This window comes from Aedes albopictus, chromosome 1 (assembly GCF_035046485.1).
Source record: "Aedes albopictus strain Foshan chromosome 1, AalbF5, whole genome shotgun sequence".
Lineage (NCBI taxonomy): Eukaryota > Metazoa > Arthropoda > Insecta > Diptera > Culicidae > Aedes > Aedes albopictus.
This window is the reverse complement of record NC_085136.1, coordinates 315,218,242-315,362,420: the sequence shown is the minus strand read 5'-3', so window position 1 is coordinate 315,362,420 and position 144,179 is coordinate 315,218,242. Positions and strand designations below refer to the sequence as shown.

Here is a 144,179-nt window from a genome sequence, read left to right as displayed (position 1 = left end):
TCTTAAAATTTTGAAAAGTGTAATTATATTATGACTATGCTTTATAATTTCCAAACTCAGCCGTATGAACATAGTTCATGATATAAATCGGAATATGTTTAAAGTGTTGCGTTTGTTTGTCTATGCATAATCTTGTAAAAAAATAATAAATAAGTAAAAATAAATATTCATAAGATTTTTTAAATTATTAACGTTTTATGACAGGTCTCAAGATTTGTGCTCTTGTCAATAGTTTACGCAAGAAACCTACCTAAAATTTGTGACAGATACTTGTAATTATTTTCACCAAACAATGTGTAAGAAATATTCTGAGCATTATTGTAAAATATCCTGAATGACTTCTTCCAGAATTTTTCTGTCACAAACTCTTCCTTCTTTATTTTCAAAAATTACATCTGAAAAAAATCCGGAAAAAACCTCCACAACTTCTCCAAGACATTTCAGAAAGTTGTCTAGGAACTCTTGGAACTCCTGCAACCTCTGGCACTTCAGATTTTGCATATCAATTGAGCCAGCAATTTATTCTGGCAAAAAGTTTAGCTATTCGCGAGTTCTATTTAACGGGTTGATTTGTTGACAAATGCGGGTAAGAGCAGGATAAAGGAACTTCTAGCAAGTTCAACTTCATTGAACAGGACTGAAATTAAGTACGTTAGTGTATACATCGTTTAGAATGGTGCTCTCGAAAAAGTGAGTAGGGGGTAGCCAAAGCAAATTGAACGACAGCCAGATACGGGCATAACATTTTGATTCACGATTAAACTTCACCCAAGAAACTCTCCCAGCAAAAATGAAATCAGAAACCATTTTGCAAGATTAATTGCTCGGATTTCAAAGTGCACCCAGTCCTGTCTCGCTGGCGACCCCCAACAAGCCAATGCCTGTTGCCGCTCGTAAAAACAACGATAACGCTTTGCATCGCGGAAAACACCGAAGAAAAATGCCCAGCAACCCCCGTTTTACCCATCCAACACAGTTAATATTAAACCCATCATCAAATCAAGTTGATCTTCCGCATAAAGCACAGAAACTCCGCCCGCCCCCACGCCAGGGAACGTCTTTAATTAAATTTAATTGACCATAATTTTTCTGGCTGCTCCTCATTGTACGAGCGCAAAAGCACCACCGATGTTTTCGTGCGCTTTTACTTTTTTTTTTAAGTTTATCACGCTTCACGTGGCTGATACCGAGGCTGATGCAAGGAAGAACTGTATCTTTTGTGAAAAAATAAGGCGGTTTTTTGCTCGCTATACTTTTTTGTACTTCGTCAACAAGCGAGAAAAAGTACGTTAAGTGCATTCATCTGTGGCGTGATGCTACCAGTTTTGTGTATCCTTGAAATAAACTTGGTACAAGATTATCAATAGAAATAACACAAACAGACGTCGCACTCTACTCACTTGTCATCGTTACCCCTTTTAACGGTTAGTTCAAATATTTTGTAGTTCGTAAAGCACTCGGTCACGGCGCTCGCATCGTTTTTGTACCTATTTGACGGTTGCTCACTACCGCCATCTGCAGAGTGGTTTGCGTAACATGGCCTAGTTAGCATTGGGCGACTATGTTTTCGTGACGATGATTTTTATCGCAATTTGTTCCAAGTGATACGTCTGTTTATCTGTGAAAATAAGGTCTCTCTCGGTCAACGAAAAAGCTATGGATGTATACACACGAATTGGTGAGCTCGTTTCATGTTACTATATGGTTTTTGAAATTAAATGTAAAAATGTCTACTGCGTATTTGCTTGCGGGTGTATCAGCAATTGCGGGTCAATACTCACTCATGCTCAATAATTGCAAAAAAATGTTCGTCTGAATTCTCTGCAGAGTCTTATCAACATGTTTCTTCTTTCAAAATGATACCAATGCCATTCAGTGCACCAGTACCATGTTCACGGCACACCTAAGGCGAAAACCAGGATGAACCGACGACGTTCCGTTTTCTTCGATCCTAGATTAAGTGCCACCATTAGAGAGCGTAATGATTACAATCAATCAACGCAAAGACCTAAATCGTACAGCAGATAGGGAAGACTGCGGCTGTTCGCGAGAAATGGCGAAAGTAACCGGTCGCGAGCATTACATCAAAGAAAGAAAACCTTCCTTGACCTGATGTGAAGTTTGTAGATTGACAGGCTATCGTATAAATAAACTCACAAATTACAAATTAAAAAAGAAATTCGACGTAGACGTATTTTTCTGAAGTTCTTTTTGTTAATCTTTTGCAATATTTTTTATGATTTCTTATGGCAATATGTATGTACTTTGAAGATCTTCACTTATTCTTTTGTAAATACTAAGCGAGTCTCTTTTGTAAACCATAACGAATTATCAACGAAATTCTTGGCGGTATTCTAATGATGTTCACAAACACATCATCCTACATATTCTTGGTATAACTCTTTGGAAGATTTTTATGCCAATTTAAGAATGAAGTTTTTGGAGGCACATGTTCCATAAAATCTTCTTCAGAATTTTCTATTGAAGACCCTCCAGAAATTTCACCAAGAATTCTTCTAGAAAACCATCCATGCCTAAGAAATTTCTCCATGGATTGTTTCAGAAATATCTCCGGGGATTCTTTCAGAAAACCATCCACGGGTTCCAGACATTCTAACTGCGTTTTTTTTTTAGAAAATGAAAATTCCAGAATTCCTTCAGAAATTTCTCCAAGGATTTCTTCAAAAACTTTTCCAAATGTTCCTTCAGAAATATTTTTTGGGGATGCCATAAGTTCCTTCATGAATTTTCCAAAGAATTTCTATAGAGAACCTCCTGAAAAGGCTCCATTGATTTCTCAAAAATTCCATAAATTAGGTCATGCAAAAAAATGTCCATTTCCCCATCCCCTCTATGGCACACTTTTTGTATGTATGGGACATCCTCTGAAATTTGAGTTTGGGTTATCACAGGGTTCAGAACACCTCCCTTTCTCAAAACGTGGCGTAATCTATGGACTTTCCCCCTTCAGAAAGAACTCCAGGAATTCCATTTACAAAGTAATCCCAGGGTTGTTTCAGGAATTTCGCCATCGGTTGTTTCGAAAATTCTTTCAGAGTTTCTTTCATAAATTTCTACATGGAGGAAATTCTCCTAAAGTTCTTTCATGGTTTTGTTAAGTGATTCCAGTAATTTCTGCAGAAATTGGTATAGAGATTCCTTCATGTATTCCTCGTGGATTTCAAAAAGTATAACTTTAGGACTTTTTACTTGGATTTATTATGGAATTCAGAAAATTCTTCAGAAAAAATTCCTTTGGAAATTTTTCATGAGTTTTTTCTAGGAACCTTTACAGAAGTTAAAGTATTTCTTCAGAAATTCTTTCAGGGATTGAAAATATGTTCATGAATTCCTCCGGGAATTCATTTAAAAAATTCTCCAAGAATTTTGTAAAGAGGTTTCTCTAGGATTTTTACAAATATTTAATAATAAATTTAAATCCTTATAGAAATTCCACCAAGGGTTTCTGAGAAAGAGTTTCCAGGAAATTGTTTAGTAACTCTTTCTTGAATTCCTACAGAAAATTCCTAAGGATTCTTTTACATATTCCTCCAGGGATTCGTTTATCCAGGGATGTCTGCAAGAATTAAATAGACAATCTATATATATAAAAATGCAGTGGCATACGTGGGACCGCGCATAATTTGCAAACGGAAGATCCGATTTTGGTCGTCTTAGTTTTGTTCTGTTAGTTTTCACCCAAGGAAGGTTTATGAGGCCAAAAACATGGAAAAATTACGAGTTTCCGTAAATCGATTTTCTATACCTTTTTCATCGGGGATTTAGGTTGACTAGAAACTTGAAACGTCAAAAAACGCAGTAGGCAAGACAAAGTTTGCCGGGTACAGCTAGTTTATTTTAAAAAACCTCCAAGTATTCTTTCAAAAATTTCTCCATGGATTCCATCTAAAACATACTCAGGAAATCCTTCAGAAATATTAACACACTCCTTCAGTAGTTTAAGGATTTTTCATGACTATCAGTAAGAGATTACCTGAAAATATTTTTCCCCCGGTTTTTTATTTTTTTTTTTATTTTCAGTATTTTCAGAGAATTTTCAGCGATTCCTTCGGAAATTCTTCCAAGGGACCCCCAGGAAACCCTTGGAAAATTTCTTCAGGGGTTACCGAAGTAATGTCTAGAAGATTTCTTTTTCGAACTCCTTCTGCGGTTCTTTCAGAAATTTCTTCTGGGATTCGTTCAAATTTTCTTCCAGTAATTCTTCGAGATAATCCTCCACAGACATTTACATTAGTATTTTATGAAACTACATGAAAAATATTGAAGTTCATCGTTTACCCTAAGCAATACCATAGGAATATTTAAAGATTTCCTGATGAGATTCAATTTCACTGAAACAATTTCAGAAACAGTCGTTGCAGGAGCTCCTTGAGGAAACTTCTGTTATGACTTCGGAGGAATTGCTAGAAGATTGTATGAGTAATTTTTGGAGAAACTTAAGGCCGGACGGGACGGTGGTTGAATTGTCCGCCATTGCTATCTTGTTAGTAAGATGCAACTCTCAACTTCTACTTCATATTATTGGCTAGAAATCTGATCGTTCACTTGCGGTGCACAATCGACTAAAGTTTCAGCTACGTCAGTGCAGTGGAAATTGATATTTGCATCCTCAAAATCGTGAGGCAAATTGTTGGAAAGAGAAGGAAGATATGAAAAATTACACGTCGTTCCGTGCGGCCTTAAGGGAAAAAGTCATGCAGCAATTTCTGAATAAATCCCTCAAAGGATTTCTGAAGGACATGCTTGAGAAATTTCTAAATCAAATCACGAAGAAGTTTCTTGAGGAATTCTTGAAAAATGTTTTTCGGGAATACGATTAGAAATGGCAGACAAAGGTACTTGAGGAATTCTTGAATTAAACTCCTTATAAATTTTTGAAGGGATTCCTGGAGAATGATTTGAAACAATCCCTGGAAGAAATCTTGGAGATACTTCTAGATGGGTTTCTTGCAAAATGTCTGAAAAGTATAGTCTATAAAATCCCCTGAAACAATTTCCCTAGAGGCCATAATGTTAAGAAATAAATCCTTAAGTGATTTCTAAAGGAGTTCATGAAGGAATTTCTAAAAGGTCACCAAAAAAATTCTGAAAGAATCCCTGAAGAAAGGTTTCTATAAATCCTTAGAGAAGTTTACGAATAATCTGAAATATCTGAGGATCTTCTAGGAAGCCCCCTGGAGGAACTTCCAGAAGAAACTTTTGACAATTTTCTGGAATAATTCCTGAAGAAACGCCAGGGAGAATCCCTAGTATAAAAACATCAAAGCGTAAAAAAAACATAGGAAATTACACAGCGTAACAAAAAATAACTTTTGGTCTGTCTCAAGAGCAAACTTATGTGTCTCTAACAGATTTTGGGCCGCTGAATCCAAATCTGGGCTCAGATTTGCTCCAGCACGTCACAATTTTGAGCTATACCCCAATTTATAGGGCAAAATAGGCGATTTTGGGGTTTTTGACTGCAAGTTATTAAGCATGGAAATATTTTTTTTTTAAGCAATCAAAAGGTTAATTGGCCAATTAACATCTAAATTAACGACTCATGCAAAATATTTCGTTTTACCAAATCGAATTTGATAGTTTTAAGCGATTTATGTTAGGTACGATATTTCCCATACAAGTCACCCTCCAAAAGTTGCATGCAAGTTTTCACACTAACATTAAATGCCTAAATCTATCAAATTTGATTAGGTAAAATGAAATATTTTGCATGAGTCGTTAATTTAGATGTTAATTGACCAATTAACCTTTTGATTGCTTAAAAAAAATATTTCCATGCTTAATAACTTGCAGTCAAAAAAGCCCAAAATCGCATATTTTGCCCTATAAATTGAGGTATAGCTCAAAATTGTGACGTGTTGGAGCAAATCTGAGCCCGGATTCGGATTCAGCGGCCCAAAATCCTTCGGAGACACATAAGTTTGCTCTTGAGACAAAAAAATGTTGCGCTGTGTTATGTGGTTTCAGGTGCTTACCAGGAGATCCCAGTGGCGTTTCCAGGGGTTCCCAGGATGTTCGAGGGGGGGCCTGTTGGAAAAACCTTTCGAAACCTCCTTAAGGCCCCCTGAGACGCCCATGAGACTTCATGGCATCTCCAGAAACCCCCTGGGGACACAAACGCTACTGAGATCTCCTTGTAGCTCCTGAAACTTCCTAAAACGCCCCTGAGATCCCCTAAAACGCACTCGAGTTCCTTTGGAACATCCCTAAAACACCCCCGAGACCCTCTAAAGCGTACCTGAGATCGCCTGAGACCCCATGTAACGATTCTTCGTCACTGGGTCAGGAAGTCATAACAGCTGATTCCACTTATGCGCCAAGTAAGTAGGCAAAGTCCACTTACATGTGGATCAGCAAGGTTTACCCCAGCGAGACTCCTCAAGGCGAGTCGTTAGCAGATCGTAGACAAACCCCGAACCAATCGCAAAGCACATGCCGTTCAAAAAATCACCCAACAACGAGGATCAACTTAGAGGGCAAAACGGTTTCTACTCACGAATCAATGAACGATCAAACTTTCCCATTCCTCTCATTATATTTAAGCCTATTCTGTAGTTAAAATTTATTTATCTTCTAAGCTCTAGAATGATGTTCACCAATAATCTCTTTTTGATGTTCTAGGGTAAGGTGATTGCGAATGTGTTGTGTATTGTTGCGCTTATCTTTTATTAGAGTCCTGCGGCGGTCGTACGCCCGCGAGGCCCACAGCCGCAGTGACAGTCGCAAGGAAAACAAAAGAAAACATGTTCCCGCCCCAAAACAAAAGCACGTGGCTTTCGCGAAGTGACTGATATCGGATGTATTTGTGGTGACCGACAAGAGTGGCTCAGTAAAATAAGTGTGCTTGTTGTCAAACCCCATTCAATGGAATAATACTTTTAGAATCTGGTGACGCTTTTATCACAAACAGACGTATCACACATTATCGCCCAATGCTAATTACGCTGTGGTACGCAAACCTACTGAGTAGATGGCGGTAGTGAGCAAACGTCAAACAGGAGCAAAAATGATGCGAGCGCCATGAACGAGCGTTTTGCGAACTACGAAAAATTTGAATTATCTGTTAAAAAGTGAAACGATGGGAAGTAAAAAGAGTGAGACGTCTGTTTGTCTGTGCTTTTATGATAAGTAACTGTCGCGCTTATATCAAAAGCGAGAGGCAGGTAATCGCAATATTCTGATTTTTCCTGAGAGGCATAATACATCTTAATCTATTAGATTAGATCTGACCTGGTTTTAGCAGCATGCTGGCGCGCCATGGCGGTTCCTCAGTGGTTACTTTACAGTGGCACGGTGGGCTGCGCGCCTGTCCAGGTTCACACGGTGACGGTAGTGGAGCTTAGTCACCCACCAACAGTGGATCTCGGCGACGGTGAGCGGTGATACACGATCAAGTACTTTGGTGGCAGCTCAACCACGTAGCTGATCGTTACAGCGGCACAGCAAGGAGAGTTCAGTAGGAACAATACTTATTATTGCGTCACTATGGCGGCAAATTGTTGATTCAGTATTATCATGAATTTGATGTTAACTAAATAAATGAAATGCGTCACTGTCCGGCGGCTGTCCGTTCGAAGCCGATTATACGCCCCGCCCACATGGAGTGGTGTCCTGGTAATTCCTTTCGAGGCCGAGGATCTGATATCGACTCGCCTTGAGGAGTCTCACCGGGTAAACCTTGCTGATCCAAATGTAAGTGGACTTTGCTACTTACCTGGCGCATAAGTGGAATCAGCTGTTATGACTTTCTGACCCAGTGACGAAGAACCGTTACACCCATTAAAGCACCCCTAACACTCCCTGGTACTCCTTGAAATCCCTGTGTGCCCCTTGACACACCCGGAGATTTCTTAGAACCTTTTTAACCTTCACATACCCGCACCTTGACATCTCATTTTCAAAATGCTGGCATTTCGTCAATTTTAAGCCGATTTTTTTGAAGTCGCCCTCAATCGATCATAATTTGGTGCTAGTTTATTATACTCAAGTGGCCATGCAACATCCGGAACCATTCCGGAGATATTCCGGATTGTACTGGGGTCAGGGGGGGTGCCAAAATGGCAAAAAGTGATTATTTCGTGGGTTATTGTATTTGAATCATCAATTTTCAGCGTAATTTTTGTTGCGAGCAATGAAACACAACTGCAATAATCAGATTTTTATAAGTTGACCGATCCGGACCACCGTGACAGGTTCCGCGGGGGCCTCATTGGGGACACTTTTGGTTTTCAACCAAAACATGTCATGCGACGTATCAAACTCCATGATTTCGAGAGAATGAGACAGAAAAGGTACACTGAAGTATGTATCAACTGATATGGCCGCTCCGGAACACCTGAAACAGGTTCCGCGGGGGCCTCATTGGGGACACTTCTGTTTTTCAACCAAAACAAGTCGTGTGACGTATCAAACTTCCATATTTCGAGAGAATGAGACAGAAAAAGAAGACTGAAGTATGTATCAACTCATATGGCCGCCCCGGAACACCTGGAACAGGTTCCGCGGGGGCCTCATTGGGGACACTTCTGTTTTTCAGCCAAAACAAGTCGTGCGACGTATCAAACTTCCAGATTTCGAAAGAATGAGACAGAAAAAGTAGACTGAAGTATGTATCAACTCATATGGCCGCTCCGGAACACCTGGAACAGGTTCCGCGGGGGCCTCATTGGGGACACTTCTGTTTTTCAACCAAAACAAGTCGTGTGACGTATCAAACTTCCAGATTTCGAGAGAATGAGACAGAAAAAGAAGACTGAAGTATGTATCAACTCATATGGCCGCTCCGGAACACCTGGAACAGGTTCCGCGGGGGCCTCATTGGGGACACTTCTGTTTTTCAACCAAAACAAGTCGTGTGACGTATCAAACTTCCAGATTTCGAGAGAATGAGACAGAAAAAGAAGACTGAAGTATGTATCAACTCATATGGCCGCTCCGGAACACCTGGAACAGGTTCCGCGGGGGCCTCATTGGGGCACTTCTGTTTTTCAACCAAAACAAGTCGTGTGCCGTATCAAACTTCCAGATTTCGAGAGAATGAGACAGAAAAAGAAGACTGAAGTATGTATCAACTCATATGGCCGCTCCGGAACACCTGGAACAGGTTTCGCGGGGGCCTCATTGGGGACACTTCTGTTATTCAACCAAAACAAGTCGTGCGACGTATCAAACTTCATGATTTCGGGAGAATGAGACAGAAAAGGTAGACTGAAGTATGTATCAACTCATACGGCCGCTCCGGAACACCTGGAACAGGTTTCGCGGGGGCCTCATTGGGGACACTTCTGTTTTTCAGCCAAAACAAGTCATGCGACGTATCAAACTTCATGATTTCGGGAGAATGAGACAGAAAAGGTAGACTGAAGTATGTATCAACTGATATGGCTGCTCCGGAACACCTGGAACTGGTTCCGCGGGGACCTCATTGGAGACACTACTGTTTTCCAACCAAAACAAGTCGTGCGACGTATCAAACTTCATGATTTCGGGAGAATGAGACAGAAAAGGTAGACCGAAGTATGTATTAACTGATATGGCCGCTCCGGAACACATGGAACAGGTTCCGCGGGGGCCTCATTAGGGACACTTCTGTTTTTCAACCAAAACAAGTCGTGCGACGTATCAAACTTCCAGATTTCGAGAGAATGAGACAGAAAAAGTAGACTGAAGTATGTATCAACTCATATGGCCGCTCCGGAATACCTGGAACAGGTTCCGCGGGGGCCTCATTGGGGACACTTCTGTTTTTCAGCCAAAACAAGTCATGCGACGTATCAAACATCCAGATTTCGAAAGAATGAGACAGAAAAAGTAGACTGAAGTATGTATCAACTGATATGGCCGCTCCGGAACACCTGGAACTGTTTCCGCGGGGGCCTCATTGGGGACTCTTCTGTTTTTCAACCAAAACAAGTCGTGTGACGTATCAAACTTCCAGATTTCGAGAGAATGAGACAGAAAAAGAAGACTGAAGTATGTATCAACTCATATAGCCGCTCCGGAACACCTGGAACAGGTTCCGCGGGGGCCTCATTGGGGACACTTCTGTTATTTAACCAAAACAAGTCGTACGACGTATCAAACTTCATGATTTCGAGAGAATGAGACAGAAAAGGTAGACTGAAGTATGTATCAACTCATATTATAAGTATAAAAAGTATTTTTGGAAACAAACATCTAACCTTTTATTTATTTTCAAACATATGCCGATTTTTCAGAAAATATACAGCTTGTGTACGTTTTGTGGATTGCTCAATCTAAATTTAAAAGAAACCTATGGGAAGTTTTCTAGAGCGCCCTTTCAAGTCGATACCGAGTCGAGTCTACTTAGTTTTATCTTTTCTGGCTTTTTCATTCGAAATCATGAAGTTTGATATGTTGCACAGCAGGTTTTGATTGTAAACCAGAAGTGTCATCAATGACGCCACCGCGGAACCTGTGCTAGATATGCCGAGGTGGCCTTATTAGTTGACACAGACTTAAGTCTATCAGTTTTGGCTCATTCATTCTAAATCATGAAGTTTGATACGGCGCACGACATGTTTTGATTGAAAACAAGAAGTGTCTCCAATGAGGCCCCGGAAAACCTGTGCAAGATGTTCCGGGTGGTCATATTAGGTGATACAGGCTTAAGTCTATCATTTCTGGCTTATTCATTTGAAATCATGAGGTTTGATACGTCGCACGACATGGTTTGGTTGAAAACCAGAAATGTCCCTAGTGAGGCCCCGCGGAACCTGCTCCAGTTGTTCCGGAGCAGCCATATCAGTTGATACATACTTCAGTCTACCTTTTCTATCTCATTCTTTCGAAATCTGGAAGTTTGATACGTCGCATGACTTGTTTTGGCTGAAAAACAGAAGTGTCCCCAATGAGGCCCCCGCGGAACCTGTTCCAGGTATTCCGGAGCGGCCATATGAGTTGATACATACTTCAGTCTACTTTTTCTGTCTCATTCTCTCGAAATCTGGAAGTTTGATACGTCGCACGACTTGTTTTGGTTGAAAAACAGAAGTGTCCCTAATGAGGCCCCCGCGGAACCTGTTCCAGGTGTTCCGGAGCGGCCGTATGAGTTGATACATACTTCAGTCTACCTTTTCTGTCTCATTCTCCCGAAATCATGAAGTTTGATACGTCGCACGACTTGTTTTGGTTGAATAACAGAAGTGTCCCCAATGAGGCCCCCGCGGAACCTGTTCCAGGTGTTCCGGAGCGGCCATATGAGTTGATACATACTTCAGTCTTCTTTTTCTGTCTCATTCTCTCGAAATCTGGAAGTTTGATACGGCACACGACTTGTTTTGGTTGAAAAACAGAAGTGCCCCAATGAGGCCCCCGCGGAACCTGTTCCAGGTGTTCCGGAGCGGCCATATGAGTTGATACATACTTCAGTCTTCTTTTTCTGTCTCATTCTCTCGAAATCTGGAAGTTTGATACGTCACACGACTTGTTTTGGTTGAAAAACAGAAGTGTCCCCAATGAGGCCCCCGCGGAACCTGTTCCAGGTGTTCCGGAGCGGCCATATGAGTTGATACATACTTCAGTCTTCTTTTTCTGTCTCATTCTCTCGAAATCTGGAAGTTTGATACGTCACACGACTTGTTTTGGTTGAAAAACAGAAGTGTCCCCAATGAGGCCCCCGCGGAACCTGTTCCAGGTGTTCCGGAGCGGCCATATGAGTTGATACATACTTCAGTCTACTTTTTCTGTCTCATTCTTTCGAAATCTGGAAGTTTGATACGTCGCACGACTTGTTTTGGTTGAAAAACAGAAGTGTCCCCAATGAGGCCCCCGCGGAACGTGTTCCAGGTGTTCCGGAGCGGCCGTATGAGTTGATACATACTTCAGTCTACTTTTTCTGACTCATTCTCTCGAAATCATGAAGTTTGATACGTCGCACGACTTGTTTTGGTTGAAAAACAGAAGTGTCCCCAATGAGGCCCCCGCGGAACCTGTTTCAGGTGTTCCGGAGCGGCCATATCAGTTGATACATACTTCAGTGTAACTTTTCTGTCTCATTCTCTCGAAATCATGAAGTTTGATACGTCGCATGACATGTTTTGGTTGAAAACCAAAAGTGTCCCCAATGAGGCCCCCGCGGAACCTGTCACGGTGGTCCGGATCGGTCAACTTATAAAAATCTGGTTATTGCAGTTGTGTTTCATTGCTCGCAACAAAAATTACGCTGAAAATTTATGATTCAAATACAATAACCCACGAAATAATCACTGTTTGCCATTTTGGCACTCCCCCTGACCCCAGTACAATCCGGAATATCTCCGGAATGGTTCCGGATGTTGCATGGCCACTTGAGTATAATAAACTAGCACCAAATTATGATCGATTGAGGGCGACTTCAAAAAAATCGGCTGAAAATTGACGAAATGCCAGCATTTTGAAAATGAGATGTCAAGGTGCGGGTATGTGAAGGTTAAGCATCAAAAGCTCCCTTAGAACCCCCCAGAATCTCTCTGAAACATCCCACAGGCCCCCTGCAACCCCAATGAGACTCCCTGAGATCCCTGGAGCCTCCTGAAACCCCCTTGAAGCCCCCTGAAATTCCCCTGAGATCCCCTGATGCCCACTGATACCCCCTAAAACGCCCCTGAGCCCCCTGGAGCTCCATGGAATTCCCTGAAACCATATGAGACGATAATGAGAACACATGGTACCCCTTGAATGCCCCTGACAGCTCTTGGTATCCCTCTGAAATGCCCCTTACGCCCTCTGGAACATCATTGGGACCCCCTGAGAAGCATCTTTGAGGCCAACTGGAAGCCTCCTCAAACGCCATGGGAACCTCTGAAATGCCCTTGAGATTTCCTGATACCCCCTGAAACCACCGTAAATCCTCTTGATATCCTCTGAAACTCCCCTGAGACCCTTTGCAGCGTTCCTGAGGCTTCCTTGAACTCCCTGAGACCGCTTAAAGCGCCTCTGAGCCCCCCCCCCCCGTCTGACGTTCTTGAAGGCCTCTGGAAACCTCCTGAGACAACCCTTAAATCCCCTTAAAAGCCTCTGCAACCCTCAGTGACCACTTTGAAATGCTCATGAGATCTTCTGGTACACCCCGCCCTAAACCCCCTGAAACGCCTCTGATATCCTCTTGAATTTTCCTGGAACCCCTCTGAGAACCCAAGTAAAATTTTCAGTCAAATAGACTAGAAGAGGTTCTTTAAACCATGATAAAACCAAAATAGAAGGTACAAAGTTTGATGAACGCCCTTGAGACCCTGGAGCCTGAATTGAAACACCCCTGAGACCCTCTGCAACTTTCCCTGAGCGTCCCTGACCCCTAAAACGCCATCGGACTCCCTTGAAGGCCGCTGAAAACCTCCTGAAACGCCCCTGAGACCTCCAGGTACTCCTCTGTAACCCTCTTGACACGTCCCTGAGAGCTTCTAGTACCTCCAGAAACCTCTTGGGATTCCCTGAAACGCCCCGGCAACCTCCCTCTCCCCTATAAACCGACGATGCCATAGTTACCGTAGTTACGCAACCCTATTGAAGTGCCAACGAAACCTATCGAAACACCCTTAAAAGACTGCTGAAATCTCATGAAACGCCCCTGAAGCCCTTTGGAACCCCTTTTTTGGGCTTTCTGGGAACTTCCTGGAAAGGGACACCCTTGACCACATCTCAAATACCCGGGAGCAAGACCTGTTCTCGCGAACTAAGTTTCCCCATTAAAACCCTAACTTAATAATTATTTATGCTGTTTACGAAATGTGAGTATTGACGATCTTGAGCCAAATACGACGCACAGGCAAATAAAATTGTCCCACAACAAAATATTCACGTCGGTTTCAGCATTGACCAATCCAAATTCCAGTGTGGTAGTGGTTTGTGTTCAGATTTCCCGTGTTAATCTATCTGTAAGAACTTTGTAAACATCTTTTGTTCTCACGTATATGGATAGGCTTGCTTTCTATCCCAACAGTTGTGAAGGATTCAGGCAGTCAGGTGAAAAGATACCTTAAACAACAACTACAAGACTTCAACAATTCTCGTCGACGAACAATGATTCTTATATTCACTAACCTTATTGCATTATACCATATTTTATTCTATTTCATTGTGTATATTTTGTTACCTTCAATTGCATTGTACTATATTTCACTACATATTTTTTACATTCCTGATTATATTTCATTATTACAATAACATCCCACGCTACCATCTAGGCCGTATAAGGACTTGGCAGCGGAAAGTACTCATTCAAATTACTTATTTGATACCTTATTTAATTTCGCTAAATTTAATTTTATTACATTATATTTCATTATTATTTTTATTGATTGTACCATATTCTGATATTATATTTCATAATAATATATTATACTATTGACTTTATAATTAAATGAGGTTGGGAGGGTGCATCAGGGCATCATTGAAGTTGTAACTGTACGATGGAGTGGATTGCCAGCCAGAGTGAGGTGAGAAGTAACTATAACATCCTTGTAGATGGGTTCTTCTATCCCAACAGTTGCAATGGATTTGACGCGCCCTTCTCGGGACAAACCATCCCGTAGAAAGCTTGGCAAGTAATGTGAATGTCATTATTCACTCTGTTGGATCATACTGTTGGAAGGAGATTCTCTTAAACCCGCGGATTTCGCGTAAGTGTCTCTACTTACGGGTCCGCCACACCCCCTTTTGGCCCTTCATACAGCGGTATGTTGAAATCAGAGTGGTAATGAGATTTAATCTTTACTGTTAAGTGGAACTGCATGCAGAGCAAGACTCAAGCTAGGATGGTGACTACCTACATACATACATACATACATACGTATATGGATAGGCTTGCAGTAGGTTTCGTGAGACTTTTTTAGGACAACTCAATAAATTGGTTGAAGTCGCCGCTACAGTTTTTCACTAGTGGATGCGTATTTCCATTTCGGGATGGTGTTTCGACTAATCGGTTTGTTTACGCACTGTTTCCTTTGTTGTTGGATGTGTAAACATTGTGCATTCACAGATTGAACATTTGTACGATTGTCGCGAAATCCTTGCAATGCTCAATATCAAATAAATAATAAAAAGGTATCATTCGTCAAATACCCCTCCCAGAGTAAATGTCTGACCACGCCACTGCCTCGGCATGATAGTCATGTGTTCTAGCATGTTCTCACCATCTCACCAGGCTCATTCTGCAACTGCAGTTAATGATATCAATGGATTGGGGGAGTTCAAAAGGGTAATTATGCTACGGAAACGGCTAAGTAGTCTCGTGAAAATCGATGGTCTTGATAAAAAGTTTGAAAAACTAATAAATTAGTGTCAGTTATGTATTTGATTTTGCTCAACGTTTCGACCACTTTTTGGTCTTCTTCAGGGGGCTTATCGATACATTGTATTATCGTTCTTTGTTATCAAAATTAATTCCACACTTCGACAGGTCCTGGAATGACGTTGATCAAACGGTTCGAACTCCTTTTGGAAAACTTCGTATCTTTGCTTATCCCTAGTGGCTAAAGTCTAACTACTCCAATCAAGACATCAATGTTCTACTATGTACTAGAAAAACGACATGATTTTTCATGTATTAACCGCCATTATTCGTTCCCATAAAATGAAGAGGTATCTACAAGTTTCGTTGTATTGCGCATTTCCCACCCCACTGGACCCCTTTCGCAGTTAGTATAAGTGCGGGATCGTGAATAAAACTGCGACTTTGCATCGAATCGTGTCGGTGTCTTCTGCGCACTTATGCATTACAATGTGCTGAATAAGTGCGCAGAAGACACCGAAACGATTCGATGCAAAATCGCAGTTTTATTCACGATCCCGCACTTATACTAACTGCGAAAGGGGTCCAGTGGGGTGGGAACTGCGCAATATTACGTGGAAAAGATTCCACGAAACCAAAAACGGAAACATAACCTTGCTTTTTCTTGTGTAGCGCAAAACGCAATGCATGCTTTCGATGGAGAATTTGGCCCTCCCTTTAGCAACCGCAGGAAGGAAACAGCATGGTACTAATTTATCGCATTTCTTTCTGTATCCTTTCCTTTACAGTGACATCCCCCAACGGATCCCACCGAATCGCACCAGCAGCGCTGTTCCCCTGGCTGAGCACGTTCCTGACGTTGGTGGGCACAGTGGCGGCTACGATGGTTGTTACCGGAAGCTGCTGCCGAATGGTGGTGGTACATCTGCACCACCAACCTCGCCGATTGCGAACCACCTCGAGATAGTTCACTGCCATCAGCTATTACAACAGCAACAGCAGCACCATGGATATATAACTCCGACGACGGAGGAAGAACGTGTTGTTCTGGGTGTTTTGAGGTTATGTTCGAGCAGAGAGGTGTCGGCGGGAACGGGCAAGAACCAACCGTCTACAAATGTTCAAATTAAAATCTACACGAGATGTTTCCTAAATGGCTTAGTTGAAAACTTTGATAAACCGATAATTTACCGATCGTTTGATAAATCTTTCAGTAGAAATGTGTACTCTAGCAGGCAGCCATTTTGCTATCATATTAGACGTTTTCGAATGATTTTTTTTTAGATTAGGGGAAAATGTGTCAAAATGTTTCCGCAGTCCCGAACATGCAAGGTTGTAGAGCGCTGTAATTGTATTGAGTAGGCGGTAAGGTTAGTAAAATTTGAAAGAATCACGTGGAGAGAAAGTCCTATACATGATCCGTAAATGTGCAAGAGACTTCCGTAAATGTGATTTTTAGATGTTTCGTACCCGAGATTAAATTTTACCTACTTGTGGCGAATGTTGTGCACGAGCTTTTGAGTGAATTATTGAGTGTTTGGTAGTTGTTGAATGATGTATCTTTACCGAAATGGTCTCCATGGAGAGCACAAAAGGCACAGAAAAACCAGCGACAATTTCAAGAAACGCGTGCATTTTTTTATAGGTGAAAGTTCTCTTCAATCATCCATCTCCATCATTGAGTATTGTTTCATGATAGAACAGAAAAGGATTGTTAAACTATGTCTAAAACTTCAAGCACTATATACCAAACAAACAATTCTCTAAACAAAATAGAGCTGTGCGATATTTTTTTACTCCCTCGTGAAGGTTTCTGGCGTTCGATTTGAATAGGTCGTATGAACATAGGAATCACAGCAAACATTCGACCTATTCAAATCGAATGCCAGGTTTTCTCTCGGGTTTTCTCCAACGTCGCGACACCTAAACACCAATGAGTGCAAATGAGCATTTCAAAATAATAAAAAAAAAAGCTCTAGCTCTATCGATATCGAAACACACAACTGACAACTGTTAAGGTTGAAGGATTCGTCATTGATAAAATCGTCGTCATCAGAAATTCGAAAGCAGTTTTCTCACTCAAAACTTGAATGATTGCATTGAAAATGTATTCACTGTACTCCATTCTGCACCCGCAATACAGTGAATACATTTTCATTGCGGAAATTTCACCTTTGAACGAGAAAACTGCTTTCGAATTTTCAATGATGACGATTTTGTCAATGACGAATCCTTCAACCTTAATATGACAAGAAGCTGAAGCGTCCATTTGAGCTATTGTAAGCATTCATATGCAAAAGAGATACACGAAACAATAGGGCGAAAAAGAGCTACCATAATTGCACATTCCTACGGGAAACGCGCGCGTAAATGAAGTGCATAATATGTGCTCCCATGTGGGTTGTTTCGACATGTAAAAATGTTTGCGAGTAAGTATTATGGGAGTTTTCCTGCGCCAGAAGTGTTGTCGAAATGGCATGCTAGTAACATGGAATGAATGGGATGTGGATGTTCGTGTAGGTGTGATTGTGTCACCATGTACGATTGAACTGAATAACTATTTCAACGAGTTGTGGAGTATTGAACACAGTAAAGCTCATGTAGGTACAACAATGTGCGACAATGATAGGATTATTTTGGTTAATGTGACAAGCATGCTAGCGAGCCGCAAAGCAAAGTCAGATGATTGAAAGTCATGTGTATGAAATAATAGTGGAAGTGAAAGTCGTTCCTGTCTTGTCAACAAAGGATCGTTGAAACGACATAAATGGAGGGCAAAAATAACATAAGAACGTTGCACAGGCAATTTGATTTCCCAAAAGAAGAAAAAAATTAGTGTAAAATTTTGCTGAAACTAGGAATTAAAATGAAATCGTCACAAAACCATAACTAATGAGATTATATAAGTGTGAGATTTATTGTAGCAAATCAAAACAAGAACAAACCAGAAACCCGAAATCAAACGTAAGAATAGTGAACCGGATAGATACGAACAAAACACAGAAACACACTAACTGTCCAGCTAAGAAGTTGTAAATATATATTCAAACAATAATCGATTTTTTTGCTGCGAACTAAGAAAACCAGACAACATTTACCAAAGACATGGCCGAGAGAGAAAGAGCCCGAAGATGAATAAATCGCTAAACTGCTAAATGACAATCGAGTTGTTATTTTACCCGAAAAAGTCCTTTTGACCGGGGCAAGTTGAAACGGGTGGGGCAAGATGAAATATGATGTTTTTCAATGATGATAAACAGTTTGATCGCCATAACACATAATTTTTGATTCAAACAATCTCTTAGCGAAGGAAAAATTTCCAAATTGTATTTAAATCTATTTCAAAACTTCGTGTTTTATCTTGCCCCACCCGTTTCAACTTGCCCCAATGTACCTTAATCTGTTAATGTTCATATTTCTTCTTTACCTGATATTAAAGTATTTTTCTATGGATTCCCGAAGGATTACTCTATGTTAAGATTTTATCACATGGATCTTTACTCTGGAGCCGGCAGCCAATTATTTCAAAGATTTAGCACAGAGAACAGACGAGCATGCTCGAACAAAATTGCTTGAAAATCTTGTGTAAAGAAAAAACAAGCTCAGTAGCGACATCGACGGTGACTTTCCCACTCAAAAACTTGTTTCGACACCATGATGGCGCTTTCTGAAGAAATATTTCACTAGCGCACCTTTAAATTTTCCTACTCAGATTCTATGCTGTATTTGCTTTAATAACAAGATGTTTATGATTATTTCACTAATCCAGCAATAAAGTTTGAGCAACCCATTGATAATTAGTTTCTTTATTTTCAATAAGAAACAAGTTGAACAAGAATTCAATTAATGTTTTCCAAGTAAAACCAACACATTCTCTTGGTGGAACTATACTAGGGTGCACACTTGGTGACACTAGCGCCAAAAAGTAAAACAACGGCAAATTTGTACCCCGATTCGAAATTTGACAGCGCCGCGTAATGGCCACATTCCCACTTATTTCAAAACAACCGTTGCAGTGCTTTACACAACTGCACTACATGAGCTTGGACGTCTGTCTCTGTGGTATCAGGGACACTCTCGAGTCCCTTCGAATCTTGCAGAGGGTTACGGCAAGATGATGGTCTTTCGTGCTTGCTGTTTTACATTGTTTTAAAAGGTGTAATAAGGAGAGCGGAGATAAACACGAGTGGAACGATTTTGACGTAATCTGTTCAGATGGTAAGTTTCGCTGATGATATTGATATTACAGAGCTGTAATACGAGCTCTCGTAAATTTGAGACGATGGCGGAAACGTTGTAACGTTTTGACGTTTTTGTCTTTTTAAGTAAAATAAATTTCGTTTAGATTTGCTTTGAATTGGCTTCTTTAACGGTGTTGAGATAATTCCATATTCTGAATCTGCATGCCAAACTTAGCCGAAATCCAATTTTTTGTTATTTTTTTTGCCCAGAAACCTATTTAAAAATCGATTTAAAGTTTGTATGGGAATGGGAGCAATTTGTCGAATCACCCCCCGTCGCTTTTTGTACTGGGCGGAGCTGTCCAGCAGTTGCCCAGCTGTCAAAAGGTGATTTAAAAAAATCTCTTTGTAATTGCATATAGGCAGTTTACGCAGAATATGCCACCGCAAGCGAAAAATAGGCAACAAAGAAGGCACGGCAACAACGCTTTGTTTTTTCGTTAGCAGATAATGACAAAATCGCTCCCAAGTTTGTTCACAACAAAAACGGTAGGAATATTTGTCTCGTTCTATTCACATCGTGATTTTCGCATTGTTTTAAAACTGAAACTCAACTCTAAGGTTTGCAAGAGTGTTATTTTGTCCAATTGCTAATGAATTCGATAATGTGGGTCGAAAATTTCAGCAGAAAAGCCGGAATATCAGCACACGCACGGCACGCGATGTTTGTTTGGTTCAGTCAAGTGTGACAACCCATACAAAAATTTTGGAGGTCTCATACAAAAAGTGTGACATAGGGGAGAGGGGGGGGGGGGTTGGAAATGGATAATTTTTGCGTGACGTAATTTATGGTCGCTCCCATAGTTGAATTATTTTTATTACAAAATTGAAGTTTAAATTCACAGGTGAAAAGCATTTGGATTATATTAAAACATAACCTGACTTTGCTTGTGACTGTCCACGTTAGAAGTAAATTTGTTTATGTCGACTGGTTTGTGTCTCGGCTATAGCCATACCATAATAAGACGTAGTGAGTGCAGCAATGGCTCCTGAATATATGTGTCTCATTATCACCATCTTTACGAACCTAGACAAGCGCCAATTTCTTATGTTGCCATTTGAATTTGTCATTGGCGCAATAGGCTCCTAAAGTCCTATCGAGATTCTTGTTTTAAACCACAATATATGGTTCAAGAGTACATATTTACTCATTTTTTGACGTTTTTATTAACCGTAGTTGAAAATATAAAATTTTTATTTTTTTAGCCTTTTGTCTCGTCCCTAGCATATAACACATACTTTGAGTGATTTTTTTTCGCCGTGTATGTCAGATAGGAACATTTTTGAAATCCCAGTGCGAAAAATGTCGAGCTCAGTCACACAAGGTTGACCTCAAATGTCAAAGTAGAACTATTTACAATTTTACTTTTTTCGAATTTTCTCATTATTCCTTTGTTTTTCAAGTTCGAGTAAAGTACAATTCCGATTAGAATACCATGCTTGATCGTATTATTCAATATAAGCGAGATTTCGTCTTTAATTTTAGGACCCTATTGCAGAAGATAATAGGGGGATTGTTAGAGTTAGGTTTCGTGATAGGAAGACGACTTAAGCTCGATCACTTCGCTCTCATATTGGCTGGAGGATAGCAGTTATCGCGTTCAGGATAAATTTATTAGTTGAGTTATATTGAATTGTGCTTTAGTTTAAATTTTATAAAGGTAATTTAGGAAAAAGTGAAAAATTGTGCAGTGTTCTTAAACGGTGATTTTCTTTGATTTTTTTTGTGTTTTTATAGCTTGAGACGTAGTCTCTGCTTTTCTTACGCGAACGCTATCAGTGATTTCGCAGTTTATCGTACAAAAAAGGTAAATTTTTAGTAGTTTTAAATTTAAATTGTCAGATAGTTGAAATTGCCATTCGTGTTGGACATTTCAGCGCATGGGCGCTTTTTTGGTACGGGCTGGAGTTTAAAGATTTCGACAAGCGGAATCGTTTTCGGGGCTATCGTGTAGCTGTCCAAGCCACCGTCTTCAAGTGAAAGAGCTCGTGCATCCGCTAAGGCCCGCCTCACGAAGGCAGTTAAACGGGGGGAAGTGTAGATCGCCTGCAAGTCAAGCGATAATCTCCAACGGTCGCCAATCAACCGTTGTGTAAGATCCACCCACCGTTACAACCCCTGTGGATCGGGAGTCAAGGAGAGCCCGGATTGGGTTCACGTCGCCAAGAGCGTGTCCCTTTCCGTACAGTCCGAAGGTCGGCGCTATTCCTCGCTCGGTCATAACGGAAAGGTACGGGTCATTGGGTCTAGTGTCGGTCCGGAAGACAGTCCCGGGAACCCCGCGACCAATTGTCAACGGAAAGCTCTCCTCTGAAGAAAACCGGAAGGCCTCCGCAGCTTTAGATCGGCCATATTAGCACGAGCTCAGGTTCGCTTCTCGCCACCATCGTGCGAGGATCGCTGCTGGCAGATCGCAAGCAAGGTTTCGTCTTCAACCAACATTTTGCCGGCACCCCGCCGGAAAGCCAACGTAGCCATCACCGTAGCATCCGTCACTTCGAGTCAACGACACCAAAAATCCTGCGCAGGTATGTGGTAGTTCTTGTTCATGGCCATGAATAGTTGTTTCCTTTCCCGCTACCAGAAAAAGTTCCGTCCAACCCGAATGTATTAATTCAATAAAACTGATTATTAAGTTGAAGTTCCGAGCCTTAGGTTTGTCCCGTTTAGCACTGAAGGTCTTTCATTTTTCTTGAGTTCTGTTTCCATCTACGTTAGGGCTAAATTGAGCCGCCGGACTTCCATCTTTTATTCGGTATTGCGATTTAGGGTTGAGCGAGTTTAAGTCGATAAAGGTGTGGGTAATTTGAGCAATAAGGTTGGCGTTTTTCTAGAAGGTGTCAAGTTTGGCCATTTTTCTTTTGGTGAGTCAAAACAGCCGTTCGAATAACCCCTGAGGACTTGTCTCAGCAAAGTCGGGCAAATTAACAGACTGGTGGTCTCTCGCGTGCGAGAGTGGCGCTGAAGCCACCGAAAGTTTACAAAAAATCTCGGTTGAGTTCTTCAACGGTGTCAACGTACATCCGGCTAAAGAGTGAAGCCATGCGAATTGGATCGGCAAAAGGCTCTAGGGAGGAATCACCGAAATCTTAAGAACACTTCAAAATAAACCCCACGAGAACCTTCAAGAAATACCCCAGCTGAAACTGCTGTAGAAAACCAGGAAGAAACTCTAGAAGAAAGCTCACAGACATTTCTTGAAAAAAATACAAGAAAAACATTGGAAAGAATCTCAAGAGGAAATCCTACATAAAATTCGGGAAAATCTTCTTACACACTTAAAACAAAATACCGAGATCGGCTGTGCAAATCTCGGTTAAAGTTCATTTGCTGAATTTCGGCTAAACATTTGACGTTTGAGTTTGATGCCAGCGGCACCCATAGATACTGCTATGAATAAAATTGATTTTTTGCCGATATTTCAGTTAAATTTAGGTTGCCGTGGACTCGGTTGTGCGAATCTCGGCAAAAGAATGAAAATTAACCGAGCTCAACTAAGTGTGTAAGAAATCTTTGGAGGAACTCTAGTAGAATTCCCAGGAATAACTTCTGTAGCAATTCTAAATGAGATTCTGGGATGATCTCCTGAGAAGTCCTAAGAGGAACACCGCATGGAATCGCGTAAAATCCAAGAGAAATCGAGAAATTCTGCGACAACTTCTACTATTTATCTCGATAGAAATTCTTATTGAGAATTCAAGATATATTCTGGTACAAATCCTACACGCTCGTCTCAGGGTACCAACTAGACCATCGCTAGACAGGTAGTCGGTGTTCTGATCCATGAGCAGTCGCTCCATAAATGCCGGCTTATCGAAACGCGAGGTTAGCCATCCTTGGCGATATTGGTCCGAATGTAGTGCGATGTCTGTACTCGACTCCGAGGCGGATTGCCACAACAACTGCTGCGGGGGTCTCTGTTCGCCGTGTAAATCAGACACTTTGGTGCCGATTTGCATTCCCTGATGGCGAAGTGGCCTTCTACTCCGCACCTTCTGCAGAGTTTACTCCTGTCGGGGTATTTGCATGCCTACGACTTGTGGACTCGCTCGCATCTGAAGCACACTTCCGGCGGCTCACAGATGCTGAGCGGACACTCCGACCAGCCGACTTGTATCATGCCCTTTGTAGCCGCTTTTTTTCGCCTCCCCAATTGGAAGCTTGATCGTCGCGATCTGCGTGCCTGTTGGGCCCGCCTGATGTGGATTGATGCGCTTGGCGCGTCCACCATACACTGCTGCCTAAGAACGGCAGAGAGCTCCTCCGCGGTGGCGATCTCATCCAGGTTCTTACACTGGAGAGTTACCTCCGGCGTCAGAGCCCTCACCTGTATTTTCTCTCCTAGCACTTCTTGCGCTAGTGCCATGTAAGAGGATTCCTTGTTGATGGCATCCTTTTTGAGCACCAGCATCATCTCCCCTTTCCTAGTGCGCCGGATGCTTTTGACATCCGCGCCTAGCTCCGAGAGACGATTCTCGCCACGCATAGCCCGCGGCACATCTGCGTAGCTATTTCCCTCTGTTTTGAGGACCATTGCGTCGCCCTTCGTGCGTTTACGAGCAGGCTTCGCCTTGGTTTTATTCAAAACCTTCTCTTTACTCATCTTCTTTCCAACCGTAATCCAAAGGTTCTCCTTCTCTTGGACCGGTTGGCCACCGCTACTTTTAACGACCTCGTCTCGGGGTTTCGGCTCTTTACCCTTAGCTCGTTTCGCGACCAGTTTGGGTTTGCTCGCACTGCGCGGGCGTTTACCCCTCACCGGCTGCTCCTCGTCAACGGATCTCGGCCTTTTGGCTTGGGCCGAGATTTTCGCTTTATATGCAGCCCCAAGTGACTGCACTCTAGTCGCGCTCTCTGTAGAAGGGCGGTCCGTTTGTGTGGACCTCTCTACTCTACCCTCGTCAATCGACCAAGATCTAATACGATCTCTTGCCGATGATGATGTACTGGCAAGTGCCGTGTGACGACTTGACTCTAGGGGGGAATCGGTTATACTGGAATAGACCACAGTGGATGTTGACCGTGAGTAGTTTCTGCGATTTCTCCTCGACCTCGTTCTGCAGGTAAGCGTCAGACATTAGTAAAGTAGCGTGCGGAACTAAGCAAAGAGGTCGTCAGAATAATCATCACACACATGGACCGATACGTTGTTCGCTTTGCGCACGATGACTATTGGAGCTGCTCAGTCCGAGAATCGACCCAGAAAAATGAAACCGTTGTTCTGGAACCTTTCGATTTCTTCATCTACCTTGGGGAGCGCAGCGTACGCTACGGGTCGCTTCGGGCAATAGGGAAGACGTGCGCTCCAGTGCACCTACCCAGCGTGCTTTAAAAAATCTCCGGGAAGTGTTGCTTGTGTTTACTCGTCACGTATTCATCGGGTTGTTGGTTTACGACGTTGACAAAGCTGATCGGCATAGACCTCAAATTGAATAGATCCACAGTCTTGCTTTAAGGACAAACGTCTTGAAATCCCGCTTCAATAGTGCATCAGAACTTCAGACGCACAAATCTCAAGAAGCAAGCTTCAAACAACAGTAAATTTCATTATTCTGTTCTTGCTCATTTGTAATAAGCTTAAAATAAGAAGATCAGGTGCGCTGGTTTTTGATCAGCAGGAGTAAATCAATTTAATTTTGTATGGCGAAATGCATCTAAACTTGAATTACTTGAAATACAAAGCTTTTCCCGAAAAAATATTTGGTAGGCTTAATAGTTTGTCGATGCGGAGAGTAGGAAAACAGCCGATATAGTTAATTCATTACCGAAAACACTGATCATATAAGCACCAAAACGAGAGAAAAACACTGATGTTTGTGCTACTTACTGTTGATGTTTATAAAACCATTAAACAAAAGATGTTTACAAATTAGAACCAACAAGATGTCGCGCAGGTGGGCATGTTTGGGTGGGCGTAGAGGGTAGAACCTTACACCCCTGGTGTGTCCTGCTTGAGGTTGGCAACGCGATGACATTCTTCCACGAGATTCTCCAGAGAATGACCTTCTGGCCGCTCTCGTTGACTGTCGGCTTTCAGCTTTGAGATAAATATAGCTCGGATGTGCGCATCCACAAATAACCAACATTAACATTAATGATCGAGGGATACCTAAGCTCTTTAGTTCAATAGTTTTTGTGGTACCTTGTGGTATGCACATAATAAATTATTGTATTACTCTATTACGTTTAGCGTGTATGTTTACATTGAGTATCTGTCATATGTGGAGATGTTGTTATTGTTGTCTGGAGTGTGAATCATTGTATGTAACTATGTAATATTGAAGTATCGGTAATAAAGTGTATACAAATAATGAATACAGTTGTTGAATAATCATTACAGAGAAAGATTCTCACATTGGCGACGAGAACGGTGAACAGTGCATGTGAAATTAGTTTAATTTCGGTTCGGGAAGTGTTGTCTTTGGAAAAAGAAAGAGATGAGTGGTGTGTGTGGTGCATGCAGAGTGGTGATGACCTCCAGGTGATGACTTGTGATTGAATTTCAACATTGGAATCAAAAAGGTAAATATTGTGTACTAACTGTTCAATATGAATCAAACAATCTATTTGTACCTTCGACTAATGACAATGATCAACCTGTGAGAGATTTTGATGGTGATCGGTATTGTTTAGTTCAAATCGATGACAATCACTATTGTCAGATAAAGAAATAAAGAACTGTGAAGAAAATCTAAGTTTTGTTGATTGTGATATTGATACTCGTTGAATGGGGTTGTTGTCCTAAATCTAGACTTAAATGCTGAATGATGAATGAAGTATTGATTTGTTAACCGGATGGTCGAGGAAGGCGTAGAGGTGAAACAATATTTTGAAATCAAATTTTGCCGTTGCTGTTAAAAGCCAGTGAAGGCGATGAAAGCCAATGAAGGCGATTAAAGCTAATGAAGGCGACTTTCTTGAAATAGCCGTAAAAGGCGGAAAGGATTACAGATAGAAAAGCCGTTGAAGGCGGAAAGCAGGAAAAATGTTATAGGCAGAAGAACCGAATAAGGCGAAAAACTGTCGATGGCGGAAAGATCCGTCGGAGAGTGAAAAGCTGTTGAAGGCGGAAAAAAGCCGTTGAAGGTGGAAATGCCGTTGAAGGCGGTAAGACCTGCAAGGCAGATATAGTCGGTTCTTTGTAGAGCCGTATAAGGCGAATTGTGTTATTAAAAATTAAAGTACTAAAAACGCAACAGTGTCGTAAATTTCGTAAGAAACAGATTACCAGCCAACGCAGATTTAAGGGCTGTTTGCAGATCAGAAGGAATTTCTCGGCCTATCTTGATGCATGGGAAATTCCTTGGCTGAATCGCTCAAGAAACCGTTTTTCCTTCGATCGCAGCACGCAGTTGCGAAGAAATGACAGTTCAAATGGCAGTCACCGTAGAGAGTTTCTGCCAGGAATCGTTCTAGAAGTTTCTTGAGCGATTTCTCTTGAACTCCAATCTGGGCTTTATAGTTAAATTGAACCATTAAAATGAAATTTCACACCAATTAAGTGGCAGCTGAGAAGGCGAAAGTCAAAACTAAACTTTAGGCTAAGCGTGACTAGAAAAACAGGAACGAATAGTATTTGGATATGTTCCAAATGCGAATATAACTGAGCAGATACTGAGGTTGTTGTGGACCCACCTCAGGTGATATATATTGAAGTTATCATTGCTGAGTAAAGTATAATAAGTCTACGAGACGTAAAAAGGGTTGGCTCTTGAAACCAAATTAACATGAAGACATGATTTAACTAATGCTTTGTCCTCTCTTACAAGACTAAAAATGTAACTTCAAGAAAATTAACATCAATGTGTGAGAATAATTAAACTGTCTTGGTAGTTTGCAAGATAGGAAGTCAAAATGACAGTTAAAGCATTCGTTGAAGCAGACGACATATTCAGAGCAGTTGCTAACCACTAACCTTTTAAATATCATGCTAGTCAAATGGCTAGTTAAATTGGATATTAAAAAAAATCGAACAATAAAAAAATGAAACTTTTCGGCTTAACTAGAAGTCTCAGGAGTTCGAGTAAAAAGCGCTTTATAACCTATTGAAAGCCACTAAATGTTTATGCAATTCAAGTACAGTGAGTTCTTGAGTAATCACTTCTGAAGTCTTTGAATATAAAATGTATCGGGTGTGGCCAGGAGGGGCATTTTGACTTATGATGCCTAACACTGGATATACACTCCCGTTCAAAAGTTTGGGGTCACCCCCTCAAAAACATGTCATTTCTATAGGCCCATATCTCCGCCAATTTGCGTCCGATTTCAAAACCCTAGGTTTCATTCAAAAGATAATAAGTCAAAGAAACTTTGAACATGATTTAAAAGAAACTTTTTCAAAAAAATTTGTATGTAAACTTAACTTATAAAAAATGAATATAAACTTACGGCAGTATCGCTGGAAGTTGGGTCGACCAAATTTTAAGATGAGAGCGGTAATATGACCCATTTTCTATTAGCTTTCAACTGCTTTTTACAGAACTTAGCTAAAAAATCTAGAAAAAAAGTTATTAAGTAAATTAATCCTTGATGTCATCGACCAAAAGTTTGGGGTCACCCCTCAAAATGCTGTATCGGCCAAAAGTTTGGGGTCACTATCGTAAAACATGGAAAAGTGATTTGTTGATATCTTTGTCATCTTTCATTCAATTTTAATTCTTCTTGGCTTATTTGAAACAAAATGAATACTTACTGCATAGGCATTGAACCACACATATTTGTTGAAATTTACATACTAAAACTTAACGTAAAGTTGCCTCATTTTTTGAAGCGTGGTAAAATGTGCTAACTTTACATAACATTTTTATATACAAAAATCGTTAAATACGTTAAGTTTAAGACATCAAACGTATATTTAGTTAATTATCTTTGAAATGAGCCAAAAATAATCAAAATTGAACTATAGATGACGAAGATATCACCAAATCACTTTTCCATGTTTTACGAAAGTGACCCCAAACTTTTGGCCGATACATCATATTGAGGGGTGACCCCAAACTTTTGGTCGATGACATTAAGGATTAATTTACTTAATAACTTTTTTTCTAGATTTTTTAGCTAAGTTCTGTAAAAAGCAGTTGAAAGCTTATAGAAAATGGGTCATATTACCGCTCTCATCTTAAAATTTGGTCGACCCAACTTCCAGCGACACTGCCGTAAGTTTATATTCATTTTTTTTTTAAATTTGGCAACTTTAAGTTAAGTTTTCATGTAAAATTTTTTGAAAAAGTTTCTTTTAAATCATGTTCAAAGTTTCTTTGACTTATTAACGTTTGAATGAAACCTAGGGTTTTGAAATCGGACGCAAATTGGCGGAGATATGAGCCTAAAAAAATGACATGTTTTTGAGGGGGTGACCCCAAACTTTTGAACGGGAGTGTATGTAGTGCCATTTTTGCTAATGAGTGGGCCATCTTGCCAAGAACTGTGGAACAAGTTAGAGAACAAGGTACAGCTGTACGCTCAACAACAAATTCTGCACAATAATTTCCTTACAGGAAGAGACAAATTTTGATCAGTTAAAGAAGTATTGAAACTATTATTGAGGAGAATAACGTACAGTATATCAAAAGCACAAGATATTGGAATAATAAAAGATAATCATTTCTGTAACTACAGGAATAGATATATCTAATGAAAGCTGGATTATGAGGTTTGTTTTTCAGTCGAGCTTATTAATGCAAACAGGTACCATTTACTAACATGTTACCTTGTTTGAATATTTAGATTTCATACACTGAAAAAACTTCAAATATTGTATGCATGTGTCGCACACATAGATTTTTGCAATTTGTCATAGACAACCCTTTTCATGTGTAGATACACATAGTTTATATAAGGTCCATCGATTTTATGTGTGATTCAGCGTGGAAAACGAGTATGTGTGTACAAATAAAATATATATATATATATCAAATCCATGGATTTTTACCAATAAAAATGTGTGTACATGTATAAGTGATATGCACAGAGAACAGACGTCTATCTCCTCTTTCTGCCTTGTGTAAAACTTTGTAACGGTCATATCAGAGTATGTGGTTATGCTCCCGTTGCGCGGCGCTAGCGTCCCATCACTTACATTGTTATGTTGTCATATTTGTTTCCAGTGCTCGCCATTTTTGGCCGTTTGGCGCTCGTGTCACTTTGTGGGCTAGTGTATTTTAACGATGAACACTGCCATCGTGGGGTCAAATCGACTTTATATGTGGGGCAGTCTCCGTTGGTGGCGTTGAGGTACACTTAAATCCTTTACACACGATTTCGACGCATTTTTGTTCGAGCTTAAACGTCTGTTCTCTGTGTGATATGTGTGTTAATAAGTTCATTGAAAATTTGAATAAAAACTCGATTTAATCCACTTATGGTGAACAGAACCCTTCTTACACTTGTTAAAACTATTGTTGAATTATTTGTATTTAACATATTTATTTTGTGTGATGGACCAAAAGTTCTAGAAAATATTGTGGATTTGGCATCTAGTGGATTGGTTTCCAAAATAGAATCATGGACCATGGACTAAACTACCAGAAATGCCAGACACCTTCTAGAATCTTGTGTGAAATTTTTAAAAAATAGCTTACATATTCTAGAATATTGTATCTTTTGTTAACTGCCAAAAGATCTTGAATCGATTAATAAATGGATAAGAAAATCAGCGAGATACACTTTGTCTAATATCTGTTAATCAGTCGAATAAATTAGCTCCGAAGTACTTGGTATTCATGGTTATGGTGTAAAAAGGACAAACATAATATATCTACTATGCTAATCAGTTTTGGAATTAGCTAGTTATTTTGGCTGTCCAGTTCTTGCATTTTTCCCACAATACATAAATTCAATGCTTTCATTTAACATATTGTTAGTTTTTATAGAATTCCTGTTTATTTGTAATTTGTTATTAATAATTTTATTGAAAACAATTACCTGCTAGTATACACTTTATATGAGGTCAGCATTATTGATTGAACAATATTTTTCCATAGACTGGTCAAAAGCTCATGCAAGATAACAAACGATAATAAAAAAGGAATTTATTGAAATACTCTTCAAAAGATATCTCAGTAACCAAATGTCCAATCAAATTTCCGGTCTTTCCAAATTTCAGGGCCTTTTACAAGGATACTGTAGCTTTTATTTGGTGCTAAGAGTACCCAAATCGGCTGACAGACGGCTGAGATATTTATTATGATACACTTGGTCAAAAATCTCTCAAAAGATTAACCTGTATTACTCCCAAGTACTCTTTGAAAGATATCTCGATAACCAAATGTCCAATCATAATAAAATTGTATAGGGTTCTACTAGGATATTATAGCTTTCATTTGGTGCCAGGAGAACCGAAATCGGTTGACAGACGGCTGAGATATTTATTATGATACACTTGGTCAAAAATCTCAAAAAGTTTAGTTATATAAAATCATAAAAAACATTAAATGAAATAGTGTTTGTATGACACTTGGACACTTTGGATCGAAAACGAGTTAATGGATATTGATAATGGAGTGTGATTTTGGTGGCGAAGTGAAGAGGCCGCTTTTTTTTTCATTTGGACCGGCCGCGTCGTCATCGTCGTCAATTTGAATGTGCACATCGTCGTACCCGTGTATAGTTGTAGCGGTTCAGTGTGATTTCGAAGAAGAGGCCAGTTAGTGGAAGATGCTGCAGCACATACGCACTGGACACTTCGAAGGATGTTTATTGGTGAGCTCTTTCCATTTTATCATAATAATTATTGCCAAAGGATGTATAAAATTCTGCTCTGGTTTTTGTGTATTTATCTAACTAATATTGAAAAGTTCGTCATGTGTCGACGCTAGTTTTCAATGCACATTCAGTTGATAATAAATACTTTTCTTTTATTTTTCGCATTTACTCACAAATTTGAATGGTTCGTCTGTCGGCGGAGCACACAACGACGCAGTGGAATACCGGCGAGGACGTTTCGGATTAGTTGAGTAATTGGCTTCTTTAGTGGTGTTGAGATAATTCCATATTCTGAATCTGCATGCCAAACTGAGCCGAAATCCAAATTTTCATCAATTTTGGTGCCCGGGAACCTATTTAAAAATCAATTTGAAATTTGTATGGGAGCGATTTGTCGAATCACCCCTCGTCGCATTTTGTACTGAGCGGAGCTGTCTAGCAGTTGCCCAGCTGTCAAAAGATGATTTCAAAAAATCTCTTTGAAATTGATATTAGATACCAAAAAAAAGTTCTAAAAATCTGAAAAAAATCATAGCGGCTCAGAAAAAGGTGCTCTTTCGTTTAAAAATAAAAAATCATTGAATTTTTGTTAATTAAAAAACCCAATTCACACGCGAGCAAACTACTAATTTAAGCGAGATATATTCGAGGAATAGGAAAATGACGCGATACACGGTAGCGAGGAAACTTATAGTTGTGTTGTTACAATAATGTGTCTTGGGTCTCACACCACAAACAAGGTGTGTGCACGGAAGGTGCTGTATGTAGGGTTGTGCAAAGGTAACAAGGTAATGTATTTATAAGAGGTGAACATTGTACATACCTTCCCAACATCGTCATCTTCGGTGTCGACATTTGTAATATTTTAGTCAAAATGAATAAATGTTTTGACTCAAGTAAAGGTTGCATGAATCAAATCACTTACCAAAGTGAATCCAAATCATGTGACTCTCCCCTCCCCACTAACAAAAACTCCTTCCCGTGACAGTCGTGGAGAAGATGAGGTGATCTCGGTCTCTAGTAGCAACGTACGTCACACTAACATTCCTTTCCTTCCTCGATGACCGTAAGGACGTGGCCGGCGCCGTTATTGACTAATAAAGTCTGGAATTCTCGAACTGTGCACATTGAGAGCGGTAGCTACTCCCAAGCTCCGTTTGTTGGTTCCTTGTGCAATTTCGATTGTTCTGGTCAATCACGGAGTAGCAACTACGAATTGTACGGTTATCTATGCTCATGCTCATGCTCAAAACGAGTTAATGGATATTGATAATTTTTCCACTGTAACATTCGTGCAGTGTTCCGACATATTAGTAAAAACAATGTCTGAATAATAATCTGAATATACATACCTTTTGTATGAGATTCTTCTATGAAAGGACATGTCAAAAAAAAAATCAGTGGGCAGTATACAATGTTTGCATGCTAGCTGCCATTGAAAACATTTGAGAAGAGGAAAGCAATTCAATTAATTCATCAGCAAAGGTAATATTTAGCTTGACACTTAGTATTAAAAATATTTTGGGATTTGGGAAAATACTTGGGTCAAAATAATATTTCTTTTTAGGTACAACCACAAGTAACGGCCAAGTAATTTACCAAAATGCCGAGCAGAGATGGATGACTGTACTACTAATTCTGATGTGAGACTGAAGCGAGACGTTCATAAACTGAGGAGACTATAAGCGAAAACAACGTGGAGTGACCTTGCTGCGGATCTGGAGAAAAAACGAGATGTGATCACCGACGAACCGACGTGACAGTGGTGATTCAAAAGTGTCCCCCCCAAATTTAACGGTCGACCACCAAAGCGAGCGATCGCTTCTGTCAAATCAGCGCAGACGCGAACCGTTTCCTATATGAACACACGGGGGTTCGGTGTCGAGCTATCAAATCATCGCGAGCCGTTATAGAGGTGGCGATAGTGTTCGGCTATTTTTCATCATGGCGTCGCGGACAACAAATTTGAATTTATTTGTTCTAGCTGTCACGTCGGTTCGTCGGTGATGTGATACCTTGTGGTATGCACATAATAAATTATTGTATTACTCTATAGAGATAAGTGACATTTCAACACACGAACACTAGCGCAAATTTTTCCTCACACAAAAGTGCACGCCGATTGAAAGGCTATTCAGATTGCATATGCGAATATTACCCAATCGAATTGGGTAAAACGGGTAAATAATGATAAAACTAGGGTAAATAATGATAAAACCGGGGCAAGAGTGCAAATATTTTCCTCGCAGTTTCACAACTACATCTACTAAAACGGCACGCATACATTTGAACGTGATTACCTCTATTACGTTTAGCGTGTATGTTTACATTGAGTATCTGTCATATGTGGAGATGTTGTTATTGTTGTCTGGAGTGTGAATCATTGTATGTAATATTGAAGTATCGGTAATAAAGTGTATACAAATAATGAATACAGTTGTTGAATAATCATTACAGAGAAAGATTCTCACAGTTTTTCTTTTTAATTTGACCACCAGTTGCTCGTGTTTTTCACACAATGCAACAAGCAGTTGTGCCTCTAGTGGTGACTAGCGCCACTAGCTTTGGCAGCTTTTTGGAACCGTGCGCATTTTCGACAATGTTTTGTTTTGTTTAATGGTTGCACTCCGAAAAATGTGTTGAATAAAATTAGGCGATAAAAAGCACAAGAATTGACAAAATATGTATAATGTAATGTCAAATCAGGCCGAACATTTCAATAGGTCCTATCTGCAATTGAGAGGCTCTCTTTGTTCACTTTCTCTTTCAATTATTGCAATGTAATGGCACACTTTTCAACTACTTTTGCAGTACAAATCAAAAGACGATTATTTTGACCATCGTTCAATGCAAGGAGACAATCATAATACAAATAAACAGCTGAGATATTAACGAAAGAGAGGGAAACCAAAGAGAGCCTCTCTTCTGCGGATTGGACCTTTAGACATGTTTGGCCTGAAATGGTTTAAAATTTATTTGGCCCAAAAACTTTTATGTCCTTATATTAACTCGATTTTTCGAGATTTGGAGCATTGTTGGAATTTTTCTCGCCGTGCAGCTCAAACAAAAATCCGAAGTGCCAAAACAAGTAAACAAAGAATGAATGACATCGTCGTCACAACAAAAATCGAAGGAAAATTTGGTTGCTTGCGATGTGATTTTATTTTTCCTAAATATTACAAAAAATTCTTGTTTTTATTCCAAACATTATGTCGTAAAATCTATTGAACGTGTAGTGTTATCGATGTGATATCAAAAGTTCGTGTAATAAGTGTTAATTCCGTAAAATTTGTAAGTAAAAATGTTTTGCTCTAAAGAACCCAGGTGACATTTTTTTTTCTCGTTGCTATGTATGCCATGACCGCCATAACGAACTGACACAGCCTACTATTACGCAGTTATCTTTTTTCACTCAAGTGAGTTGTCATGGCATACTGTGCCGATGGAATAAAATCGATTAATCATTCGCTGTTCATCGTTCGAAGGGACAACATCGGAAGTAAAACGAGCTTGTGAATTTTTTGATCGCGTCGAAAAATATAGTTGTATATAGATTAAATTTGATTCCCCAAAAGTGTAAATAGTGGTGTAAATAAATTAGTGTTAAGGTTTATCATTTTTTTTAGTAAATAAGTGTCTCCATTTAAGTATTTTTTTAGGGTTAAGACGGTTGCAGGTAAGAGGAAAGTTTAGAGGGGGGACTAGTTTGGTTTGAAGGCAAGGTCGTGCAGAAGGTGTTCGAATGGACACGGGAGACGGGGACGGCCGCGGCGGCGATGATCCTTTGAAAAAAGGATTCACAGTCGTCCACGAAAAACGGAAATTGAGATCAGACTACCAGACAAAATACGATTTCGAACATGGCGTCGACACCAAGAGAAACAAGACGATCAACACGACTGAAGAACAAAATGGCGGCTTGAATTCCGGAAACAAAGCACATGACAAATCCCACACAAACACACAGAAACAACACACAGCACAAACAGACAAACAGACTCGACAGAATAAGGACAGAACTGATGCGGTATACAATGATGGTTGGATTAAAAATACAGATTACACAACATTTGTTATTGAACGGGAGAAAATTGAAGGTATTGGTCGTGATGTTTACCCGCATCCGATGGAGGTAGCTAAGATGTTGAAAAACATTAAGGCAGATAACTACAAGGAGATGAAATCAGTAGGTAGGGGTCGGTTTCAACTGACGTTCAATAAACCAAGAGACGCGGAACAGTTGATTAATTCGAAGTTGTTGAAGGAAGAGTTCAAGTTCAAAGTCTACGTACCGGCAATGTTTAAGCAGACAGTAGGGATGGTAAGGGATGTTGCTAAATCGTTATCGGAGCAAGAGATATTGGAGAATATGCATAGTGGTAATATCAAGATAGAGAAAGTAGAAAGAATGATGAAAAAGGTTGAGGATAAGCTGGTACCAACGTACTCGATCAAAATTTACGCGAAGGGTCAATATTTACCAAGATCAGTGGAAATCTATGGACAGGATCGTCTGTGCGAACCATATGTGTTTCCATTGAAAATTTGTTACAAATGTTGGAGGTACGGACATGGACAGAAGTTTTGTAAGGCAAGTTCGGTAAAATGTTGTAAATGTGGAATGGAACATGAAGAAAAGGATTGTAATGCAGCAGAATTGAAATGTATTAACTGTGGGGGAACTCATAAGGCATCTGACAGGGAGTGTCCAGAATGGGAGAGACAGGATAAGATTAGAGTGGAAATGGCGAAGAATAAAATATCGTATTTTGAAGCACAACAGAAACATCCGAAGAAACAAAAGTCAGTACAGAACAGGTTAAACTCGAACAAGGAATTTCCTAGACTGCCGGAAAAAGAATCAGGGAACATCTATGGTGATGAAACGGAAAACGACCATGAAGATGGGGCTTGGGGCTACACAGCAGGGACATCCTGGAGCAGTGTCACCGAAAACGGATTGTTGACTCGAAAGCCAAAGAAAAAGATGACAATTCAGCCAAAAGTTTTTCCTAAAGCCGACCTCTATGAAGAAGCACCGCATGTCTTCAAACCGAATCCACATACAACTTCAGAAACAGAAAGAATGGTACACCGAATCAAACAGGAACTGATCGCACAATTCAATCTGAAAGGAATAGTTGATAAAATCAAAGCTATTCAGGATACTATTCTGAAAAGCACCAATAAAACGGAAAATATAGAACAGGACTTAGTACTAATCAACATAAGTAATCAGTTAAATTCAATTTTAAATCCGGAAATCTGCTATGAAAATGAAATAGAAACAAACAATAATGGACCAGAACAAACACAGAAATCTAAGAATCATTCAGAATAACGTAACAAGCATCAGACCTACAGACACTCGAGAATTGATAAAGAACTATCTAAGTAAAGAGAACGTAGATCTAGTAATATTAAGTGAAATATGGCTTAAACCAGAAGAAACATATAAATTTCCAGGGTATAACTTTTTGAAGGAAGCCAGGCCCTCCGGTTATGGGGGTGTGGGCTTCCTTATTAAAAACGACATATCAATAAAACAGTTTAAATTACCTTCACTTAACCCAGTCGAAGCTATTGCAATAGAAACTTTAAATACAATCCCTAAAATGCTAATAATTTCAATATATATACCGCCTCAACCGGTTAATAATAACGACATAAAAACCCCTTTAAAAAAACTACTAGATATTATAGAACAGCAAAACAAACCCACTATAATAGCAGGAGATTTTAATGCTCATAACAGATTATGGAACCCCTTACACCCCAACTGTCCTAGAGGTGAATTGATAGAGCATTTACTTGAGGGCAGAGATTTAGTTTTATTAAATGATGGAGCGAGTACGTTAATCAAACCACCAGACACAATTCCGTCAGCAATCGATCTTACCTTCGTATCACCTGTCATAGCTTGCAAATCAGACTGGACAGTACTGGACCTAGACTTTTTCAGCAACCATAAAATCATCAAACTAGAAATCGAAAGCGCAGCAAATGTCAGTCAATCCCAATCAGAATACCTAAACAAAAATCAAGCAATAGAAAAAATAAATAAAATTCAACCCCACATGATTCATACAATAGAAGATATTTCACCGATTTTTGCAGAACAAATAAATTCTTCAAAATATAATCTGAATAAAGGAAAAATCAAAAAAGTACCTAAACCTTGGTGGACTAAAGAAATCGAACAACTACTCAACTCAAAAAATAAAAAACTCAAAGAATTTTATAAAAATCAAACTTTTGAAAACTTTACGAACTTTAAAAAAGAAAGAGCAATATTGAAAAGAAAGATAAGAAGTGAAAAGAGGAAATGCTGGAAAGAACTCATTAACTCCATAAATCCGGACATGACACAGAAAGAACTATGGAATACTGTCAAGATGATCGGGGGTGGTCGCCCTTCTAAGAATAACATAATCCTATTGAATGACCAACACTTAGCGACACAATTCATGAATCAGAACTTTCCAACAATAGTAAATGAAATTAACTACACTCCATTACCAACCCAAAACTACATAAAAATTAATTTCAAGGACATTAGACAGACAATTTACTCAAAAAAAGATCACTCTACCCCAGGACCAGACCTTCTATCATTTTACATACTAAAGCGGATTAATCTTAACTTACAAATAAGAATTACAGAGTTACTTGAGGAAGTCCTTAACTCGGGTAATATACCCGAGGAATGGAGATCTATCAAAATAATACCATTACTTAAAACAAGTAAAGACCCCAACCAGTGGAACTCATACAGACCGTTAGCGATGATGAATGTCTTATTAAAACTCATAAATTGTACCGTCAAACAAGAACTTTCAACTTTCATTAGTAAAAATAATATCCTCCCAGTTAATTCATTTGGATTCAAGAAACACACAAGTGCAATAAATTGTGTTAATTACCTAGTTTCTATGGTCACACACTCTAAAAGAGAAGGTTTGGTCATGGTAGCTACATTTCTTGATTTGTCAAAGGCTTTTGACAACGTCAATGTTGATAAACTTTTAGAAACCCTTCGAAATGAGAATATTCCCAATCATTTAGTGAATTGGGTTTATCATTATTTAAAAAACAGAAAAACGATATTACTTTTAAATGATGGTACTGAAATAACACAAATTACCAACAGCGGACTTCCACAAGGATGTCCGCTGTCCCCTATTCTATTTAACCTTTACACTAAAGTTGTACACAAAATAATTCAAGAGGACGGAACTTTAATTCAATTTGCAGACGATTTCACTGCCGTTATACAAGGTTTTAGTATAGCTGTTGCAGCTAACAAAATGAACACCTTTCTCTCGAAGTTAAACTTGGAATTCAAAAATTTAGGCTTTGAATTAAATCCGCAAAAATCAGCTTCAATAGTTTTTACCAATAAATATAACCCTAACATAGACATTCATTTAAATAATACCTCAATACCAATAGAAGAGAGCCACAAATTTTTAGGAATCATAGTAGACCATAAACTAAATTTTAAATATCAGATCGAGCAAATGTGCATCAAAGCAAAACAAAAGGTAAATATACTCAAAATGATATCGAGGAAACGTAGTGGCGCACATCCCGAACAGATGCTAAAAATTACTAAAGCTATAGTCAGATCTCTTTTGGATTATGGAATAACAATAGTAGCAGCAGCAGCAAAAACAAACTTTGAAAAGTTAGATACAGTATATTTGTCAGCATTAAGAACATCCATGAGATACTTGAAATCCACTCCCAATCATGTCGTTTTATTCGAGACTGGTGAAATGCCTTTAAAATTAAGAGCAGAAATTCTTGCTTCGAAAGAGGTAGCTAAAACAATATATTTCAATAATAGTCCTATAATTAGTCATCTCACAGAACTGATGCAAATAGATTTTTTACCTAGACACATTTCATATATAGAAAAGATAGCTTCTGTAAACAATTTCCATTACTCACAGCTTGCTCAAAACATAGTTTTAAAATCACCTTCCACCTTCCAAACCAAACTTAAAGTGAAAGACTCGATAAAAAATCTGAAAAAGGCAAATGTTAGCATAGAAATTCAAAAACAGATGGTAGCAGAACTGATAGAAACTAGTTATGCAAACACATATCATATTTATACGGACGGTTCTCTCATGGATACAATCCCTGGTTTTGGTTTTTATGACCCAGTAGAAAGAATATCCTTCAGTTATAGGCTTAAAACTGGCTTCACAATAATGAACACTGAAATAGCAGCAATAATCAAAGCAATAGAATACGCTAATAATAAAAATGCTAAAGAGTTGACAATATTCACAGATTCAAAAAGCGCTTGTTCATTATTGAACAACTCACAACAAACAGATAACTATTTAATTAAAAAACTTATTAACTTAGTTGAGGATTCATGTATAGATAAAGTTTTTATTCAGTGGATCCCAGGGCATATAAATTTGTTAGGAAATGACAGGGCAGACAGAGCAGCTAAGTTAGGAACTACACGAACGACAATAGAACAAATAAACTTCACCTTACAAGACTTGATCAATATACTTAAAATGGAAACGGTAACCATCTGGCAGGATCAATATACGCAAATTTCATCCGATAAAGGTAAATTTCACTTTGAATATGCAAAAAATATAACTTTAAAACCGTGGTTCAAACACTTCAACTTCGAAACGCTAGACACCATCATGCTATCACGAATCAGATCTGGACATATGGCCACGAAAGACAGATTAGCAAAATGGAATTTAATTCCGAATGACCGATGTGACGATTGCTCAATCACAGAAGATTTAGAACATCTTTTGTACGACTGCCCAAATTATCATTCGATTAGAACCCAATATCAAGATTTAATAAATAGAGTTCCGATTCAGCAAATTCTAGCAAAAAATAGTAAATCCAATTACACTGCAATAGTCGAATACCTTAAAACAATTAATAAAAATGTTTGAGATTTTGTATTAAATTCGCATTGTTTGTAAAATTAAATAAAGTGATAAGTCTGAACATAAATTTAAAATCAGCTACTTAAAAGCACAACAGGGGAATCAAATTTCGCGTTCGGTAAATACGATTAACTTGGCAACACAATTCACAAGACTTGGCTTTATGGATCGATTAGAGTCAGTCTAGTTAGAGTCTGGCGGACTGTCACTTTCTATCGGAGCCAATCGAGCATGACGTCACGGTGTAGCATTTATCGGCGAGGACACTATGACGTCATGCTCGATTGGCTCCGGTCGAAAGTGACAGTCCGCCAGACTCTAATTATAGGGACTCTAGGATCGATAGGTCTGAGCCAGATGACAGCTAGAAGAAAAAAAAAAAAAAAAAAATCGATTAATCTTCCTTCGTTTTCCATTAGATCGCGATGGATGGGTGTAGTTTTTGCACCAACCGGTGTGTTGGACCGTTCCGACACATTTTGACCATCTGTGAGGAATACCGGGCGGATTTGGAGCCGGTCTTGCAGAAACTGAATGCCACTGCGACACTCCTTCCCATTGCGGAAGGTTATCAGACGTGCGACCAATGTCGGCGAAGGATAATTTCTTCGCATGGCATTCCGGAAAGCTACTTCCAGATTATGCCCAGCTCGGAAGTGGTCAGTGTCAAGGTAGAACCGGACGTGGATTTCGACCGATTGCGACAAGGGGGCGAGGAGGAGGACGAGGAGTTTCTTCCGCTTGAACCGGAAACGGAACTGCGGATTGATGAAGAGGATCAGGGAGATTTTTTGTTTAGCGGTTTGGACGATCGGTTAACCGTGGAAAATCGTAAGGAGAGTTTGCCACAGGAACCGGCGGTAAAAACCAGACGAAAAAAATTGAAGCTGGATCAGTCAGCGTCGTTTGGAGTTGTGATTAAGAGGAATCGAGTCTTTCCCATCCGGCACCGGTGTCCATTCTGCAACAAAGGCTTTGCGGATAAGTATCTGATGACGACACATATCCGATGGCACACTGGTAATTTGGATAAAATTTGATGATTGAGTTTGAAGATTTAACCGTTTTATATTTTAGGTGAGAAACCGTTCAAATGCGAGCACTGCGATAAAAGCTTCTGTGAGAATTCAAAACTAAAACTACACATGAGAACTCATACAGGTATGGGCCCATAATCAAAGATTATGATGCATTGATTTGAAGGGGACGGGGGTAAGACTTTCGTAAAGAGTTGGCTGGTCAGTGTGTCTTGTCAGCATTTATGAGCCGACAGAGGCGTGCTTCAAGTGCTTTGCACAACTGGTCAACTTCCAGTCCAAAAGATAATGTCTCCATGTCGAACCAGAGTTTCAGAATACCTAAGAACAACGAGGTGTGCTACTGTAGTTGGATACAACTTGCTTCTTCTATTGTTTCAGGCGAACGCCCGTACGTATGTCCTCACTGCGGCAAAGGTTTCACCCAGTCTGTGACGCTCAAGATCCACATTCGGATTCACACCCGCGAGACTCCCTACGTATGCGAAATCTGCAACCGTGGATTCACCCAATCCTACAACCTAACCGTGCACTTGCGCAACCAGCACAACGAGGTCACGATCTACCGCGGCCGGGAAGTGGGAATCCTACCGGAGTACCGATGCGAACAGTGCGGCAAAATCTACCGATCGCCGAAGAGTTTCCAGCTGCACGTTAAAATGCACGGGTCAGGGAAGCTGTTCGATTGCAAGAAATGTGGGAAACAGTACACCTACGTGCACAAGTGCAAGCTGGATGGCGGTGCGGACAAGTCTAAGGTCTATCCGTGCCAGGTCTGTGGGCTGGAGTTCAAACACCACCAGAGTGTCATCTATCACATGAGCAGTAAGCATAACCGATTCGGATACGAGGAAGGCTGGGTTGGGAAGGGCCAGGAAGAAAAGGAAGATTCGAAGGAGGGCATCGTGGACTTGAGGCAATTTGTGGAGTCATCGCTGGTTTCGTGATCTGGGGGACGTTGGTAATCTCGTATGATCAGATAAGAAGTAAAGAATAATGTGTAGTGCGATGACTATGTATAGAATTTTTGCAAAGAACATTTCCCTGGCTCATGCCGGTTAATTTATCTTATTATGATAGAGTTTTGGCAGTTTTGTCTTTCATCCAACCGGGAAAATCTGCATGGCAAATGGGATAAGGCTCTGTGGATCTCATTAGCCAATCATGACTGTTATCCTAATGAGTCTGCTTCGGATGTACTGTCAGTTGTGATGATTCAGGAACCGCATAACTTTACTGCAGGTTTCAAGTACCACCGCCTTCTGGATGCTGTCTAGGTCCTTCTTCAATTCCATCTCATCTAGAGATCTCTGGAAAGATCTAGAGACATTCCCGGTCACCGAAAGGACGACCGGAACTATACGGACGTACTCCAGATGCCACATCTGCTTCAACTCTTCCGCTACTAGCGAACAGCCCGGTCGTTGTGCTTCGTAAACTTGCCGGAGAACGTTGATTAGACATTTTGGTCTAACGGTGCAGCGATGTCGATGAGAGTTATCCTTTCATCCTTTTGCTGGAAACTACAATGTCTTACTACAACTTTATGAAACTATTTTCCAGCACCGGGTCCGACTTGGTTCTTTTAATCGGGTTACTATCCGACATCCTGTAGACGTGACCTGCTCACCGTAGCCTCCCATTTTTCGCGGTGTGGACGATCGTTGGTTTTTCAGCAGCTTATGTAGCTTGCGGTTCATTCGCCTTCTCCAAGTCCCGAGCATCAGAAAGTGTTACCCTTAGCGATGCCCGCTCATCACTGCAGCTTGTCTATATTGCAGTATCTTCTTTGTATTCCTTCGTGAACCATGCGATTCGACAATAGAACATAGATACGCTTTGTAATAAAAGCAGAACCAACAAAAGGGAAAAAAAACTGCTGAGTGATTCACTTATCACTTCAACTGCCGAACACTGGTTCCCGCAATCCTACTTGTCGCCTTTTTTGTAGATGGGACACACGATACCTTCCATCCATTCCTGCTCCCAAAACTTGGTAATGAGCCAGTGTAGTGCTCTCATCAGTGCTTTTCTACCGTCTTTTAGAAGCTCGCTCAGTAGTTAATCTGCTCCAACGGCTTTGTTGTTTTTCCTCCTCAATCTCTTGGATGTTAGGGACCGGAAGTCTTTCATCCTACGCACGTACTCGTAGATCTATTTGTTGAACCGAGTGTCAATATGTTTTGCTCGTCGACTTCTTCCTCCTGTAGATGACAGCATGGTAATGCAGCTTGGATTGTCTTCATGCATCACCACAGGTTTGATGACATCCTCGTCGACGTCGGGCACCACCTTCGTCAACCAGAGAAGTTTCTGGCTAGCCTCGGATAGTGCTACGTACTCCGCTTCCGTTGAAGACAAGCTGACGCACTGCTGTTTCCTTGCTGCCCAGCTGATAGCACCGTCTCCGAGTTTAAACATGAACCCAGAGTTGTACTGACGGTCAGCCTTGTCGCCGGGCCAGTCTGCATCAACGAATCCTTCAAGCTCGCCAGTTCCACCGAACTCTAGCTTCAAATCTGCCGTCGTTGTAAGGTACCGTAGGGTTCTCTTCGCTTCGATCCAGTCCGCTTCAGAGGGTTGACTGACCTTGCGCCCCAGGATGGACGCCGCAATCGCAATATCGGGTCTGGTGCCTACCGCAACGTACAGCAACGCGCCAACCAGGCTTTGGTAGCGCTCGCGCTCGGATATCCAGGCAGGGTCCATTGAAATTTTTGATGGCTTCGCCTTGTCTACGCCGAAGCTCTCGGCAATCTTCCGAATATATGCCGATTGATTCAGAAGGAAACTGCCGAAATTCGTCCTCTCTACTTGAATGCCCTGGTAATTGGTGATGTCCTTCAAGGCCGTAAGTTTGAAGTTAGCTCGACATGTAGCGGTACACGCGCTCATACTCATCGTTGTCCAGACTTGTCACTAGCATATCGTCGACGTACAGCAAAATAAACGACATCGATCCATCGACGTTGCGGATGTAGAGACGGATGGTTCGTATTCAAGCCGCTTCAGTTTCTCCGATATCTTCTGGTTCCAGATGCGTCCCGCTTTCTTCAGCCCGTAGGGACTACGTTTCAACAGGCACACCTCCTTTTGAGACCCGGTGTGATAGCCTTTTGGTTGCTTCATATAGATTGTCTCCGTGCAATATGCCGACTTGACATCAATGTGCTTGACATGCAGGGATCGACGAGCAGCAATTGACAACAGGATGCGAAGCGTAGTGTGTTTAGCCACAGGCGCTGTTATACTTGGTACAGACAGTAGAGGATTCGGATAACAAACTGTAATTAGAATAAATAACTTTAACCAAATCTTTAATGCGTCCGTTCATATCCGCGTCGACGGCAAACTCTGACTCTACACATTCAATTGGAAATGATCAAAATGATGTTAGAGGGGTAAGACACTCTGGGTTAAATTCAATTATTACAACATCTTCCCTCTCATAAAAATGATTTAAGAAACAATGAAATCTTTAAACTTAGCTGGTAATTTGATTTCTCTTTTAGGACGATCACGAATTTTCGGTGAAGGCAACTTGTTGCTCACTGACGGTCTGGTATTCGGATCCTCACACGCTTTGTTGTCCTCATCAAGGCTGTCGTTCTGTACTGTTTCACGAGCTGGTACCGCCATATCCGCTGTTGTTTGTTGGGGCACATCCACATTCAGCGCAGTTTGGTTGCTTCCTGTTCCAATCGAAGGTTGAGCCTTGGTTCCATGTGAAATTAAAGCTGCTGCGGGTTCCTTGCGAGGTTTTATGTTTACCGCGTCTCGGCGATAACTGCTTCCATCCACGCTAACTATATACGATCTATCACTTAGTTTGTTACTAATGTATCCTGGAGACCAAACTGTCGATGATTGGGGTCTTGCTTGAACATAAACTGGAGATCCGATGTCCAAAGCAGGCAATGTTCTGGAGCGCTTGTCATAGTTGTATTTGATCTTCTGTCGATTCTTCGCGATTGCTTCGGGAACTCCTTCGACGACTTTCTGCAAAAGATGTGTTGCTGGTGTAGGTATTCCGCAACGAGTACTTCGGGAAAATAATCGAGATGATGGGCTATATCCGATGTTATTAGGCGTGTTCCTCCAAATCTGCAGTGCATACCAGAGATCCTGTTTAGACTCGTTCGCCTTACGGATCAGTTGTTTTGCAATTTTAACAGCGGCTTCGGCTTTGCCATTTGACTGTTGATGATGTGGTGAAGACGTTGAGTGTTGGAATCCCCACAACCTTGCGAACTGAATCATGTCCTCGTTCACAAAGTTAGTAGCGTTGTCCGTAATAATCAACTGAGGGGTACCATGGCAGGCGAAGTTTCTTTTGCAGGCTGCAATGACAGAAGATGGCGTCAAATCCCTTAATAGGTCCAACTCGAAATAATCCGAATAGTGATCAACTGTCACTAAGAAGTATCGTCGTTTTCCTTCGTATTCCTGATAGAACACATCCATAGACACTAACTGGAACGGGTATATTGGAACTGCTTGACTCTGCATCGGTGGGCTTCGCTGTGATGCTCCGTATTTAGCGCATATGCCACATTCTTGGACACGATCTTTGATTTGTCTGGACATTCCTGGCCAGAATACATTGGCTCTGGCTAGCCTCAACGTAGATTCGATTCCTGTATGACTGGCGTGCAGGCTTTCGATCACTGAGCGATAAAGTTTGGCTGGAATCACAATCCTATCACCCCGGAAAACCATACCACATTGTGTAGAAAGCTCGTGGCGGTGTTTATAGAAAGGCCTCACTGGAGCGGGTAGTTGATCCACCTTACCTGGCCATTCTTGGGTGATATACAGTATAACAGTTTGGAGAATCTCGTCGTTTGCAGTGCTCTCGATGATCTCATTTATTTTGCTGTCCGAGATGGCAAGGTAACTGCTCAAATCAATGTGCTCGACTTCAGAAAAAATCTTGTAGATGTCCAACCTTTTGAAGTTTGCTGGATTTTCCGTCTCCTTAACGGGAGAACGCGAAAGGGCATCGGCTAGGACATTTTCCTTTCCAGAAACGAACTGAAGTCGAATGTTGTACCTTTGCAGGTTTAACAACATATGCTGTAACCGTTTTGGCGCTTTGAGAAGTGGTTTCTGGAAAACCGCTAGAAGTGGCTTATGATCAGTTTTAATAATCACTTCTGGGTTACCTATGACGATTTGGTCAAATCGTACGCATGCAAATAGAACAGCAAGAAGTTCCTTTTCTATTTGTGCGTATTTTTTTTCGGTTTCAGTCAGCGTCCGAGAGGCATAACCGATGATTTTGTTATTTTGGTACACTGCTACCCCTAGCCCGAAGGAACTAGCATCACATTCGATCCAGAGTGGTTGTGTCACATCGTAGTATCGAAGGGTCTTAACGTCTGAAACCATGGCCTTGATTTTGTCGAATTCTCTTTGCTCTTCTGGGCCCCAGTCCCATTGGACTTTGTCAGACATTAACTTTCGTAGCGCATGAAGGTTTGCGCTAAGGTTTGGGAGAAACCTGCTCAAATAATTGACCATACCCACAAAGCGCATCAAATCCTTTCGGTTTGCTGGTGCGGGATAATTCTTAATGACGGAAATTTTTGATTCATCGGCTTCAAGTCCCTTGTCGGTCAGCACATGTCCAAAAAATCGAACCGACGGACTGCACAAGACAAGTTTGGATCGATTAAGCTTCAGGTTGCACTGCTGCAAACGAATGAACAGTTTCTCAAGGTTGTGGTTGTGGTCCACCATAGCGTCCTCCAAAGTTTCTCCTCTACCGAAAATTAACAAATCATCTGCGAGACATTCGATTCCTTCTAAGTCGCCAATAACCTCACGCAGTTTTAGCTGGAAAATCTCTGGGGCGGATGAAATCCCGAAAGGTAACCTTATCCAACGATATCTGCCGAAGGGAGTCCAGAATGTGGTCAGCAGACTACTGGCATCATCCAAAACAACTTGCCAGAAACCCTTCCTCGCATCTACAGTCGAAAACACCTTTGCTCTACCCAGTTCCGGCATAATCTCATCGAGGGTGTTAAACTGCAGATTTGGGCGTCGGATTGCCTTATTTAGAGGGATCGGATCTAGGCAAATTCTAAAAGACTCACCTGCGGACGTTCGTTTTACCAGAAGTATATTGCTGACCCATTGTGTGTGTCGAGGCTCTTTGGCAATTATGCCATCTTTCTCCAGCTTCAGCAGTTCTTCCTTGAGCTTATCCCGCAACGCAATCGGAATTCGGCGCGGTGGTTGAATCTGCGCCTGTACAGAAGGGTCGATCTCCAAACTCACCTTGCCTTCCAGTTTCCCGTAGCCTTGAAACACTTCCGCATATTTTTCCACTATACGATTTGCTTCGATGCGGTAGATTGCCCATGTATCCGATTCACTGGAGCACGCAGGTTGATTATAGTTCACTGTATTGCAGAACTTCACTAGCCCTAACTCATAACACACGTTTGCAGATAACAATGGTCGATGCTCAACATCGACAACCTGGAGCACCAGCATAAACTTCTTTCCTCTATGCTTGCACGGTATCTTCACTTCACCAATTACGGGAATCGAACCTCCCCCGAAGCTTTGTAGCTTCAGTTTTGATGGGGTTAGAGTCGGCTCATTCTCACCAAACAATTCCCGAAGCCAGTTGTAACCAATGAGGCTCGTATTTGCTCCCGTATCAAGTTCACACTTAACAGACTTCCACTGTCCACAAATCTTCAATAGTATGTCTGCCAAAATATGACCACCACTGGATGCATTGTTATACACTTTTCCGATTTCTCTGTCATAATCCGATTCACATGATACACTGGATACTTCCGAATCGCTTTCTTCGCTCGTGTCACTCTCCTTCGCAACTTCCTTCACCTTCCTTTTATCTCGCCTTTTGTTTTTCTCCTTCTTCTCGCTTTTTCTTTCTGGGCACCTCTTCTCAAAGTGGTTCTTCTTCTTACATCGCCGACACTTTTGTCCGTAAGCCGGACAACAACCTTTTTCGAAAATATGTCGGCCACCGCAAAATTTGCACTTCATCTCTCTTCTTTCCTTCTTGGTTTCAATTTTGTTCACTTCGTTTGCACCGTCACACCCAAGTTCTTGGATTCGTTTCGCCGAAACTTCTTCCAAACGGCAATCGTTCAAAGCCTTCTCGAGAGTCACTTCACTATTTGTTGTTAATCTTTTTCGAAGATGTGGCCATTTGTTAGCCGTCACGATTTTGTATGTAATGAATCGCTCTTCCAGGTCAGCCAGCTGGCACGGCTTAGCCAACATCTTCACTTTCGTCAGAAATTCATCAATGGTTTCACACTCTTGCTTCACACTGAGAAACTCCAGCAGATCAAGGTTCATGTTTCGCGGTCGAACTACTTTCCCTTTGATCGCCGCGAGCGCTACATCTGGCGAGCGGCGCTGCTCCTCCGTCAATTGAAAGTTGAAATATTTACGTAGCGCTTCGAAACCAATCACTGACAATAAATATCCAACCTTTTTTGGCTCATCATCGGCTGGCCACTGATCCATGCCGATTGCACTCGCGTAATTCTCCCAGTTACGATGGAAAAAATCAAAATTTTGCTCCATATCTCCATCAAGACAGAGAGGCGGAGGTTGCGGAACGGGTTGAGATGAATGAGGATTCTGTGGTACCGCCACCGGAGGGGCAGCTATGCGATTTAAGAGCGCATCAAACAAATCATTTTGTCGCTCCAAGAGCTGCCGTAACTCTTCCATACTGCCAATTTACCACACTGTATACTGAGCAGTCACAAACACACAGACAGTCTCACTTTCCACTTCACTTTTGAGAGCTATTTTCCGCGATTCCAATGTCACACCAACACATTTAGGCTTTTGTCTCGCCCGCTGCGACGGCACATCGACGACTCATCAAGTGAACAAAGGGACGCCATTACGTTAATCCGAACGATTCGCGCGACCGAAATACAGATCGATCCAATTTTCGCGATACCGGAAGATTATCAGCACTCCGACCGTGAAAACCTCGCGAATACTTCTGACACCATGTTATACTTGGTACAGACAGTAGAGGATTCGGATAACAAACTGTAATTAGAATAAATAACTTTAACCAAATCTTTAATGCGTCCGTTCATATCCGCGTCGACGGCAAACTCTGACTCTACACATTCAATTGGAAATGATCAAAATGATGTTAGAGGGGTAAGACACTCTGGGTTAAATTCAATTATTACAACAGGCGCAATAACCTCATCGTAATTGACGCCGAGCTTCTGACTATATCCCTGTGCTACTAATCGCGCCTTGAAACGGATTACTTGACCTGACTCGTCGAGCTTCTTCTTGAAGATCCATTTGCATCCGATTGGCTTCCGATTCGCGGGTTTCTCCACGATGTTCCACGTCCAGTTCTCTTGTAGGAATGCAAACTCTTCGTCCATCGCTTTCTTCCGTTCTCGACATTCCTGGCGGCGCATAGCTTTCTCATGAGCCTCTGCACGAATCTGGCGTACTGCTCACTCCCACAGAAAATTTGAAACAGTTCGCACAGTAAAAGTCAAATGTGACTTTTACTGTGCGCGGTGTTTTCAAATTTTCTGTGGGAGTGAGCAGGACAGGGCAAATTCGTACAGAGGCTCATACGTACGGGGTTCGTCTTGCTGGGTTGAGGCCAGCCGCGTAGCTTCTCCATACCATATCGGTGACCCGCCGATGTTCGATCGGTTGGATCTTCGTACATCCTTGACTTCGTCTTCAACCGCAGTATCGTAGTTGTCCTCACCACAAAACGTTGTCTCGTCGAACCCTTCGAAATCGCTTTCCTCGGAAGCGATCACTATCGCCCATCGGTGTCAACTTCTCTTCAGGCTCTTCAACTGGATCAACGGGGACTACTTCAGGCTGCTGACTAACAGTTGACAGTCCTCCGAATGGCTTGCACTTTGCGCCAGACTTGCATTGTGCGTGAGTTGAAGACTGTACAATCCTCCAGAGACCTTTCAAAATGCCACAATTTTCTCACCCTTGGAAATGCGGCATCCGGCTTCATCGAAAACAATCGTCGCTCCACTCTTCGTAGTCGATCTCACGGAGAACAGGTTCGTTCCGAGGTCAGAAACAAATAGCGTCATCGGTGATGTTCTCGTCCAGCGATTCGAAGCACTTGTTGGCTGCCATGTGTGAGGTTGCTGCGGAATCAATCACCCATGAATCCGAGCTGCCCCCGACCTTGGATATGAATGCGTACTCCTCAGGGCTGCTTCGAGCTACCGAAGCCTTGGTCCTCCTACCTTGTTGCTTTGGTTCGCTTTTGCGATTTTCTTCATCACGGTACAGCGCCAGCAAACGGCAGTTCTTTTGCTTGTGTCCGGCCTTGTGGCAGTGATGGTAAATGATCGTACCTGCCTTCTGTGAGAAGCAACGTGGTCAGGTCAATAACGCGCCATCATAGAAACATAGGCGTAGCGAGGTGTGTACATAGTAACCTTATTATGTTGAATCAATAAAATCTTCATTCCCAGTTGTTAATCCTTCGTGATAACACATGTTTCTATTCGCACTAGTTGCATAACTCTGTCAGGTTGTGGGCCCAGAAAAGAACGACTAGGCGAATTCAATTATATTCGGAACGATTTATTGGAAGTGAGAATCAAGAAGCGAAGCAGTAATGGAGTGGGGAAGAATTCCATGGCTCAATAATTCCAACTACCAGTCGTGGTCGTATGCGATTCAAGCGCTGCTGAGACGGGAGCAACTATGGAAGTTTGTCGACCCAGGGACAGCACCGAATCCGATAACCGAAGTTTGGATGAATGGATACGACGAGAAGACACTGGCTACAGTACAGCTAACTCTGGAGGAGAGCCAGTACTGCATCATTCAAGACAAAAGGACGGCAAAATCATGGGTAGCGTTGAAGGAGCATCATAACAAGGCTTCGCTTGGACAAAGGTGACTCTCTTGAAGCAGATCACAAACCATAACTACCGCGTTGGAGAAAGTATGAAAGCGTATCTTGCGGAGATTATGAAGAACTATGCAAGGCTGGAGAACTCCGGATTCCAGATGCAAGAATGTATGAAGGTTGCCCTCATTCTTCGTGGACTACCAGACTTGTTCAACCCCTTGACGACGGCCTTAGAAGCTCGCAATGAAGAACTCACGCTAGAAATGGTGAATTTGAAGCTCGTTGATGAAGCAGAGAAGCAGTTCAAACAGAAGGGGGAGCTGAACGAACAGGTTTTGAAGATCGGAGCCAGAGTTAAGCAGCAGAAATCAGTAACCTGCTGCTTCTGTGGAATGCAAGGTCACCGAAAGAAGGATTGTCGATCATACTTGTCGGAACAAAATACCAACGAAAGGTTCAAGAAGAAGCCAAACAAGGAAAGAGCGAAGGCAGTACGTGAAAATGAAGAAAACAATGCGTTTACGTTCATGGTCCGAAGCCACGGTAATGTATCGAATTCCTGGATTGTGGACTCCGGCGCAACATCCCACATCGCCAACGATCAACGATCAAGCCTACGTTTGGACAGTACTGTGCGACCGGTTATTTCTGCTGCAGATGGAAAAGCAATTCGTACCGGCTGTGTTGGGGACTGTGTGATTCGATGCGTCGACAGACACGGTAAAGAAGTCAAGATCGCTTTAACAGAAGTAATCTACGCCTCTGAGCTGGGAGGAAATTTGATATCTGTGACGAAGCTTGTTTTTCAATGGAACTGAAATAGCAACTGCAGATCGAGTAAGTGGACTATACCGGCTGAACACAGTGGAGGACTCTCGTTCCTTGATGGTGAACAATCGTCAACATAACAACACAGAGATCCAGATGTTCTAGGTGAGATCGAACGGAAGCACATGGCTTCCGAGAAGCAAGTGAAGAATTGCGGAATACAGATGACGTGTGAATGTTGCATTGAGGGAAAGATGCCACGACCGGCGTTTCCATTGGTAGCTGTGAAGACTTCAAAGGAGATTCTGGACATCGTTCATAGTGATGTTAGCGGCCCGATGACGATAACTCCAGGCGGATGTAGATACTACCTAACCATGATAGACGATCACAGCCGTTATACGATGGTGTTTTTTGAAGGAGAAATCGGAAGTTGAAGACAGAATTCGTGAGTATGTACGTTTTACAGAAAACCAATTTGGAAAGAAGCCGAAAATCATCCGATCGGACAGAGGAGGCGAGTATACGAGTCAGAGAATCCGGAAATTCTACGCTGAAGAAGGCATCAAGGCGGAGTATACGGCCGGCTACGAGCCACAGCAGAACGGCGTGGCCGAAAGAAAGAACAGAAGCCTGCATGAGGAAGTTTTGGGCGGAGGCTGTTAATACGGCGGCATATTTGCAGAACCGGCTACCAACGAAGGCGACTGACGTTACATCGTTCGAAGCATGGTTCGACAGGAAACCGGATTTAAGCCATTTGAAAGTGTTCGGATGTGGTGCGTTTGTTTGGAAGCCCCAACAGAAACGGAAGAAGTTTGAATCGAAGGCGGTCAAGCTTACGCGACGGAAAGCAAGGCATACAGATTTCTGAACACCAAGACCAGAGAAATTAACATTAGCCGAGATGTCAGATTTCTGGAGATTGATGACCAAGTTAAACAGATTCCGGATGGATCCGCGGAAGGACCTCTCACGGATGAAAACATCAACGAAGTTCCTGTACAATTGGCGGATCAGATTGCTGCTGAACAGAAGGACGTTGTTCATCGTAGTGAACTTGATGATTCCTTGCAATTTTACGAGGCCGAAGATGACGGTGAAACTGGAGAGGCTGTGCATCAAGATGTGCCAGAAGATGAGTGTTCTTTCTCTAGTAAAACACACTAGAATTTATTATAAACTCAACAACTTTATTAACCAGCGAACTGTACTCTAGCACACGCTACCGAGTTCTGACTCAGCCATTCATTTAGGTAGAAAAAGATAGTGAATGATTGGATGAATGAACCCCTCAAGGGTGTGCCAAGGGGTGTGTACGCATAGGCGTGTGCAGATAATGCAACATCCTCTCTGTTTCAATAAAGCTAATCAAATTCAACAACATAGTCCTTCAGCTTTTCTGGAATCCGGGTAATTCTCTTGGGACGACCTCCGCTTGATGTTGCTCCCACAGTTTTCGGAGATTGACGTATTGATGGCGCTTCAATCGGTGAAGGTGAAACTGGCACCACTGGTGGTGGGAACGACGCCTGCTGTTCCTGTTGATTGAGAACTCGTTGAGAACCCAATGTTGTCATAAACGAACTGTCATCGGTGTTATTGCAAATGTTGTTTTCCTCCTCCCGTGGCAGTACATCGGTTACCGGAACGGATTCGATTCCGTCTGCACATTCCTTCCGGGGCTTCAAATGGACCGCACTTCGTCGATAATTACCACCAGCTACGTCCACCATGTACGACCTTTCGCTTAGACGGTTTGTGATGGTTCCGGGAGTCCACTGTTTGGAGGTCTCTGGATTGAGCTGAACGTATACCGGAGATCCAGTCTGCAATTCCGGTAAGTTTCTTGTTTTGCGGTCGTAGTTAAATTTCGCGTTTCTTCTGTTATTCTCGATTGCTGCTGGAACTTGCTCCACCACCTTTGGCATTAGATTGACACCCGCTGTTGGAACTCCGCTCCGAGTGGCACGAGAAAACAATCGAGCAACGGGGCTAGAACCAATTTTATTAGGAATGTTCCTCCAATGCAAAAGCGCGTACCAGAAGTCCGTTCCTGTTTCTTCCGCTTTTTTGAGTAAGCGCTTTGCAATCTTCACAGCTGCCTCAGCTTTACCATTAGCCTGTTGGTGATGAGGTGCTGATGTGACGTGGTCGATGTCCCAGTCCAAGGTGAACTTTTTCATCTTTTGGTTAATGAAATTAGTTCCATTATCAGTCAGCATCGTTTGGGGCACTCCATGGCGTGCAAAATTCCTTCTGCATGCTGCTATTACCGACTCCGGCGTCAGATCCTTCAAAACATCAACCTCGAAAAAATCCGAATAATGATCGACCGTGACCAGAAATTTCTGACTACGACCTTGAAACTCGCTGAAGAAAACGTCCATCGAGACAAACTGAAATGGGTGCACGGGTATCTGGTGACTTATCATCGGTGGATTCGGCTGCGACGAGGCGAATTTTGCGCATGTTTCACAACTTTGAACTACATCTTTGATCTGACTACTCATTCCCGGCCAAAACAAGTTTGCTCTGGCCAACTTCAACGTTGCTTCGGTTCCATTGTGACTGACATGGCACTTATCGATGAATCTTCGTCGCAAAGCATGAGGAACCAGAATTTGGTCTTTTCTGAACACCATGCCATCTTGGAAGGACAGTTCAGCTCGAAAACCGAAGTAGACCCGTACTCCGTCAGGCACGCAATCCACCGAATCCGGCCAGCCTTGTTAAATAAGGGTGATGATAGTCTGCATCGTGGGATCCTTTTTCGTTTCATCCATGATCTCGTTCAAGCAGCTGCTCTTTATGCTGAGAAATTTGGCCAGCTTCAGATCTTCGACACGCTCAAAAACTTTGTAGACTCGTAGCTTGCTGTATTCGTCTGTTACTGTCTTGTCATCGAACGGGGCCCGCGAAAGAGTATCCGCTACAACATTATCTTTTCCGGTTACGAATTCTATCACCAGATTATAACGTTGCAGATTCAGGAGCATATGTTGAAGTCTCTTTGGGGCCGATAGTAGAGGCTTTTGAAAGATATTGATGAGAGGCTTGTGGTCCGTCTTTACTATTGTTTTGGGGTTCCCCACCACAAGCTGGTCGAAACGAATGCATCCGAACAGAATGGCCAACAATTCCTTTTCAATCTGCGCATAGTTTCGTTCCGTTGCTGATAACGTTCTTGAGGCGTATCCAATTACTCCTCCATCCTGGTACACGGCGACACCTAACCCGAAGCAGCTGGCATCACATTCCATGATTAATGGTTTCCGGGGGTTGTAGTATTGTAGAGTTTCCACATTTCCAACCAAGGATTTCACTCGATTGAACTCCGCTTCTTCGATGTTCGTCCACCACCATGGAACTATCTCCGAAATCAATTTCCTCAGGTTCGTCAAATTGCAGCTCAGGTTCGGAAGAAATCGACTCAAATAGTTAACCATTCCAATGAAACGGTGTACTTCCTTCCGGTTGAGTGGTGTGGGAAAGTTCTGTATCGTAGTAATCTTTGACTTATCTGGTTGGAGACCTTCGCTTGACAGAACGTGTCCGAAAAACTTCACGGAGGTTTGGCAAAGCTTGAGTTTCGTCCTGTTCAACTTCACATTTTGGGATTCCAGCCGATTTAGTAGATCGTTCAGACATTTGTTGTGGTGGATGAGTGCTTCCTCCATTGTTTCGCCTACTCCAAACACCAGTAGGTCGTCCGCCAAGCATTCCACCCCCTCGAGGTCCTGAATGATCTCCTGCAGTTTCATCTGAAATATCTCAGGCGCCGATGATATTCCAAACGGTAGTCTTGTCCAGCGGTAGCGACCGAAGGGCGTCCAAAATGTGGTAAGCTTGCTGCTGGCTTCGTCGAGCTCCACGTGCCAAAATCCCTTCTTTACGTCGACGGTGGAAAAAACCTTTGCCTTGCCCAATTCTGGTAATATCTCGTCAAGAGTGACAAATTGTAGGTTAGGCCTCTTCAGCGCCTTGTTGAGTGGAATAGGGTCAAGACAAATTCTGATGCTAACGGTCTCTGGAACTATTACCAGATTGCTGACCCACTCGGTGTGTAGCACTTCTCGGACGATGATACCTTCCTTCTCTAATAGTTCCAACTCTTTTTTCAGCTTGCACCGCATGGCGATTGGAACACGTCGTGGAGGCTGGATCGATGGTGGTACAGAACGGTCCACTTCCAGCGATACTTTTCCGTCGAATTTCCCATAGCCGACGAAAATTCCGTTGTGATCCTCGATGATTTTCTCGGCTGCCATCCTATGCACCCGCAACACATTTTCAGGGTCGTTTCCGTTTGATTTCCCGAATTTCACTGACTTGCAAAACTTAATGAAACCCAAGACCCGCGATGCCTTTGCCGAGAGGAGAGGACAATGGTTAACGTCCACTACCTGTAGAACTAATCGGAATCGCCGCTTCATTCGACGACACGGAATCTTCACTTCTCCCAGCACTTTGATCGGGTTACCTCCGAAGCTTTGCAAACGGTATGTGGACGGTAGCAGCTGCGGATTCTTCTCCCCGGTCAGTTTGACCAACCAGTCGTAGCCAATCAAGCTTGTGTTTGCTCCAGTGTCCAACTCGCAAATTACCGACTTCCACTTTTTTGCGAACTTAAGTTCCAACTCCGCCAATACGCTACCCCCTTTTGCCGAATTGTCGATAATTTTGCCGATCTCGTACTCGTCCTCACTAGCCTCCGAAGAAGCGTCATTAGAAGACGATGTCGACTCCTCGGGATCACTACTCTCGTCCTTTATTTCCTTCACTCTGTGTGACTTCCTTCTTTTGTCTTTGTTCAATTTACACACTTTTTCAAAATGATTTCTTCGTTTGCACTTATGACACTTTTTACCGAACGCGGGACACGAACCTCGCACAAAGTCAAGGTAATCTCCACAGAACTTGCATTTTTGCATCTTCGATTTGTAGTTGTAACGAGATTTACCTTTTTCGATCTTATTCACTTCCACTTCCGGGTTCGGTATCGACAGTTCGTGAGATCGCTTCGCAGTAATTTCCTCGGCCCTGCACATATCAACCGCCTTGTCCAAGGTTATGTCCGTAACGGTTAACATTTTCGACCGAAGATTTGGCCATTTATTCGACGTGACCACCTTATACGCGATTAGCTCCGTCTGCAACACTCCGAGTTTAGCCATCTTTGCTAAGGTCTTCAAGCGAGAAACAAATTCGTCGATGGACTCTCGAGCCTGTTGGGTTGCCGAAAAGAAGTCGAGCCTGTCCACAATGATATTTCTCTTCGCTACCACTTTTTGCCGTATGGCAGCCAAAGCCGTATCTGGATCCACACTCTGCGCCGTTGTCAACTCGAAGTTAAAGTACTTCTTCCGCGCCGACTCCCCAATGACGGAAAGCAAAAAACTCACTTTTTGTCCATTTTCTTCCTGTGGCCACCGATCCATACCAATGGCCTTGGCGTAATCCCTCCAGCTCTTCTCAAAGAAATCCATATTCTCCTCCATATCGCCGTCTACTGCCAACGGTGACGGCTGCGGAACTTGCACGTTCGAAGCACTCGGCCTCTGCCCCTGTGTCTCTTGACTCTGCGACCGCAGTTGCATTCCTTCCATCATCTTGGAGAACATGTACATCTGCTGCTCCATCAGCGCTTTAAACTGGTTTGGATCCATCTTGATGAGGATTTTCACTTTAACTCCGAACCGAAAAAATACACCAATATGGCCGCTGCCACTTCGCGACTCACACGAGAAAAATCCAAAATGGCCGCCGACGATGCGCGACTCGAAACAATTTTCCTTCGTATAAATTTCCGGTTTCCGAAACGATTTTCTCCGCGATTTCGATGACGCGAATAAGAAAACTTTAGAACCGCTTGTCCACTTCTGACACCATGTTCTTTCTCTAGTAAAACACACTAGAATTTATTATAAACTCAACAACTTTATTAACCAGCGAACTGTACTCTAGCACACGCTACCGAGTTCTGACTCAGCCATTCATGTAGGTAGAAAAAGATAATGAAAGATTGGATGAATGAACCCCTCAAGGGTGTGCCAAGGGGTGTGTACGCATAGGCGTGTGCAGATAATGCAACAATGAGCATCAAGTAGTAGATGAAACTAACGAAATTGCGACAGTCCGTCGATCAGCTTGATCGAATATAGGAGTGCGTCCGGAGAGGTTCGCCGTGCATCAAGCAGAGCCGAAAACATTCGAGGAAGCTGTCTCCGGCACAGAAAGCGCAAAATGGAGAAATGCGATGCACGAAGAGATGGCGTCTCACCGTGAAAACGGGACCTGGGAGATCACTGAACTGTACTGAACTACCTCCAGGACGTAAGGCAATAGGATGCAAATGAGTCAACAAGCAGAAGCAGGATGAGATCAGTCAAGTGGCAAAATACAAAGACAGACTAGTGGCCCAAGGATTTTCTCGAAAATTCGGGACGGATTATGACCTAGTATTTGCTCCGGTTGTGAAGCAAGCCACTTTTCGAACAGTTTTAATACTCGCAAGCAGGGACCGGATGCTGGTGCGCTGTATGGACACCAAAACAGCGTACCTATACGGAGAGCTACATGAGGAGATCTACATGAAGCAACCTCCAGGTTTTAAGAACAACAATCCCAATGACGTGTGCAGACTACGAAAAAGCCTCTATGGACTGAAACAAGCAGCGAGAGTTTGGAACCACAAGATTGATGGAAGCATTTTTAGGAAGATGGGTTTCGAAGCTCAACAGCTGATCCTTGCCTACGTCAAGCAAACAAAGAAGTCCAAAATGTATCTCCTGATCTACGTCGATGATATTGTTATGGTTGTCCAAACGGAGTCCGAGTACCGTGCCTTGATGGCAGCACTGAAAGGGGAATTCAAGATTACGGAGTTAGGAGATCTTCATTTCTTCCTTGAAAAACAGATCAGGATGGAAGCTGGAAGGTATGCATTGAATCAATCAACATTGAAAAAATGCTCTCGCGCTTTCGGATGACGGATGCCAAGGCATCAAGAATCCCGATGATGATCGACTTTCTACAACAAAAGGAGGAGGAAGCACTGCAGAATCCAGAGCAGTTCCAGAACTTGATTGGGTGTTTGCTGTATATCGCCGTCAACACTAGGTCGGATGTGGCGATTGCAACATCGATTCTTGGAAGGCGAATATCAAACCCTACGATTGCTGACTGGAACGAAGCCAAAAGAAACCTGCGGGCGGTATCTTAAAGGCACAGTGAACCACTGTTCGTATCTGGGTGGACGAGCATCAAACGAGATGGAATGCTACGTGGATGCAGACTGGGCTGGCGAAACCGGCGACCGGAAATCGAATAGCGGTTACATTTTCAAGTTTTGTGGTGGTCTGGTCAACTGGAGATGCAGCAAGCAAACTGGTGTATCGCTATCAAGTACCGAGGCAGAATACATCGCACTAGCTGAATGTCTTCAAGAACTTCAATGAATGCGCAAGCTGATGGATGACCTGAACGAACCGTTGAAGCTACCTGTGCGCGTTAACGAAGATAACCAGAGCCGCATAGCTCTCACTGTTGCAGATAGAACTACACGGAAATCCAAACATATAGACATGAAGTACTGCTATGTGAAGAATGGAGTTGTTACCATCCAATATTGCCCGACGGACAAGATGGAAGCAGATCTATTAACCAAGCCTTTGGGAGCAGCCAAACTATAGCACCATAGAGAAGCAATTGGAATACGATTGGCCAATATTGAGGAGGAGTGTGAGAAGCAACGTGGTCAATAACGTGCCGTCATAGCAACATAGGCGTAGCGAGGTGTATAGAGTAACCTTATTATGCTGAATCAATAAAATTTTCATTCCCAGTTGTTAATCCTTCAAGATAAGACGTGTTTCTATTCGCGCTAGCTGCACTTTGTCGATCAACTTCGTTTTTACGAGATCGAACGTCAGTTCGGCATCCGACCGGCTTTCCAGAGCCGTCGTTAGGCGGTTGAAAAAGTCCGGCGTGTTTCTGAGGACCATCGCCACCTGCAGATTTGCGTCCATCGCCTGGCCCGTCACCGAAAGCCGCTCGAAGAGATCTTGTATCGCCGTGATGTGCTTCTCGATGTCCTCGCCATCAGAGTAACGCATATCGCACATTTTTTTTTAGGATGGAAACCTTCGACGTGGGAGTGGTGCGCTCGAAGTTTCTTCTGATGCTCTCCCAGGCTTTCTTCGACAGGGTAGGTGGTGTCTTCTTCTTCTTCTTCTTCTTCTTCTTCTTTCTGATCGGTGGTGCTGTTCTTTTTTGCACCACTTTCTAATGGACCAGAATCTGAGGCTATATGTCCAACCTATCTCTGTTTATACTCCCAGTGGAATTTACAATGCTTTTCTCAGGTCTGTTTTATCGACTCCAATGGAGTTTACCAATTTTTCAGTTCTGTTTTATCGACATTAGTTTTTCAATTTGACAGTTTATTGTCCGTGGACTTCCTATTCTTTTTACGTCCGTAGACGGCTTCCCTTAATTCTAAAGGGTGGAAGGGGTGGGAATCAAACCCATGACCATCTGATCACAGACAAACAGACGTATCACTTGGAACAAAATGCGATTAAAATCAATAGTCACGAAAACATAATCGCCCAATGCTAACCACTTTGTATTTCGCAAACTCACTGAGTAGATGGCGGTAGTGGGCCAACGTCAAACAAGAGCGAAAACGATGCGAGCGCCGTGAGCGAGAGATTTGCGAACTATAAAATATTTGAATTATCCGTTAAAAAAGGAAACGATGGGAAGTAAGTAGAGTAAGACGTCTGTTTGTCTGTGATCTGATTATCAGTCAGACGTGTAGACAACTACTCTACGGCCCCCCGGCTAGGTGGTGTCTTGAATCAGCTTCCGTTGGTTGTCGTCGACCAGAAGACCAATTGAAGCTCTGGCCATGCTGCCACTGCGGCTTGGTTCACTTGCGTTTCTCCTGGGCAGGTTTTGGTCACGTACTCCCAAAGATCCTCACGAATCGGTCTTGAATTTCCAGCTTCAATAATTGCTTCAGTTCGTTGGCCGTAATTTGGAGAACACAGATTGGCATCTGGCCAAATTTTTCTATACTGATCTACGATGCGAACAAGCTCCTCGTTGCCGTAGAGTTGGTTTGGCCGCTTCATTTCCACGTTGTTTGGCTGTGATTATCCTATCGGAAGCAAAACTTCCCCTTGCCAACAACACCAATTTCGAATTTCACAAATTCGCGGAACTCTTTATTACTATCAGTAGCATTATAATGTATGTATTTATATTTATATCGTCGATCGGAAATAAATGCATCTCTTACCTGTCTAAAACACGCGCAAGCACACGTCACCACAAGTCGACATCTAGGTATCTACCAGTACCGTTCTAGTATTCGTTATACTCCTTCCGTGCGGCCATCGCTTCCTGCTTGATCGATACCACATTGGAGATCGTTGGCACCGAAGGACCCTCCTGCAAGCTATCCTGTTCGGAATGATACTGATGTTCCTGTTCTTCATGCTGTAGCTCCTCCTCGTCATGCGCATCCTCACCGTCAAGTGCTTCCTCCCCGCCATGTGCTTCCTCTCCACCATGTACTTCCTCTTGCTGCTCATCGTCATCATCCTCGATCTCCTCCACGTCGCTAGAGATGGCAAAAACTTTTTTCTTCGGCGAAGGAGTCTCCCCTTCTGCGCCTTCCGGCGGAGGTTCAGTTTCATCCGGCAGCATGCGTTCCTGTTTGATTTTCAGCAGCATTTTCTTGCCACCGCCGGAAGAGGAGGACGGTCCAGGACTTGGACCCGGTTGCGATCCGCTACTTTGGACCTGGTAGTTGTGCACGACGATCTGATGGCGGACGCGGTCCTGATTGCGAAGGAACTCCCGATTGCAGATCGTACAGTGGAACCGCTGGACATCCTTGGAGTCGTCCGAGTGGTAGCGTTTCTTGTGCTGAATCAAAAGGACCTGGCGGTCGAACTTGACGTTACACTGGTCACAGGGATAGCGATAGCCACCGCTATGCAGGCGGATGTGGGACACGTAGGCGTTCCGATGCACGGTGCGCTTCGGACAGTGAGGACATTTGTAGAAGAACTGCTGATCCGGATGGTGCTGCATGTGATGGGTCTGCAGCATTTGACCGGTGACGAAGACGAGGGAACACAGGGAGCACGGATAGTCGGTGGTATCCGGTTCCACTTTGATCCTTTGCCTCTTTTTGCCGCCAGCGGTAGTGGTGCCGGCTACTTGTCTTTCGATACCGTGGAATACGGTATGATGGTAGCGGCGGGCAGATTTCCGAATGAAGATCCGAGGACAATAGGCGCATTTGAAGCGATTGGCAAGGGATAGGGATGAGCCACCGGTGTGATAGCGTTGCTTGTGACGTAGGAGATCGGCCGGTTTGTAGAATCCGGCGTCGCACTGGTCGCACTGATGAGGCAGCTTGCCCAAATGATTCAAGATATGCAGCTTGAGAGTGTTTCGGTTGGTGAAAACTTTCTTGCAGTACTGGCATGCCATAGATTTCGGGAGTGAGGAAAGGACCTGCTTCGCGATGGGTTCCTTGTCCGCGTGATTGTGCGTCACGTGGATCGCACGGGCCGTTTTGGTCATCAACTTCCGCGGACAGTAGGGACAAGGGAAGCGAACCTTCTTCTCGCCGTCCTCGTCATCAGATCCATGCATTTCTTCCATATGGCGGTCAACGTCCTTCTTCCGGATAAATCTCTCATCACATTGATCACATCCGAACGGATGCTCTCCGGTGTGGTTCATCATGTGCTCTCGGAGCGAGGTCTTGTGCTTGAACAGCTTGGAGCAAACCGTACATTTGAATCGAACCGGAACATCCGGATGTTTGAGGGCAAAGTGTATTCGCATGGTCTTCATCGAAGGGAACTTCCGTTCACACTTGGAACACGGGAAGTTACTCTTACGACCTTCCCATACCGTCGGCAACTTCGCCGGTGACTCAATGTTGTGCACGACCTGTTCATGCCGGAAGCGATCCTGATTCCTCACGAAGAATCGCTCGCACTGGTCACATTTGTAGCGCTCCAGAACCTTGTCCTTGGAGTCCTCACCGTGCCATTTTTTTATATGATTCTCCAGCTTTAGCTTTCGTTCGAAGCTGCTTCCGCAGATTTCGCACTTGTGCGGCATGGTTCCGTGGTTTATGACACAATGAGACCGCAGCGCAGTTCGGTGACGGAACACCTTTGGGCATTCCGGACATTTGTGCCGCTTGGAAATCTTCGGCATGGACTCCGCATCCTGGTCCGCGTGGTGCTCGGCAAAGTGCGCATCAATGGCTTCCCGGGTATCGAAATGCTCATTACAGCCATCGCAGGAAAGAACCTGCAAAAACGGAATGGCCTCTGTCGGTGGAAATTCCGCCGGTTTCCTATTGTGGAAGTGCAACATGTGCAAATTGCGACCGGACTCCTGCAGGAATATCCTCGGACAAAGGGTGCACTTGAAGCGCTTGTCCGTGTAGCTCGGAGAGTTTTTATCGTGGTAGCGTGACACGTGATTGTCCAGCCGAGCTTTCATCGTGAACTTGGCACCGCACTCCACGCACGAAAACGGGAAATCCATCGTGTGGAAACGGGTGTGTGCCCGCAAGGAATTTGTTTCCGAGAACTTCTTGCCACAGAAGCGACACGAATAGACCATCGCTTGCTCCGGATGTTTCTTGCGGATGTGGTTCTGTTAAGCAAAAAAATATGATCAAGTTAAGATTGGTGGAAGCCGAAATGGCCGCAGTAGCAGAACATGAATACCAAAAGAACCTACCTTGATTTCCTTCATCAATCGGAACGTTTCCTGGCACACTTGACAACGATAGGCCCCATCCGAGCTGACCTCGAAGGGCAACGGTTTGAGCGGTTCCTCTTTTTCCTTGTCCTCGCCCTTGGCTTCGCTGCTGGCCCTGGTCGAAGCCTCCATCGATTTTTCATCCTCCTCCGATTCATCCAGCAGATCCACAACCTGCTCCCCCTTGAAGCTCTTCGCCAGACCCGGACGTTCCACGCCATCTTCGTCATCGTCATCGTACTCTTCCTCCTCTTCTACGGCGTCTTTACCCGCTGCTCCATGGTGGTCATCCATCCCATACGGTTCCGGCTTTATCAACATGTCGCCCCGGATCAGCTCTTCTTCGACTTCTTCATCGATCTCCTCACCGTCGTCTTCCACCAGTCCTTGTTCCAACAGTTCGTCACCTAGGCCACCTGCTCCAGGCCCCTCCCCCTCATCATCGGTGTCACTCAAGCAGTAAATCATGTCCTCCTCGAACCCGACAGCATTCTGCGCCAGCTCTTCCTGGTGTTCCACCTTCACCTGATAGTGCAGCAGCTCCATCCGCTTCCGCTGCAGCACCTCGTCCAGTGTCCGGCACCGCTCTCGATACTTATGAAATCCTTCCAGCGTCATCTGGCACATCCGACAAACGGCGCACCGATAATCCATCTCCATCGTGACGTGAATGTCCACCAACCTTCCAATCAACTCGATCACCGCCTGTTTCGGTTGACCGTCCGGCGGAAACAGCGGTTCCACGTAGAAGCCGGAAAAACACAACCGGCAGTACGTCTCCGGGTTGTCATTGGGGCTGCAAGACCAACAAAAAATGCAATCACATTTTCATCCTCCCACGGCCCGTACCACATCCAATTCCATACTCACATATCGGGAATTGTGTCCGTGTCCATGTTGCGACCGCTCCAACGCCCCGCAAATCCCGAAAAAAGTCACAAAACAAATCCGCGATCAAAATTTGCTGCAACCAGCGACGATGGACATCTTAGATTTTTTTTTCCTTTTTCTTCTCCACCGCATCAGTCGCACGGCGACGACGACGACGACGACAAGAACGATGCACTTCACGCCGCTCTCCTCCCGCACAGCAAACTTGATGCGCGATGTGTACACCCCTCTCACCCACTTGCACGCTGCTGGTGTTGCGTCGACGGCGTCGACTGACCAACCCACCGGTTGTCAAAAAGTTATGCTGCGACGCGTGCTTGAGCATAGGAAAGGGAATAAAACACAAAAAGTGATTTCCCTTTTTTGATATTCACGACGCCAGGGGCGGATTCAAGGGCGGATCTATCTACACGGAAAATGTCAACTGCAGAACTTTTTTTTGTGACTTCATGAAAATCGAAGACTACTTTTATAAAGTGGTCTTCATGAAAATCTTTCTAGTTTTTCTACACTGAAAGACGGCTTGCGGTTGAAATCAGGGGATCCGCAAGCGGCAAGGTAGGCCTACTTCTCATCTTCTGCGAGTGTGTTAGCATAGACTAATTGTGTTAGCATAGATCGCATAGATAGTTAGTGTTAGGTGTTAGATTGGGTGTTAGTGTCGACTGGCAATGCGACCTGGGTTCTGAATCCTGAAATTACTATTCTGATGGTCAATTTAAATACGCAACGCCACTAAATTTGTGCAGACTGAGTTTCGTTTCAATTCAACAGAATAATGCTTTCAATTTTACCATGGACCCGATTTATAATTTGTGGTGTACTGGCACCACTGCATGCAGCATGTCCAAAACCACTGTTTGGCATGACCAAGGGCATGACAACGGTTGCGATCTTGGCACTGCCAGAACTACGGTGCAATGAGCGGTTGGATTGTGAGTTGCCCTTGGGAGGCCAGTAGAGATCCTCTCATCTTCTCCTCCCACACCCTGTCCCGCACCGATCATCCAAATACCCGTCGGTCAATCCAAGAATCGATCTGCAATCAGATATAGATAAGACTTTCGTTGAAATATTCCGATGCACAAAACTTACCCCTAAGCATCGACATCGACATCACAACACAGACAAACAGACACACTACTCAAATCCCAATCATCGCACGATTTAACGGTCATTTTAAAAATAAAATGTGGTTCGGACTGTGCTCGCATGTGTCATGATGGCGCTGATGTGCCTACATCACCTCTCAATTTCGGAGAGAAATGAACGCGACGCCGATCAATGTTTACATAAAATGACTCAATCATGAACCTTCATTCATGTTTTATGAATGGATAACGCCACGAGGGAGTCGTCACCTGCTAAATTGTTACATCGAACCGAGGGAAACAACACCTGCAAAAGAATGCTTCGGATTGAGCATTATAGAGGGTGCTAGTGGGATACCAAACGATATTTTTGAAACAAATTTCTTCTAAGTAATATGTCTGTTTGTCTGTGATCACAACCCATCAGATCCGATCGGAATATCCCGAGATGCTCCTCCGTCTATGCAGGTTACGCTGCTCGGTATGACAGTATGATGAATTCGTGGAGAAATATTTATTCAATAAACAAATCTTTAATTAACGCATAATCACTTTTTATTTTTAAACGGTTTCAATATAGCTGAACCATATGCCCTATGCTTAAAATACCATGGAAGACCATAAACAAATAATAACACATACATTGTTCGTTTTCCTTCCACGTTTATTGTTAAACTGGTCTCTAACCATTTGCTATGCAGTGGATTGTCTCAAAAACTGGATAGTATATTGACTGTATCCCACCGACGAACCGACGTGATAGTTATGATTCAAAAGTGTCGTTTTCTTTGGTACATCGAGGTCTTGAAATTAGTCTATGGTGTCCCCCCCAAATTTAACGGTCAACCACCGAAGCGAGCGATCGCTTCTGTCAAATCACCGTAGACGCGAACTGTTTCCTATATGAACACACAGGGGTTCGGTGTCGAGCTAACAAATCATAGCGAGCCGTTATAGAGGTGGCGATAGTGTTCGGCTATTTTTCATCATGGCGTCGCGGACAACAAATTTGAATTTATTTGTTCTAGCTGTCACGTCGGTTCGTCGGTGTGTATCCTTCACTGTATTGCGAAAAATTTGTTCGAGAAAACGAGCGATTTGTTATGGTAACCTGTCTTAATCGCCTATTCCACATACTGTAATTTGGCGGCTTACCATTTGTCAAACTGGCAAATCTGTACATGGATTCTCGGATAATCTGTAGAATAGTCAATGTCAATTACTAATAGTCATCTACAGTATTAGAAACATTGCATTTATTATGGCGCCAGCACCAAACCGAATAGCGACGTTTTGACTAGCGACACTTTTCGACTAGCGACACTTTTTTTCAGTACCGGGTGTAGTGCGCTGTGTGCGTTCAATGATGCACTATCATATTCGTCACTTCCGATGTACACACTCAGATTTGATTACCGAAGTCGGTAAAATTTTACTGGGTTTTTGAACAGCAGAGTTAAGTCGGTAAACGGTTGTGAGTACCGAAAAGTCGGTAACACATAACATTTCGATCTGTCAAACAAATACTGATTTAGTCAGTAATAGCTGATATACATGTTGCTGTCTTTTTCGGTAATCTAAAATTTAATTTGATTGGTCTTACTGAGATTTTCAGTTCCGGGAAATATTTTGTTCCCCCCAGATCTGTCCCACTTTTCGATACAATTTAAATTCATCCACGTCATATAGGTGCTTCCGATTCATGTGCCCCTGCCGACCACTTTTGGAAGGATTGAAAATCCACGACGTAATGATTCATAACAACTACGGCAGAACCGGAACGACCTCAGGGCAAAGCTCGACGCGCGGGAGTATCCAGTCAGTGAACGAATATTGTTCCGTCTGGAGATGCCGCAAAATATATCCAATCTGCTGGAACACTTGCACAAACTAGTCCCTGAAGGATTATTCAAGGCCGTTCCAGTTCTCCGGTGCAGAAGATTTCCGAATACTTACCAAATGAGCGGCAAGGGCACAGGAATCGGTGTTGCACATGTAAAATCATGGCGATAGCTCTGATGATCGAAGCTATTTTTTTTTGACAGTTAGGAGCACGCGCGGATTATTGTTTACAGTTTACTTTAACGAAAGCTCAGTAAAAACGAACAGTACAGTTTTTTTACTGACATTTGACTGAACTCAGTAAAACTTCAACTTTGCTGAATCCTCGGTATAAACTATAACCGTGTTCAGTAAAATGTCAAAAAATATTACTGAACATCAGTAACGTTGTACGAAAATGCTGAAAACTCAGTAACTTTTGTATTTTACGGTTCAAAAACCGTAAAATAAATTACCGAACAGAGAAATCGAAATTGAGTGTGTATGTTGTAAACAACCCACAATTGGCTTCTTTAGCGTTGTTGAGATAATTCCATATTCTGAATCTCCACACACTTAAATTAAATCGCCGACCTCAGCAAACGGATTGCCGAGAATCCAACAGCCGAGAATCTGGTAAATATTTTCACTGAATCTCGGTTAAAGTTTTACCGAGATGTCGTTAAAACTTTGCCGATATCTCGGTAATCCAACTTTTTACCGAGATCTCGGCAAAGTTCACCGAGACTCGGTAATGGTTTACCGAAATCTCGGTAAAATTTTTACCGAGAATCAGTAAATATTTTACCGAGATATCAGCTGTTGGATTCTCGGCAAACCGTTTACCGAGATCAATTTCTGAATTTAAGTGTGCATGCCAAACTGAGCCGAAATCCAAATTTTCATGAATTTTGGTGCCCGGGAACCTGTTTTAAAATCAATTTGAAGTTTGTATGGGAGCGATTTGTCGAATCACCCCTCGTCGCATTTTGTACTGGGTGGAGCTGTCAAACAGTTACCCAGCTGTCAAAAGGTGATTTTGAAAAATCTCTTTGAAATTAATTTTAGGTACCAAAATAACGTTCTAAAAATCTGCAAAAAATCATAGTGGCTCAGAAAAAGGTGCTCTTTCGTTTAAAATCAAAAAATCGATACATTTTTCTTAATTTAAAAACCCAATTAGCAAAAATATTTATCTCAAAAAAAGTTTTTCGATTTCCAACCGAATTCATAATGTTCATAATACTGTTAGTGATTATGCGGGATGCCTTTGTAAATTATTTAGCGAGAAATTAAGAAACAAGCTGGGCGCTTGCAAAAAAAAAAACGATGCGCTTTCTGGATCATGTCGTTCACAAACACGAATATGCGGAACTGTTTACCATGCTGTTAAGCCAGAGTTATGCATTGTGAAATATATTTATTGTGGATTTGGAAGAAACCGAAGAATGAGCATCGCTCAAACTTCACTGCATTACTAGCGAACTTAAGGTTAGATGAGACGACTCACCATGGTACTCAGATATCATTCATGCTATTATCACTTTATAATTTTCTCAAATATAATCATTGTTGCTACCAGCGGTGAGGATGCAACAAACGAAAATTCGTCTGTGCTAATGCCGTTATAATAAACAATAAATAGTACTATGAAAAATACATTTTTTGTTTGAGTATTGCTTGAATCATGAATTTTATGTGAAATTTATACATAATTATTAAATAACATCCATGCATAATAATATTATAAACCTCACACATATTTTTTATTCACCACTCTTATCAATGGATCACTAAAATAACTAAAACGACCGCTATGAAATGAACAGATAGCGCCACCGTAGCCTTGTGTGTTTGACGTAACTCGACTGCTGTCACTGTGTTACCATCCATATACGGTGGCGCTTTTGTTTTGATGCGGTGAGTAGCGGAAAAGTCGGCTTCAATGATCCATTCCAATAACTTCTAAACATATATTTTATTTGCGAGAAGTCTAATCAAAATTATGCTTGCGAACATACTATTTAAAGGTGATGCCAAATTGCAAAAAATTATGTAGTTTCACACATAATAGTTAAACGGAAAATCTCCTCAGTGTACAAAAATGCTTAAACTATATATAGGGCACTGCACTGTTTTGATTTTGAATGGGATTTTGACGTTTCTTGGCCTTGTTGTTTACAAAATTTCTGTAAGAGTGAAAGAGAAGGGGAGAATTACATGCAGTGCCCTATATATAGTATACCCCGTCTAAAGGTGGGGTTGGGCATTACAGGGTTATGTTTTTTTTTGAGCGCACCCTAATGTGCGCCCTTTAGAAACTTCGCACTGTGGATCAAAGTTGCACGCAATTTGTGGAACCTATGTTGTGACGTCTCATCGCTGGGCCAGGGGAAGGTAGTCGTTCAGATGCGGAAAGGGCGTCGTGGATCGCGCAGGAAGAGGCAGGCTCCGTAAAAAAAAACAGTGGTGAAAATTTATTTTCTTCCTCTGCGTCCGCGACCGAGAAGCAAGAAGAACAGAACAGAAGTGCAAGTGAATCCGTGCGCGACGCGTTGTCCCGTGAGTGCTGCTGACTGGTTTTTCGCTTACTTTCGGTGGAAAATGCATCCGTTCCGGGTCGCGGTGGTCCGTTCGGTGTAATCGGTGATGTAACAGATCCGGGTGGTGGTGCGAAAATAGTTGGTGTTTTGTGCTGCGGTTTCGTTTTCGGGTGGAATTTGATGCAGTTGGCCCCCCGCAGCACGGGAAGAGCAGTGGGCGGAACGCTGGCTTTCTATGATTGAATTTGCGTGAATGGGAAGAAAATCAATTCGTGCAGGGAAGGCAGCTGGTGGTGCCAGGGGAGATTCCGATAAAAATTGGGTGTGTTGGTGAAAAAGGGATTTTCGCTTGAAAGTTTGTTGTTTTTCTTCGCGGGGAGAAGATTGAAGGAAATAATCGAAGAAGACGGAAGAGATCCCAGTCTGACGAGGGCATTATTTTTTTGTGTGTGAAAGGGCTCGACAGCCAGAGGCAATCCGGTTTTCTGAGGCAGCAGCACAAAGAAGATGCTGGGAGAAAACTAACGACGAAAGAAAAGCTGAAAAAGTGCAAGCGAATGTGATTATAAGTTGATGCTGCTGCTGGTGCTGGTGCTCTTGGTTGATTCGAGTGTGGCCCTTCGGCGATCTGCTGCTGGTGTGCTTCGGGAGGAAGCAGCTCTAGTGGATGCTTATGCTGATGATGATATAGGTGTGAGAGAGAATAAATTGTGCAAAATTTTAGCCATCAAATCGCGAAATGCCAAGTGATGAACAACATGCAATTGTATGCATAGTGAGTAAGCCTACCGGAGAATGGTGATCACTGTAAGAAAAATGCACCGAACCTCGTAGGCGAGATTTTGCTTTGATGCTGCGAAAAGAAGAAACTGCTGCTTCCGCTGTTGCATCGCAGACGGTGGTGCATTAATACCTAGAGTGCAAGGTGGAAAACACTCCTACGCGTGACGCGCTGATCAATCGTGCACATCGCCAAAAAAGGACTTGCCCTGGTTGGGCTGCTGCCATCCGGTTCAATTCTCCCAAAGTCGGAGACGCCAGCTTTGTCCCGAATAAAACAGGTACGGAATATAAATCATCCTCTGTGTCGGTTTAGCGATGCAACACTTTTTCCTGCAGTCTCAGAATGGAAGCAAATCAAGTCACTCGTTTTTTTTTTTTGCGTTCATCATTAGCGAAAGCCAGGGGATGCAGTCAGCTCGAAATAATCATGGCAGCCGGAGGTGGAAGGTGGCTGCTGCGCCTTTGGACAAGGGAGGAAAGTGTGTAGGCAAAAAATCGATAAAGTCTAGAGCACGTCATTCACTGCGGCAGGGCTGGTGCAGAGTGCTGTTTATTGATTTGATCAATAACAGTGAACTCTCTTACTTGATAGTCACAGGTTTTTTTTTTTCTGGCGTTACGTTCCAACTAGAATGGATCTCAGTTTAGTTTTCTATGAGCATGAAGTGCACTTCTACCTAAAATTATTAGCTGTAATATGTGTGTCAATCTACCATTTTGAGAAATGAATATCGTATTTAGCATGTCAGTTGTGTTTCTTCTTCGTATATTGAAGAAAAAGAATCACTTGAATTTCCTCTACTGGTTCCTTCTGAAATTCACCCGCATGTTCCTGTTGAACTCCTTCAATAATTTCTACGGAAATTAATTACCTTAGTCAGGAATTCCATCGAGAGTTCTTCCATGAGTTTCTTCTGAGATTCTTCCAGAATTCAGAATTGCTTCTCAAAAGATTGTTCTGGGTAATCTTTAGGGATTCCTCCAAGAAGTTCTTTTATTCCTTGAGCGGTACTTTCTAAGATTCCTCCTAAAATTCCTCTAAGCATGTTTCTGAGATTCCTTTACTTTTATTAACGACTCTTTTTGCTGGGAGTTTTCAGCCCGAGGCAGGTTCATTCCCGATTCCTCTAGCAGGAAATTTCGTAGGACTTTCACTCTCCTCTTCTCCTAGAATTTATCCAGGTAATTTATTTAGAAAATCTTTTGGCAGACTTTTGAAATGGTTTTTGCAGAATATCCTCCTAGTGAAAAATTCGCCAGGAGCTCCACCACAAATTCCATTGGAACTTCCATTAGAAGTTTCACCAGGAATCCCTCCATGAGATTCTTCCAGAGTCTTCTTCTTCTTCTTTATGGCTCTACATTCTCACTGGGCCTTGGCCTGCCTGGTTTCTTGACCACTACGATACCCAACTAACATTTTCAGCGCTATAAGCTTCAGTCATTTGCTTTCTGTTGTGTAACCATCGAGTAAAAGCAGTTAACGCTGAATAAAAGGAAAGCTAGTCAAATATAAATCGTAAGCTAATACACGACTGCAAAACAAGCATCATACAGCTACCAAACTCGGTTTTCAAAAATCCATTGCTTGTCACTGGGGCTACCTTTACTCCACCGTATTCCAACTCCGGGAGATTTCCCGGAAGATGTGAAAACTTGAACACATCGAATAGGAGTCCCCACTAACAAAACAGCTGCTACTATACAGTACAATTCATTATACTGACAAATCCCCAAACCAGCAGCGCTTTAAAGACCGTTATGCGATTTCACTACGGCTAGAAGCTGTAATAAAGAAACTGTTGGTTTACCAACACGGCTTGTCGGATATAAACATTATTGTCAAAACAAACTTTAAGCGGGATACATAGCTACTACACAAATTCTTTACAGCTATCCATGTATGCGCTGTGAAATTATTTGGGTTGCTTTTATTGCACTTTAATTCAATGCCGGAAGATGTGCAAATCGAGTAAGAGTCCCAGTCACTACAACAGCTGCTTTTATACAGTACGTTTTGTAATTAGCATTAGCATTAGCATTAGCATTAAGCGAGTCGCACAAATTCGTAGGTGGTACAGTCCTAGACCGCTGTTATGAGGATTGCCTCCTTCCCGTCCGAACCAAAGCACAAAGATTTGGGACTAATCTCTGACTCTTAGACAAGATTGATGCAATCCTCCAATGGTCGAGCACTGTCCTGGCCACGTCCTTGCGACTGCTGAGGAATGGGAAAGGATGGTTAGTTTTGGACACCTATGAAAAATGTAGACAACTCTACGATCTCTCAGGCCTAGGTGTCACGGGAATTTGGGTGTTGTTAGTGGAAGGGTAAACTCCAAAGGATACGCTTGGTTAACGTTCAGGCACACCATTGTTAGACTGCTTCGAATCAGTTGTCTGCCCAATTCATCCAGGTTTCCTAGTCATCTTGTTGGCATTTGGTTGAATTACTAGATTCTGCGGTTGATAATCTGAAATATAAAATAATATTAACATCGTACGTCAAATAAGCTACAAATTAGTGATACGCTCGCCACAGTTACATATTTTTAAAATATTATTTATATCGTACGATACATTTACCTGAATCCTGCTGAAATAAAATGTTAATTAGCAGTACATTGAAACACAAATACTACAAAACACAAGGAAAAGAGCATCAAACTTTGATCTTGCAATATTTAAAAATATGGTAAATATCAAGATCAAAATTTGATTTGGTAGATCTTACACCGCAACGCACCATTCTAAAGTGATCTACCCACGTTACGGGGTTTTATACAGAACGTTTTGTAATGTTGCCAAAACACAAAACAGCAGCGCTTCGTAGCCGTTTAAAGAACACTCTTTCAGCTAGAAGCTGTGAAGAAGAATCTGTTGGCGCAACCACACAGCTTGTTCAATGTAAACATTATTGCGTTTGACGTTTCACAAGCTTTTACAGCAAGATGAAGTTGGGTAAGGTTTCTTGTAGCACAATTATGGAGCCTTGTCTGGAGTAAAACAAAACGAACTATTTTCTATGTTATTTATATGTAGCAGTATGGCAGCGAGGACATCATCGGGACCAGCGGATACGGAGATCGGGAGCTCGATTCCAAGTAGCGGCAAGTACTTTAATCCCTCCCCCTGGATATTCGATCTTGACGCGATGGGAGGGCTTAACCCATTAGCACTTTAGCGCCAGTTCATTCACCACCGCTTGGACTTATCTAGCTAGATATATCTAGTTTACGAGTTGAGCGCAAGTGAAGGAATCGCCGTAAGTGCTAATGGGAACCAAAGGAGTATCCGTCGTGCATTTATCACAAGTCAAAAACAAATTATAATTCAACTTGCATAGACCTAATCTTTGCATTCTTTGAATTTTCTCAAATTTAACAATAATTGTTAAATTTAACGTAACGCAAGAGTGGGTAGAGGAGGTCTCTGCGTTACACTCATCATTCGTTACTTGAATTCGTTAGTACACAGGACAGGGGACGCTAGGATAAGTTGACTTACAGCCTTACAGATTAGATTCATTACAATTAGAAAATTATGGACTGATTAGGTAAAGATAAAACTGTTGATTATAGGAGTTTGTATTTGTATTTCTTATTTTTATGGGTTTTGTGAATTTATAAAAGTTGACAAATAATCATTATCATTTTTATTTTTGACAAAAATCAGTTGACTGAACTTTTTTGTTTTTATATCTTAGTCGGTATTATTTCACTGATCAAAAATGCAGGAATTTAGTTAGACTTGACGGTTGACATTGTAAAGGGTTACGATGCATATAATATTACTTTGGACTGAGATGATCACAGATATGCAGAAGACGACTAGCGAAATTAGAAACACAATTTGATACATTATTGACTATATTTTGACAAATAGGGTTTGACAAATTTCTTTACAATATCGAATGGAAGCTCAAAAAGTGTTATCTAACACTAATATGAGAGTTATTTGGAGATGATGCTGGTGCTGTCAATGACTAACATCGGTTATTGACACTATTGGTAATCAGCTTGAAATAATTTTCAGAATGTATTATAAAATAACTGAGGATATTATCTGATTATTGTTTGGGGAAGCTGTTAGAAAAACTAGTTGCCCATATCGGCTAAAAACGCTAGTTCTGGTAGCTGTCTTCGAATAATTTTCAGAAATATCAAATCTTTAAAAATTAGCTACGACACATTTTTTTTCTCTTTTTTTTTTCTTTTTACTCTTTGTATATTTCTTAAGAATAGTGCTCTGAAGGCGTTAACATAGACATAGACACCCTTTTTATCTCTGAATGTTGTCCAGTGACCTCGGAGATTTTCGATTATTGAAATATTATTCAATTATCAAATCATCTTTGGAGCTTCCATTCGATCAAAACACTAGTGCGATGGGAAAAGTTAAAAACAGTATTTTTAAAAACTACTACGACCTAATGCTAATTACTACACACTTTGCTCAAGTTGACGACATCGTCTAGTCCATCGTGAGTATTAGTCCTAGTAGGGGGAAAGTTGGGAAAGGGTCCAGGCTTTGCTATCAGCTGTCCTGCAGCTCCACCTGGTCACTCTTCAAAAAAAAAAAAAAAAAGTAGCGGCAAGTACTTTAATAATTCAATTTTAAAAGTGATAATTCCAGTTCCACATGTATTGCGTCACGGTATCCATAACCTAATTATATTTAATCGTTTAATTTGGGGATGCCGTAAAACTATTATTTAACAATTGCAAAAAGGCTGAAAAAGCGCCTTCTCAAGATGTTTTTCAGTTAGTGGTTACATAGGAGCCGAGAAAAGAGCTATGACTAGGTGGCATAGAAGCTGATCGCACAGCATGTACAAGCTGATTAAGTTCGCCAGATTCATTGGTATAGGGCTTGCATAGAAGCTTCCGTCCATATGTACAACACAGTAACTCAGCATCAAGCCGTATTAAGGACGCTTTGTTGACGTTTACATTCACAATAAATGTTAGTTGGGTAGTTTTACAGCCCCCGGCAGTAAAAGATACAGGCATTTTCGGTTTGTAGACTGGCATAGCTCCGGCATTCAGGAACAGGTGTACCTTGATTTTTATACTGTGTACTAAACCTTGTCGGAAAACTTTTGGAAATCTTGCCTTGTAGTGCTGGCTTACGTTGGGCTGTCCCATAGTCCAAACAAATCGATCCACTCTAGGCCAAACAGGTTGAGATTGTTGTTGGCCACGTAAAGTTTCCCTGGTTTGGTGACACCTGCAAGTGTGACTGTGCTTTAAAGTTCATAAAGAAGCAGAAGAGGCTTTCCAGAAGCTGTTGTTGCTGCTCTTGTTGTGTGTGAGAAGTAGTTGAGGGGATCCAAGACATCCGAGAGATGATAATGTTTCAAACTGCAGCGTCACTTCTGATCCATTGAGCTGACCGAAGTGTTTGCTTCTGTTCCACCATATCGGTATCATGCTTGAGATTTTGAAGACGTTAACAATCCATGGATTTGCTGAAGAGTGAAATCCGGATGCTGAACAATTCCTTGAGTTTCTTGACGGTTTTCATGAACTCACGGTCATGTTTCGGAAGCACGAAATTGACGTAACTAACGGTCGAAAACGTTGACCCTGAGGCTTCTCAGGAGCAAACGTACCTTCACTGCATCGTCCAACTTCGCACCGTCCTTCAAGAAGAGATCCTCGTATTTGCGATACCACCGGTCGAAAATTTGACCATTGTCCTGATCGTAGGAGAACTCGTAGATGTTCGATGCCAGAGATTCAATAATGAATTTACTTGAAGATTGGTCGCTCGAAGATTGGTCGGATCCGGAGCCTTCTTGAATGTCAAATCGCTCCAGCAAAACCATCAACTGCGCGTTTTGCATAGTCATCTGCTAGTTCTGTCGGACCATGTGCTGCATTTGCGTTTCATTGTCTCCACCAGGTGGTGCCATGGTATGTGCGTTGAAGTCTTGATTACCTCGTCATCAACTGCTGTACTTCACTACTATTTTTTATTGTTCGAGTGGTAGATACAGATTTTTCTTCTTATTTCAGCTGTAGTTTAATGTCCGCCAGTCTCTGGTACTACACAGCTAGAAAAAATCACCGACTTCGGTAATGTTTTACCGAAATCTCAACCGTTAAGTTTGTTTTACAGGAAAAATTCGGTAAAGGTAGAAACTTTTACCGAAGTTCGTTAGAGTTTGACAGATAAACGATAAAATTTTACCGAAATTTGTTAGATTTTTACAGAATTTCGTTAAAAATCCATTACCGAACGCTCAGTGGTTGAGATTTCGGTAAAAATTACCGAACGCGATTAGCTGTGTAAGCCTAAACAAGGACGATCAGGTAGATATTCACATACACCTGACAACCTACATATCGAACCCATCAACACATGGGTCGGAACCTACGGATTTGCTTCCTAACCGAGGGAAGGCGTGATCGGATATTAGATAGAAACCGCCGTATGCAGTGCCCTTCCAGACATTCTTTCCTAGATTTATCTAGAAATGATTTCCAAGATTTCTCCAGTATTACTCCTTCTAGGAAAGAGTTCTCAAAGGAATCCCAGATAAAGTTCCCGGAGGAATCCACGAAAGAGTTCCGGATGAAATTCAAGAAGCAATTCCATAAGAATCCCGATGAAAAGAATCTGCAGGAGGAATCTAACATGGAATACCTAGAAGGAATCGCTGTTGGAATTTTGGAACGAGTTTCTGAAGGAATCTCGGAAAAAACTCCTGAAGCAATCCCCGAAACAACTCCTAGAGGAATCCCGGATGAAATTGCTGGAATTTCCAGGAAAACTTTCTGCAAGTCCAAGGAAACTTTTAAAGACATTCCAAAAAAAACTATTGGGAGAATGTCGGATGGAATTCCTGGAGGATTCCCGAAACTCATTGAGAAATCTTTGAAGTTCCAGTGGCCTTCTTTGAAGGAACCCTGGAAGAAGTTTCTGGAGGAATCTCAGGTAGCATAGCATAGCATAGCCGACCGTACACATCCTGGGGTGGCTGTCGATAGAGAAGTTTAATGCGCCAGAAAAGTTGCCTGGGACTTGACAAACCTTTCATTTAACGAACTCTCGACACCTGGCCAGGTCCTTACGATCAGCGGGGATGGGGAGGAAATGTTGATTAGATATCTACTCAGAATATGTCCAAGAACTTGGCCCACTTCATAGATATCTGGAGTTAGAAATTAGATAGGGTTTAATGGGATGCTTTCCTTGGTGAAAAAGCGTACGAGAAATTGTCATCTTTTAATCATTTACCTGGTTACCACTGAAAAAGTAAAAATAAGCATTAATCAAGTCGCACAAATTTCGTAGGTAGTACAGCCATAGACCACAGTTGTGAGGATTGCCTCCTTCCCGTCGGATACCAAAACACAAAGATTGGAGACTTCTCTCTGACTTCTCAACAAGACTGACGCAATCCTCCAATAGTCTAGAGTTGTCCTGGCCTCGTTCTTGCGACTGCTGAGGAATATGAAAGGATGGTTAGTTAGACACTTAAAGAAAGATGTAGAAAGTTATACGACCTCTCGGGCCTAGGTGTCAAGGGGATATGGGTGTTGTTCTAGGTGTTGTTAATGGAAGGGTACTCCAAAGGATGCGGTTGGTCAACGTTCAGGTACACCATTATTAGACTGCTCCGAAATAGTTATCTGTCCAATACGTCTTGGTTCCCTCGTCATCTTAATGGCATTTATTTGTATAACTTGATTTTTCGGTTGAGAATCTGAAATTGCGGAGTTGTACGGCCAATTATTCTCTTTCCATTCCAGAAACGACCGTTTTGAAGCAAGAAGTGTCCCAATGGCCAACACAAACGGGACTTGTCCGAAACACACAAGATAAGTACAACAATTTTATAATCAGGCGCCCAACTCTTTCTACGACTTTGCTAATAGATAATGCAATATGCATACTTCAATATCAATTATTTGTTTGTTTGCGCGTTTATTTATGACACTATTGAAGCATTCTTGTCGCCGCGGAATAGTTTACAATTTATCTTATTTACATTTTTCAATTCACTTTAAAGTATCTAACACTGCTTTTACAATTGTGTATGCAAACTTGTATCTTAATTATGTTCATTATTAACTAGCTGTCCCGGCAAACTTTGTCTTGCCGTCTTGTGGTGGTTTGACAACTGTTGAGCTCATAACGTCACCGCACTCTAGATTGATTTGATTTTGATCATGCTGAATTTGTTCCCGGCTCATAAAAAATCAGTATTTTCACAATTTTCATGCCTTTTTTAAAGATTTTCGTAACTTTTTCTGCATATAAACACAGCCACCATGAATACGAATCAAACCCTGCATAAATCATCCTGATCGGTTCATCCGTTCGTGAGTTTTGTTGCCTCAAAGGGACTTCAAACTCATTTTTATATATATAGATAGTAGTCTGATAAAACAAGTCTAGTGATTTTTTTTTTTTACCAAGGAATAGAAAGAGTTGGTGTCATAATCAATACAATACTTGAAACTGGAAACTCCTTATTTCCCCCTATGGGTTATAGGGAGGGGCGGGACATTCGAGCCTACTCATCAGTGGAAAGGACTTGATATGCTAATCGGTTTAGCATAGGGCAGATACAAGTCTACTGGTAGACGTATCGCCCAGCGAAACAACGCAGATTGGCCACGGCCCGGGGGTGCGTTGATTATAACAGAACAGAACAGAATCTGAAATATTACATAATATTAACATTGACGCCAAATAAGCTACATAATAGTGATACGCTCGCCACAGTTACATATTTTTATAATATAATTTGTATCATACAATAAATTTACCTGAATCCTGCTGAAATAGAATATTGATTAGCAGCAAAATTGAAACAAAAATATTACATAAACATCAAAAAAGTGCATCAAACTTTGATCTTGGAATATTTGTAAACTACTGCCTGATTACTTTAGGCAGAAAAATTTCAAGATCAAAATTTGATTTGGTAGATCTTACGCCGCAACGCACAATTCTGAGGTGATCTATCCACGTTACGGGACAGTTTCTGGAGGAATCTCGGGTGGTACCTTTTAAGAATCTCAGAAGGGATCCCAGAGGGAGTTTCCGAAGGTACATACTCCCAAAATAATCTCAGATGGAGCTCCCTGAGTAAACGTAGAAGTAAATCCTAGAGGGATCCTAGAATAAATTTGTGGAAAAACCAAGGATATATTTCTTGGAGGAATCTCAGCAAAAATTACTGAGCTAATCCTAGAAAGGATTCCTGAAGGAATGTTGGAGTTAATTAGTAGAGAAATTACGGAAGGAGCTTTGAAGGAATCTTGGAACTCCTGTAGTAATCTCAAAATGTATGTCTTAAAAAATTCTAGAAAAGACCTATCCAAGATTCCCGGAAGAACTTCTTAGAGGAATCCTGGCAAGAGCTCTTGGAAGAATCCTGGATGGAACCCCTTCATGAAACCCGGAAGAAACTCCTGGAAAACCCCCAACTTCTGAACTTCTGAAGCAATCCTGAAAAAAAACTCCTGTGAAAGTTCTGGAACAAATTTGACGAGGAACCGCGAAGGATTTCTTGGAAGTATTCCGGATGGAATTCCTGTGGATCCCAGAAGGACCTCCTGCAGCCACCGTGCCGTCATGGTTTTTATGATCTTTTTCATCAGGGCCGTTAAATTTTTATGATCTTTTTTATCAGAGTTCTGTTCAAAAGTTCCGATCAGCTTTCCACTTAAGGACAAGGTATTTGGAGTACATAGCTCCAATTTTCTCGAGCACAAATCTAAAGAATCGTCAAGCTATCTGGATAAAAATGTAACTTGATGCTTGTTTTCATACAGTAAACATTGAGTTACATTTTCAGCCAGATCCGTTTGATGGTTCTCTACTAGAATTGTGCTCGAGAAAATTGGAGCTATGTACTCCAAATACCTTGTCCTTAAACTTATGACACGATATTTTTGTGGTCGAATATTTGCGAAATTATTTTGAAAATTTGATGAAGAGAAAAAAAAACTGACGAACATAATATAAGTTCCTCTATCAAATTTTTAGTTTTGCGTTTTGTCCATATATGTGTTGGGTTACTTCCTAGTTTTCGCTACCAGCCCTGAACGAACAGCAACAACCGAAGAGCAGCAGCCACCACCACTCTTCTATCGTTATGCCCACTGACTGTCGACTGGCATTTGTTCCGTTCCTTCTGTGCGAATCTATTCCGGTATCTGCCATTCAACCAGCACTCCAGCAGCAGCCTACATTCTTGTTTGCTGGCAAGAAAATAGAATTCCATCACAATAATCAGCAAAAAATAGTCCTATACATATGATGGATTGGACTCATCCTCCTCCACCACGGTGTATCAATGTCCAACTTAATTGAGTTGTTTTCGGAATGGAATTGAATTAGGCGTCATCATTCATGCTCAATACTGCACTCTAGTTGTCGTGGTACAGCGTACGAGTTCTGTGAGAGGTGAGAAAGCAATCGATTCGAAAAGTTTACGTTTCGAATAGGTAGAATCGTTAATCGGCTGTTAGTGGGTATACGCTCTTTCTACATCGATTCTTATGGACTTATCTCAAATGGAAATTGTAGTCGTTCTCAATTGAGACATTGAAAAAGTAGATTTGTTATTCGAATGGTTAACCACTTCACTCATGATAACTGTCTCAAATTTGTCATTGATGTAAGAATTATTTGACAATTATCACTCCTCTTAGTCTTATTAGATCGTAGAGTATTGTATACTTTCCATACCATAGATAAATGCATAAAGGATCATTTGGCAAAGAAGAACTCAGTAAATAATTGCAAAAGTGCTTCTACACCTCTATAGCTAAGTGCAAGTTTTATCCCTTTTGAAACTTTAAGCCAAGAAAAAGAAAATAATTCATCCTCTCTCTTCAACCTATTTTCACGTTATTTGGGTTCATCATTAGTGTCACCATCTGTCCATATCATCCTAATTCAGTCGTTCCTTTAGTCGTTAGTTACCAACGACCATTCCAACGATTGTTCCTAAACATTTCGAAAGTGTCATCCTATAGGTATATGCATTGAGCACGCGGCACATAAACCGTAAACCTCTGTCCCAAAACGCATCAGAACATAATCTATTTTTTAACCATCGTCGTCGACGACTACGACAAAGCAGTAAAAAAAGGCGAAAACAATCACACCGCGTGCTAGTCGCGAGCGTCAAACGCAACAACAGAGCATCATCGCGGTTGTCGATCAAACGTCGTAGCCGTTGACGCGAAGATGCATTGGATTCACCTACGGAAGATTTACGTAGGTGCATCTACATCTTACATTTACTCCATACCAAATGGCGAAAGGAAGAGAAACATTAAACCAAGAAGAATGATGTCCGCTCCGGTAGCGGTAGGCGTCCTCGTGGAAAAAGTGTTAACTTCTTCCACCGCCACCGGTATCCAATGTGTGTGATCGACACTCTTTGATCTCCTTGGGGCTTTTAATGGGGAGACCCGTGGTCGTATCGGATGTCTGATATGATATTATTAGCTTTATTTGTTCATTGGAGCATCGAGTGAGTTCTGAAAATAATGCCAACTAGTCTAGTTTTGTAATTTTATGGTTGAGTGATCTGCGTACCAAGCAAGTACGCTCCGAAAGTAGGTAATCAAGATATACTACTCACCTATCTGAGTCAGTGGTTTTCAACTTGGAGCGTTATATACATACAGACACTTTCAGTCCTGGGCACCCGCGGTGGTGCAGCGGGCCGAATATAAAGATCTCCATCCTGGGCCATTGCCAGCCGTCGCCTTGATCTGTGGTCAAATTTCTGTCGACTTGCTTGATTTCCATCTTGAGGCCGCGCCGTCATAAGTCTCTGGGTCTGCCTCTGCTGCAATGTCCTGCTGGGTTCCAACCTAAGGCTTGCTTGTAAATTTCGTTTCCACTTTCGCTCCTGAATTTCTGTCGCTATCGGCTTTTGACAGTGAAGCAACAAAGAAAACGCGGCGATAACTCTTTATCCCAACTGGTAACAACTAATGACATGATCTCGAAATTTTTTGTTGCAGGCAAAGTGGAAGCTGAATTTGTTGCGTACTTTTCAACTCGTGAATAATCAATTATTACCAACCCAAAATCGAAGTTTTTGGATGATACATCTTCAGCAGCGTTGCAGTGCTTACCGACTCGAAGTTACCGCTCGAAAATCACGATGCAAGCCTTAAAAATCTCTAAACTCGTGGTGCAAGATCTTTGTCCTATTCTGCTCAAGTTGGGACAAACCTATGTCGCATTGGGTAGTATATCGCAACAAATTCAGGTTGCGACATTGTCGTTATTGTTGCGCGATTGTTGAATTTTGATTTACTGGCTTTTGATGACATCGACGATGGAGCTCCACGTTGGAGATCCAATTGTGAAACCGCCATGCACGAATTATATACTGCAAGCAATTATTAATGATGACGCGTCGCCGTTGATCTTTCTCCACTGATACACGCCAGGTTTTCCTGGTAATCTGTGCTGCTAAATTTAAAGTTTGAGTCGAAAATTCAGATTTTAATGCGTTGACTAATCTAATTGTGTTTCTACACATTTCTTAACCTTCCGAAACTCGCGTGGTTGGCTACCTGCGTTAGCACCACGCTAATGCTGAGTACAAAAAAAAACAATATTTTTTCAACGTGTTGTACAAAATACAACAGCGCGATTGCTCGAGGGTTAAACTCGCAAGGGCAGCACTCGCCTTCTTGATCTGTGCACCTACAGTGTCGGACAAAACAATAAGACCACCAGCCATGTTTCAATATAATAGGATCATTTACAGATTGCCATTACCAATGGATATATCAGAGTATCTGATGCTTGCACACTCAATCCTGAATTGCTTGTTCAGTACTTTTTTGGCGAAAATAGAACAGCAGAATTATTTCGGTAGCTTCGGTAATCGATTGTACTGAGGCTCAGTACACAAACTGTCAAAACGGGCGCAAAAAGTAAACAATCCTTCATTGCTGTATTCGGCTGTTCCATTTTCGTCAAAAATTTACCGGACACGGTCAAAATTAAGTGTATGATGATTGATATATTAGTACTGAAATTAAGGATGCCAAGTTTAAAACTTAGGGACATTTTTATTGAATTGATCACAAATAATCATCATAAAAATCTGGTGTTATTGTTTTGTCGCACCGTATATCTGTAACTTTGGAAGTGCTGAACAGACCTCAATTAATTTAATTCAATTCAAAATTCCTGTAAATCCATGTCGGCTGGCAAAATTTTAGTCAAATCGGTTTACTAGAAACCTAGTATCATATCTCCAAACTTGGTCATTTTGAATGAAATAGGACCGGTGGTCTTATTGTTTTGTCCGACACTGCATGTCGATCTTGGTGCCGCCATCGGCCGTCATTTGACTACCAAGTTATTGGGGAAAGTTGTGTGGTTGATCAAAGACTTACAAATTAGGGCTTCCAACTTTCCCGGAACACAGCTTCCCGGGAAACGGGAAAAAATATTACCAATTCCCGGGATTTCCCGGGATCCCGCGAAATAAAGACTGGAACGCGCAAATTTTGGTCATACATTATTTTTTCATATTTTTTTCAACTATGTCCTTAGTTAAATTTTGACCCATTTTGTAATTCTTTCAAAGTTGTAGCAGTTTGAATATGAAAATAGAAATAGAAATGGAAAAGAAAATATAACTTTGTAACAGCTTGATAAAATTGAATGAAGTTTTAACACAACATTTTGACATGCATACTTTACAAACAGAAAAATTTTCATTGAAATCGATTTACTTTTTCTGGTTATATAAATAAAACAGTAAAAATGTGTTCTTATTTTTGAATCCTCTTTGTACAAAACTTTAAAATGGCAGATCTTAGGATTCAGCAATATCTCTGCAAATACTAAACCGATTTTGATGAAAATTTAAGTATAAGCTACATACAATGTACCATTATTGGTCCAAAAATCAGCTATTTTGGTGAAGGCAGTCTAAAGTTATGAAAAAAATTATATGACCAAAATTTGCGCGTTACAGTTTTCAAGCAAATTTTATTGTGAGGTGAAAAATGTTTTTATTTGAAAGAAAATCGTTAGTCAGGTATCATATTTTTCCATTTCCAATTGTGGAATGTGCGCAATTCAGAAAATTTCACGGTTAGAAGGTTTTTATTTTACCGTCAATGCATTTTAAGTACGCTTTTATCCAGCATTAAATATTGAAACTTTGATTTGAAATACATGAACGTGTTTTGCTCAATCTTCCAGGACGCGCGCCATCAAGCAACCGAAACTACACCGCGCTCGCGCTGCATACGACGAGCGAGGTTTTTTGATAGTGTTGTACTTTTTACAACAACGCTCGTGCTGAAGGGTTAAATTAGTTGATTATTCTGGGTACATCAACAGGCGTACAACAACCCCGATGATGCTCAATTTTATCTTAAGATTCATTCCTAAAATTTACAATCTTATTTTCGGGCTGAAAATCTCTTAAATAAAGACAAATCAATCAATCAAATCAACAATCACATTGTCATACTTAATGAACAGATACAATAACACAAGTCAGAAGTACGTAATATCTGATACAAAAAATAACTATAACTTACGATAACTGCCAAAGAAAATACGAAAAAAAAACTTCGGTGATGGATTCCGAAGTCAAAGTAAAAAGCTACAAGGGTAAAAACCCATTGAAGCCCAATAATGGCTCCACACGTGCTATTATCTGATCCTCTAATTAGCAAGTCCTGTATAACGTTGATGCACCAAACCGTGGTCTTTGCCCTAACCCCCCCCAATGGCCATGTATTTTATGGATGACCCAATAGGACTCTGGCTGTATTGCGTCTTACATGCAAGCGTTGGTGGATCAGTTTGGCACTATAGGATGCACTCCATATTTTAAAGCATTATTAAAAATAAGAAGAACCGTTGTCGGTTGAAAACAGTTTTAATGCTTTCATATTATTAAGAGGATGCTATCTGCGTAAGCTTTCCGTTAAGCTCAAATTATATAATAACATAAACATAAATCTAGAATTTTTTTACGAAACTCGGTAAAAAATACCAAATTTAGGTAAAATGTTATCGTTTATATCAAACCCTAACGAATTTCAGCAAAAGTTGCTACCTTTACCGATTTTTTCCTGTTAAACAAACTTAACGGTTGAGTTTTCGGTAAAACATTACCGAAGTCGGTGATTTTTTCTAACTGTGTAAACCAAGAAGCTGAGTGAATTCAATCATTGACCAATCCAAATTCCTGTGTGGTAGTGGTTTGTGTTCAGATTTCCCGTGTTAATCTATCTGTAAGAACTTTGTAAACATCTTTTGTTCTCCCGTATATGGATAGGCTTGCATTAGGTTTTGTGAGACATTTTTTGGACAACTCAATTGACTTGCAATTTAAGGACAGACATGCTAGAATCCCAAAACGGTCGCCACAATGGCCGACTTTGGCACCTACGATTTCGAGCGCATAAATCTCTTCGTAAACAAAACCAGCGCACCTGAGCTTCTTATTTTAAGCATATTACAAGTGAGCAGGAACAGAATAATGAAATGCACTATTGTTTGAAGCTTGCTTCTTGAGATTTGTGTGTCTGAAGTTTTGATGCACTGTTGAAACGGAATTTCAAGACGTTTGTCCTTAAAATGGGTCATTCCATTTAACACTTGACAAAAAATAGACAACAAGAAAGAAAATCCTAGGAAATTTGAGAAACTCGGGATACAAAAATGTGGTTCCCTGGATACATCCCGGGAATGGAAGCCCTATTACAAATCATACACTGAAAGGCGGCTTGCAGTAATGACAAGCATAACAATGTTTTTAAATGTACCATGGCAAAACATAATCATCGACCCACCAACGCTTCTTGTGTGCGTTTTGTTTCTTCTCACATCAACCGGTTCAATAGCCGAGTGGTAGCGTGCGAGCCTGGTGATGTCAAGGTTCTTGGTTCGAATCTGGTTGCCAAAAGTAACTATTTTTAATTGAAAACAGGGATGGGAACACTCACTTGCGAAGAGTTACACTCACTTGCTGTTTTCTCAGCTCAGAAGCATGCAATCAAGAAACGATGTATGGACGACTTTTGGCTTGTGGTTTTGTCTTAAAGTTTGTCGAATAGAGTAGGGGTCGCAAACCCATACCTAAGTCGTGACAGAGCTGTGAAAGTGACTCTCCACGAGGTGAGTGTAATTTACACTCACCTCGTGGAGAGTTGCCTTTGCAGCTCTCTCACGCCTTCGATATGCGTGTGCGACCCATACTTTGTTCGGCAAACTTTTAGACAAAACCAAAAGACAAAAGTCGTCCATATATCGTTTCTTGATTGCACGCTTCTGAGCTGAGAAAACAACAAGTGAATGTAACTCTACGCAAGTGAGTGTTCCCATCCCTGATTGAAAATCGAGTCCATGGTAAAATTGAAAACATAATTCTGTTGAATTGAAACGAAAATCAGTCTGCACAAATTTAGTGGCGTTGTGTATTTAAATTGACCCTCAGAATAGTAATTTTCACCGCAAGCAGCCGTTCAGTGTAGGCCGTTAAATTCGAAATAGCACCATTCGATTGAAGCTAATAACTCCAATCTTGATGTACTATAGCATCTTCATTTCTTAGAGAGATCATGTCTTCGACAAAGTTTAATGGTTAGAAATGGGCCTACATATTTCCCAGGGTGCTTCTAAAAGTTTCCCTGGGGATTTCATGAGAATTGAGAAAGTTTTGAGATCGTCTCAAGAGATTTCTGGAGATATTCTAGAACGCTTTTGGAGGATTCAGGGAGGATCAAGGAATTCCGTTCGGGTTACAGGGGTTGCAGTAGCTTTTAATGGGCTAAAGAGCCAAGGAGCTCCGCAAATATCCAGAAGCGGTTATGAAACACCTGCCTTGAAACCGATTGGAACGGATAATTCATGGAACAGTAACTAACGTATGCCAATTGGCTTAAGAATGTGACAGATGATTTATTCTGGAAAGCGCACGTTGCGTAACATTTACAGTTCATTTTACTACCAATTATTAGACAGACACGGCAATAAACAATCAATCAAGCTAAGCGTTTGACCTAATAATAGCAAATTGAACAAATGTTACAAACCAGTCCACTCATCTCAACGCTGTCAATTAAGCAGTCTTTCCATGGCTATCAACTTCATCTACACAGCGCACTACCTAACATCGACAATGATATACGAACAAAGCCCCAAATCAATAAACACATTAAATTAGGCTACTAGTCATACCAGATTCCGCCTACCAGTGCAGTTCACATTCTGTGATCCCTACCAATGCGATGACGAATAGCACTGTGGACTACATATGGATTTGTTGCTTGTATGCACCACTTGCCTGGTATTTACTTCCAGCTAAGCTCAGCTAATCCTCAAAGAATGAAAACCTCGGCGACACAAGCACTTGCATACTGCACCGCACCGGTTCGGCAACTTGCTTCGCTAATATCTATAGAAATACGTAAGTAGTAGGTACTATACTACCTATATTTCAAAGATTTCAACCACCAAACGCCGCACACGGAAATCAGGTCACGTGTTCAAAAACAACAATTCCTTTCGGGCTGCTGTGGCGACGAATCGATTCTTACTCCAACCGTAAAAAAAGACATCTCGTCTCACTGTGACCAGCATAGGTAGTGCTGCTACAGTCAGTTTTAGTATTGAGCGCCTACTTTCTTCGTGGCGTGCGCCGCGCCGGTGCCCGTATCTATGTAGATCACAAGGGACGGACAACTGCGCGGCGAGATGCATTCACAGCTAATCTATACACATCACCTAGTTATGCAAACTATGTGCGCACGGTGCAGCGCGTGTTCTCTCTTCACACAGCGAGAAACGGCAGCGCGATGATGGCTATATCGGTTCTTGTTTCACCGAACTGGTCGTCGTAGTCGCTGTCGTTATGTCGTTCGAAGTCGTTTGTTCTGGCTCATTTGGAAAGTGTCATCAATCGCCATCGCAGTTGTGCGTGCAGCTCGTAGACTGTGAGCTGGTTGTTCGGCAGAATGCTCCAATTATGACCTTCAGATATTGAACAGATTATTGACCAGAGATTTATGAAACAATTTGAATAAAACAAGCTCAGTGTTGTCGCAATCGACTCTGATGATTTTTATTACTGTGCTTGTCGATTCGTCACGAATTGACTGTAGTTACCTCATCTTCGTCTAGAGGTAAACAACAAACCAATAACTAAAGAATAACATATGCTGTCATCATATCTAAGTTTGCAATTCTTTAGTTGTTTATGAATAGCTCAGGATGACACAAAAATAACAAAACATGCTATCATTGTGAAACTTGTAATTGACAAGTTATTATTGAACAGTATAATATCATAATAATAACAAATATTACTATAACAATATCAGCCAAAATAATAATAAAAAAAAGACACTACACCGTCTTCAGCCAGAGGCTGCACAGACTGAACATTACACATACACGAGACAACGAACAACACACATAACACCCAGTGGCCCAATGGAGAATTTTCCGTTCGACGAAAAGTTTTCCCCGACTGGAGCGGGAATCGAACCCGCACTCCGAGGCTTACGAAACGCCTAGACGACTGACGCCGCTAACCGCACGGCCACGAAGCCCACAATAACAATAACATAATTTACCATCATATTAAAACATGTTATTATTTTGACATTCTTTTTGATATTATTTTGTTATTACAATGGAAAAATCAGTTATTCATTAGTTGTTATGCCATAGAAATTTATTATTACTATTATTATTTCTGTTATTTTAACTCTTATTTCAAACAAACTAATAGCAAATTTTGCCATTCGAACATTATATTTTAATGGCAAAAATTGCCCTTCATTTGCCATTCCGCTCTACCCGGGAAGGAATCAGTAATTTCGTGTGGAATGGAACAAGAAACGAACAATAAATTAGAATAAAATCTCACGTCTGATCCTTGAAGGGCTTTTCTAGATTCAGAGTTATGAAGAGATTGTTGTTTCAAAATTATGCATCCGGTTTCTTCAGGAAAGAGTCTAAGAATCTATCATTGGTATTATTTATTTTAACTGATACATTTTTTTCTTATTTCTATTCGGATCTGTCATTGCGACCTATTTTGAGATCTATTGTGACAAAATTGATACACATTCTTCTCCTTTTGGAAAATTTGTGCCACAATTCCTACCAAACGTCAGCAACAAAATATTTTTTTGAGAAGGAATTTCTGGAGGAATTTTCAGAGGAATTTCCGGAGGAATTCCTGGGGGAATTTCCGGAGAAATTCCTGGGGGAATTTCCGGAGAAATTCCTGGAGGAATTTCCGGAGGAATTGTCGGAGGAATTCTTGAAGGTATTTCCGGAGGATTTCTTGAAGGAATTTCCGGAGGAATCCTTGGAGGAATTTACAGAGGAATTCCTGGGGAATTTCCGGCGGAATCCTTGGAGGAATTTTCGGAGGAATCCTGGGGGAATTTCCAGAAGAACTCCTGTAGGGATTTTCGGACGAGTTCCTGGAGGAATTTCCGGAGGAACTCCTGAAAAAAACTCTTGGAGGAACTCTCAGAGAAATCCCGGAGGAACTCTCGGAGGAGCGCCAAAGATATGGATATAAAAAATCATGAAGATAGAGCGATCGCATACCTAGTTTTGGCACTATGGTCAAAACGTCCTCGAACAAGGCTCCTCCCGTACACATTGCGGAGACCACGGGTTGACCAGTGGTTGGCCAGAGAGGCCATTGGACGTTTTTGCGGTGAGCAAGATGATGGATATGAAAATCATGAAGATTGACCTATCGCATGCCTAGTTTTGGTCCCCTGACTAAAATGTCCACGATACGGATTCCCGCGGGGATAATTCCATATCCCTTTCGTGATGAACCAACACAATCGTGCTGTTTCTCGGCATTGGTTTTACACATTTTTGTCAATTATTTTTTCCTCAAAATATGTTATGTAAATATTTTTTATGATCGAGTTATTACTATAACTTGTATTTCTGAGCCTCAGCTTTGGTTGGAATTGTTTATGAAAAACGCCACAATAAGTTAAAAAAACAAAAAGTAAACAATCACCCTAGAAGTTGAAAAAGTTTTATCTGTTGTATTTTTATAAATATTTGTTTAATCCAGGTATGCAGAGATAAAAAACGATAGAAAAAGAGTAGTTCTGCAAAACGGCGACGAAAAAGTGGTGCTTTGTTGAAAAGCACAAGATTTCTGGGTGGTCAATGTGGGACCAGCACAATTGTGCTGTTCCGTCCCCAAGGCGGTCCAAGTTCCATCGGAAATTGCCTATTCTTAGGCGTTTTATGGTATAGAAGATTGATTTTAATTATAAAATCACTACAAAGTGATAGTTTGTAAAAATTTAGACGTATGATTTCATTTCAAGGAACACGATATCAGCTTGTACGAGTTTTTTTAAAGAACTTTGAATGCTTGGGTGAATAATATTACTCCATATTATCGAAATCATGAATTAGATTGGAACAGGGATTTGCTGTTCTTATTATCTTCTTCTTATTCACTTCTATGATTTGAATACCCTGTCAAGCTGATCTCGTGTTCCTAGATTTGAAATTATACGTCTAAATTGCTACAAACTAAGACTTTGCAGTGATTTAAAAATTACAATAAATCTTCTGTACCATAAAACGCCTAAAAGTAGGCAAGTTTTAGCAATTCCTTAGAGAACATCGACCGGCTTGAGGACGGACCAGCACAATGAATTAACTACATCGGCTGTTTTCCTACTCTCCGCATCGACCAATGTGGCGCTAGCTTCTATGCGCGAAAAATCGCTAAAAGTAAATCGCAAAAATATTGTATGGCGAATACCATCTAAAGGCAAATTCTTCAAAGCGGAATACCTTATTCGAAAAAATATTTGGTAGTGGTTGTGCACAATGGTGACCACTATTAAGCCTACCAAATATTTTTTCGGGAAAAGCTTTGTACTTCAAGTAATTCAAGTTTAGATGCATTTCGCCATTCAAAATTAGATTGATTTACTCCTGCTGATCAACTGTGGCTGCGCGTAAAACGGGTAGTCCATTGTGCTGGTCCTAATTTGTCCCCAAAAAGTGCATAGGTGGATAAAGTAGCCGAACTAAAGAAAGTTTTATTCTAGAGGACGTTAAGTGTATAAGAGAAAATTTGAGATAATCATTCTTTTATGGTCCGTCACGAAAGGGATATGTTGCCCACGTAATACTGTGTAAATTTTCTGAATCTCTCGGGATTGTCCGAATTCGTCCTTACAAAACATGATCACACGGAATAATCATAACGGATGATTTTCAATTGTTTTTATCGCTCTTCTAACACCAATACTTGAAAATCTGTATAATGTTATGTTAACGAACTGCAGAAATTTGGACCATCTGATCGAAGTCATGCCTTGACTTCAGAGAACCATAGATTGGCTACAAGGAGTGTTATTTACACGCGGAAAACAACGATTAGCTCCAGAAACCAATAATACAACGAACAGGAATAAGTAAATTCCTCGAATAGATTTCTGAGTACCCGCGATGGCCTGGTTGAAGTCAGGCCTTGAGTTCATTGAGCTATAGATAAACCGTACTCGATATGTTTTTCCTATGTGGAATGTCTATGCACTTCATAAACACATGTATCATCATTTTCATTTCATTTATTTAGTTAACATCAAATTCATGATAATACTGAATCAACAATTTGCCGCCATAATACTCGATTTGCAGCTGCAGCTCTCCATCGTCGGTCACGTCCAACACTCGCCAGATCACGCTCTACCTGGTCCGCCCATCGTGCTCTCTGCGCTCCACGCCTTCTTGTACCAACCGGATGGTTAGCAAACACCAACTTTGCAGGGTTGTTGTCCGGCATTCTTGCAACATGCCCTGCCCATCGTATCCTTCCGGCTTTTACCACTTTCTGGATGCTGGGTTCGCCGTAAAGTGCAGCGAGCTCGTGGTTCATCCTTCTCCGCCACACACCGTTCTCCTGCACGCCGCCGAAGATCGTCCTTAGCACGCGTCGCTCGAAAACTCCGAGTGCTTGCAGGTCCTCCTCGAGCATCGTCCATGTCTCGTGTCCGTAGAGAACCACCGGTCTTATTAACGTCTTGTACATGGTACATTTGGTGCGGGGGTGAATCTTTTTTGACCGCAGTTTCTTCTGGAGCCCATAGTAGGCACGACTTCCACTGATGATGCGCCTTCGTATTTCACGGCTCACGTTATTGTCAGCCGTTAGCAAGGAACCGAGGTAGACGAATTCTTCTACCACCTCGAAAGTATCCCCGTCTATCGTAACATTGCTGCCAAGGCTTGTCCTGTCTCGCTCAGTCCCACCTACCAGCATGTACTTTGTCTTAGCCGCATTCACCACCAGTCCGACCTTTGCTGCTTCACGTTTCAGGCGGGTGTACTGTTCTGCCACCGTTCCAAATGTTCTAGCAATAATATCCATGTCATCCGCAAAACAAACAAATTGGCTGGATTTCGTGAAGATCGTACCTCGGCTGTTGAGCCCGGCTCGTCGCATAACACCTTCCAGGGCGATGTTGAATAGTAGGCAGGAAAGTCCATCACCTTGTCGTAGTCCCCGTCGAGATTCAAATGAACTGGATAGTTCACCCGAAATCCTTACGCTGTTCTGCACACCGTCCATCGTTGCTCTTATCATTCTAGTCAGCTTCCCGGGAAAGCTGTTCTCGTCCATAATTTTCCATAGCTCTGTGCGGTCGATACTGTCGTATGCCGCTTTGAAGTCGATGAACAGGTGATGCGTTGGGACCTGGTATTCACGGCATTTCTGGAGGATTTGCCGTACGGTGAAGATCTGGTCCGTTGTCGACCGGCCGTCGATGAAACCGGCTTGGTAACTTCCCACGAACTCATTTACTTTAGGTGAAAGACGACGGAAGATGATCTGGGATAGCACTTTATAGGCGGCATTCAAAATGGTGATCGCTCGAAAGTTCTCACACATTAACTTGTCGCCTTTCTTGTGGATGGGACAGATTATCCCTTCCTTCCACTCCTCCGGTAGCTGTTCGGTTTCCCAGATCTTGACTACTAACTGGTGCAGACAGGTGGCCAACTTTTCCGGGCCCATCTTGATGAGTTCTGCTGCGATACCGTCCTTACCAGCCGCTTTGTTGTTTTTGAGCTGGTGGATGGCATCCTTAACTTCTCTCAGCGTGGGAGTTGGTTCGTTCCCGTCCTCTGCTGCACCAACATAGTCATTTCCTCCGCTGCCTTGGTCCTCCGTGCCTACATTCTCTTCGCCATTCAGGTGCTCGTCGAAGTGCTGCTTCCACCTTTCGATCACCTCACGTTTGTCCGTCAGGAGGCTCCCTTCCTTATCCCTGCAGATTTCGGCTTGCGGCACGTAGCCTTTGCGGGATGCGTTGAGCTTCTGGTAGAACTTGCGTGTTTCCTGTGAACGGCACAGCAGTTCCATTTCTTCGCACTCCGCTTCTTCCAGGCGGCGCTTTTTCTCCCGGAAGAGACGGGTCTGCTGCTTCCGCCTCTGTCTGTATCGCTCCACATTCTGTCGGGTTCCATGCTGCAGCATTACCGCCCGCGCTGCATCCTTCTCCTCCAGAACCGCTCTGCACTCCTCGTCGAACCAATCGTTTCGTCGACTCCGTTCTACGTACCCGATAGTGCTCTCAGCTGCGTTGTTGATGGCTGCTTTGATTGTACTCCAGCAGTCCTCTAGAGGGGCCACATCGAGCACACCCTCGTCCGGCAACGCTGCCTCGAGATTCTGCGCGTATGCGGTGGCGACATTCGGTTGCTTCAGTCGCTCTAGATCGTACCGGGGCGGCCGCCGGTAATGTACGTTGTTAATAACGGAGAGTTTTGGGCGCAGTTTAACCATCACCAGGTAGTGATCGGAGTCAATATTAGCGCCACGATAGGTCCTGACGTCGATAATGTCGGAGAAGTGCCGTCCATCAATCAGAACGTGGTCGATTTGCGATTCCGTTTGTTGTGGTGATCTCCAGGTGTAACGATAAGGGAGGCTGTGCTGGAAGAAGGTGCTACGAATGGCCATGTTTTTGGAGGCGGCGAAATCGATGAGGCGTAGGCCATTTTCGTTCGTCAGCTGGTGGGCGCTGAACTTTCCAATCGTCGGTCTGAATTCCTCCTCCTGGCCTACCTGAGCGTTTAGATCCCCTATGATGATCTTGACGTCGTGGTTTGGGCAGCGGTCGTACTCGCGTTCGAGCTGCGCGTAAAATGCGTCTTTGTCATCATCAGTGCTTCCGGAGTGAGGGCTGTGCACGTTTATTATGCTAATGTTGAAGAATCGGCCCTTGATCCTCAACCTGCAAATTCTTTCGTCGATCGGCCACCAACCGATCACGCGCCTCTGCATGTCGCCCATCACTATAAAAGCTGTTCCCAGCTCACGTGTGTTGCCGCAACTCTGGTAGATGGTATGATTACCTCTAAACGTTCGCACCATAGATCCTGTCCAACACACCTCCTGCAGCGCTACGATTCCGAACCCGCGGTCCTTCAGTATATCGGCGAGTATACGGGTGCTCCCGATGAAGTTGAGAGATCTGCAGTTCCACGTACCGAGCTTCCAATCGCAAGTCACTTTTCGTCGCTGTGGTCGTCGCCATTGGTATCGGTTCGCATTCTTCTCTTGTTGATTTTCCGGTGCTAGTCTTTTTTACGGCTGGCTCGCAGGGCCTGACACCAACCCACTAACCCAGGGAGCTGGGCTTACCTTCCCGGAAGCTACGGGTTCTGCATTGGCATTTCCTCCAACTACAGTGCTAAATAGCTAGGCTCGAGCGCCAGTCTTCGCCGGGGGTGGTGTTTTTAATGGGCGCCCAGGAGATAATATTTTACCTGAGCTTCCACCCCCATGTATCATCATGTGTGCATGGAAAGTCGCTCATAACTATTCCTAGGATAAATTGATGAACTATACGAAAGCATGCCTTGGTTTCAGAGAACCATAGATAGACTTGCCGTTTTTTTAAAAAGAAGGAAGAACAGAAGGCAAGGTGCTTGAGGTAAGGTGTAAATATTTAAATTCTGGGATGTTCCACCCAAAAGGTTCTGGTACCCAATACTTTTCACAAACTTGTTGATAATCTTATGCATATGTACGTTGTTTTATCAATCCCTTTTTTTTCAACACGTGTTAATACGTAACACAAGGTAGATGTTATGCTAAGGAACTACGTATCAAATTGAAGAGCTTCCCTGGGGATGATTAAGGTTAGGGCTCACAACCATCGAACCGTAACGAAGCTCCAACTTGCTGTAGCACTTTCTATTTAGTTGCTTCTCCCATATTTGGTTATTGCCGTTGTTGAAGTAGCGATAAGAACGTTCGCACAAAAAAAAAACACATTCAGGCAAAGTTCTACCCTTCCATCGGTCTGCGGTCAACAACGGGGTAGATAAAGATACATACACCTAGCAGAGCGCTATAGGACGACAAAACTCTTCTATCTACACCGCACCGCATCGCACTATGTATCATATTTTGTTTGCTTTTTGCAGGATTGCTGGCAGCCAAAAATCGATTTTTCATTCTTTTCAACGGTACCGACGAAGTTCGCCGTCGTCGTCAGAAGCAAGCAGCTGATGGCTTTGAATTTGAAATGAAAACGTGATATCTCCGGCAACTCGTTCGGTCGCTGTTTGGGAATAACATTTAGAAAAGGTGTATTTGGTTTCAGTTAAAACTGTTCGTCAGCAGATGATCTTAGTAGATGTTTTAAAACACAGAAATGTCTAGATTGGAGATGTTCAAACAGCATTAAGTTTTACAATCAGAACCACTCAAATGTTACACTAGCTTTCAGAGTTGAGCTTAAGTGCAGCTACTCATGTTTCACGTACGTTCATACTACATACTACTTTATCCCTATGGTATGGTTGACTATCTCCCTTTCCATCTAAAAGACACGAGCAAACTACTGCCCTGCCACTGCTATACCAGTCCGCAGACATTGTTTATATATATCAAAGCCGAACCAATTAAAACACATAATAGGTTCAATGTCATGTGGACGACACTTATTCCCGCATATATGCAAATGTCCTCGCCACGCCAGGCGTGACGCGTGAATATTACGTGATTCCCGGAAGTTTCGCATGTTGACTGTGTTACTGTTTGTCACAACGACGAAGGAGGTGTCAGACGGTCACTGAAGAACTTTGCGAAAGCCGATAGGTACCTATATCTATACTAACAATCAGTTGAGTGGTTGTTGATAATTGGCTTTTCACTCATTAGCGCTCTCATCTTTCATCGTGACGACGACCATCCTAGGCACAGGGTAGGAAGGCGGTGCATTTTAGTATAGGCTGTGAGGCAACGCGTAATCGTGATGGAAAAGTGAGTGCTTCCGTACATTACAGTACGACTCTTGCTTCCACCGATCGTCGGTCGTAGTGGACCGCAGAGATTATGACCTCGTTTGCTACTACCACAAGAGAAATAATGCATCTAGTTGGTAATGGGCATGCATTAGTAGTACCACATAACATTGTATCTAGCAGGTATACGCAGGGTGTCCATCCATCCGAGAAATACGGGAAAACCGGGAGAAACCCGGGAATTCGAAACCACCGGGAAAAATACGGGGAAAACACGGGAAATTGTAAAAGGCACCGGGAAAAATCTTTATGGTGTCTATCTGTACTCATAAGTGTCAAGCAAGTCTTGAATAGAATGCTAGCAACATTAACAGAGTTGCCGGTTGAATTTTAGTAGTTTCTGTTGGATCTTGATAAATTCATGTAAAAGTAATCAGAATATACTTCTTAGGCGAAATTTGCAGATTTCTGCAAGATTTCACGATGGACTTTTTGAGTCTTGTTAGGAAAATCGGAATTCCTGGCGAACTCAGTAAACTTGCAGAAGTTACTTACGGCGAAGAGATTTTCACGTTTGAAAAAAAAATGTGTCAGTTTCTGGGGGGATTCTGGTGACATTCTTAGTGCAACTCTTCATATATATCTGCCAGATCCCTTAAATTTGATCCCTTTGGCAGAAGTCAAGGAGAAAATTATTGAAAAACAGTGATATTGTGTCTATCCGCTTCTGTGCAGAATTTTGGAGGAGCTTTAGGTAAAATTCAAGTAAAATTCTGTAGAGTAACACTGTAAATTACAGCGAATTTAAAAAAAACTGCTCATGAAAGACTCTCTGATGGGATCAAATAAGAAATTTCCTACAGATTTCCTTAGTATAGTAGTAGAACCCACAGAAGAATCTTCTATGGAATCTGTGAAGAACTCGGATCCCCGGAAGAGTATACAATAGAATCCCTGATATGTTTACGACAATATTAGCCAAACGAAGCATTTTAAAAGAAGTTGTAGGTACAACTTTCATGATTGGCAGAACCCATGGAGTACTTCCTAAAGGAAGAAATGTTGAATGATGAATGAAAAAGATATTATTCAATATTGGAGAAGAACTCAAACGTTTTACTTCAAAATTCAGAGAAAATCGGTGTCAAAAGATTTTGGATTCAGCAAGTAAATTGTTTAAAATGACGATGGAAGCAGAACAAAAAGTTAGATGGAGATTTTCACAAAATGTAGCAAATAATTGATACATTAGTTTCTAAATACCAGGTTTACCAAAAATGTTTCGATATTTTTTTACCGATTTTTTTTATGATATTCAACAAAAATTTCGTGATAAAATCAGACACAGTGACATCAGTTTCAATAATATTTTCATAGATTCCATTTCCTTGTTATAGAAAGGACCTTTTCAACTAACTCTAATCCTAAATTTCGTCTAAGAAGGGGAAATTACCACCAGTGATTGTAGAGTTAGTAAGTTTTTTTAATCATAATTTGTGAAATCAGGAAATCTATATAAACAGAGATGAACCAGCCAAGGGCTGAAAGTCTCTTTAATAAAGATAATAAAAAAAATCTAAGATTCGTATCAAGTTATAGACCAAATTAAAACTGTATATAAAAAAACACAGAGAGGAGCGTCCTACTACAACAATAATTTGCGTTCGTACATACTCGGGAAGTTAGTCCATACCCGGGAAAAATCCGGGAATCGGAAAACTGAATTTGAATGGACACCCTGTATACGCCACCGCACTTATTTCCTCCTCCGATAGCAACTGGCTAGTTAGTAGGCGAACGCGCCGACTAACCATATGAAAAGGAGGTAGATTATCTGCCCGGGAGGCAACGGCCTCTTGAGCTAATCACAGATTACAAGTATGCGATGAACACGTTCTCCGTGTAGCAGCTAGTTTGAGATTGCAGCCTATTAAGAGATGCTTTTGAGGTGGGCCTGCCCTTTGAGTGGTCGTGATATGCATCAGAAATAAAAAGTTGTAGAATGGAAGGTAAAATCTAAACATCAATTGAAAAGGGTTGACCCTGACATCAAGGAATGGGACTTTCAGTTTATAGAGCTACATGTCGTGACTTTACATGAATAGTTCTATTACGCTTCGACAAGAGTAGTGCTGGTATACCTTCTCAGGGTCCTCACTCATGAAAGTAATTCGTTAATAGTTAAACATTTAGAACTGCAGTTTTCGTTTTCATTTGATTTTCTATGAAATTATTCAAAATAGCTGAGAACATCCAATCAACATTTTACATCAGCCCTTCTGTTAAGTTTTCTTTGAATTACATTTCTACCTTTACAGCTGTGGCTATAGTCTACCACCTAAAACTCTCAGCTTTCTGTAATGTTTATAAGGGAGGCAGAGGTCTCTGATACTCTTTTTAGTAGGCATCCAATCAACCAATCTTTTCCAACCCCAGCTGTCGTAAGGACGAGCCAAGACAGCTCTCGTTTGTTGTTGGAGGATTGCGTCTATCTTGTCTTAGGATCAGTAATAAATTCGAAAGCTCTGTGATTCGGTAACAAACGGGAAGGAGGCAACCCTCATGACAGAAATCCTAGATTGTACCACCTTGCGTAGGTAGGGCCCTAGGTCCGGACGGAGTTCCGAACATGGTCTTAAAAGTTGCTATTGCAGAGGCTGGTGAGATGTTCAGGTCTGCTATGCAGTAATGCCTAGACGAGGGAGTTTTCCTGGCGGTTTTAAAGTGGCAGAACCTGGCTTTATTGCCAAGGTCGGGGAAACCACTCGGAGACCTGTCGGCATACATGTAAACCAACATGCTTGATCGGCACGACGAGGAAGGTCCTCGAAAAGATTATCTTCAACAGAACGTTGAGGCACACCGAGGTTGTAAATGGTCTCTCGATCTTAACTGGATCTTCTGGAAGGGGAGGTCGACCGTACTGCCCATTTTCGCATAGTCGACGTAAGCGCCACACTGTAGTTTTCCACAAACTTTTGAAATTCTAGCAATTAATAAAACGAAGTTCAAGATATTTTCCACGTTGACATCTAACTTTAAAGCTCAATTGAATAAAATTTGTCACAAATATGCCCATACTTTAGGTATTAGCTGTTGAATGCTGACAATGTCAATGGTGGTTGCGTCAACTATGCGAATATGGGCAGCGTAGACGCTATTCTCGGTAGTCGTAAGATTCTCGGAAGTTACTCTCAGAATCGAGTACTACATAGTTTACAGTACATGTGCTTTCACATAACTTCAGGAGTCCTGTAAGGTTCCATCCTGAGTCTGGTGTTATGGAATGTTCCTCCAGGAATTCCTCCGGAAATTCCTCCTGAAATTTTTCCGGAAATTCCTCCAGGATTTCCTCCGAGAATCACTCATCACTCCAGGAGTTCTTCCGAGAGTTCCGCGAAGAAATCCTCCAGTAGTTGTTTCGGAAGTTGCTCCAATAATTCCCATGGGAATTCCTCCGCAAATGATTTACTCTGGAAATTCTTCCGAGGTTTCTTTCGGGAGTTCTTCCGGGTGTTTTTTCCGTGAAATGATCCAAGAGTTCCTCCGAAATTTCTCCGGAAGCTCCTCCAGGATCCCCTCGGAGAATTCCTTCAGGAATTCTCCCAGGAAATTCCTGCGGGCGTTTCTCCGGTGATTTCTCCAAGAGTTCTTCCAGGAACTTTACCAGGAAGTTCCTTTGACAGTCTCCCGGTGGAACTTCTGGAAGAATTTCTGGAGAAATTCTTGGAGCAATTCACGGAGCAATTCGTGGAGGAATCCCTGCATGAATTCACGGAAAAGCTCCTGAAGGAATTCTTGGCGGAATACCTGGAGAAATTCTCGTATGAATTTCCTAAAGAAATTTCTTGAGGAATCCCTGGAAATTTTTTTAAAGGATACCTGTTTCAATTTTCAGAGGAAACGTCTGGAGAAACCTTTGGAAAAAATAATTGGGTAGAATCTCTGCCAAATATTTTTTGCAAAAATCTAGACTCTAGAGTGTTTTAGGAAAAATGAAGAATCGAAAAAATTACTGTAGAAACTACCGACAGCATGACCGACAGGAGTTTTTATTTGAATATCCGGAAGGATTTAAAAAAAAAAACCCAAAGAATTCTTGGAAGACGAAGAACCTCCGGGAAGAATTTCCGTATTCTGGTGGAATCCGTGCAAGGTATTCCTGTGGGACTTTTCAGATGTAACTTGCGTTCGGATGCATTTTTTGATTCCCGGAACGAATTTCTAGAAAAATCTCTGCAATTAACTTCAGGAGGAACCCCTACAAAATTCTGGAAGTAGAGCGAGTAATGGCGCTTAAGCCTAGGCATAAGGGCCAGGATATAGAGTAAATACCTGTATTCCATCCCAGGAAACTAAGGACCAAGGAGTGACATTAACCTTCTTAGCATCATCACCCCCACCGATTTTCAAGGTTTTTTTTTGCTTTTTAAAAGGCTGAGCGGTTGATACGAGATGTCCCCGCTCTATAGCTTTCTTGTAAAACCAATAACGCTGCACAGTAGGCCTGGCCGCTTTAATGCTTGTAATGCATTTCTGATGTACTGCAAGTATTAATAATGACATAAAAATGGTAGAATTAGTCGGTTCTATCATTTTCCAGGATTCTATCAATGAAAGACTAGACTAGACTAGAACCCCTACAAAATTCTGGAAGTATGTTTAAAAGGAAATTTTGGGAGAATCCCCGGAAGCAAATTATCGTAAGAAACTTCTGAAGGAATTCCTAAAAAGAATTCCTGTGAGACTTTTTGTAAACTCCTAGAGGAATCCTCGAAATGAATGTTTGGGTAGAGTCGCTGGAATGAATAACTGGAGGAACCTCCAACAGGTGAAATCTCTTGCATGAATTGCGGAGGGAATTATTTGGAGAGGTTGCGAAATTCCTTGAGGTATCTCCGGAAGACATTCCTGGAAGCATTTGCAGAATAAATTCCCAACTGTAACAGTTTCAGGTTCAAAGCATAAATATACGAATAGCAATCCTTTCGAAGTGTAATTGGTTTGTTCCGACGTGATTCCTGGTTTCAGTTTCTTAGATGTCTGCAGAGGGCAGACGAAGGATCAGTTTAAGATCACCAAAATACGGGGTAAACATTAAAAGAAAGAAGACTGGCGCTATGGCCAAAACTTCCTTTCCTGTGGCCAGGGGTTCCTTGTTTTGGTGTTCTCAAGAGAATGTCCAGATTCCGGCGGGGGCCATTCCGACACCCGCGACTGGACCAGCTCGGGTTGGCTGGTTCTACATATCCACTAGCAAACACGCATATAATTCAGTTGGACATTTTTGTCGAATACACCAGTATTCTATTCAGTGGTGATTCCCTAACCTCAATTCTACCTGTTCAAAGAATGTAAATTCTTGAATTTTCTCAACAAATTGGCTTGTAATTTGTGAAAATGACGAGAATAGCTGTTTCCGTCCATTTGCAATTTGGTTCTGATCCTGAATCCGGAGTTGCAAGTTTTAGGTTCGTTGAACAGGTAAAAAGTGAGGTTACGAGACGCCACTGATTCTATTTAGTAAAGCAACCATATTTGAAAGCGCGTACCGTGTAAATGGGGAAGCCGTTTCACAAAACAGCGGGGTCAGATCCTGCTAGAAGCACTGGCCATGTTCGATGTTTATCTGGCTATTGTTGGTATCAAAAATTAAATACCTTTAGCCGGAACGGAACGGAGTCGATCACCGACGTTACTTTTGTAGTCCCGGCCTAACAAGTAGTTCAAACTGGAAAGTATACGATGACTAGACTTACAGTGATCACCTGGTGATTAAGTAGGCAGCAGGTAAAGGAAGAGGCGGTTAGGCCAAGCCCTCGCAGGTGGTAGACATCATACTTCGACGAAGGGGTATTTAGGGAGGCGCTCCACCGTGACCGAAACATACTTGATTTAGACGGCGACGAGCTGGTAGCGGTGCTCTCGCGTGCGTACGATACGATACGACCATGTCTAGGCGAGTCCACCCTAAACATGGGAGACTTCCGGCTTACTGGTGGACTCAAGCGATTGTGGACCTGCGCCACGCCTGCCTACGGGTCAGACGGCGGATGCAGCGAGCACGATCTGAGGAAGAGCGAAACGAACGGTGGGTGGTGTTCGCCGCTGCAAAAGCCGCGCTGAAAACCGTGATTAGGGCAAGCAAAAAGGCTGTCAACGCAGAAGTGGCCAAACTGGCAACCCTGCCACCTATCACTCCTGACGCGTTGCGTTTTAAAGTCGAGGTGTCGCGGCAAGACGTGTGACCGATGTCAACCAGAGTTGACAACTTGTCTAAAGGTGTTTTCGGTCACTTGGATATAGTTCGGCAAATATCGGAAACGAGAAAGGTTAAAGTTTGTGAGTTAGCTAGCTTTTCAAACGATGTTTCGACAGATCCTGTATTAATAAATCATCAAGGTTTCAGTTTTCATTCAGTCTCAGATCATGATATCATCAACTGCATTTTTTCAATCAAATCGAATGCAGTAGGATTTGATAAAATTCCTATCCAGTTCATTAAGCTTCTTTTACCTCTGGCATTACCAATCTATAAACTATTATTCGACACCATTATTGAAACCTCAATTTTTCCTATAGCATGGAAGAGTGCTAAGATAATTCCTATCAAGAAGAAAAGTAATTGTTCATCAATCGACAACCTTCGTCCAATTAGCATTCTCAGTGCCCTCTCTAAAGTCTTTGAAAAGCTTGTAAAATTCCAAATTTCGAAGCATGTCATCGATAACAATATGTTGCACCCTTTTCAGTCTGGGTTTAGAAGTAATTTCAGTACGAACACCGCCTTAACCAAGGTACATGATGACATAGCTCGAACAATAGACAAGAGAGGCATAGCTATACTGCTATTGATAGACTTTGCTAAAGCATTTGATAATAGAGTATCACATGGCAAATTGGTAAGAAAATTGGTGCATAAATTTAGTTTTTCTCAGTCTGCTGCTGTCTTGATAAAATCATACCTCAGCGATAGGTACCAGGCTGTTTCCTACAATAACGCCTTATCATCATTTAGCCAAATTAAGTCTGGAGTTCCGCAGGATTCTGTTTTGGGACCTCTTTTATTCTTTTTATTTATTAATGATCTTCCTAATACGTTGCGGTTTTGCTCAGTCCATATGTTCGCCGACGATGTTCAGATATATTTATGTAATTCTGGTGAGATTAACATGGACGATATTGCCAGAAAAATAAATTACGATTTGAATAGTATCCTGCAATGGTCACGCAATAACTTGCTGACCGTAAATCCATCTAAAACTAAAGCTATGCTGATAACGAAATATAGAAATCCTCCCGAAGCACCAGTGCTTGTTTTTGATGGCCAAAGGGTTGAATTTTTTGAAAAATTCGATAATTTGGGAGTCATTTTCACATCCAATTTGTCATGGGATGCTTTTATCAATGCCCAGTGTGGTAAGATATATGGTTCTCTCAAACGGCTGAACATGGTGAGCAGGCACTTTGAACCTACAACGAAAATTAAACTCTTCAAGTCTTTGATACTCCCTCATTTCATCTACGGAGAATTCGTTTACTGTAATGCATCCGCTGCATCACTCAATAAATTGAGAGTTGCACTAAATTCATGCATAAGATATGTATATAATTTGTCGAGATACTCTAGTGTTTCTCAATTCCAAAAAACGTTGATAGCTTGTACATTTTCAAAATTTTATGCTTTCAGAACATGCATACAAATGTTTAACATTATCAAGACAAAAGAGCCTCCTTACTTACACAATAAACTGCAGTTTTTCAGAAACACTAGTGTAGTGTCCGGAGGGACACTTCCGAACACACCAGCCGAATCTTGAGCCGAATCCTGCAGCCAAACGCACGCTAACGAGGAGGAGCGATACCTTCTCGCACAAAATGCTTTACAAGACTGACGTTTCATTTCATGTTGATCGTTTGCTTTGTTTTTCCGGTGGTGCATCACCGCAACTGACGCTATATGCCCTATTAACCTTTTTCTCTCTATCTCTCTCAACCCCTACATTCTCCCTTTGTCCTACTCTCTAATTGTTTTAAAAATTCAAAAAGTAAGAATAAAAAACAATAAAAAATGTATGACTTTCTACCAACATTATAAACCTGCATTGAACATTATTGAAGCACAACTTATAATTGTTTTCGTTAGAAAACAAAAGTAATAAAATCGATCATCATCATTGCATCCTCTTAATTTCCAACCAATTTGTTCGACACCTTGATTAAATCTTTTTATATTTATTTTAAACCTTGACCACATTGGCATTGTTATGCAAATCTTTTATAAGCTTTTTGCGACCTTTGGGTAAGTTAGCTTTCCAAAATGCCCATTTGTTATTCAGATCCTTTAGCTTTTCATCATGATCTTCATTCTTCGTTCGTCATTTCTCATACTTCACCTTACATCCTGCATCCTCCATTTTACATCATTCATCAACATCATAATCATCATCATCATCCTTGATTCTTCATCCTGCGTCCTTCACCCTTCATCCTTCAACCATTATCGTGCATACTTCATTACCATTATCATAATCATCATCATCATCCTTCATCTTTCATCATCCTTTATCCTAATACTTCATCCTGCATCATCATCACGACCATTCTACATCCTTTATCCTTCATCTTACATCCTATATCCTTCATACTTCATCCAACATCTTTCCTTTATCTTTCGTCTTTCATCCTACATCGTATATCCTTCTTCCTTCATCCTAAATTTTTCTTCTTTCATCCTATATTCTTCATCCTTCATCTTCATCATCATTATCATGCCGTATCATTCATCTTAATCATCATCATCCTTCATCCTATATCATATATCCTTAATTCTTCATCCTACATCCTTCATCCTTCATCATACATTCTTCATCCTTCATCCTACAACATAAATTCTTTATCCTTCATCTTCCATCCTACATACTTCATCCTACATCATCTATTCTTTACCCTCTTCATCTTCCATTCACATCATCATCACCATCATCCTGCATCCTTCATACTTCATCATCATAATCATTATCATCATCATCATCCTTAATCCTCAATCCTACATCCTATATTCTACAGCCTACACCTGCATCTTTCTTCCTTCATCCTACATTCTTCATACTTCATCCTACATCATCTACTCTTTGCTCTTCATCTTTCATTCTTCATTCTTTATCCTTCATCCTTTGTCCTTCATCCTTCATTCTTTATCCTTCATCCTTTATCCTTCATCCTTCACCATTATTATAATCATATTCATTATCATCATTATCATCATCATTTATCCTACATCCTACATTCTTCATCCCTCATCCCAGCACATGTCATCCTACATCCTTTATACTTCATCCTTCATGTTTCATCTTTCATCATCCTTCATCCTACATACTTCATCCTTCATCGTCATCGCCATTATTCTACATCCTTTATCCTTTATCCTTCATCTTACGTCCTATATCCTTCATACTTCATCCAACATCTTTCCTTTATCTTTCATCTTTCATCCTACATCCTATATCCTTCTTTCTTCATCCTTCATCTTACTTCCTTCATCCTACATACTTCTTCCTTTATCATACATTCTTCATCATCATCATCGCCATCATTCTACATCCTTTATCCTTCGTCTCATATCCTGTACCCTTCATACTTCATCCATCAACTTTCTTCTATCTTTCATCCTACATCATATATCCTTCATTTTTCATCCTAAATCTATCTTCCTTCATCCTACATTCTTTATCCTTGATCATCATCATCATCGCCATCATTCTACATCCTTTATCCTTTATCTCACATCCTGTATCCTGCATACTTCATCCAACAACTTTCCTCTATCTTTCATCCTACATCATATATCCTTCATTCTTCATCCTACATCTATCTTCCTTCATCCTACATTATTCATCCTGCATCATCATCATCTCCATCATTCTTCATCCTTTATATTTTATCCTTCATCTATCATATCCTTCATACTTCATCATCGTAATCATCATAATCATTATCATCATCATCATCCTTCATACCTCATCCAACATATTTTCTTTATTTTTCATCTTTCATCCTACATCCTATATCCTTCTTTCTTCATCCTACACCTTCTTTCCTTCATCATCGTCATCATCATCATCATCATCATCGCCATCATTCTACATTCTTTATCCTTCATCCTTTATCCTTTATCTTACATCCTATATTCTTCATACTTCATCCAATATCTTTCCTGTATATTTCATCTTTCATCCTACATCCTATATCCTTCTTTTTTCATCCTTCATCTTTCTTCCTTCATCCTATATACTTCTTCCCTCATCATGCATACTTCATCCTTCATCATACAACATCAATTCTCTATCCTTCATCTTTCATCCTTCATACTTCATCCTACATAATCCATTCTTTATCCTCTTCATCTTCCATTCACATAATCATCACCAGCATCCTGTATCTTTCATACTTCATCATCATAATCATCATAAACATTATCATCACCATCATCCTACATCCTTTATCCTTCATCCTCCTTTCTACATCTTACACCCTACATTATCATCATAAACATCCTTCAACCTAAATTCACTTGACTGTCGCAGCTTACCCTCTCGAGGGAATTCGCTTTACTGTTGCAGCTTACCCTTTCGGGGGAATTCGCTGTTAGCTTACCCTCTCGGGGGAATTCGCTTTACTGTTGCAGCTTACCCTCTCGGGGGAATTCGCTGTTAGCTTACCCTCTCGGGGGAATTCGCTTTACTGTTGCAGCTTACCCTCTCGGGGGAATTCGCTTTACTGTTGCAGCTTACCCTCTCGGGGGAATTCGCTGTTAGCTTACCCTCTTGGGGGAATTCGCTTTACTGTTGCAGCTTACCCTCTCGGGGGAATTCGCTTTACTGTTGCAGCTTACCCTCTCGGGGGAATTCGCTGTTAGCTTACCCTCTCGGGGGAATTCGCTTTACTGTTGCAGCTTACCCTCTCGGGGGAATTCGCTGTTAGCTTACCCTCTCGGGGGAATTCGCTTTACTGTTGCAGCTTACCCTCTCGGGGGAATTCGCTGTTAGCTTACCCTCTCGGGGGAATTCGCTTTACTGTTGCAGCTTACCCTCTCGGGGGAATTCGCTGTTAGCTTACCCTCTCGGGGGAATTCGCTTTACTGTTGCAGCTTACCCTCTCGGGGGAATTCGCTGTTAGCTTACCCTCTCGGGGGAATTCGCTTTACTGTTGCAGCTTACCCTCTCAGGGGAATACACTGTAAGCTTACCCTCTCGGGGGAATTCGCTTTTCTGTTATCAATTATTTCATTTCTGCCGCTCTTCTTCGGTAATTACAACTAATAAAGCCTTGAATCAAACTAAATACACATATACACAAATTCACAAAAAGCATCAATGAAGGACCTTTTCTATGTGTTCTTTATGCATAGAATGTAGCAACCCCACTCTATCCTGTTACAACAAGCCATTCGGTCTTACACCAACAAACCACCGAAAACTAACGCAATACTCCAAATGAAAACGAAGCTGCAAATCCTGTCATCTCCATCCTCTATCCACATGCAAATTATAACAGTGGGCCAAATAATTGCCATCATCTCCTATCCAGAGAACATCCAGCAACCACTCGGTGACCGACCGCTACCAAAGTCGCGCCATGACATCAATACCTGAATTCGGTATAAAAAAAAACAAAGAAAACCGTTCACCAGCCCATCAATCAGCAAATGACAAATAAACAATCATAGCAGGACGGAACCGCAACCCGTCACTGTCTCATCAACCAGACCAGCTCCGTCAATCAACAAACAAATCCAAACAAAACAAAAATCACCCGTACTGCACCGACTGCACCAGCCCCACACGCCGCCGGCACACACCTGCAGCTACGGAAGCAAAACACTGGATGGAGTCCACAACACAAACGGACACCCTGTCCCGCTTTCAGTCGCCGCCACTTCTCCATCTCGAGGCCACAAAACCACAACACGGGAGCTTACCTACCGGCTGTGCCATTGTAGTGTCCGGAGGGACACTTCCGAACACACCAGCCGAATCTTGAGCCGAATCCTGCAGCCAAACGCACGCTAACGAGGAGGAGCGATACCTTCTCGCACAAAATGCTTTACAAGACTGACGTTTCATTTCATGTTGATCGTTTGCTTTGTTTTTCCGGTGGTGCATCACCGCAACTGACGCTATATGCCCTATTAACCTTTTTCTCTCTATCTCTCTCAACCCCTACAACTAGAACTATGAGATTGATTGTACCTCAGCATTCAACTTCTTACTATGGTGACTCGTTGTTCACGAGAGGCATTTCATCTACTAGTTTAAACAGCTTTAAAAGGGGTCTGTTAGAGGAACTCGAACACATGCAATAATAGTATTAGAAAAATAAAATCAGAAACTTGAATTAGTTGTAAATTAATCGTCAAAAAGCTTAGTTTCACCAGAGTGTAACATTTAAGAAGGGGATTTCCTTACGTTACATGAATACAAATAAATAAATAAATAAATAAATAAAATAATAAATAAATAATAATAATTTAAACGACAAAAGTGAAATTTCAATAAAACTAGTGAATTCGAAGTTGTTCTAAATCGTGGACAATTAAAAGGTTTGTGAATAAACCAAATTGGATATAATTCCTAAAGCGCAGTTATTGAGCGAAGTATCCTGGTCGTATTCCGTTTTCCAAATCCGTGTCAGCATCCAGTCTAGTGATCTACCTGAAAATAGAAAAAAGCCACTCACCGCGTGGTGCTCAGAACCTAGAATAGGGTGAGCAATCTGTAAATACCCACCGAATTTTGAAGCACATTCGTTTAATATAAACATCGCTCTCAAAACCGGTTTCGTATTAATTACTCACCCTACCACCCACAACAAAGGCCTTTGAGGGTCTCTATCAGAGTGCCAATGCGAATCCGTGGGATGATGCCTACAGGATCGTGATGGCCAAGACGAGAGGTGTAATGAGAGAGAGGAGGAGAATGGCTCCTACAGAGCAGTCTCCAGAATGGCTCCTACAGAGCAGTCTCCAGAGATGTTGGAGGGGATCATCGAGGGGCTTTCTCCACGCGTCATAATCCGAGTCTTTGACCTCCTTTCGTAGGACAGCTGGGAGCTGGGACTGGCGATGAGAAAAGGGTCACCGATGAGGAACTTGCGGGGACTGCAAAGCCTTTTTGCGTAGGTAAGGCCCCATGTCCGGACGGAGCTCCGAACTTAAAAATAGCTATTGCAGAAACTCCCAAGACGTTCAGGTGTTCTATGCAGAAATACCTGGATGAGGGAGTTTTCCCAAAGATTTGGAAGCGGCAGACCCTGGTTCTATTGCCAAAGGCGGGGGAACGACCCGGAGTCGGCATATGGACCAATAAGGTCGCTCGACACGGCGCGGAAGGTGCTCTGTAGGATCATCTCTCACAGACCGTTGAGGTATATTGAGAGTGTAAATGGTCTATCGAGCAACCAGTTCAGTTTCCAGAAGTAAAGGTCGACTGTAGACGCATCTTGTCGATTACAAAGACCGCCGAGATAGTGCTCCTGCGTGAAAGGAGGAAGATTGGTTACTGTGCAGTAGTGACTCTGGACGCAAGGAACGCGTTCAATAACGTCAGCTGGGCGGCTATTGCCGATACACTCCTGTGTCTTGAGATATCTGGCTACAAGTTGTCTCGGAGCTACAGAGGAGCTAGCGCATGGACTCTAGGAGTAGCAAGTTCAGGCGCTAAAAGTGTCGATCCAAGGGTTCGGAGGCGGCTGCGTAGGTCATATCGGTGCCCTGTGGTCGGAATCGACCCTTCTATCGAACAACTGGCTAAGCGGAGAATATCCAGGTATCGTCGCTGTCGTGCTGTTGATCTACTCAGTTGGATCCAAGCTCGCGGATGGATCGTTCTAAAACAACGTGTCATGGTGTTAGTTGCTGCAATGCTACGCAGCTAACCTCGAAGGTGCGATGTGCAGTAGCCCCTTTCTGAAGAAAGACCTTCTAACTGATCCAGAAACGACGTATCGGGTCTGTCGGTAATAGAAACAGTTTAGTGAATCGGAGATGTAGGTAGTCGTGTTTTCTTCGTCGTCTGTTATAAAAGGTCTTATCAAGTGTCTGATGAGCACATTTACCCTCCAATTGCCTAAATAAGAAAAAAAATTATTCATGGTTGAGATATACTGTTGGAAGGTTTACCGATCATGTAACGGGGATATGGTAGTATTTCTGTACAACAGGATGTTGATTTGAACTGTAATCTAGAGAGACCTACAATTTTTTACTATCTATGTACTATTGATTTTAGAATGTGCTCTTTTAGGTATCAGGGAAAGCGAAGAAATTGTTTAACCTTCTTCAGGAATTAGGAGGTCTACTACACTCATGTAGTATACGATAAGTGTGTCTGCCTGAAGCATGTTTATTAAGAACCCTACTAGGAAAACCAGCTTCCTTTTCTTGCTTCCACTAAACCGAGGCTATAAAACAGATTCATTAACAAATATAACAGTTATGATAACAACCGCTATGACGAAAATTCACTGGAGTGCAGTATAGAAAGCTGTTGCTTTACCATCAACGCGAATCAAAAGCACAATAAATGCCCAGACCAATTTAATTAATTATGCAATCTAGGGGTAGGCGGGGCATAATGAGCAGGTGAGGCATAATGAGCACCTTGTATTTTCACTGTAAATCTTCAAATTAACAAAACAAGTTGCTTGATTGTAGCCTTATTATCTAAAATCCAATGAGTTGATGACAAAACATTAGTCAAAAAATCCGTTTACCTTGAAATATTAATCAAAATGCGTAAAGTGGCCATATACTGGGAAAATATTATAAGAATCAGGTGACCTAAAATAAGGTTTTGGGTATCGAAATCACAACTTAGTGGGCATCTATCGATTTTCTTGATATTCCCTAGGCCAATGAAATGTATTTGTAACACTTTTGAACTATTTGTTTAATTATTTTGTTGAAAAATATGCTTCAAAGAGTTGGTAGTAGGGTGGGGCAGAATGAGCAACTAGTGAAAAAAATAATGAAAATGGTAAACATCTTTTAATTTTGGTTTTCTCTGTTTTGATGCATATAGTAAGGTTTTGTCTGTAACTTTCAATTTATTAGCTTTAAAATCTCAGTATCTGTATATTATCACCGTTTAAAAATTCCTCAATAGAAGACTCATTGGAACCCCACAGTTCCCTACAAATTAAACCCCGTAATCCCTTCAAATTCTCATTGATGGTTGCCGGTATGCTTTATCATTGACAAGAATAGTCAATTAGCATTTTATTGTGTACAAAACTGATATTGATCATACTGCCCCACCCAGGGTGCTCATATGCCCCACCCCCAAAACGCAACTCGCGATTTTATACGTTTTTGAAAACATAAAATTCTACAACATTTATAACTTTATTCGGAATTTCAACGATTAGCTTTTGTCAGTTAAGGTTCAAATGAGGATTGAACGATAAAATTACACATTGGTTGCACTTAATTTACTGGATTTGGTGGCAAAATGCTTAAGCTGCTCATTATGCCCCGCCTACCCCTATCCATATTCCATTTGAAAAGGGGGTTAGACTGCAATCTCTTCCTAAATTATTGGACCCGATTGACTCATTTCCGCCAAGAATAGCCCATACTGTTCGATATCACGCATAGAACCAAATCCAAAATACAAATTACCCTCAAATGGCCCCATAAAACCGAAAGTCCCACTTGTGGCGCCTGCCGTCTGCGCAATATGCTACCAATCCGATGCCGGCGACGACGAACCGCAAAGTAGCAGCGGTCCCAACAACCCAAACGCTGCTGCTGCGTTTGGGGTATTATAGGTATTGTGCCGTGCCTCCCACGAGCGAAACAACATGCTGGTGGCAGCCGGCATCGGCGGCGCTTGGTTGGCAAAACATCGCCACACTTCCAATAGTAGGTATAGTGGCAACCGCAACTAAAGCAACCCACATGTTCACTTGCCCGTGTTTGTTCGTTGTGCTGGGTGCGCGCTGAACCACAAAAAATTAAACAACATTGAGAACCCATTTATAACGAGGAATATGATGTAACCTATGGGCGCGAGCGAGCGCGCGGCGTTGACTTGACTTGACTTCCCTGTTCTCTGAGCTCTGTGTATCCGTCGCTTGCCTTCATATCATATGCCAACACATTACTAATATCGTATCTTTGCATCTTGGTTTCTTCTTGTTTTATTTTTAGATCGATTGGCGCAAAATTCGAGGAGAACAGTTCAACCAGCAAGAATAGTGGTGAAACTATAGTGCTAGGTGTAGGTATCTTTGAAGGGGGTTCGCACTCGCACGCGGTTTGTGTGACACGATCTTTCAACGTGAACCGAAAGCAGCTGGAGGTAGTGTGGTAGGGTGTCCCAGAAGTGGTCTTTTTCAGGAAATCTTGGACGAATCCTGTAAGTTCTTAGTAAAGCCAGTTTTGTATGAAGGCATATCTTCAAACATCTCTTAGAGATCACTACGAAGTAAAGGATTAGTACCAATGATTTCTGAAAGAGAAGATCACATTCTGTAACACCCTATATAGTGCAGTGCAGTGTGACTTACGCGACTTGAAGCTTGGATGCGCAACGGCGACAGCAGCCGTCGGTGACACGGTGGTGTTGAGAATTAAGTAACATTTCGCAGTCACCGTTTGCGCTTCAACTGAAGTTAGTGCAAGTGTGTGACCGTTCATAACTGGCTGGTGTAGTTTAGGAAAGCAAAAAAAAAACATACAAAAAACGAACGAAAGGCAAACCACAACCCGTGGGGAAGGAGAGAAGTGATGGAACTGCTGCCACAAGCGCAAACAGCGGTCTAGCTTAGGAGGAAGTTGTTCGACACGATGACTAAGCGTTTGGAGCCAGCGAGCGCGCATTATTAAATGGATCGAGTTTGGAGAATCAATTAAGACGGTACAACAACGACGCCAATAAATACTGGAGCACAGCGCGCGGCTCGATGGCTTCGTCGTCGGTGAATGGGAAAATAGTCAATGGTAAAATGTCGAATGCTGATGACATCTACGAGAACTTACCTTGCCGGGAGATGCGGAACGGGACAGGTGGAGAGGATGAGGAGGAAGGTGGCAGTGCGACTGCCAGTGGTGGTTGCGTTGATGATGAGTCCGCGTCGGGTGGGGGACACCACCAGCAGCACGAGAATAACAACAAAATTCAAAACAATTTGGCCATGAACAGCAAAGACAGTTTGTACGCGACTCCGTTGAAGAAATCCGATCGTCCCAAACCGCCGCAGGGGGCAACTCCAAAAGCACCATCGCTCCAATCGGGGCCTGGTGATCATCGACGGTCGACGCGTGTCGTCGACGATAATTTAAACAATAGCTGCCCGGATAGGGACGTGAAGATAATTAACGCCGAGCTGGAGGACAGGCGGATACGAGACTTCCTGAAAGATACCTCCCAAATGCACAAAAAGATCGAACTGCACAAAGAATACCAAGGTTCGAACTTTTCCTACCTGGCACGGAAGGAGCATTTTGTGAATCTGGTGCAGCAAAATGTTCTCAACGAAACGATGAACGGTGGGAATCAACCTAAAGAAGAACAAATTGATCAGAGTCTTCTGGGGTACAAAACCTTGGCCAACGAAGAGGAGGACAAGAACCTGGATGTGGACATCAACGAATCCCTAGATGAGTTGGAGGCTCGGTGCAACGAGAAACTGGAAATGCTCACCAACTTGCATCGAAATCGTTCCGCCGAAAGGAGCCAGGAGGATAACGAACAACTTGACCTAGATCCGGCGCCAGTGCCCTCATTGAATGCTCCTCTGAGCCAGAAACCACCCTCTGGCAACAACCAGCTCCTCAATGGCCGTGGATCCCATCAAGGAAGCATCAATCGATTAACAAAAGTCTATGATCCGACACAGAGTTCGGAAATCAACGCCTATTTAAACCGGGAATGGGTTCTCAAAAAGATTGCCATGTGCTTGGAGCAGAGAGCTTCCAAAAAACCGGTTCCAGTTCCTCCGGGTGCCGAACCTGCCGACTGTGTGCCATCATCCACTTCCGGATTCTTCCCGCGAGCTGCTCCTGTTCAACAGTCGAATCGCGGGGCTGATCTCCCTTCGCTCGGATACCTGGTTCTGGGTTCCAACGGGTCCGGCAAAACTTCGATTTGCAACGACATCATCGAGGGCACTTCCGGCACCAAAGGTATGCTCAATCGACGTCTCCTGGCGTGCTACTTCGTAAACTCCCAGAACCCCGAATGCCACAGTCTGAGCATGTTTATCCGCAGTATTATCCTACAAATCCTGAGTCACTCGAGCTTTGTCTGCACAGCTGCGGCGTCCCAGAACGCTGCTCCCAGTTTAAACGATCTCACATGTAACGAGGGGGAACCTCAAACAAAGATTAGCAGTAATGAAGCCCTGCCGGAAGCAGACCAGAAACCACCCGAAGCAGTTGAAGCCAAAGTAGACGAGAAGGAACCCGTTGAATACGACAAAGAACTGGAGGACATGATTCTCACGGAGATCAAGATCAACGAACGGGTCGCCGAGTTCTGCTCTAAGAAGAAAGTCTGCCGCCAACAGTCCGAACCTGTAGAAAGTCTCAGCCGTGACAAAGAAACACCCAACTATCCGTACACAACTCATCCTCCTCTGCAGAAGCCACAACCCGGCAGCGAATCAGTCAAGAAGAAAGATCAGACGATGAGTCCCGGGCGGTCAAAGACATCCAAGATTCCGGTGGCCATCGGAAGCAGTATACGGTCCCCGACCAAGGCAAGCTCCAGCAAAGAACCGCCAAAACCCGAAGCGGACGAGGAAGAAATCTTGGACGGCGGTGGCGAAGGCATTGCCGATCTGTCAGACATCAAGCTGGATGAGGAAATCAACGAGGAGATCAAAGATCTCGAATCGGAAAAACCACAACCTTCGGCTCCGACAGAGGAGTCTTCTCCGGTGGAATCCGCCAGTATTCCACCACCGTTACCAAAGTCGAAAAACTGCCGGCAAGTCATTGCCGACGGATACTACGAAATGCTTTTGAGCAATCCGGATATCTTCGAGTCCATAACCGTGGACAGTATTGAAAAGAACCCGGACGACTGTTTTAAGAAAGCTATTCTGTTTCCTCTGTTGGAACTCTGCCCGCCGAAAAACGCCCTGCTATTGTTGATCGATTCTATTGACGAGAACTACATCCAAGATGGCAACCTTATTTCCACCCTCAAAGGCAAACAGGTCACCAAGAGTCGGAACATCGCCGAACTGCTCTCGAATCACATCCATCTGATGCCCAAGTGGTTGTTCATGGTCTGCACGGCAAAGAAACAGAACAAAAACATTACCAAACTGTTCACCGGGTTCAAGCGACTCACGCTGGATGACCTGCGCAAAAGTCACGTAGTGAAGGATGTCCAGCAGTACATCATCAACAGACTGAACACGGATTTCCGTGGCATCAATCTTACCAAAGATATTATCGAAAGTCTGAATCAGCTCTACATCAAATCCAACGGTTGTCTCCTCTATCTGTACAAAGTCCTGACCGGAATCAAGGAGAACTTCTTCACCTTCCGGGAGATTAAGCTTATCCCTTGCACGCTGAATGGTCTCTACCTGTACATCTGCCAAAAGTCCTTCAACAAGAAGCAGTACAACAAAATTCGGCCCATCCTGAACATTCTCTTGGTCTGCAACAACTACGTCGACAAGTACTTCCTGTTTAACTGTCTGCGAACCCACAACTACTCTCTTGAAATGGAAGAATTCGATAAACGCCTCGATCTCATGCGAAACATCGTCGAGTACAGTCCTCGCAATCCCTGTGCGTTGAAGATCTTCCACAACTCGTTCTGCGATTGGCTCATCGACGTCAAGTTCTCCACCAAGAAGTTCCTGTGCGATCTGAACGAAGGCCACGTCATGGTTTCCATGTACTACACCATGGTGGCCGATCAACTATGCCCAAACAAGCTCCGGCTCTACCTTTACCACCTGATCAAAACCGGCGAGTATCTCACCAACAAGAACATCGACCTCGATCTGCTCCTCATCCTGCTGGAAACCAAGTCCAACCTGAGCGATTGCTTCTACACCAATCTGCTCAACTGTTGTGCCCTGTGCGAGGACGAGTGCAAAAACGACGTTAATCTGGCGTGCAAGACCCGCCTGATGCTCGAGCGCTACCTAAATGTCGAACTGAACGAAGAGTTTGCCGGATTCCTGAACGACTTCTTCAAGCCGAATCTCCCGACGGACTGCAAGGTGCTGAAGTTGCTCATCGAGACTGGCATCAACAATGCCGATACGGCGCTGTCCTGTGAATCGTCGGCCATTAACTCCCCGGTGCTGTCGGATCGGTCGCAGAACATCGACTCCGAGCTGGCCGAACTGCTGATTTCGAGCGAGAAGAGTTGCCAGCAGGAGTTGCAGAAGTCGATCAACTTGAATTTGCAACAGTGCGGCGGCGGGGAACATTTGGGTTTGGTGGCCGCGGGTGGGTTCAGTGGGGTGGATCGTTACGACGGTGGGGCGGGCGGGCATCACGAGATTGTGGAACGATGCGAGAGCGGTGTTGGCGGAGGTGACGGCAGCGGTATCGGAGACTCGAAGTCCGATATTCAGAACGATCGGGTGCAGTACGATATGTTCGATGCGGAGCTGCACAAGGGCAAGGCGTTGATCCACATATTGGCAAATGAAGGGAATCATACGCTGCTGGAGCGGGCGTTAAATGTAAGTATTGAGACATGTGGCATGATCCAGATGTCCCCTTCGTTTTAAATGTTTGTCAAGTGTTGTTGTATCGAATGATCTTATGTGAAATGACTCAGACTTTGTAACTTCTTTTCGCGTTTTGAAAATACATAAATTTCTAGGAAAATTAGTGAAGAAACTACTGGCAAAATTTCTTGCGGGATACTTTAACGAAACTTTTGAAAATATTCTAGTCAGAATTCCTCGACAGAAATTGTAATGGAATCGACTTTTCGAACCTTCTAAGCAGAAATCCTCTTCAAATGAGTGTAATCAGGTTTGTACCTGATTTGTAATGGAATGCTTATAAATAGCTCGAAGTAATGTGCATACGAGTTCATGATGAACCTTATGGGGGAATAGGACAGATCGGTGAAGTACTAGATTTGTAGTAATGAGTTGAATTTTTGTATGGTGAGAAGGTCAATTCTCCATTTCTGCAATAAAATGGTGCAAAAGCGTGGGCATTATTATTCCTTGCCTAATTTGATTCTGTTCGAGCAAAACTTTGGGCAACAGTGTTGTTGTTTTCTCCATATCTTGCAACATAAACAACATAGTTATCCAAAGTTTTGCTCAAGCAGCATCAAATTAGGCAAGGAAACATAATACCCACGCTTTTTGCATACTTGCTTTTTTAATACAAATCTAATACTACACCGAGCGTGCCTCATTATCAATACGATTTCAAAAGCAATATTTCAAGAAGTTCCCATAGGAGCTTTTCGTGTATTTCATTACACGGGTTGATAATCTAGAATTCTAGAACATCCCCTGAACTCAAATTCTTATTCGTTTAGTTCTATGAACTTCATATAAACCTACGTATCACAAAAATAATGCCTAGAGATCTAAAGATCACAAAATAAACTATATCATACGCAAAAAAAAAAAACATAAATAATTGAATAACAGTTTCTTAGGCTAATGTTTGCTTAAGAATTGCTTGTTCCACTCTTATACAGCTAAAATGTTTTTTAGGATACAAGTAATTCAACAGGTTATATTCTTTGAACACATGTTGAAAAAAAAAAAACACTACGCAAAACGAAGTTGCAAGGTAAAACATTGAATTCGGTTAACACATTCGGTAAAAGAATGCATTAGCTACATCATAACATAACCTGCATTTCCCAAACAGGCCTGCAAAGACCCGATTGACCTGGAAATCGAAGATCTCAACGGCCAGACGGCGCTCAACATTGCCGCCCGCAACGGGCACATCGAAATCGTTCGGCTCCTCCTGTACTACAAACAACCACTGAACGATGGTACCGGTCGGTTCCGGAAGATTGACGTGAACCATGCAGATCGGGACGGTTGGACCCCGTTGCGATCGGCTTCCTGGGGTGGGCATACGGACGTGGTAAAGCTGCTGATCGAAAGTGGCGCTTGTGCAATAGACCGGGCGGACAAGGAAGGCCGGACGGCACTTCGGGCGGCGGCCTGGAGTGGCAATGAGGATATTGTGAAGATCCTGATCGAGGCCGGAGCGAACGTTAACTCGATCGATAAGCAGGGCCGGACGTCGCTCATTGCGGCTTCCTACATGGGGCATTACGATATCGTGGAGATTTTGCTGGAGAACGGGGCGGATGTAAACCATACGGATCTGGACGGAAGGAATGCACTGTGCGTAGCGGCCTTGTGTGGAAGTTCTGGATACAGTAAGGTGATCTCAACGCTGTTGGAGTATGGGGCTAACACGGATCAAACGGATAACGAGGGAATGTCACCGCTGCTGGTAAGTTCGTTTGAAGGAAATTCGGAGATTTGTGAGTTGCTTCTGGAGAATGGTGCGGATCCGGATATGGCAGATCACATGGGTAGAACTCCCCTGTGGGCAGCCTGTACTTCGGGTCATGCCAACGTTGTGAAGTTGCTGTTGTTTTGGGGATGTGGAATCGATTGTATGGATTCGGAAGGTCGAACGGTTCTAAGCGTAGCAGCTGCCCAAGGTAACCTGGAAACTGTAAGGCAGCTTCTGGATCGAGGCCTAGATGAAACGCACCGAGATAACGCAGGATGGACACCTTTGCATTACGCGGCCTTTGAAGGATACGCGGATATCTGTATACAACTTCTTGAATCTGGTGCCAAGATCGACGAATGTGACAATGAAGGTAAAGCCGCGTTGCACTTAGCCGCACAAGAAGGACACAACGCAGTGCTGGAAGCCATACTGAATGTTCATAGGCCTTGCATCGATCAACGAGCTCACGACGGAAAGACGGCCTTCCGGTTAGCCTGTCTGGAAGGGCACTTTGAGTGCGTTCAGACATTGCTCCGATTTGGCTGCGATGTGAACTCGAAGGACGCCGATTCCCGTACGACGCTCTACATTCTGGCGCTGGAGAACAAGCTCAAAGTGGTGAAGTTCCTGCTGGAATACTCGAACGTGGACGTTAACATTCCGGACAGCGAAGGTCGAACGGCACTACACGTGGCATCCTGGCAGGGTCACGCCGAAATGGTTAAGCTGTTGATCACGTTAGGTAAGATCGAACTATTAATAACAGTTAAATGAATAATAACGCTTAAATCAACTTCTTCCAGGTAATGCCGACGTCAACGCAATGGATCTCGAGTCGCGAACCCCGCTGCATTCGTGCGCCTGGCAGGGCAACCACGAAGTGATGCAGCTGCTGCTATACTACGGAGCCATTCCGGACCATGCCTGCAAGCAGGGTGCCACGGCGCTGGGCATCTCCGCCCAGGAAGGGCACGAAAAGTGCGTTACCTATTTGCTCAAATACGGCGCCAATCCGTACAAATCCGACCACTGCGGTCGGACGCCAATCAAGCTGGCCGCAAAGTCCAACCGGAACAACGTTCTCCGGATATTGGAGAATTTTACCAAAAGTGAGTTTCTTCCGAATAACAAATTGAAATTTATCTTATTGAATCACCTCGTTTTAGACGACCTCGACGGAGGAAAAATGGCTGCCCATCAGAGTTTGAACTTCAAATCTCCGGACGAGCTACCACCGTCATCTTCGATACATAATCCGTCGCCTTCGGGGCCCTTTCCGAATCCGAGTTTGTTGATGCCCAACAGCAGTGGCGGCGGTATCGGTAATAACTGCAACAGCAGCAGCACCAGCAACAACAATAACAACAACTCCCCGTCTTTGAATGCAACGACCAGCTCGACGCAGAACAGTAATTTCTACGAGAATACCATGCAGTCGGACAACAGTAGTCTGCAGAAACGGAAAAGTGTCATCTCTAGTCAATCGACCGGTAGCAGTAACGAGGTGAGTGAGCGTGCTCGGGCTTTTGAGCCCGGCTCGTCGCTCCAGGGCGATGTTGAAGACTGAAGAGTATAGGTATGAGAGTCCGTTACTTGTCGCAGTCTCCGGAGAGATTCGAATGAAGTGGATAGTTTTCTCATACAAAATTCTTACGCCATCGTTGCTTTACTTAATCAGTTTGGACAGCATCTTAGAAACGCCATTCTCGTCCCTAATTTTTCATAGCTTTTCGCGGTCGATACTGGTCCGTTGTCGACCGGCCGTCGATGAAGCCGGTTTGGTAACTTCCACGAACTCATTTGTTTTAGGTGACAGACGACGGAAGATGATCTGGGATAGCGCTTTGTAAGCGGAATGCCGAATGATGATCGTTGAGAAGTTTCCGCATTCGAAATGGTCGCCTTTCTTGTGAATGGAACAGATTATACCCCTTCTTTCCACTATTTCGGTAGCTGTTCTGTTTCTCCAATATAGAACTTCCACGTTTCTTGGGAAGAGCACAGCAGTCGCATATCCCCGCATTTCGTTTCTTTTCTCATAAAATTGGCGAATCTGCTGCTTCCGCTTCTGTTCCTTCTGTCGGGTTCTCTGCTGCAGCATTGCTGCCGAAGCTTCACAGTGCATCTTTGTCGAACCAATCTTAGAATATGTCCTTGTCATAATCAGTGCTTCCGGAGTCAAAGCTGTACACGTTGACCATTCTAAAGTTGAAAAATCGACCCTTGATCCCCAACCTGCAATCTATCATTTGACCACACTTATGAACATTGAATCTCAATCTTCCAGCAAGCGCCCATGTCTTTCACACAACAACTGCAGAAACACTCCCGGCATCACAACTCCAAATCGCACCACATTGTACAGCAGCAACATCAGCCCCACCAGCAGGCTTCTAGCGGTGGCGGCGGTGGTGGAGAAGGAGGAGGATCAGGCACCAACAACAAGTTCGGTGGCAAAAAACATTCCCAAATTCTGCCAAACGTGGAGGAATACCAGACTAATATCGGTAAGTGGAGAGGGTTGACAGAATGTCATCGCGCATACTAACGATTATCCATTCTTCCCCGACAGCTTCAAACATTCGGATGAACCACCCGAACGATGCCGACCTGTTCGATTTGGGTTGTATGTCCCCGCTCTACGCTACGCCACCGCACTCGCCGAGCAGTGATGTGAGCTCCCCCGGTCAGAATCAACCGCCCTCGTCATTGGCCCTGCTCGGCAAACAGTTCGAAGAGATGAACATCAGCCTGTCGAACAACAGTACCATCATGCATCCGCCGGATAACCACTTTGCTCGGGATACCCATATGCGAATCATACTGGGGAACAATCAGAAGGAGCAGCAGCAGGGAGGGTGAGTAAGCTAGAAGAATCCCAATCAGTGGGGTCGTAACCCCAATCCAAGGTGTCAGGCGACCCGTGCTGAGGGATGAATGGTTGAGGGGGTTTAAAACATGCTCGATCTTTAACGGAGCCCGTAGCGTGGGTAGATCGCCTTTTTGGGTTGCGTTGCGGTGTTAGATCTACCAAACCGAAATCTAGTGTCGTCCTATTTTTCAATTTTGGAATATGTGTTCTGATAATTATAGGCATTATAGTATTTAGTCCTTGCTACTGGTGTTGTGATGACTTCCAGTCTTTGAATAAAACTAAGTTTACCAACTTTACTTTGCATATAGTTAAAAACCTCACCATCTGATGCTAAACTCAATGCAAAGGAAATCAAATTGGGTTAGGGATCCATGTATGTACTAACTCTTCGAAGACTGGAAAGTGCTAGTACGCAAGGAACATACTAGAATCCTTATTACTGAACACATGTCCCATTATTGGAATGATATTGCTGCTAATGTTAAAACCCGGGTCCTAAACCTGGGGAGAATTTAGCAGTAAAACAAGGGTGATGCTAGGTTTCCGATGCATGGCCAATATCAGTACTCTTGTTTTGTTTTCTAAGAAAACAAAACAAAAACTGTATCAAAATCGATACTTTATTGCCCCTCAATGGCAATTGAGTAATGCGACATGCACTACACTAAGGATACGGGTAATGTCACAATAGATCTAAAAACTGGTCGCAGTGACAAACCCGAACAGGAATAAAAAAAAAAAAGCTAGAAGAATAAGAGAAGGGTTTCTAAAACAAGCAGATATACGCAAGCTGATTGTAGTAAGGTGCTTCCAGATGAACTCCAGGTAATGAATCTGGGAGTTAAAGTTCATCAATAAATTCTTCCACAAGGATTTCTCCAGAAATTCATTTAGAGATTCTCTCTGAAACTCTTAGCTCTTAACAATACCTTTTGGAATGCCTTCCAAGAATTTCCGTAAGGTATCTCTACGGATTTTTTCGTACTATTCTTCCTTAAATTCCTGCCTGAGGTTCTTCTACATTTCTGCAGACATTTTTCAAAGATTCCGGAAGTTCCTTCCGGGATCCTCATTGAGATTCTTCCAGGGTCCCTGCATACCGACCGTTATTATAGTTTGGAGTTTTTCATAAGCTTCATCACGAGATTTCTACAGGCGTTTGTCACGATATTTGTCAGTCAGATATTGTCGCGGGATTTCTCTTAAAGTTTCTCCCGTATTTCTCGGAAATTCCTCTTCCCCAGGAGTTCTTTCCAGCATTTGTCCCAAAGATTTTCGAGGGATTACCCCCACACTTTCCTCAGGAGTTATTCGAAGGATTTTGTCAAGATTTTTCCCGGAATTTCTGTAGGAGTTTCTTACATTTCAGAAATTTTCCCAGTATTGCTCATTGAGTCCATCGCGGAGCTCCTCCTTTAGTTTTTCAAAGCTTTCATCCAGAGTTTCTCCTGGGATTTGACAGGAGTTTCTCTCGCGGTTTAACGCCTGAGATTTATCTTGGAGTTTCTCCCGGACCTTTTTTAGAAGAATGGGGAAATTTCTAGAACAACTTCTGCAGAAATCTTGCTAAAATTCCGAGGGAATCTGTTGGAAAGTCATCTCGACAGAGCGAATAAGAAAAATATCTAAAAAAACTTGAGGAATGTTGTTAGGATCTCTAAAAGAAATTCCTCGAGAAACTTTGGAATCAATACTAAGAAAAACCGCTAGAAGAAATATTAAGAGATTATCCTGTAGAAACTTCAGTTTCTACAGGAGCTATTCCTACTTACGTTTGTACCGGGATTTTTTCCAAAGTCATTGCTCCCAAAATCACTCACGGGTTTTCTGTAAGAGTTTGTCCTTTAAGTCTTCAAGAGATCATCGTGAGCTTCCGGGATTCCTACATGTGTTTTTCTCGGTATATTTCTTAAAGGTTCTAGCGGGATTTTTCTTGAAATTTCACCTGAGATAACTCTCCGCGTTTTTCCCGGAACTTCCCTTTCTTTCGGTTTTGCTTCCGAGATGTCAAAGTTTTTAAAAGCTTTTCAGGACTTATCCTGCATTTCCATTGAGGATCTCTTTTGAGGTTTTATTCTGAGCTGCTTTGGGAATATCTGCAGGAGCTAGTGCTAATATTTTTCAGGGAGTTCTTCTTGTAATTTCTTCTAAATATTCTCGTAGTTGTTTACGAAATTCTTCCTGAAATTTATTTTGAGATTTTTTAGGGTTATTCCATGTGTTCTCCCCAGAAACCCCACCGAAAGTTGACCAGGGGTTCTTTTGGGCGTTACTTCCGCAGTTCTTACCGGGATTTTGCAGGAGTTATTTTTCCAAGTTCCTGTAAGAAATCTTCGGAGAAATACCGGATGGAATCTCTTGAGGAACAGTGAAGAGAAACTCCCGGAGGAATTACGAGAGGAATTCCTCGGAGAATTCCAAAGAAATTCCGTTTTTTTTTTTGGGAAATCCCTGGAATAGCTTCTACAGATGTCTTGCAAACATTCTGGGAGACTTTAGGAAAGTCATCCCGGCAGAGCAACTAAGAGTAATCCCTCGAGAAACTCTGGAAACAATACCGGGAAAACCTCTGAATGAAATGTTAAGATATACTGCTGCAAAAACCCAAGAGTTTCCACAGGAGTTGTTCCTAGAATTTCTACTCCCGTTCATACCGGGATTTCTACTAGAGGTTTTCTAGTATTGCTTCCAGACTCGCCCACGGGATTTCTACCGGAGTTTGTTCAGTAATGTCTTCAAGAAATCATCATAAGCTTCCGTCTGCGGGTTCTTCCGGGATTCCTACAGGAGTTTCTCCTGGCAAATTTCTTAAAGGTTCTCGTGGGATTTCTCTTGGAGTTTCACTTAAGATTTCCCTCGAAGTTTCTCCCGGAACTTCCCTAAGGAAACAAATTCCTTGTGATGTTTCTCGCGAGATGCGTCTCAAAGTTTTTCAGAACTGATTTTGGATTTTCAACGAAGACTTCTTCTGGGGTTTTATTCTAAGGACCCCTTGAAATTTCTTTGGGGAGTTACTGTTAATGTTTTCAATGGAGAGATTTCTTCCAATCCTGATGATTATCATGCGCTTTCTTTTAGATTTTTATTCCGGGATTACTCCCAGAATACCTACCGAAAATCGTTTCGGAATTCCTTTTCGGGGTTTCTCTAGTAGTTACTCCCAGAGTTATTGCCGGGATTTTTCAGAAGTTTTCATCGCAATACTTCCTGGGATAGCCTACGAAATACCTTCTGAGGAATTCCCATACTTATATTGAAGAAATAAAGACAGGAACTTCAAAAGAAATCCCGAGAAAAGCTTGGACATCTTAGCAAAATTTCTGGGAGTAATCTCGAGTGAAAATATTAATGGGTGGAAAGTCCGGAAGAAATCCTAGAAATCTTTAGATGAACTACGGGAGAAATCCCGCGGGAAGCACCAAGAGAAATGTCGTATTTTGTTTTGGAGAAATCTCAGGGCGACCTTCTGCAGAAGTTGTTCGGTAATCCCAGGAGAAATTGTTGGAAAGTTATCATGGAAAACCTACTATTAAGAAAAAAAAATGCTTGAAGGAACTTTGGGAGAGTTATGTGAGGGTAGAATCTCCGGAAGGAATCCCCCGAGAAACTCCGGGAACAATACCAGGAAAACCTCTGGAAGAAATCTCTGGAGTAGTCTTGCAGAAATCCTAGTAGGAACTCCCACGAAAATCTTTCAAAAATCCCAGAAGAGCCACCGAAAAATCTTGGAGGAAACTCAAGAAGCAAATTTGAGGAAACCTCTAAATGAAATTTTGGGAGAAACTTCTAAATAATTCATACAAGAACTCCGGGAGAATAATTCTGTAAGAAACTGCATAAGATTTTGAAGAAGACATTCCTGAATAAATCTAAAGAAAAATTCCGCAAGAAATTCCTGGAAGAACCCTGGATATTTGGGGATAAACGCTCAGGAATTTCGAAACGAATTCTAATCCATGGAAGAGTTTTTGAAATTCAAATTTGACAATATTAATCGGAATAGCCAGGCTATTGTTTGTTGTACGTAACATTCAGCGGCAACTAACACAATCTTATTCACTCTACATTCGCAGAAAATCATCCAAACGCAGTGGCATAGCGACGAATCCGGCCATGCGGCTGATTCGCAACCGGATCGACTCGGCTGCCCAGCTGATCCGACGGACGAACAACATGCTGTCGAGTAGCGGCAGCAATCAGGGTTCATCCAGCATAGGAGTCAAATCCGGCACGTTCCAGTGGCGCAAAGAGAGCCAGATGTAAGTCCTCACAGTGAGAAAGACAAAAAAACAAACAGGGGTTTTCAAAAAGTAAGTTTTCGCGCAATGCCATAAATACCGAGCGGAAAAGCGCTGGCAAGTTGCAAAATGAAAAGTATTAATCGAACAAATTTTACAAAATGAAGAGACTGTACAGCACTTAAACAAACAAGCAAAAAAAGAAGAAAAATGGCGCCTACACTCTACTTTACCGACACTTGTTGAGAATAACACGTGGTGGTAGGGGAAATTCCGTAACGAAGCGAGAGACCTGTTTGGTAAGCATTTATTTTCCGGTTTTTCTGTCTCGCTAAGATTTAGCAATCTTAGACACTTGACCCCCTTTGGAAACTGAGAACCGTAAGCACTAGTAAACACATACACTTACTAGTTACTCTATACCTAGAGGATAACACAACAGAACAGAACGAGATTAGATTGATTGACTGGTTGTTAGAGGACGTGAATCAAATGAACCAATAAGTTGTTGTGAAGCGCACTTTTACTCGGTATTTAGGACAAAAGAGTATACCAAAAAAACACACACAGGAACAAGCTACTACATACATAGGTTCAAAGTTATAACCATTGAATACTATATGAACTCGGTCGGTTAGTGGTAGGAGAGAAAGAGAAAAATGGCAACACTGCGGTTAGGTAACTACGACAATTGTACAGTTAGATGGCGCGATTTTTAGTTCATTGTTCTTTTAGAGCCATTTCTTTTTTGTTTTAAAAGTTTTGTTTCGTTTTCAAAGTGTAACGTCACCTAGAAATTTTAAAGAACATATGTGTTATTTTTTTCATAAAAATTATTTCAAATTAACCCTAAAAGGGTTACCTGGGGTCCATTAGACCCCAGGCGCCTTTCAGAGCTCATCTTTGATGGAACACACTCAGCGAGGTGACGAAACTGAGACCATGAAGGTATCCCTTTTAGGGTTAAGCACCTGTTTTCGTTATTTTGACCTTAAAAGACGCATTTTTGTTTAATTTGCGCTCATTCTACGAGTGGAGCGACGTGATGCAGCTCACCTCGCATCGAGGTGAGAAATCTCGAATCGAATGCAGGTGTGTTCATTCTATGAATAAAGTAACGTGACGAAGCTCGACTCATCATTCGAGGGGACGAATCTGGAGAATCACCTTATTCGAGTTGAGATTTCTCATCTACGAGTCAAGCTGTGTCGCGTCACTCCACTCGTAGAATTCGCAACCATTCACTTTACTTTTGGCCGATTTTGCTCCATTTAGTATTGTGTGTATCAGCCCGATCGGCTCAGTTGGAAAACCATGTTCTGTTATATCTTCTAACAGACCCTTTTTATTTTTATCCTTCGTAATTTACTTGGAGTGTTGTGAGTCGTGATAGAAAATACTCGAAGTTTTATTTTTATTTCCCTCTCGGTTTTGTGACGGATTCCTAAGGTTTGTTATGTGCGCTTTTTGTAATATCTACTGGTAACTGTTAGTATATTACGAACTTCAAGAAAAACTAAGTCAAGATGTAATTCGTATGAATAACTCCTACACAACAGAATTTATCTATTGTACTACTATTACCTAATGCGGGCCTAATGTACTTCGAAAACCCATCCAAATACGTGACATGAAGAACAAACGGTAACAGGAAGATGTTAGTTGCGGCACGCATCCTATTTTCTACTCTTAGCCCTAAACCGAAAGCAAAATTTGTTACCTAAGCTCCTCTCTAACCAACCTTTAAATCTCTAGAACATAACTGCAGAAAATGCAAAATGGATTTCACAAACCAGAACACATATTTATTATTACCATTTAAAGCAAAGGTAACTAAAGCATAGCGATCAAAATTTAACCAGTAATCTGAAATTAATGCAAACAATGTATATCAAAATCAATACAGTAAACCAAACCTTAAGACCCAGGAAAATAATCTACCGACGATTGAGAATCACAGCAAAAAAAGGTCGTATTTTAAGCGAGAGATAAAAACTTAAAACAAAGCAAAACAATGAACAAAAGCAAAAGCATTTAATTATAGAGATTAATACACGAACCCCCCTCCCTGTGTGGTAGAAGAGAAAGCATTACGCGAGCATCTATCTCTAAATTTAGTTTGTAGAAAGTAACAAGAAAAAAAAAGCAAAAAAGAGCAAATGAAAAACAAAAAATAGACCTAAGATAGACTGCGGCGTGAAGTTGAAATGTGTGATCCACAGAAACAGAGACAGACAGAGAGAGAGAGAAAGTCGATCAAGCAGAATAATTTAATTAGTTTGCCAATTCTAGTCCCCCCGTGTTTAGTTTCGTTCCGTTTATGTTTTAGAATTATTTAGCTTTTCTTGTTTCTTTTTGTAAAAAAACAGAACAAAATTGTCTTTTTTGTTCTTGTTCGCTTTTTTTAAGCGAGCGAGCAGACATGTGGTAGATTGGAATAAGTGAAAGTGTAAAATGTACTAAGTTATTATGAATGTTTGGAGTGGTTTGGAATGGAGTGGAATCCTAGCCTATTACCACTTAATATTCGCAAATATTTATTTTCTATCTCGTTTGATCGTTCAAACACGTTAAACCAGAAATCGAACTGAACCGTCAAAGGGTGTCAATCACAAGCGAAACTGTGTATTTATTATTATTATTATTAATTATTAACAACACTATATTATATTTTTTATAACAATATTTTTGTTTTCTACTTGAACCTACCGTTTGGTTTGAGTGAGATAATCATATGAGTTTTTACTCCCAATTCGAAAAACGTACTTTCCCCCTCTGACGTTGTGGCCATAAGCAGAGGCAAACAAATATTACAAAAAAACACACATGGAAAAAGCATGCAAAGGCATATTATAGTAGATTCTAGAGAATATAAAATATAAATTGAAATCAATTTCCCATGAATCGGGTGCATTGTTACTGATATGAAGCTTCGAAATCCTTGTTACCACATTCCAATCAATCACTACAACAGCACTAACACCACTAGGTCTGCCTCTGTCTTTACCCGCAATCATGTACTTTGACTTGGTCGAAGTTATCATCAACCGCCCTTTCTTCAGAATAGTATAAGCTTCCTCCACTGTTCTTAGATCGATGCCGGAGAGATAAATATCGCCCACAAAGTCCTTGATGAGGAGCATATGCGATCTTGTGATGATAGTTCCCTTCCTCTGCACGTCAGACCTTCTAATCGTTCTAACTGCGTCTGCCATCCGAATACTTGATTTCGATCCATACAGCGTTACGCGTATCAGCCCAATTAGTTTCGCCGGAAAACTGTGTTCTTATATTATCTACCAAAGCTTCATTGTATGGTAAATCTGCAAGTTATCGAAAAAGAATCTTCAAGAGGTCTCAGTCCGCTGAACAGGACACGCAACAGTATCTTGTACGCATTGGGTAGTTGCATAGAACATGCGCATATTGTTCCTATCCATGCTTTCCTGCGCTACAGCAATTCCACTCGTCGTGCTGCCGTTTCTTGTTGCGATGGATTCGTTTCTTTCTGCTCTTGCCACTCTGTATCGCTCCCTGTTAAGCCGTACCGGCCACTATCGTTCGACTTCTAGCGGTCTTCTCTTTGGTCACTCGATGGTACGCCTCGTCGAACCAGCCATTATGTTGGTGTCGCTGAACGGTGCCTGCCACCTCTAGCGGTGCTAGCTGTTACCACTGTTTCATGCATGAACTCACAAACTGTTGACATCGCCTATCTTCTCATATAGCTTCTGATGGTACTGTGCAGCAATGTCTTCGTCTGACAAGCGTTGGACATTGAAGTGTCGCCAATAACTACGCTTTTTCGCTTTCAGCAGGTTCTTCAGCTGTCTTTCGAGCTTAGCATACTCTTGATAAAGATCTGAAGTACCATGCCTACGAAAAGCTTTTAAAGCATCGGATTTTTTAAGATACAACTGGGTGCAATCATCATCCCAGCCTAGTGTGGCTGGTCTTCTTTTGAAGGTTGCACTTGGAACACGTCGTTTTTGTGATTCTAATGCACTCTTGTATATCAGTTCAGACAGGAATCGATACTCATCCAAAGGTGGGAGGGGGTTGAATGATTCGATGCCAAAAGATACCGCTTCTGCATATTTTTGCCAATCGATATTCCTAGTGAGGTCAAAAGGAACCTGATTGGTCTGATCTTTCACTATTATGCTTTATGGTGGTTGTAATGGGCAAGTGATCACTACAATGAGGATCCTCGATTACCCTCCACAAGCAATCGAATGATAGTTGATCCCAGTGATAGGCCGAGACGACTTTCTTTGCCATCATATGCAATACGTGTCACTTCATCTGTATTCAAAACGTTCAAGTTGAAATCGTCGCATAAATCATAGAAAATGGCCGCCCTGTGATCGTCATATGGTTCGCCCCACCCAGTACCATGTGGAATCATATCACCCAGAATTAAAACTGGATGTGATAGTGCAGAAACTGCATTTCAAATATGTCGACGGTTAATTGAAATTCTTGGAGGTATGTAAGCGGAAGCTACGCAAAGTTCTTTACCCTTTACGTTTATTTGGCAAGCGACGATTTCTACGCCAGGGTGAGTCGGGATTGGAATTCTATAAAATGAGTAAGTCTTTTTGATCCCCAAAAGAACTCCCCCATAATGGTCATCTCGATTCTGGCGTATAATGTTAAAATCGTGGAAGTTGAGTTCATCTTCAGAAGAAAGCCATGTTTCACAAAGGGCAAATATATCACAGTCAGAGTTGTGAATCAAAAACTTAAGCAGGTCTAATTTAGGTTTTAGACTATGACAGTTCCACTGTAGCACAGTGATCATATCTTGTACCTCACTTGATGAATTATCCATCGAAAGATATGATCGCAGCAAGGAGGGGCCATGATTGTGTCAGATTCCGAAGATATTCTTCTAATGTAGGTATAAACATATCAATAGTGCCTCTAAAACTTTCTGGAAGGCCGAGGGCATCATATAGACGATCCACGAGAACCCCAAAAGTAAACAGTCCTCGCTTGGGTCTAGGAGGCTTGCTTGAACTGCGAGGAACTTTAGTAGCTTTTTTCTTGCTACCTTGTCGAATATTTCTCTTTAAAGTGCATTTAACAGGCGGAGACGGGGGTGACAGGTTCTTGCTACAACATGGATCTGAAGCTAAAGGAACCTGATTCTTCCTGAGTTTTTAAGTTTACCCCGCCTCCTTTGACATTAGGCAAACTTTTGAGGGAAGACTTCAAAAAGACCTTTCGGCGCGATCCCGGGGAAGATCCCGACTTCCTTTTTCCAGGTATGTGTACCTCCGAAAGAGATCCACCCTCATCAGTTTCGCCTTCGTCCTGATCATCGGAAGACAACTCCTGATAGGGATTTTAAGCTGGGACAGCTGATTCAGACATGGTAGCAGACGAGTTCTGAGATTTTACCATTTCCACATAAGTCTGTTTGGAGCGCCTAACAATAGAGCGACTCTCATTTTGAACGCGTCTTTTGTAAGCTGGGCATTCACGCAATTCATGTGGATCTCCGCCACAGTAGCTACATTTTTCCGCTTCCTGTGTGCAAGAGTCCTCTAAATGAGCCTGGTTGCATTTGCCACAACGGGGCTTGTTGTCGCAAAAGCTAGCACTGTGACCAAACTGCTTGCATTTGGTACAATTAAAAACCTTCGGCCTAAAAAGACGTACTGGGTAAAACCCACCATCGATTACAACAAATTCCGGGTGGACGGAGCCTGGAAAAGTCACTCGAAGCAATGGTGAAGGCGAGTACACTTTTTTATTCCCTTCCATGGAAGCCGTAGATAAGCGTTTACAGCAGGGCGCAAAATTTTCGAGCAGACGAGTTGAAGTTCATCGTGCGGCAATTTTCATTCACTTGCCAGCATATTCATGTTCAGCTGCTCGATACTCGTTTGTCAGCTGAATGGAAGTCAATGAATATTTGTAAACATCCTACAAAGTGTTAAATTCCTGATAAAGTATTAACGTTTCGATTACATTTAATGGTTCTTTACACAAATCTTTTTCCATTTGATTGTTGTGGAGTGTTTTTGGAAGCAATCGAAGTCGTAAACGTAGGTGATTATGAAGATGTTTCTTGATCGGCTTAATATTCAATGACTACGAATTGACTGACTGTGTGAAGAGGGAGAGTGAAAATGAATTTGTTTGTTTTGAATATTCAGTGCAGAACAGAGATGCCAGATGATTTTCTGTATCACTCGTTCAAAAATCTGTATCTCATATAAAATTTGAGTGAGAAATCTGTATTCCATACAAATAAAAAATCTGTATTTCATATAAACGCTATCTGTATTGATGCTGAAAAATCTGTATAATACAGATAAATCTGTATATATGGCATCCCTGGTGCAGAATCATTCAAATTCGTGCTGTTTTCAGTCAATGATTATGAACATTTTGCGCCCTGGTTTACAGTCTAGGATAGCCACATCGGGGATTGACCTATTTTTGAAACGACCAAAGCCGGTCTTGATGTCCTCACATGTCAGCGTTTCGTCGAGGATCTTCCCCTCCACCTCCACTTCTCGTGCTGGCACATAGACCGCCTTCACCGTTTCGCCTCCAACCGAATCGTCCATGTGGAAACAAATTTATGCAAAGTCAGGCCAAACATTTCATTAGGTCGTATTTGCATTTGAGAGGCTCTCTTTGTTCACTTTCTCTTTCAATTATTGCAATGCAATGGTACACTTTTCAACTATTTTTGCAGTACAAATCAAAAGACGATTGTTTTGACCATCGTTCAATGCAAAGAGACAATCATAATACAAATAAACAGCTGAGATATTGACGAAAGAGAGGGAAACCCAAGAGAGCCTCTCTTCTGCAGATTGGACCTTTAGACATGTTTGGCCTGAAGTATGTCAAAAGTGCAAAAGAGGAAAAGAAAAACCTTAAGGTTTTAACAGTTCAGTTTTTTCTTTAGGACGAGAACTGTTCACTGAGAAAACTGATCTTAAGAAGGTCATAAGTTTGTCTTATGAAATTTCGACATAAGAAAAAGTTTTGATTTCCATAAGAAATTCTTATGATGTCATTTCATAAGGCGTCTTATGAAATATTTTTGCGCAATATAAAACAAAATCGCAACCTGGATCGAACCAGGTACGTCGAGATCGGAGATCGCGTGCTTTACTCTCGCGCCCATCGACGCTTCGAAATTGGAATGGTTGGAGTGCAATAATAAGTTTGGTTTTTCGGGATCAACGTCTCATAAGATATATGATGATTTTCATAAGAGCCTTCTTATGAGATTTTTCATAAGACCGCTGTAATGAATTTCTTAAGAAATTTTTGCCTCAGTGTTTGGTTCTCTAATAAAAAAAAAACAAAAAATGTTCTATTATTTACAGTTTGTACACCCTTATCCGTATACAGTAGTTTGGGAACCACTGTTATGGATGTCAAAAAAACACGTGGTCGAATGTGAACTGGGGATACAATAGTTCATTTTACGAGTGGATTTTATGAAGGAATTTTGACAGGAGGTAGCGTCCAATAACCCGTGAAAACCAATATCATCATCAACATTGTTTTCACTTCGTAAAATGGCTCATAGACAAAAGCGATCAAATCAAATTGGGCGGACAAAAGAGTGTATCGAAAGAGTGATACTTATCTGACCGAAGCAGGTAGATATTTATCACAGGCATGGTAAGGCCGTCCGTCGCGTCTGCCTTCGCACCCGTCGCCGCCGTCCTCTTCGATGACGGAGGGGCTGATGATGGCGATAACGATGACTTTCTTGGATGCGATGCTTCTTCTTTGATGTACTATGATGCAAGCACTTCGCTTCCCGGGTTACGCTGGATACCACCTCGCGTCACTACACTTCGCACAAGCAGAAAAACGTACGATATAAAAAACCCTCCGCACTTGCGGGGGAAAAACTCCACTTATACGAGGTCTATCGCGTGGTGAGATACGGAGCACACGTCCGACTCGTCCAAATGCACAACTGGGAATGAAAACGTGGACTTGTCACCAACATTACAAATGCCAATTTTCTTAGAAGAGAGAAACTGTAACAGGTACTCACCTCTGGCGTTTATGACGAAGAGGACGTTGTGGGTGTAGGCTACGGCAGCTATTCCTGGAGGGGGGATTTCGTCAACGTTGCCTGGGAAGTATGCTGAGACCACCAAGGTCTCTCTACTGCCTGCTCTAGCGGAAGGTACCTCCAGCCAGACCGCTACGATGTCCCTTTTTATTACTTCTGAAATTGGAAAGTGCCTATTTACAGTTGTTATGTAATAACATAGCTGCTCTAGGCGAAAACTGGCTGTCATGATATACCAACTTATATGAGTGCTGTATTTTGGATTTATTGACCCATGGCTCGTGAATGAGGGCCACGGTAAAATTCTCTTTGGCGAATCTCCGACAGAGCATACCCGTGGCACTCTGAGCATCTTGTGGAGGTTCAAATGGCGACTTCACGGTATAGTATTATCAGAATCATTATGGCCATATAATGTGCGAGCGACTCAACATCGTTTTTTGCATCTTTAATCAAATTTTGCTTAGAGTTGCCAAATTACTCCACTTTACCCTCCTTGTTTCCATTCCAAATGATCGTTGATTTCTTTATATAGTTTTGAAAATGAGCATGGATGTTTGTTCTCTGTGAATAAGTGAAGTAGTTCCTGAACGGTAATTGCATTTTGTATTACGTTGAAATCAAAGGAAATTTATCTACAATTAACATTTAGAATGGTGAATGATTATTTCCCAATATATTATCAACTCGTAGATTTGGAAAGATGTTAAGATAAATTGTCATGTCATTGTTAGTTATTCGTTGATTAATGGATTCTTTTAGTACTGCCATTTCATACATTCAAGTTTTATTATTAGAAAAAAAAATCAAAACGCGCTACAAAAATAATCGAAAATGAGGTAAAACTTATAAAGATAAAAAACGACGTATAAAAACGAGTATCAAACCTATTCCTATCGATTGTCGAAATTACACACTGACTGTAAGCTTCATATGAAATGCAAAATAAACACTTGGCTAAAATACAGAACTTCAGAAGAAAGCGAGAGAGACTCGATAAAAAATAAAGTTTTACAAACTGTTTCGGCGACACTTAATCTGCTTAACTACACCTGCTGCGGCACTGCAGCAGGCTTCTCGATCACCAACTGGTATTTGTTGACTTGCTCGCACATGTTGTTGAATTCACTGACAAAGTTCTGGAACTCGGCCGTCTGGAAATGAAATAAGATTCGTTCAGTTTCAAACCACCAATTTTGGGGAGAAGCAACAATCCTACCTGCTCAACGGTTTTCTTCTGCTTCTTTTTCTTCCCAGCGGCGGCATCAGGTTGATTGTGCGTTTTCTGCTTCTTCTTCTGCTGCTGACGTTTCTTGCGTTGTTTTCCTGCGTTTGCCCAATCCGTATCGGAATCTGCTTCTGTCCATTCGGGGTCGGCCTTGTCCGCCGTTGCTCCAATATCTTGTCCTTCTTCCTCCTCCTCGTCCACTTCACTATCGCTAAGACCCAGGTTCGCCAGATAAATGTTCCGCTTCCGTTTTACGTTTCGACGTGGTGCCCGACCGTACGTTCGATTCTGTGGGAGGAGGGAATGATGAATAAATTAAATGCTTAGGCTGATTTCCTACTCTACGCATCGACCAATGTTTCTCACAGTGAAACACAATTTTCGAAAAAAAAATTAGTAGTGATTGTGTACAATATAATCGCTTTGGTGCCTACCAAATATTTTTTTGGGAAAAGCTTTGAGAAGTTCAAATTTAGATGCTTCTCGTCATACAAAACCGGACCTAAATAGGAAAGCAAAAGTACCGTGGGGTGCCCTAATTTCGCGCGTGTCCAAATTTCGCCCACTGATAATATTTAGAGATCATAATCATAAAACTAATTGTGCAATTGTCCAAATTACACTTTTGCTATGCTATCTAAAGTGAAATTATGACAATTTAACAATTACTTCTATGATTATGATCTCTTAAAATTATCAGTGAGCGAAATTTGGACCCGCGCGAAATTAGGGCACCTCACGGTAGTCTAAAAACGAATCTACCACAAAAGGAAAATAGAATATGAGGAAAATGTGATTGCTGAGCATGGAACAGAATTATATGCGGAAGTTTTACGAAACTGTCGATGGCATGTGGAGAAAAACAGCGCCTTCATGTGCGACGACCGCGACGTGAAAATTGCTGATAAATAAAACAATGGTGGCTGCCAGGTGGAAAGAGCACATCGAGATGTTGTTGAACGATGGGAATGGAAGAGCTACAGATAGAATTTGAATCGATAACGACGGACAGCCTGTGGAATCCTCGACGCTAGACGAAGTCAAGAAAGTCATTAGAAGACTGAAGAACAACAAGGCTGCTGAGAAGGGCGAACTCCCGTCAGAGCTTCTCCTCAAGCACGATAGTGAGCAGCTGTATCAACGCGATCAGCACTTACATTGTATTATATTGAAGATATGGGAAGAAAAAAACTGCTTGCTACATATAGTTGGTAGGATGGTCTCATTTGCCCTCAACACAAGAAAGGGTATCGACTAGTATACGAAAACGACAGAGGAATAACACTTCTCAAGACAACGTGTAAGTTTTTGTTTGGATTCTTGTTCAACAGGATAAGGCCGATTGAGGAGTCCTTCGTCGGCAATACCAGGCAGGTTTTCGTTAAAGCCGATCAACGACGGATCAGATGTTCACCCAGCGGCAGATTCTCGATAAATTTCGGGAGTACAACTTGCAGACCCATCATCTGTTTATTGACTTCAAGGTAGCGTACACTTCAGTGAAGAGAAACGAGTTATGGCGGATTATGATCGAACATGGTTTTCCGGTGAAGCTGATTAGACTGATTCGTACGTGCTGCGATACCTGATATTATTATATTATATGTTTATTTGGCCAATAAATATACTAACGAGCTGTGGAGCGCATATCGGCACCAACTTTTTAAAAGGGTGTAACTGCATTTACAACCAATGCCTTCTCACAAAGCTGTGGAGCGTATCCCATCCCTCTCGAGCAATCCACTAGCACAAATAGAAAGATAAAATCCTCCTCTTTCGATTAATGGATGTGAATTGCGTGAGATGAATGAAATAAGACCAACAGCTCTGTGAGAAGGCATTGGTTGCAAAAGCAGTTACGCCCTTTTGAAATGTTGGTGCCGATATGCTCTACACCAGGGTGCCCCTTGTGCAGCTGCTGGAGCATTTTCCTCCGACAGGTTGACGGAATGACCAGTCTTCCACCATACATGAGGCATCCAACAACGATGTAGAGATGTTCACGACGAATATAGAACTGTTGGATTCCGTGGTCGGTGATAGTTCCTTTATTCGACGGCCAAACTTCATTGACGAAACGGGACGCACGGGACTGTTGATAAGCCTAGATAATACGTCCGTGTACCCAAAGCTGGTGGAGATGTTGCAGATTTCGAAGTCGTAGAGTAGAAGTGTCAGGGCCTACCTTTGGGGCATGTTTCCAGTGTAGGTTGGAATGTCCTTTTCAAAGCAAAAAAATCTGCAACAACGGTTTGTGATCGGTTTCTAGAGTGAATTTTTTACCGAACAACATGCGATGGAATCAAGTCACGGCGAATAGAAGGGCCAGGCTTTCTTTTTCCACTTGGTTGTAATTTGTTTCCGCTGCAGTCGAGCTTCGAGACACATGATAAATGACCTTCACCGATCCGTCGGGGAACCTATGTGCAATGCGGGCTCCCAGCCCGACCGATGACGCATCCGGTGACAACAACGATGTCAATGAATTAAAGGCTTTGGCTGTTTTCCTACTCTCCGCCAGTGTCGCGAAGCATCAGCGTACAAGTCACAAAAAAGCTGATAAACACCAAACTTGTATATATCACCCTGTCTCTGCGGTTTCTGATTCGCTCTATCTACAGTCGCTAACACCAGAAAAGACAGAATCCCATCATAGTCACCCGGTCACCCTTGTTTTGCTACACTCCAAAAAATCCAAACGTCAAAGCTATCTGAAAAATCACGTAGATCAAGAAAAATGAACTTTTCGAGAATTTACCTGACAAACATAACAGTCACCGGAACATCGATCGAACTTAAATGGACCGACAGTTGTGTTTACTGTGTTTCAATATGCCCCTCACGTTAAAACCACGTACAACCCAGAGAAGTTGTTATAGAGATGCGCGAAGACTGAAACCAAAGGTTCCAATTGAACCGTCAAACGCGGTCCCAATCGAGCAAATTCAAGGAAATAGAAAAAACATGGGAAACAAAGCGCAACATGAAAGCACATGAAAATGTGTTAGTGCAAAGCATGACGTCACTTGTATACTTGACATCTTATGGGCTGATCAAACTAACACGTACGCGAAAATATAATTTTGTTCACCGCAAAAATTGATTGTTATTGGGCGTGATGTAAATAAACATAACCTAAATCCTCTTCGCGCTTCTCTATAACAACTTCTCTGGTACAACCCTGAATTCATTTTGACAATTGAACGTTATGTTCACTTCTCGTTCATTCTGTGCTGTACCCGCGTTGCAAGATGGCGTCTTTTCAAAACAGTCTTCGAGAGTTGCTAACTGATTTAGACATTTCGGACCATTTGCTGGAAATATTTGATGGTAAATTGAACAGAACTTAAGATATGTTTCATATTAATTAATATTTTGTCATTTGAACAGAATGTGGAGTTGATTTTATCGATTTGTTGACAATTTCCGCGGATCAAATCCGCATATCATTGGAGCCGACGCAAATCACTTGGAAATACGCAGTCCTTTTCGAAATTATTTCGTCTTGGCGAACAAGAAACGTAAGTAAATGGTTATCTTTTCATTAGGAGTGGAAACTTTTAGTGTCCTTTTGAATGTTCCGCAGGAATCCAAAATTACCGATTTAGTTTCGGCATTGCCGGCGGGATACCGATTGCAGCTTACTGGAAAAGTTAGTTTTGATCCACATTCGCTTGCATGTACTCAGCTACCGCCGCGTCGATCTACTCCGCCACACCAATCTACTCCTGATAAATTTGCTGCTCATCAGCCATCCACTTCTTCGGAGGAGGTGGAAGCCTTGGTGGAAGCAACAACTGGACAGCCGGATTCTGAAAGTTTTTCACCAGTCGTTGCCGATAGCGTTGCCAGCTGTTCGGGAATCGAAGAGAACAAGACTGAACGCGATAATCGAAGCCAAGAGGTAAGTTAGTTTGTGTTGTGAATGTTACAAAGGCATTTATTTGTTTTTTTTTCTGCAGGGTTCAAAACTTATCTGTTTTCCTTCAACACCGGAGCCGGAACACCCAGTGGAAACTGCCTCAGTCTCCATCCGATTGATTGATACAACGAATAGTTGTGATCAAGCCGACGGGGAAACCTGTCAAATTCCGCTTACCCAAAGAGAGAGCGCGAATAAAGCAGTCCCGCAGTTTCAGCTCGCTTCGACTTCTTCGGATCCCACTGCCCCGGAACATATATTGATAACGCTGCCCGTATACGTGGATGAATCAGCAGCTGCTTGCTTGCTGCTTGGAACCAGAAGAGGATTTCCTACCATCGTCAATATTTCGGACGGTACCTATGTGTCAGTGAACCCTGGAAGCGCCTTGGAAGTGGGAGAGCCGAACAAAAACAACAACCATCTCTCAGCGGATTCGGAATCGGAAAATTACAACGCATCCTCATCTGCCGCATGCCAACTGCGATTCACCAGAGAAACAGCCGCGTCCTCCGTCAGACTTGAAGAGACAACAAACAGATGCAATCTGTTTCAATATCTCCAAATCGCTTCGACTTCTCGTAATGCTTCTGCACCGGAAAGTGTCCTAATAACGCCACAGGCTTCAACTCATGAAGCAACAGCTGCTTGCCCTGGTGGAACAGTAGGGATATTACCATCCATCGATAGGGATTCGGATGCTTCGTCCGTAGAATCTGAAGAAATACTTAAAGAAGTAGATCCAAACAAACGAAACAATCCTCAGCCAGCCAAGCCGAAACATACCAACGAATCCTCTCCTGTCATTGCTACAAGAGCGGTTTCACAGAATGAGTACGACGTTTTTACACCGAAAGTTTTGGAACAGCTGCTGAGAGTATCAGAAGGAGGAAAGGAAATTCTACAATATGGTGCCACAGGAGAACTTTCGGATGACAAGCAGCAGGAACTTTGCACAATCATTGCAAAACACCATTTGAGCACCAGAAGTAAGCTACTAACTGATGACCTTCGAAAGTACACGCTGGCAGTTACGTCACTATTCAAGTTTGAACGAGAAGTATGTTTTTATTCACATTAAAAAAAACCTAGTTAAATAAATAATTTTGTATCTTTTTAGGAAAACTATGTACTTCATCCCAAGAGGCGGAGATAGAAAAAATCACGGAGGAAAAATAGCAAATAAGATAGGCAACTTGAAGCAACGGAAACGAAAACGCGAAGCCAAGGAGAACGAGTATCAATCAGCCAAACAAGTGAATGTTGAGCCCAAATCCACTCGTAACGTAGTGGCTGAAGAAGCAGTAGAATGGTTGATGCTGAATACTGAACCATGGGGCGTTGTGCTTGACCAGTGGAGAACTAGTTACGAGCTGCGTAAGGTAGACTTATTGTCCCATAAACGCATTCCGAAATTTTTTACGACATATCCGCAATACAAGTGCCATCACGGTTTTCAGCTGGTAAGTTGATATTTTATAAATGATGATTAATCATACACGCTCTGGGGTGATAGTTTTTCATCTGTTGTTCCGTGAACAATTCGTAAACATTGATATTATTCGACAACGATTTTTCATTTGGGCCTAACTAAACTTGATCAATTTGGCTTTGTCGATTCTCTATTTAATAACTTTATCAAAACAAACTAAATCAACATTCTTCTTGTTCCTATAGCAAGATGTAGCCGTCCTATGGCAAGATATAGCCGTTTTACACAAAAAAAAAGTCTTTTGAAAACTTTCTGTAATAACACAACGAGTGGATCTATGAAGAGTAACAAATTTGTCAGTTAGGCCATAATGAAAAATCATTGACATAGGTATTTACTTTTTTATAACATTCTAGATCGATATTGATTTCCAAAAAGCATTTCCGAATGCGGAGAATGGATGGATGAAGCTGCCGCTGTTGCTACCTCGGATTACAGAGTACATCAAGAAAAGAGCATTGGATCCGTCAGCGGCACAGTTACTGAAGCAGCTGTTTGACGAAGGCGCCAATAACGGTAAACTTTGCTTGAAAGAGATTTTAATTAACTAGAAATTTATCTGATAAGCATATTCTTTATTCTTTTCTAGATAAGAAAGTATGTGCACTGTTGCTAGCGCTGAACACCGTTTTACCGCCTATTGCAGCTGCATCTCGTTTGAAGCCTACCATCTTGATTGGACAAGAGGACACACTGATTTTCGTTGATGCCAAAGAACAAGCTCAGCTGAAAGTTCAAGAAACATATCGGAGTTACACCGAGCTGAACCTGCCGATTGTACCAAAACTGATTGCAGTGGGGAAAAACTTGGACCAGCTTCAGGGAACCTTCGTGGTCTGCTACGGTGACATATGCTATGAGTTCCAGTCAGCGTCAAGAGCAGTAGACATACTTATCAAGCTAACAGCAGTGCTCGGACTTCCGTTTTCGAAAATTTCTAAACTGGTTTGGCACTTTCTCAGCGGCTGCATTTACGGCATACAACAAAAAGAATCCTACGCGTCTATTAACAAACTAAAGGTTTATCTGGACAAAGGATAATACAATAATACAAATAGTTGTCAGCATGTCGCAGATTACCTGTATGATCTATGGCTGTTCGATCCTTTCCGCCACACCAAATGAATATCTCTTACATCTTAAGGACTACCACAACGTTCCTGCTGTATATCAGTATCGATGTACGATATCCAATTGTCCTCAAGTATTTTCTAAAGTATATCCATTCAAAAAACACATCAACCATCATGCCGGATATCAGAACCTCGACCATAGAAATGCCGAACATACTACCAGTGCCATTAGCCAGCAAAGTCAGTCATCGCCTCGGACATCGCAGGAGCATCCATCTCTTTCGTTAGATGCGGCGGGTTCTTCATCACATAATTCTGGCTGCAGTTCATCGAAAATACGACGTATTGGAAGCATTGATAATCAGGATTCTTATGTTAACGAAAACCCTATTCGTGTGCTTGACCTAATGGCCTTAAAGTTAACTCTGTTCATGCATAAGCATAGTAATTTCACGAGAAAAGATGTTTACCAAATGCAAAACGAAATAGCCATAATGTTTTCAGAAGTAGCTGATAATTTCGAAAAATTCAAGCCATACATAACCGACCCAGAAAACAAATTTAACTATCAAACACAAATTGACAAACTAAAAACTATATTTGACTTAGTTAACACTGAGCATAAATTTTTTAAGTACTTGAAAAACACAGTCGGGTTTGAACTGCCAACAATAGTTACATTAGAGAAAAACAACAATATTGCTTTCAAATTCCTTAATATTGAAAATGACACAGAAGTAGACCTCCAAAATAACTACTTAATCATCATGCCTATCGAATTCCAGATTAAAGTTTTCTTTGAATGCAACGGCATATTGAACGCAACGTTACGAAACACGAAAAAATTGGAGAAGTCATCAGAAATAAAGAATTACATAAATGGAAGTACATGGAAAGTTATTAAACAAAAGTATACAAATAAGTACGTGCTTCCGGTATGGTTGTACGCTGACGAATTTGAAATAAACGATTCCCAAAGTTCTCATAGTAATCGGCACAGTGTTTGTGGAATATATTATAAATTTCCAACAATACCCAAAGAATATCAATCCAGATTATGTAATATTTTCGTAGCCGGTATGGTTAAAAAATCAGATATTAAGGAAGTGGGAATGAATAAGTTAATGCAGACCTTAGTCGAACGTTTTAAAAAGTTTGAAGAAGAAGGTATCAACATTCAATATGAAGGAGAAACAGTATCAGTTCGTTTTGTATTATGTTTGATCCAAGGTGATAATCTGGGTGTGCACTCAATGCTGCTTTTAGCAAGTGGATTCAATGCTACATTTTATTGCCGCTTTTGCAGACGGCCCAAAGATCTCTTGAAGGCAGATTGTCAGGAACACGCAGATTGCCTACGACGACGAGAGGATTATGCTCTAGATTTGGAAATGCGATTACCTAGTGAAACGGGAATACATGGAAAAACAGTTTTTAATGAACTTCCATCTTTTCATGTCATGGAAAATGTAAGTGTAGACGCCATGCATGATTTGTTCAGTTCGGGTGTTTGCAAATCAGGCTTAGTTGAAATCTTGGACTATTGCGTATACACAAAAAAGTATTTCACTGTCAATGATTTCAATTTGTACAGAAAAAGTCTTGGAAAAACTTGTATAGACAGTGAACTTTCCCGAATGCCAGACATAGTCGAAACTTATAGCGGCAAAGAAAAACGCAAAACTGTCAATATGCGATTAACATCAAGTGAAACACGTATCTTGATAC

The 144,179-nt window shown here is 42.0% G+C and overlaps 8 protein-coding genes across 12 annotated transcripts in view; 3 read left to right on the top strand and 5 right to left on the bottom strand.

Annotated features, from left to right (window-relative positions):
• The first annotated feature begins 34,281 nt into the window (after positions 1-34,281).
• Positions 34,282-42,180, top strand: LOC109400247 (zinc finger protein 32). Of its 4 annotated transcripts, none has more exons than XM_062850295.1 (5): positions 34,282-34,486; positions 34,594-34,611; positions 40,554-41,154; positions 41,212-41,295; positions 41,553-42,180. In XM_062850295.1, the coding sequence occupies exons 3-5, from the start codon at positions 40,560-40,562 to the stop codon at positions 42,116-42,118; spliced, it is 1,245 nt and encodes a 414-aa protein (XP_062706279.1). In that variant the 5' UTR covers positions 34,282-34,486; positions 34,594-34,611; positions 40,554-40,559; the 3' UTR covers positions 42,119-42,180. The 4 variants fall into 4 exon arrangements, with proteins under 4 accessions (XP_062706279.1, XP_029723310.2, XP_019528269.3 ...); XM_029867450.2 differs by having other exon boundaries at positions 34,579-34,611; XM_019672724.3 differs by lacking the exon at positions 34,594-34,611.
• Positions 42,181-43,325: 1,145 nt separating this feature from the next.
• LOC134292156 (uncharacterized) lies at positions 43,326-44,072 on the bottom strand. Its single transcript, XM_062860994.1, has one exon. The coding sequence runs from the start codon at positions 44,070-44,072 to the stop codon at positions 43,326-43,328; it is 747 nt and encodes a 248-aa protein (XP_062716978.1).
• Positions 44,073-53,189: 9,117 nt separating this feature from the next.
• On the bottom strand, positions 53,190-54,008 carry LOC134292154 (uncharacterized). Its single transcript, XM_062860969.1, has one exon. The coding sequence runs from the start codon at positions 54,006-54,008 to the stop codon at positions 53,190-53,192; it is 819 nt and encodes a 272-aa protein (XP_062716953.1).
• A 546-nt stretch (positions 54,009-54,554) lies between these two features.
• Positions 54,555-57,491, bottom strand: LOC134292153 (uncharacterized protein K02A2.6-like). The gene has a single exon (XM_062860964.1). The coding sequence runs from the start codon at positions 57,489-57,491 to the stop codon at positions 54,555-54,557; it is 2,937 nt and encodes a 978-aa protein (XP_062716948.1).
• Positions 57,492-61,026: 3,535 nt separating this feature from the next.
• On the bottom strand, positions 61,027-64,794 carry LOC109400246 (zinc finger protein 271). The gene is made up of 3 exons (XM_019672723.3): positions 64,501-64,794; positions 63,610-64,426; positions 61,027-63,522 (listed from the first exon to the last, which is right to left on the bottom strand). Exons 1-3 carry the CDS (start codon positions 64,524-64,526, stop codon positions 61,195-61,197), a joined length of 3,171 nt encoding a protein of 1,056 aa, XP_019528268.3. The 5' UTR covers positions 64,527-64,794; the 3' UTR covers positions 61,027-61,194.
• Positions 64,795-69,860: 5,066 nt separating this feature from the next.
• LOC109423600 (ankyrin repeat domain-containing protein 50) lies at positions 69,861-127,490 on the top strand. 2 transcript variants are annotated; one of them, XM_029867451.2, is made up of 9 exons: positions 69,861-71,037; positions 113,274-113,343; positions 113,778-117,784; positions 118,947-120,300; positions 120,362-120,667; positions 120,725-121,062; positions 121,846-122,065; positions 122,131-122,416; positions 126,507-127,490. In XM_029867451.2, exons 3-9 carry the CDS (start codon positions 114,029-114,031, stop codon positions 126,694-126,696), a joined length of 6,450 nt encoding a protein of 2,149 aa, XP_029723311.2. In that variant the 5' UTR covers positions 69,861-71,037; positions 113,274-113,343; positions 113,778-114,028; the 3' UTR covers positions 126,697-127,490. The 2 variants fall into 2 exon arrangements, with proteins under 2 accessions (XP_029723311.2, XP_019554124.3); XM_019698579.3 differs by having other exon boundaries at positions 113,274-113,424.
• An 8,004-nt stretch (positions 127,491-135,494) lies between these two features.
• The window catches only part of LOC109423598 (uncharacterized), an 18,322-nt gene continuing 9,637 nt past the window's right edge, over positions 135,495-144,179 (bottom strand). Inside the window, exons 4-5 of the mRNA XM_062847171.1 lie at positions 135,956-136,252; positions 135,495-135,890 (exon numbers count right to left, since the gene is read on the bottom strand). Of these exons, the coding sequence (XP_062703155.1) occupies positions 135,783-135,890; positions 135,956-136,252 (405 nt within the window). The 3' untranslated portion in view covers positions 135,495-135,782. The remainder of the gene's footprint in view (positions 135,891-135,955; positions 136,253-144,179) is intronic.
• Positions 140,891-144,179, top strand: part of LOC134286633 (uncharacterized) — a 4,087-nt gene continuing 798 nt past the window's right edge. Inside the window, exons 1-4 of the mRNA XM_062848299.1 lie at positions 140,891-140,946; positions 141,007-141,349; positions 141,735-141,894; positions 141,968-144,179. The exon at positions 141,968-144,179 is cut by the window's right edge and continues 798 nt beyond it. Of these exons, the coding sequence (XP_062704283.1) occupies positions 140,891-140,946; positions 141,007-141,349; positions 141,735-141,894; positions 141,968-142,419 (1,011 nt within the window). The 3' untranslated portion in view covers positions 142,420-144,179. The remainder of the gene's footprint in view (positions 140,947-141,006; positions 141,350-141,734; positions 141,895-141,967) is intronic.

Excerpts from the sequence above, each read along its gene's own strand:
- LOC109400247 (XM_019672724.3), top strand. The coding sequence starts at position 40,560 with ATGGATGGGTGTAGTTTTTGCACCAACCGGTGTGTTGGACCGTTCCGA. Across the intron at positions 41,155-41,211 it reads ACATATCCGATGGCACACTG|GTGAGAAACCGTTCAAATGC; the intron begins GTAATTTGGATA and ends TTTATATTTTAG. Across the intron at positions 41,296-41,552 it reads ACACATGAGAACTCATACAG|GCGAACGCCCGTACGTATGT; the intron begins GTATGGGCCCAT and ends CTATTGTTTCAG.
- LOC134292154 (XM_062860969.1), bottom strand. The coding sequence starts at position 54,008 with ATGAAAAAGTTCACCTTGGACTGGGACATCGACCACGTCACATCAGCA.
- LOC134292156 (XM_062860994.1), bottom strand. The coding sequence starts at position 44,072 with ATGAGTATGAGCGCGTGTACCGCTACATGTCGAGCTAACTTCAAACTT.
- LOC134292153 (XM_062860964.1), bottom strand. The coding sequence starts at position 57,491 with ATGGATCCAAACCAGTTTAAAGCGCTGATGGAGCAGCAGATGTACATG.
- LOC109423600 (XM_029867451.2), top strand. The coding sequence starts at position 114,029 with ATGGCTTCGTCGTCGGTGAATGGGAAAATAGTCAATGGTAAAATGTCG. Across the intron at positions 120,301-120,361 it reads TAAGCTGTTGATCACGTTAG|GTAATGCCGACGTCAACGCA; the intron begins GTAAGATCGAAC and ends AACTTCTTCCAG. Across the intron at positions 122,066-122,130 it reads GGAATACCAGACTAATATCG|CTTCAAACATTCGGATGAAC; the intron begins GTAAGTGGAGAG and ends CTTCCCCGACAG.
- LOC109400246 (XM_019672723.3), bottom strand. The coding sequence starts at position 64,526 with ATGGACACGGACACAATTCCCGATAT. Across the intron at positions 64,427-64,500 it reads ACGGACACAATTCCCGATAT|CCCCAATGACAACCCGGAGA; the intron begins GTGAGTATGGAA and ends TTGGTCTTGCAG. Across the intron at positions 63,523-63,609 it reads GATTGATGAAGGAAATCAAG|AACCACATCCGCAAGAAACA; the intron begins GTAGGTTCTTTT and ends TTTGCTTAACAG.